The 113,606-nt window shown below is 40.3% G+C and overlaps 6 protein-coding genes and 1 long non-coding RNA gene across 11 annotated transcripts; 6 read left to right on the forward strand and 1 right to left on the reverse strand.

Moving 5' to 3' along the window:
- Positions 1–1,778: 1,778 nt before the first annotated feature.
- Positions 1,779–32,186, forward strand: golgb1 (golgin B1). 2 transcript variants are annotated; one of them, XM_030719733.1, is made up of 20 exons: positions 1,779–1,888; positions 5,326–5,404; positions 5,719–5,910; positions 6,000–6,113; positions 6,395–6,562; positions 6,646–6,768; positions 7,151–7,246; positions 7,457–8,150; positions 8,244–8,320; positions 10,537–10,594; positions 19,763–24,821; positions 24,914–25,325; positions 25,418–25,651; positions 25,732–26,565; positions 26,684–26,877; positions 27,124–27,283; positions 28,699–28,799; positions 28,891–28,962; positions 29,712–29,802; positions 29,913–32,186. In XM_030719733.1, exons 2-20 carry the CDS (start codon positions 5,336–5,338, stop codon positions 30,048–30,050), a joined length of 8,886 nt encoding a protein of 2,961 aa, XP_030575593.1. In that variant the 5' UTR covers positions 1,779–1,888; positions 5,326–5,335; the 3' UTR covers positions 30,051–32,186. The 2 variants fall into 2 exon arrangements, with proteins under 2 accessions (XP_030575593.1, XP_030575594.1); XM_030719734.1 differs by having other exon boundaries at positions 7,154–7,246; positions 29,913–30,050.
- A 2,686-nt stretch (positions 32,187–34,872) lies between these two features.
- Positions 34,873–44,856, forward strand: hcls1 (hematopoietic cell-specific Lyn substrate 1). 2 transcript variants are annotated; one of them, XM_030720209.1, is made up of 16 exons: positions 34,873–35,002; positions 35,732–35,815; positions 35,916–35,989; positions 37,940–38,063; positions 38,206–38,316; positions 39,898–39,952; positions 40,043–40,153; positions 40,241–40,351; positions 40,442–40,552; positions 40,635–40,690; positions 42,138–42,207; positions 42,339–42,499; positions 42,587–42,766; positions 43,976–44,135; positions 44,214–44,282; positions 44,404–44,856. In XM_030720209.1, the coding sequence occupies exons 2-16, from the start codon at positions 35,732–35,734 to the stop codon at positions 44,538–44,540; spliced, it is 1,614 nt and encodes a 537-aa protein (XP_030576069.1). In that variant the 5' UTR covers positions 34,873–35,002; the 3' UTR covers positions 44,541–44,856. The 2 variants fall into 2 exon arrangements, with proteins under 2 accessions (XP_030576069.1, XP_030576070.1); XM_030720210.1 differs by lacking the exons at positions 40,241–40,351; positions 40,442–40,552.
- Positions 44,857–45,379: 523 nt separating this feature from the next.
- On the reverse strand, positions 45,380–48,244 carry llph (LLP homolog, long-term synaptic facilitation factor). The gene is made up of 3 exons (XM_030720355.1): positions 48,147–48,244; positions 46,016–46,242; positions 45,380–45,888 (listed from the first exon to the last, which is right to left on the reverse strand). Exons 2-3 carry the CDS (start codon positions 46,230–46,232, stop codon positions 45,722–45,724), a joined length of 384 nt encoding a protein of 127 aa, XP_030576215.1. The 5' UTR covers positions 46,233–46,242; positions 48,147–48,244; the 3' UTR covers positions 45,380–45,721.
- Positions 48,245–48,325: 81 nt separating this feature from the next.
- Positions 48,326–52,043, forward strand: pex26 (peroxisomal biogenesis factor 26). Its single transcript, XM_030720454.1, has 5 exons — positions 48,326–48,633; positions 48,719–48,856; positions 50,886–51,211; positions 51,311–51,451; positions 51,554–52,043. Exons 1-5 carry the CDS (start codon positions 48,437–48,439, stop codon positions 51,664–51,666), a joined length of 915 nt encoding a protein of 304 aa, XP_030576314.1. The 5' UTR covers positions 48,326–48,436; the 3' UTR covers positions 51,667–52,043.
- Positions 52,044–53,482: 1,439 nt separating this feature from the next.
- On the forward strand, positions 53,483–59,861 carry usp18 (ubiquitin specific peptidase 18). Of its 3 annotated transcripts, none has more exons than XM_030720775.1 (10): positions 53,483–53,687; positions 54,972–55,077; positions 55,175–55,317; positions 55,394–55,473; positions 55,564–55,698; positions 56,164–56,259; positions 56,621–56,782; positions 56,857–56,988; positions 57,112–57,176; positions 59,294–59,861. In XM_030720775.1, exons 1-10 carry the CDS (start codon positions 53,630–53,632, stop codon positions 59,364–59,366), a joined length of 1,050 nt encoding a protein of 349 aa, XP_030576635.1. In that variant the 5' UTR covers positions 53,483–53,629; the 3' UTR covers positions 59,367–59,861. The 3 variants fall into 3 exon arrangements, with proteins under 3 accessions (XP_030576635.1, XP_030576636.1, XP_030576634.1); XM_030720776.1 differs by having other exon boundaries at positions 57,139–57,176; XM_030720774.1 differs by lacking the exon at positions 59,294–59,861 and adding an exon at positions 58,972–59,283 and having other exon boundaries at positions 57,139–57,176.
- A 32,062-nt stretch (positions 59,862–91,923) lies between these two features.
- Positions 91,924–106,614, forward strand: LOC115773774 (G1/S-specific cyclin-D2-like). Its single transcript, XM_030720689.1, has 5 exons — positions 91,924–92,317; positions 93,198–93,413; positions 97,187–97,346; positions 100,020–100,168; positions 103,788–106,614. Exons 1-5 carry the CDS (start codon positions 92,072–92,074, stop codon positions 103,950–103,952), a joined length of 936 nt encoding a protein of 311 aa, XP_030576549.1. The 5' UTR covers positions 91,924–92,071; the 3' UTR covers positions 103,953–106,614.
- A 970-nt stretch (positions 106,615–107,584) lies between these two features.
- On the forward strand, positions 107,585–110,501 carry LOC115773587 (uncharacterized). The gene is made up of 3 exons (XR_004019107.1): positions 107,585–107,695; positions 108,545–108,592; positions 109,334–110,501. It is a non-coding gene; the product is annotated as an uncharacterized LOC115773587 (long non-coding RNA).
- The last annotated feature ends 3,105 nt before the right edge of the window (positions 110,502–113,606 follow it).

The raw sequence follows: 113,606 nt of genomic DNA on the forward strand, positions 1-113,606 counted from the left end.
GGGATCTTAAGAGAGCTGTGCATAAACAAATGTCTGCAAACCTCAATGAACTGATGCAACATTGTAGCAAGAGTCAGCCAGAATTACTCTACAGTGATGTGAGAGACTGATAATGTTACATAGAAAATTATACTTCAACTTATTGCTGCTGAAGGTGGTTCTAAAAGCTGCTGAATCATGTAGGTGTACTCCGCATTTTGGCTTAGTGTTTTTTTAAATAAATAATGACAGTGTCACATGATACAAACTTACTCCATATACCTTGTGACTACACATCAGCTGTAACAGCTCCTCTCACTGGGCTTGTTATCAGCAACTATCCAGAATAAGGAAGCTATACGTGAAATTTTGCAAAGCCTGTACTATTTAGCTAATTGTTTCATCAATAAAAAGGGCAAAGTAAGTTGGAAAAGCAGTGGGTTTTTTTTTTTTTTAGTTCTGGTTTAGCATGCTGCTTAATGATTGTCCTGTGAAATGTCCTTATATGGCAGATTATGAATAATCTGTTTATTCTTTATGTCATTTTCAACCAAGAAAACAAAGGTTCAACAGTATCAGCTTCTCTGTGGATTTGTGTTTTGTTAAGTCTGCAGATAAACAGGATTACTACAAATGCTCTCATTGAGAAGTTTATTTGGATACCACAGATTAAAGCCAAAGAGGCGTTACAGTTCAACTTAGTGTAATAATATCAAAACACAGAAAATAATATGACATTCGTGTCTAAGTGCTGTCGCATAAAATTAAATATTAGTGTTTTGTTACAATGATTGAGTAATCATACTCAAAAGCATAGCATGTTGTGTTCTGCAGCTATAAGTGTATTTTAATTTTAGCAACATATTCTTACAACTTGTAAATGTCATAAAAGACAAATAACAGAGATATACTCTACATGTGAATGTTTAAATAGCTTTTAAATCTTCTAACAGTTAAAATAAATATATATATTTATAAAATACAAAACTAAAATTAGTTTGTGTAGCATTTTTAAGCAACACAGCAAGGGCTAAACTCATAAAAGTGTTCTTCCTGTACATTTGCATTAGTTTTCATTACCCTGTGACAGAAGGTATGATGGATGACTGGCCTGGATATACAGCTTCCAACTGTTTGGAAGAGCTTCTCCTAAACATGGATATTTACCCACACATACACTACCAGAACTATGTTAGAAATAAACAATGTTTTAAAAGCTTAAAAAGGTAAAAAGCTTCAGTAAGGCATTGTTTTCACTCTTTGTTCAGCTTCATATTCATTTACAGTGTCTTCTTTAGGTCTCCTGCTCATGTGACACAGATAGACAAAGTTATAACAGATGAATAAAGTCACTGTGGCTCCACTTCAGAGCTCGGGCAGATCTCTCTGGCCACACCGGGGACGCTTTTCCTTTTCCCCCAGTGCAGGTGTCTGTAGATGGAGTCAAAAACTGACACAGTGTAGCGTGCAAACAGGCTGGTCCACTTCACTGCATCCACCATCCACTGCACAGAGCGCCCCGCAAACGCCACAAACACTGTGGCATAGTGTGCCAGCAGCAGCAGGCTCCTGCCCAGCTGCCTGCCATGGTTGATGAGCAGGTTGACTCTTTGGTCATGTCTTGCCATCATTATAATTTATTATGTGTTATCCACAAGCAGATATGAGTATTTTGGGGTCAGGTCTTCGTTTCCTTGGTGTATATATTTTCGCAGATACTCTCTAAAGAGGAATAGGTGCTTGTAAATTTGCACACAGTCCCTTACGTACGCAGCTCCCGGACGTCCAATCACAGTTGAGGAAGTTTTGTTTCCGGGAACGTTTGGTGATGTGGCTCTGCTCTGAAATCCATCCGAGGAAATATATCAAATAAAAGCCAGACACATTTACCTGGAAAGCACTCGTACAGGTGAGTCAAGCGTGTTTTCTTTTAAAAACACCCACCTGACTGGGCTGCGTAACACAGCTGTCATGCACGAAGGAGAAAAACTCAGCGAAGCCGCTTTTAAAGACGCTGTCCTTATTTACCTGTTATCAGCGTCAGCTAGCTGAGCAGCTCCAGCTAACTTATTACTGTGTCGTGGAAACTACGGCCGCGGTAAACGGATGTTTTCACGGAGCATCCTGTTCACGGAGGTATCTCTTCATCTTTAGAAGCGTTTGCTGGTTTCTGAAGATATCAGCGTCCAGCCGCTCGGAAAGTTTGCCGTGCATTTTCGCGTTAGCTAGCTTATAATCTTTGCTGTTCACAAAAAGAGTGACGCAGCCGCAGTGGAGCGTCCGGCAGGTTCGGAGAGATTCGGCGCTGTCCGCTCCGGCTCGGAGAACTCCCAGGGAATCTATTCTACTGAGGGAAATCGTAGCCGCAAAGCCCTACGACCTAACCTACGGCGTAACCACCTCCTTCTCCTTCTTTTTCTCCTTTGGACCCTAATGGCGGTGGGAAAACCAACTTAACAAGGCGTGCACTTCCCTGAAAATGTACCGACACATCGGGTCGACGCAGCCCGCATCTACTGTGATTGGCCTGCTCAGCACTGTTTATTCCATCTATGCATTTCCGGCTTATTTGCTGTTTAGATTTTTATCAGCGCGAGAATAAACAGCGTCTCTATATAAGGAATAACAATCATAGCATCGAGATAAGGACTCTCAAATATAATGAAATTCCTGAAGCGAAATTGCTGAAACTATCGGAATGGGCAAAGAAATGGGAAAACTTTAGGGACAAATATGCCTGTCCATAAAAAATAAAATGACCAGAACAGTACCATCATTTTTATTTGTTTATATAGGCTGGCACCACATATAAAACACGGTAATCACCAGATTGTCAATAGTGACCTGTGGGATATTGGCCCATTCCTTCTTGAGTGCATGTGCATGTTATTTTAACTTAACCCTTTGGGTTTTTGCGTTTATATTTTTGTTGAGTGTATGTCAACAACTCATTTATAGCAGTTTAAAAATGTCTTTTTCAACCGAGATCTGGCCAAGAGGGCAGCAGAAATCACAACAAATTTCACAGTTTTATAAAGATATTTTAAGTGGGCAAACAGGACTGGATTGATTATATGTTGGCACAATAACAGTCATAAAGATGCTTGCAGAACAGGTAATTATTTTATACATAATATAATATGCCTGCCAGTACCTATTCAGAGTTGTCCTTAAAGCAAAATTGCCTAAAATGTTCCAGTTTTGACTTCTAAATATAAATATTTAAGGCTTTTCTCTCATTTATAGCAACCTGAACCAAAACAACCTGAAGGCAGATAGTGACTTCTTAATTGATTTTGTAAGAAAGATTAAGAAAGATTTTTGACCAACTGTCAGAGCTGCAGAAGTTTAAATATTTTCAAGAGCTCATTTTGGCTCAAGACCTCTGTCTAGCCTTGGATCATGTTTTGATGCCTTTATTGACAGTAGTGCCTGCGTGACGGGTTTATTTTGTAAGCTGTTGTCTCCAAGTTATGAACTTTAATCTTAAATACTAATCTTTCCCCTGCCTGCATGTGCACACAATTTAAAATCAGTATGTTTGTATTCATGCCTTCACAGAACATGTATTTGATCTGTTTATTAATCTAACTAAAAATGAATATGTTTGCTCCAGCTGAAGGTGGACTGAACATTGATGTAGGACATACAGTGGATATAAAAAGTGTGCATACTCCTGTTAGAATGCCAGATTTTTGTGATGTTAAAAAATATGACCACAATAAATCATTTCAAAACTTTTCCCACCTTTAGTGTGACCTATAACCTGTACAATTCAATTGTACTGGGGCAAAAATATAAAAAATAAAAAATGTACAATAAACTGGTTGCATAAGTGTGCACACCCTTAAACTAATAGTTTGTTTGAACATATTTAGATTTAATCACAGCATTTAGTCTCCTTGAGTAGGAGTCTATCAGCATGACACATTTTGATTTGGCAATATTTGTCCATTTGTCCTTGGAAAAAGCACTCCGCATCAGTCAGATTATGAGAGTGTCTCTTGTGCACAGTCCTCTGCAGTTCACTCCACAGATTTTTGGATTTGGGTCTGATCTAAGTTTCTTCTGGTGTAGCCATTCTTTTGTTGATTTGGGTGTATGCTTGTTGTCATTGTTATGTTGAAAGGTGAAATTCCTCTTCATCTTTCTAGCAAATGCCTGAAGGTCCTGGGCCAGAAGTGACTGGTATTTGGAACTGCTCATAATTCCTTTTACCTTGATTGTCCAGTTCTAGCTGAAGAAAAGCAACGCAAAAACACGATACTGCCACCACCATGCTTCACTGTGGGTTTTGGTGATGCATTAGTTTTGATTTGTGCTGATTTTGCACCAAATATACCTTTTTGGAATTGTGGCACACATTTCCCATGTGCTTCTGGGAGACTTGCTGTGAGGTTTTTTTTTTTTTGTATTTTTCTTTTTGCAAATTGTAGCCAGCTTAGATGTTTTTTGTTTTTTCTTTTTCATTTTTTTCCCCATCAGAAAAGGCTTCTGTTTTGCAACCCTACCCCCAGTCCAGACAGATGAAGAATACAGAAGATTGTTGTCACATGTAGTACGCGTTCCTGCAGCTCCTTCGGTGTTGCTGTAGGTCTCTTGGCAGCCTGTCTCACCGGTTTCATCAAATTTGGGGGGACATCCAGTTCTTTGCAATGTCACTGTTGTCCCATATTTCCTCCCCTTTTTGATGACTGTCTTCACAGTGTTCCATGGCATATGCAACTCTGTGGAGATAATTTTTTTTGTACTCTTCTCCTGCCTGATACATTTCAACAATGAGATTGCTTTGATGCTTTGTAAGCTCTCTCTGAACTATGGCTTCTGCTGTAGGAGGCAACAGAGTAAATGTCAGGAAAATCTTACTAGGACAGCTGAACTTAATTTGGAGTTAATCAGTGTCTCTTTAATTCATGGCAGGTGTGTAACTAAGACTGAATGTTGTGATTAAATCAAAAGGTGCTTCAACATAGTATTAGTTTAAGGGTGTGCACACTTATGCAACCAGCTTATTAAGTTTTTTATTTTTTATATTTTTGTTCCTAACTGATTTGTTTGTTGTTCAATTGAACTGTACAAGTTATAGGTTACAATAAAAGTGGGAAAAGTTTTGAAATGATTTGTTGTGCTCTCATTTTTCAACATCACAGAAACCTGGTATTTTAACAGGGGTGTGTACACCTTTTATACCCACTGCAGATAAAAAATGGCAGATATATTACATATCCTGTATTTTATCTTGAGTGAACAGTGAAGGGTTTGCCATAAAGAAGAAAATTTATGTGTTAGACATTCAACTACACTGAAACCCATGATTTCTTTTACATTTTATTTTTACTGTCACAGTGCCATCTTTATGCTCAGCCGTCTGGCCACAGTCCTCCAGGAGCTCTCTGGAGAGGAGGGCCCAGATGGAGACCCGCAGGTGAAAGAGCGTCACATAAATTTTAACAGCTTATAATGAAGAGTTTTTGAGCCAGCGGTGTCCCCAGCTTTTAAATGTCTAAACTTTATGTTAAGGAAATCATTCCTTTAATAGAGAAGCAGATAATGAGAAGAAATGTTTGCTTGTGTTTGATCTTTTGACAAAATAATTAAACAGCACCTGTCTATTGATAAATAGCTCAAACAACTTTTTTTCGCTGGCACAACTTTAGGCTCCTTCATATCAGTGTTTTACAGACTGTGTAGGACCAAACATAATAGGTAAACCAGTCTGTATTTGTTTCCTTTTTATAGGGCACACTAGTGCCTCAGCTCCCTGCTGATGAGGGTCAGGCTACAATGGGGTCTGAGTTACCTGAGGAGGCCATGGAAAGGCTGACCCACCTGGAACAACTGGTGGTCCAGCTGAAGGAGCTCATCCGAGACAAAGACACCCAGCTCCTCCAAAAGGACACTGAGCTGACCAGCAAAGATGCTCAGCTCAAGGTAAGTAAACCTCTGTGTGTATGTGCTTGTGAGCGAGTGTTCACATGCAATATTTTGTAGTTTGAGTGTTATTTTGCTTCATGTTATAGAACGAGAGAGAAGAAGCTGAGGCCCGTTTCACCAAACTCAAGCTGCAGGCCAAAGCCAAGATGGCATCGCTCACCAAACAGATAACTGAGTTGAAAGGTCAAGGAGGAGCAACAGTGAGTTTTAGTGAGGCTAAATGTTGTCTTTTTTGCATGCTTACTGAGATATTACAATTGTGCCTGTGTTTGGCTTTTACTATGAGAATCCTGATATAATGTCTTTAAGTGTAGAGTAATGGTAGCTGGCACCTTTGGGTCTAAGGCACTTGGGGGGAAAAAAGTGCATTAATTGATTTGTTGTTTGTGTAGACAAAGATATGCCTCTGGTTACCCGCAGGCCCGTAATAAAGTTCAAGTCCTTCCATTTTATCTGACTTGAGAATCTGTTTTGTCTGCAGCAGAGTCCAGACAGCTCTTTCACTGGAGCCGGTGCTGCAGTCGAGGAGGAGCTCCAAGAGCTGAAGAACAAGCTGAGCGAGGAGGAAGCCAGGAGCCGAGAGCTTAAAGAACGACTTCAGACCTTTGAGCAGCTCCTTCAGGAGAAAGAAGCTGCCCATGGTGAACAGGTAACGCACAACATCTCTGGGTGTGGACCTAAATTTAATGGGAGTGTGCTTTCTGAATGATTTGTTGTGTTTTTTGCTTTCAGCTGCGGGTACTGCAGGCGGTGGTCTGTGAGAAGGACGTGCGTTTCCAGGAACAGATTCAGAAACATGAAGAGGAGCTGCTGAAGACCACAGCGCTGTCTCAGAATGAGGGCGAGATTCAGAAGGTAAGAGATCCTGCATGTCGAGCATAACTAACAAATTAGGCTGTAGTTTCTTCATTAATAGCTGACTGATTCCACTTGAGTTTGTACCGTTACTTCACTTTTCTTCATAAAGCCTCTAAAGTAAAAAAATTACTTTATTTCATTTGTATAGTTTGAAATCACCCATATACCATAAGAGAGATGCATTATTTGATCCTTTATCAAGGAAAAAGGGAACACCTTTGCCCCTATAAGTGTCCATGAACTACAACCAACACTGGGGTCAGAAAAAAAAACCAAAACTGAAACAAAAAACTGTTTCAGTTTGTGAAGCAGTGAAAGTGCACTTAATATCCACCCTTCAGATATGCATTCACATTGCCTTACACTCTCCCTGTCTCAGCAGCGCTGTGAAGAGCTCGAAGAGGCCCTAAAGGCTCGTGCAGGAGAGCTGGAAATGCTGCAGCAGGAAGTGAGCAGTGCTGATCAGCAGAAACAGGTACAGATCCTGTTGGACTGGATAGTTGTTTGCCTGCTTATTGTGTATTGGTTTTGACGTTGTCCTGCATCTTGGCGACTATTTACAGATGCTGGTAAAGAAAAGAAAGCTGTTCAAACAAGACACGCCCTACGTCTAGATGACACGTACATTGTTTTTCTGAGCCACATAAAACACACCCACACATACAGTCTTTCTCTTTCTGCTCAGATCCTGACTGCTCAGTTCCGGCAGATGGAGCAGGAACTGGCGGAGGCTGTCAAGCTGAGGGAGGAGGAGAGGCAACAGTGGGCTGAACAGGCGAGCAGGGCTGATGCAGAACTCGCAGGCCTTCGAGCCAGCCTGGAGGCCCTGGAAAAAGAGAGAATGGAAGTGGCAAGGCAGGAGTGTGAGCTGGCCTCCCTGAGAGAAGCAGAGCGTGCCAATCATGAGGCACTGGAGAAGGAGAAGATGGAAGTTGCCAGATTGGAGGCAGAGCTGGCTGTGATGAAAGAGGCTGAGCTTGCAGCTGCCCAAGCAAGCGAGAGACACAGGACGGAAATTGCTCAGCTCGAAGGCGAACTTGCGTCAGTGAGAGAGGCAGAGTCTGCAGCTGTCCATGCCAGGCAGGATGCCTCAGAGAGGGAGAAATCCGAAGTGGAAAAACTGGAGAAAGAGCTGGCTTCCCTCAGGGAGAAGCAGGAAGATATGCAGATGAAGGGCGAGATCTTGGGTGAAATCTGGAGGCATTTATGTTCTCTGGCTGAAGGAAACGTGCCAGAGGAGATCCCTGTCCCTGTTGACCTGTCTCACCTCCTGGACACCGTGCACTCTATAGAAGCACAAATGACAAGGCTGAAAGACGAATGCAGCGCAAGTGAGGAACAGTGTGCCCAGCTCACCCACAGCATGGAAACCCTGAAGGGTATGAGTGGTTTTTTGGACGTCTGTGTGTGGGATTCAATGAATTAATCTTTTTTTTACCAGGCACTGATTAATATGGACATGTTATTTTCAGAACAACTCGAAATAAAAACTACAGAACAGGAAGAGACCAACACCAAGATACAGCAGTTGGAGCAGCAAATTGTAACAGTAAGTATCACAGTACAGAAGCAACTTGTACATCTACTAAAGTCTGGCAGGCGGACTGAGCCTGGTTCTGCTGGAAGTTTCTTCCTGTTAAAAGGGAATTTGTCCTTCCCACTCTCACCTAATGGTTGCTCATATGGGATCGTTATCGTTAGGATTCTCTCTCTAATATTGTAGAGGGTTGACCTTACAGTATAAAGTTCCCTTAGATGACTGTTGTTGGGAATTGGTGTTGTATAAATACAACTGAATTAAAATTGAATTGAATAGTAACAGTAGACTGTGTATAAACGAGCTGGACCAGAAGTGACCGTGTTTGGGGATGATAGTGGAGTGATAAGTTGATTAGGCTGTATGGGTGCACTGCACAGATACATATACCTGCGAATTAGTGCTAGTAACAGACTGATAAACTACTGTTGGTGACTGGTTAACGAGATGTTTATACATTGCAGCCATTGTAATGGCAGTTACCTGTTTATCCTGAGATGTTAGAATGCCTCCCATCATTAACTGTCTCCTGACAGATGGCTAAGCACTCTCTGTCGGTGATGGGAAGTTGTAAACAAGTGAGGGGTAAAGTAAGCAAATGTCAGCCATACTAACTGCAGTACATTGATAAGAATGCTTGTGTTTCAGTGGTGTCATAGCCCACATTACCATCTGACCAAAGCAATGCGTGACCACGCTCTGCACAATTGTGCAGATGTTAGCTTGCACAGAAGGATGGCTGCTGGTGCTAGCAACACTAGGCAGACTAATCTGACCCAGTGTGTGTGCAACATTACTCATGACTTAGAGTGCCACACATTTCAGCTATATTTGAAACACAATTTGAATGTGCGTGAATAACAGATCCAAAAGGCCTCTTAAGGTTATAGCTTGATAATATCATGTAATCTCTATCTGCAGACATTATCTAAATTGTTTTTTGTGCTCCTGTATGTTCTTTCAGTGCACAGTATATTCTAAACTCAGTCAGGCTCACAACTGCACATGCTTTTCATTGCTCTGATGGTTTCCTGTTAGAAAAATTAAAATAGATTGAAGGGTCATGTGGACATTGGCCTGTGCATTCCTATGTAAAAAAAAATAAAATAAATAAAGATTCATATCGTGTCCTTTCTGGATGTGAACAGATCTCAGTATGCAAATAAATTTGTTGCGCCTCCCAGCCAACAAAAACGGCACACGCCCAGTCAGAGGTGCTTACTTTTTGCAAATGCTTACCTGTTTTACACAGGATATAAGCAGCTTGTTTCACTTGAGATACACTTCAAAAAGCAGTCCCAGATAAGCTCTGTGATGACCTGAAAGCTTTATTAGCTCTGCAAAGCTTCAACTTCAGTTTCTTAGTGTCTTTGTGCTGTGCTTCTTTTATGGCATCTCTGTGTTTATGATTGGAAAAAGTGTCGGAGTGGAAGATGTGGGCCTGGTAGCTCAGTACAAGTACTTCTGCACACTCAAACGTGTCACATTATGTTTCCCCATCTGTTGAAACACAGTTTACAAATTCAACCTTTGTTTTGAGAACATGCCGGTCAGACTGGTTTTATTGGCTACTCACGGTCCTGGGTCACAACTTCAGTCTGGACAGGTGATCGCCGTCAATCTCAGACAGGACAGGAGCAGGGTCATACAGCAGACAGAAAATACTTCATGTCAGTGTGAGGAATGTCATCTAATCCCTTCTGCGCTGATCTGCTGGTCAGACCGACCGACCCGACTGACATTCATCCTGCTGCTTATAGGGATTTAAACTGGAGGAGCAGTCTTGGAGGCTTTCTATTTTACATTTTACTAACATATCAATGTTTTATCTGTTCTTTCTGCAAGAATGACATTAAGTATAATGTCGTCTGGTTTTAGCTTCATTTTAAATGTAAAGCAACTATTAACTTTACTTTGAAAAGATGAAAAACAGGATCATCAATTTTCCCACAGGAAGCCTGAGTTCAAAACACAACAACAAAACCTTTGTATACAATATGTTTTCAGTCTAATCTTGCATCATTTCAAACTCAGTTTAACACCGGTGGGAGTAGTGTAGAAACAGGAAATGACATTCACCTGTCACCAGGGACAGTCATCCGTATCCCTACCTTTCTGCCTTTTGTGTAATGTGAAATGTCTTTGGTTTCTTTGATGCTCTGCTTTGCACCACTGGGCCACCGTAGTTTGCAGGATGTCTTTTAACTTGTCCTTTTTTGCTCTTTTAGATGTCAGATAGACATGAGGTGGCTGAACCAACACAGGATTCATCTGAAGCTGAAAAAGGTACAGTGGGATTCCTAAAATAAAAAAATAAATGCATTCATTATATACGTAGACAGAATCAAACACAGTTAAAATCGGTACATTTCATTCAAGTTTGCAGAAATTAAGACAATGCATCCATATTTGTTTGTCTTTATGAGGGGAGTGTGTTTAGAAATGAGGATGAAATTCAGGCCCTAATTTAAAACAATAAATGAGGCTGATATCTGTTGTTTTTATTATTTTTTTATTTTTATTTGACTAAATTGATTTTTTCTTAATTTACTGTTGGACTAATTGAAACTGTAATGAAGATAAAATCTGAGTGGATTTTCCTTAGAATGAAGGTGTCCATGGTTTTGCCCTTTTACTGTGTTAGGGGAAAAGTTCATAAAGTCATATCTCACTGCAGGAGCCCCACTTATCCTTCTGTGTGTTTGTGTGCAGATTATAAATTTACAGTTCTTACACTGGACCAGGGCTACATTCAACACAATTTGATCTCAGGATATGTGTATATATATATATATATATATATATATATATATATATATATATATATATATATATAACAATTATACAAAAAATGAGAGAAGCAACAGTACATGTTAACATCTTTCTTCAGAGGATATTCAAGTTGAAAATCATCACTTTAAAGGACATAAGTGATTATTCTCAGCTTGTTTTCACCCCCCATGCTAGCCAAAAAGGAGGCTGCAGTGCACTGACACTAATACAATGTGAGGCACTGTGCAAGAAGTAACAGTCAGTCCCTCATGCACAGGGAACAGTATGAACTAACTAGGTTTCAGCATGCAGATGGCCACTAGTGCACAAAACTACAATCAGAACAGAATCTACATGCTAAAATCAAATCAACTCCAATTCACTGAGAGCACTTTACAGATCTGAGAATGAAGGGACGCTCACTGAGCCACAGCACAAGGAAGCAGCTGATCACTAAGATCTGTTAAAACCCTTGCTGCACTTTGTTTTTTTCATTTCAAAATAAGTGTGTTTATTATGTCAGCTCTTTGGGTCATTCTCCACACATACAGCCTTTTTATGGTCCACGTCTGCTGTTGTGGAACATAAAAGGCTTGTTTGTACAAAGATGAATGCAGAAGACCAGCATGTCCCTTCAAACTGGACTTCTACACCCCCCAAAAGTCACGGTTTACTTGCTGCTCCCTCTCAAAATGTTTGGCCATTCCTCCGATGCACAGAAAAATACTGAGGTGCATTATGACAATGAACTGGGTATTACTGGTGTCACCAGAGCTGATACCTGATGCTTTTCCCCTTGGAATCAGTTCAGAAAACAGTTAAGATCCTTCTGCTGAGTGACTAATGGATTGACTTTTTTTTCACTTTAAAGTACATCCTGTCTCAGAAACCCAACTGGTAGCCATGTGACCAAAATGCTGACACGCCTTGTCAAATAGGGAAAAACAGATACTTTTACGGCATCTCATCAGTTAATGTTAGCTGCACTGGGCTTGTCCTTTTCTTACCAATACTCTCAGCCAGGGGCGTGGTGGCCATCGGGAGGTTTCCCAGCATCGCGGCTGGCACCCAGCGGACTGGATGGGAACTGCTACATGTCTTCTTTTTTTTTTTTTTAACAACTTTATTGTACAACAATAGCAACGATACAGTCATAAACACGAACTTACATGTATTATACAGCAACTTGCAATTAAAACAAGAAAGAAAAGTGTAGAAGAAGTAAAATAAAAAATAAATAAAATAAAGAATAAATAGAATAAGTGGACACGAGGGTTTTCAGATAAAAACATTAAGTGTATTACAGATAGATATTGTCTTGAGAGCCTTTTTGTTTTGTATTTGGGATAAGGTCTTAATATATTTGTCAAACTCAGATTTAAAAATGAAGAATTTAGGTTTTTGATTTGAAAACTTGCATTTATGTATGTAAAATTTAGCAGCAAATAAAATGAGATTTATGAGAAAGGAGGCATGCTACATGTCGTCTTTTTTTTTTTTTTAAGCTTTATTTATCGTCAAAGTGTCACAGTAACTGCTACATGTCGTCTTTATCCACGGGTTTCTGGAAGAGCACACGTAGGCTGCCATGACAGACTGCTACTTCCGCTGTTCGGTTTTATACTTCCGGTTACCCAAAGTTAGAGCCAGAGTTAATGACAAAATTCTTTGTGCTGTAACAGGCGGCTTTATTAGTTGGAACATGAGCTCGGATTCAACTTGTGCTGTTGCCGGTTGTCACTACATCAGTCTGTACATTTTTTCAAATTATTTTATTCTGTAAATTTGTTCTTTTTCCCCAAATTATACTACCCAGTTGCACATCCTATTACCGTATTTTTTCCTTATGTTTTAAGTTTTCCTTTAATGTACAGCCTCTTATTTTTTTACGTTATTTTATTTATAGTGTGACACTACAGCATACAGCATACACAAAGCTTAAACAATGCCTGCCTTCATGTAAACACGTAGCAGTTAGCAAGATGACAGCTGCATGTCTCCCTGATCACAGCCTTCGGCCAGTCCAGTGTTTCTGTTTCAGTGATCTGAACACTCTGATATCCAGATCAGTGATTTACCTTCCACAGAATAGCTGCAGCATCACTGCATGATTTTCCTAATCCGCGATACACCGCTCCACTTTCCCTTAGCATGACCCATGCTAAGTGCTTAGCTTGGCCGATCCGCTGGCTCAGCTCTACAGCTGCTTTAAGGAAAATGTTGCCTTATTTGTTCAGCATTACTTTATTGATTTTATTGCTTTGAAGGTAATCTGGTGCTCTTATAATTACGTGATTCCCCGCCATCAACACCTTCGGAAAAAACAAGGTAACTGATAATGTCGATGTAGCTGACTTCAGGCCATAATTTCATGTCATTTACACAAGTGACGGGTGAGGCACTGTTACCTCGCTGCTTTTTAAAACATCCTTGCAATGTATCCACCTCCGATGTGGTACCATTTAGGCCAGGTAAAAGAAACTGCAGTGTCAACATGTTTAAATGAACGGCAAGTGTGTAAGCCCGCAACCGTAAACAACAGCGCAAACGGAAGTAAACTACCGGTTTCCGCTATGAATTATGGGTAGTGGCGCGAAGTCAGGAATACTGTGGATACGGTTAACTGCTAATTTCTCTACGGATCATATTATAATTGGAGGGGATTTCAATTTGGCCCCAGATGAATGGATGGATAGATGGCCTACACAGCTGTCAGGAGAAACAAAAAATCCTACTCTTGAAGACTTCGTTAACAACGCAAAACTGACAGATGTTTGGAGAATGCTACATACTGGAGTTAAACAATTTACCTGGCATAAACCTAATGGTCAAAGCAGATCACGTATAGATTATTGGCTGGTATCTGGTGCAATCTTAGGCTATGCTATAGAAACGAGTATAGCAAGCAGTCCGCTAAGTGATCACTGCATTATCAATTTAAAACTAAAAAAACAGAACAGTAGTAGTAAATTTAATAATTACTGGAAATTTAATTCCAAGCTTCTCACAAATTTGGAATATTGTCAATCTATTAAGGAACTTATTATAAATATAACGAATGACAATACTATTGAAAAACCAATTCTTAAATGGGAATACTTGAAATATAGCATCAGGAAATGTTCAATTAGATTTGGACAAGATTTAAACAGTAAAATTAAAGCAGACGAAACAATGGTGGTCAAAAATCTAATGTCACTTTATAGTAAGTTGAGCTGGAGTGATGAGGACAAAGAAACTATAAACAAATTACAGTCTGATTTGGACAGATTATACATGAATAGGGCAAAAGGTGCCTACATAAGGTCTAGAGCCAGATGGATCGAAGAGGGAGAAAAGAACAGTGCCTTCTTTTGCAACTTAGAAAAACGTAGACAAGAATATAATGCAATTAATAGTCTTATGATTGATGGAGTGGAATGTTCAGAGCCTCAACAAATAACAGATGAAGTATTTAACTTCTATAGCCGTCTTTACAAATCTTCACATACAGAACAAGAGACTTCATTCTTTTTTGATAAAGTAAGAAATCTAATTCCAATTATTGATGAAAATTTTAAAGAAATTTGTGATGAAAAGTTAAGAATCTCTGAATTTGATTTTGCGATAAAAAAGATGGCATCTGATCGCGCCCCTGGGCCAGACGGACTAACAGCTAACTTCTATAAATATTTCTGGGAGGACCTAAAACTTTTGTTGTTTCAGGCTATAGAAGACTGTATTACCAGGAAGGAACTTATGGAAACAATGAAACAAGGTATAATAAAACTCATCCCAAAACCTGGTAAGGACAAAAAAATTTTAAATAATTTAAGACCTATTACACTTTTGAATACAGATTATAAGATCCTTACAACAGTTTTGGCAACTAGATTAAAAACTGGTTTACCTAAACTAATTAGCCAGACTCAATCTGGCTTTCTAAAAGGCAGATCCAAGTGCTACGGGGAAATTAACGCGTTAAAAATTTTAACGCATTTTAATCGCACTTTGCACCGTGGAACGTTTCTCAGTGCGCGAGTTCCCGGCATACAGATTATATCGACGCACAATGTCCAAATTAGAGGCCGGCCCACGTCTTTCGCAGCCCACGAACACCACAAAGGCCGGAAGTGAGCGGCTAGTCTTCATATCAGCTGCCGTCACCTCTGCGTAGCTCATGTCGCCTAGCAACCGTGAGTGCGAAGCACAGCTGTGTAACAGCAGCTGGTTAAACGAGAACGAACTTTTGCTCCTTTTTGTGGTTTAATTTTAAGTCTTTAATTCAAAATAAGCTGTTAAAACAAGCATAACACATTTCAACATCAAGGAATACAGCTGAGCTAATGATTAATTTCCAACTATAACAAGTGAGACGTTAATGTTGAATAAAACTATCCAGTTATGATGCTTAACTTTAATTTCAGGTGTTTGCTTATCACAGGAGCACTGCCACCCTTCGTTGGTCTGTGTAGTAGACTGGTGGGAAAATAAACAAAATTTTGAAGTTTAAGCTTATGTATATTGATTCATTCATCAACTAAACTTAAATTAATATTTCTCATGTCAAATATTGAAATGCGATTAAAATGCGATTAATTTCGATTAATTAATTACAAAGCTTGTAATTAATTCGATTAATTTTTTTAATCGAGTCCCACCCCTATTATCAATACATTGAGACATTTTGGATTTGGTAACAGGTTTATTGATATAATTACTTTGTTAAACACCAATATAAACAGCTGTGTTTCTCTGCCTAATGGCACATGCCCTAGATTTACAGTAGAGAGAGGAATTAGACAGGGTTGTAGTATCTCACCTCTTTTATTCATTATAGTCACAGAACTACTAGCAATAACTATAAAAAACTCTAATATCGAAGGGTTGGAAATAAATGAGCATAAAATAATCATAAGCCAATTTGCAGATGACACAACACTCTTTTTAAAGAACAAAGAGCAAATACCGTTGGTTTTAAAGGAAATGGAGCCTCAGGGCTGCAGCTGAATATAAATAAGTGTCAAATTATGAGTATTCATAACTGCTCTGAATCCTCAATTCTCAATATACCAGTCAAAAATGAGATAAAGTATTTAGGAATCTGGATCACGAAGTGCAAAGCTACAAGTGACAGGAAAAATTTACAAGATAATATTGATAAATGCAGCAGGATATTGAACAATTGGCTTCAAAGGGATTTGACATTGTTTGGCAGAACATTGCTAACAAAAACTGAATCCCTATCCAGGCTCATATATCCTGCATATTCTTTAGCTGTCCCTCCAAGGCAAATAAAGGAAATTAACAGAATTAATTTAAATTTTATTTGGAAAAACAAACATCATTACATCAGAAAAAGTGATTTGTTAAAAAATTACGAAGAAGGTGGTATCAAGGCAATGGATTTTGAAATTATAAATGGAACATTGAAAGTCAGATGGCTTCAGTCACTGTTAAAGAATGGTGATCTTATCTGGTTTGTAATACCAACATATGTTTTTCAAAAAGTTGGAGGCATTGAGTTGTTATTGAAATGTGATTTTGAATTATCTAAACTACCTCTTAAGCTCTCTACTTTCCATCAACAAGTTTTGTTACAGTGGAAAATTATGTTTAAACACAACTTCAGCCCGCATGATGTTCCATTGTGGAATAACAGAGCCATATTGAGTGGGAGGAAATCTATATTCATGGAAGATTGGTGGAATAAAGAAATCTGATCAATTATTCACTTATTGGATGAAAATGGAGATATTCTTAATTGGGAGGATTTCAATAACAAATATGGAATTGATTGCTCCACAGCAAACTATAAAAAAGTAATACAAAACATCCCTATCGTCCTCATTCAGTCAGTTAAAAACAATTTTTCCAACTTCACAACACCAACATTACGCAAGATTCAAATTGGTTATGTGGATATTGTGGATAAAAAATGTAGCAATAAGTTTTTAAATCAATATTTTATAAACAACATGTACCCAGGAAGAACAAAAAACACACTTACCTTACAAAACCTTGACAAATCTACAATATCAAAAATTAGGACAAAATATCTAAAATTTCCAGTTCCTCCTAAATATAAAGAACTACAATTTAAAATAATAAACAACATTTATCCTTCAAACGAATTCATAAGAGAGAGATTTAAATTTGAAGTAGCAAATTGTGGCTTTTGTAAAACACAGTTGGAAACAACTAAACACTTGTTTTATGAGTGTAGCAAAGTTTATAAGTTATGGGATTCACTCCACAACTTCCTGTCCTCCAAGGCCATGTGTGTAGATTTCTTCTCACTACAAGATATTCGGTTTGGATTATTTCTCAAAGATAAAAATATGGAATTTCTAGTCAATACTGTAATTATTATAACAAAATATTACATACACAAATGCAGATTTGCAAAGTGCTCCCTCTCTTTCTCTGCTCTTAAAAACGAACTCTCCATGTTCAAAAAATGTCTGGATATGATGCATAAAACAAATGCCATAAAACTGTACGAAATAATGGAAGAGCTTCAATTGTAACCCCCTAATTTTTATTTTATTTTATTTCATTTTTGTATATTTTATTTATTTCAATTTTTTTTCTTTATTCTGTTAAGTATTTATGATATATTACTGGTTACTGTATATTTTAGGAGTTGGGTCTCTTGTTCTTTTACCCGTTAGAAATTGACCTGTTTTTATGAGTATAGTCGTGGTTGTTATTTTTATGTCTGTGTTACCAATAAAAAAAAAAAAACGTTGAAAAAAAAAAAAAAAAAAAAACTGTGGATACGGTTATTTAGAGGGTTTTTGTTTAGATCAAGCGTCGCGGCTGCCACCTAGCGGGCTGGACGGTAACTGCTACAAGTCTTCTTTATACGGTATTTTAGAAGTTTTTTTTTTTTAAGGACGTATCGCGGCTGCCGCCCAGCGGACTGGATGGGAACTGCTACATGTCTTCTTTATACGGTTATTTAGAAGTTTTTTTTTTTAAGGACGTATCGCGGCTGCCACCCAGCGGACTGGATGGGAACTGCTACATGTCTTCTTTATATGGTTATTTAGAGGGTTTTTGTTTAGAGGAAGCGTCGCAGCTGCCACCCAGCGGACTGGATGGGAACTGCTACATGTCTTCTTTATATGGTTATTTAGAGGGTTTTTGTTTAGAGGAAGCGTCGCGGCTGCCACCCAGCGGACTGGATGGGAACTGCTACATGTCTTCTTTATATGGTTATTTAGAGGGCTTTTGTTTAGATCAAGCGTCACGGCTGCCACCCAGTGGACTGGACGGAAACTGCTACAAGGCTTATTTTTTTTATTTATTTATTTTTTATTGGACAAAAATGTACAAATCAAGTTAAGTATCACGTATAGCTTCCTGGCCCACGTTGTTCGCAGCCCACAAAGACTGCAAAGGCCGGAAGTGAGCGGCTAGCCTTCATATCAGCGTCGCCTGCCCTCACCTCTGCGTAGCTCATGTCGCCTAGCAGCGAGTGCGAAGCACAGCTGTGTAAAAGCAGCTGGTTAAACAGAGAACGAACTTTTTCTCCTTTTTGTGGTTTAATTTTAATTCTTTAATTCAAAACAATCTGTTAAAACAAGCATAACACATTTCAACATCAAGGAATACAGCTGAGCAACTATACTGAGACATTAATGTTGAATAAAACTATCCAGTTATGATGCTTAACTTTATTTTCAGGAGTTTGCTTATCACAGGAGCACTTCCACCCTTCATGAAGTTTAAGCTTATGTTTAAGCTTATGTATATTGATTCATTCATCAACCAAACTTAAATTCATATTTCATATTTCTCATGTTAAATATTGAAATGTGATTAAAATGGGATTAATTTCGATTCATTAATTACGAAGCTTCTAATTAATTCGATTAATTTTTTTAATCGAGTCCCACCCTTAATATATATATATATATATATATAAATAAATAAATAAATAAATATATATATATATATATATATATATATATATATATATATATATATATATATATATATAATGTTAATATGAAATAAACTGGCCATTTACAAAGCAGATAATGAGCAGCCTGAATGTTCATAAGAAAAAAAAGTATAAAACATTATAATTTCAACAGTATGTGGCTGTTTTTCCACTTTTAATCTGCCATTGTTTAAAAAAAAAAAACAAACAAGCTGCTGTTGTAAATCAATGAAAGCACTGCTCCTTGGCTTACCCACCCTGCTGTGGTGTGGTACAGCAGTAAGGAAGCTGTAAAACTGACAACGATTCAGACCTCTGGCTTGGATAAATGTAAAAGTTCTGACAGCCATTCTCATAACTTGATCCATTTTTAACAACTTGCCACACAAAGTGAAAAAATGTGTCCTCCTTTTCTGCAGGTTTCACACTTTGCAAAGACATCCAGTGGGCCACAATGAACCTTTTGTTCCTTTGCCATCGGCTGAATATTTGACACCCCTGAACTAGACTATCTAAGATCATAAAAATTCTCTTTGAAGCTTTTATTTGCCAGGTTATATATTCAGTTTCTCAATGCCAAACTATCTCTGTGAACTTTGAACAGTACTGTGTTGAAACAACACACTCCCTCTATTGATGTTTGTTTTTAGACTGCACTTGCATTTGTTTTGAAGTTGTTACTGATTATTTTAGGTCATTCTTATTTCCTGTTGACATATAAATTATGTTTTCTATTTAATTTCATTTCACAGCACACATACTGGCCCTGGAGCAGCAACTATTAGAAAAAGACAACGAGCTGGTTGCCTTGCGCAAATCCCTCACGCTGGCTACTATGCACAATTCCAGTGAGTCTGCACCAAATGAAAACTATGACCAGACCCTAGATCAGGGTGAGGATGCTGGTACAGCTCCCCTTGATAGCTCTGCAGCGCTCCCTGACTTCGTGGTGGACACCCAAGAAGAAGAGACCACCTTAGTGGCTGAAGACACCTCTGTTCTCTCCATTTCTGCTGAGAATGAGAGTAGCCCAGAGCTAATAGGAAACCAGTCTGAGTCCCCAGAGGAATCCAAAGGCACCTCCTCAGATGAAATGGTCGCCAGTAGTGATTCAGAGGTGGCTCACAGCAGCTGGACTCTACTGGAAGCTCTGAATCAAGATGGAGGTCAGGAATGGCCCTCCATCATCCAGGATTTTGGCCAGTCATGGGTGGCAACAGGTATGGAGCAGGAAACCACCACAGTTCAAGTTGAGTCTTCCTCTGTCGTCATCAGAGAGACGGTCCAAGTTCATGTAAGTCAGCAGAGTTCCTCCTCCTCCCGAGAAGCTAACGTTAACTCCGGCCAGGTCTTTGCTCAGGCCTTAGCGGAGGAACTCCAGAAGAGGTACAGTGAACTTCTGGCAGAGTTGCAGAGACTCAAAGAGGCAACTGCAGAGTCGCAAGAGAAAATTAAGAGTCTGGAAGAAGAAACACAGTCCCTAACTGCTGCTAAAGAAGAAGCTGAGTCTAAGGCTGCTAGTTTAGCAGAGGAGCTCAGTTCAGCCAGAGAGGAGCAAGATAAACATTCCCAGCAAAACAGCTCTGTGGTGAAGAAGCAGAGTGTTGAAATTCAGCTTCTAGAAGAACAGATAGACATTTTAAACACTGAAAATAAAACCAAGGATGAACAACTTCAGGCTTTGAAGACAGATCTGGAAACAGCCCAGCATGCTCTCTCTACGCAGGAGGGTCAGGCTAGGATGCTCAGCACTCAGCTAGAGGAAAGAGAGCTCCTCTCCTCTAAGCTGGAAAGGAGGCTTCAAGAAATGGAAAGCAGCATACTGGAATACTCCCAGACATCAGATCTCAATAATGAGTCTTTGTCAAAGAAGGACTCAGAGATTAGTGAGCTACAGCTTCGTCTCAGCCAGAAGGAGCAGGAGATAATGGAGCTCAATGACAGCATGTCTGCTAGACTCCTTCAAACAGAAGAAGAAAAGTTCCAGATTGACAGTGAACTGAGTAAACTGAAGGAGCAGATAGTGGAACTTCAGGTGGTTAAAGATGAGAAACAGCAAGTAGCTGCTGAAGACCCAGCTGTTCTTGTAAATGACGAAGTTGCTTATTTACGACAGGAAAAAGAAGTCTTGGAAAAGCAGCTGACGAACACAAAGAAGAAGTTGCAGGCGGCACTTGTGCAGAGAAAAGAGCTCATGAAGAAGGTTGCTGACTTTGAGACAGAAGCGAAGAAATGGAAAGAGAAGGATGAAGCAGCAACAGGAGAAATTGCTGAAAAGTCTGAAAGACACAAGATTCAGGAGATGGAGGCCAAACTCATGGAGCTCAAGCAAGCTTTAAGATCCAAAGAAGAAGCAGTTGAGACTCTTGAGCAGAAAATAAGCCAGCAGGACCAAGTTCTCACTGAGACACTGGATCTGAATAGAAAACTAAGTGAAGAAGCTGAAACCTCTCAGCAGGCTGAGAGTTCTCCTGAAATGACTGCGTTACAGTCTCAGGTGGCCTCTCTTGAAGCAGAGTGTGAAACGCTTCAGAAGAAGCTTCAAGAGGTGCAAGAGTCTCGCAAAGAAACTATCCGTAAGGCAAAGGATAAAGACAGGCACCATCGTGAACAGCTTAAGCAGCAGAAAGAGGAATACAGCGAGCTTATGGAGCGTTTCGAGGTCCAGAGCAGTGAACGAGAAGTTCTTCTCACTAAACTGAGAGAACTAGAAGAAAAGGGGAGCGCCGTAAGAGAAGATCAGACTCATCAAGAGCCAAAGCACAGGGTTGAAAATTTGGAGAAGCCTTCAGGAAATGATTGGATCCAGGAGGACTGGGTGGATTTTGCTTCACCTGAGACTGAGTCATCACAACCACAGTCTAGTGATCCGTGTCAGCCTCATGCAGAGGTGTCTGAAGTTCTCTCTGCCCAAATGGAAGAATCCCTGAAAGCTCTCAGAGAGGAGATCCAGACTGTGCGGACAGCAAACACTGAACTCGAGAAGCAGCTGCAGGAAACCCAGGCCAGTCTGTCACAGAAGAATGCTGAATTATTGGAAGTGGACAAAGAGCTGCAAGCACTGAGAGAGAAGGAAAGGCAGATTGATGCACTTTCTGCAGAAGTTAATGATCTCAGAGAGAAGTATCACGAAGCTGAGTCATATGCCGAAGCCCTAAAAGCAGAGATGGAAGCTGCAGCCAAAGCAGCAGCTGCAGATTCTTTGTCTTCAGTTGCAGCTCTTCAGGCTGAAGTAGACAGCTTCAAGCAGTTTCTCGAGAGTAAAAACCTTGAGATAATGGAGCTAAGTCAGCAGCTGAGTGAGCAGAATTTACTTATACATTCTATGCAAGACACAGTGGCCCAGAAGGATCAGCTGATCGTTTCTTTACAGGATGACCTAAAGGCTGAAAAAGAAAAGACACACAAGTTAGAGGTTGAGCTTCCACAGAAGCAAGAAGAAGATAATGACAGCGAAGAAAAGATCCAGCAGCTTCAACGAAAGCTTCAGGCTGCTCTGATCTCTCGCAAAGAGGCCCTTAAAGAGAACAAAACCCAGAAGGAGCAGCTCGCTTCAACGGAGAAGGTTATAGCTGAGCTGCAGCAGAAAATTGAATCTGCTGAAGATGAGCTGGAGAAGCTGAGAGCTGAAAGAGTTCGACTGATTGACGAGGTTGATCGGACATTACTGGAGAACCAAAGTTTAGGATCCTCGTGTGAGAGCCTCAAGCTGGCCATGGAAGGCGTACTCAATGAGAAAGATGCCTGTAAGAGAGAAGTGGAGTTGGCAAAAGAAGAAGCAGCCAGAACGTGCAGAGAATGGGAGGAGAAGGTTCAAAGCATGAAGGATGAGTACGAGACACTTCTCAAGTCTTATGAAAATGTGAGCGATGAGGCAGAGAGAGTGAGACGAGTCCTGGAAGCTGCTAGGCAGGAGAGGCTGGAGCTGGCAGCAAAGGTCAGGACTCATGAGGCAGCAAAGCAGGAAGCTGAAAGACAGGCAGAGGAAGCACAAAAGGAGGTGGATTCAGTGAAAGATAAAATGAGAAAGTTTGCCAAAACAAAACAGCAAAAAATTTTAGAGTTGGAGGAAGAGAACGAGAGACTCCGAGAGATTCAAGAAAAGCCGTCAATAAAACAAGAGGATAAGACTCTCAGAGCAGAACTTGAGCAGCTTCATGAAGAGCTGGGAGATTTGAAAGCTGAGCTTGATTCTGCGGTGGCAGAAAGAGACTCCTTAGGGCAGCAGATTGAAGGTCTGAGGGAAGAACTTGCTCAAATGAGAGAAAAACAAAATGAAATTTCAGTTACTCCACTCAGCTCTACCCCTGCTGTAGAAGAGGTTGTCACTGCCCAGCAAGCAGATGCAAGTACGACAACAATAGAACCTGTTGAGATTCAGTATGTGGACAAAGAACGACCCTTAACACCAGAAGACGCCCAAGGTGACCAAATAGTTGCAGTGTCTGCACAAGAAACATGTTTGCCACCTGCTGAAGAAAAAGAAAAAGTGAGTGAAAGCGCTCAGATGTTATTAGAAAATAAAATGAGGGAGATTGAAGCTGCTTTTACCACTGAGAGAGAACTATGGCAGGAACAAGAAACTGAACTCAAAGCTAAACTGGCTTCTCTTGAGCGACATTTTCAGGAGGGTAAAGAGAAGGAGAACCTCTTAGCCTCTTTAGAGAAATGCCTTCAAGAAAGCAAAGAGAGAGAAAAGAATCTAATGGAAGAGGCTGCAAAGAGGGAAATCCAGTTCAAAGAACTTCTCAAAAGTCTTGAAACTGAAAAAGATAATCTGGAGGAACGTCTGATGAACCAGCTGGCTCAGCTCAATGGAAGTATCGCTGGCTACCAGCAAGAGGTGGCTGAGGACCGGGAGCACCTCACTGAGCTACAGCGGGAGGTTGAAAGGTTGGAGAGGGAAAGAGCTGAACTTGAAGCCGAGGCTCAGAGCGAGAAGGACCGAGCTGCTAGGCTGGAAGAGGACATGAGGCAAGCCCAGCGAGAAAGAGCTGAGGCCGAAGCAGAGTCTGGCAAACAGAGGGAGCTGGAGCAACAGCTGAGGTCTGCTCAGAGGGTCAAAGAAGGCAGCCAAAGCAGAGCACGTCAGCTGGAAGAACTGCTGAGAGAGAAACAGCTGGAAGTCCGTCAGCTGCAGAAGGACTGCATTCAGTACCAGGAGAGGATCAGTGAACTGGGTAAAGAAGCCAAGGTGCTGCAGATAAGCCATGATGAGCTCCGCAACAAAGTGGAACAATCCCAGCTGGAGGCTTCCAAAACCCTGGAGGACCTGAAAAGAACTGAAGCAGAAGTTGCTAGTTATAAATCCCAACTAGACGAGGCCCAGAAACAGGCAAGCGAGGCCTTAGCTGCTAAAAAGACTATTGAACAGACCATCCAGCAGAGAGAGGCTGCTTTGAAAGCTGAGGCAGAGGAAACTCTGGACTCTGTGAGATTCAGGCTGGGAGCTGAACTGAAGGAGATGGAGCTGAGACTGGAGGAGGCATATAGAGAAAGAGAGAAGGAAGAGGAAGCTACTCTGGAGGCCAGAGAGATAGCAGAAGATGCTGAGAGAAGAGCCCAGGAGATGCAAGCGCGCCTGGATGAGTCTCTGGCCAGGCTAGCTGCCTTCTCACGCTGCATGTCCTCCCTGCAAGATGACCGGGACCGAGTTGTGGATGAGGCCAGGCAGTGGGAGATACGCTTTAATGGTGCCCTGCAGGCGAAAGAGGCTGAAGTTCGAGAGGCTGAAACACGTGCCAAGGGGCTTGCAGAACAACTTCAGAAAGAAACTGCACTGAAAGAGGAACTTCAAGTTTCAGTTGAAAGGTAAAAATCTTCCATTTGAATTTGTCTGTTTTACTGAATTTTTTACATTTAACTTTTTAGCCTATAATCCAGTGTGTGTTTGGTTCTTTCAGATTAGAGAAAGCAGACAAGGACTGGAAGCTAAGATTGGAAGAAGAAGAAAAGAAAATCACTGCGAGCCAAGCTGCACTGGAGGAGGAGAAGAGGAAGCTTCAGCAAACCACAGCTGAATTGGAGTCTGCACAAAATGAAGCCCACGTCTTGAAAAATGAGATGGAGAGTCTCCATCAGAGAACTCGGGCTCTGGAGGAGGCTGTAGGTAGGGTTCAGGGTGAAGTTGAACAGACCAGGTCAGAACTGAGGGAGAGGGAAGCAGAAGAGAGACGGCTGTGTCTGAACGTGGAGCAGCTGGAGACAGACCTGCGATCCTCCAAAGCTCTGACAGAGAGCTTACAGGCTGAGTTAAATGAGAAGGAAAGGAGGGAAGTAGAAATGCTGGGGGAGCAGGAGCAAGCTGTTGCTCAGGTATACATGCACTTTCATGTACTGAAAAATCCTGTGGCAAATGTTGGAGATTCTTAACATGTTTCACCATTCATGTGTCATTTATTTTCAAGGCTGCAGAGGACGCGAGAAAGGAGGCCGACAGCAGGGCACAAGAAGCTGAGAAGGAGCTTGAGCAGAGAAGGGGAGAGGTGCGTGATCTGGAAGAAAAGCTGCGAAAGGGAGAAGAAGAGAGCAACAACAGAAAAGCCAGGCTGGATTCTTTCATGAAGGCCATGGGCTCCCTGCAGGATGACAGAGACAGAGTCCTCAACATGTACAAGCAGCTGGAAGAGAAACACTTGCAGGTAATGTGTAAAAAAGTAAAGACTCTAACATGTGTAGAGCTTATTTTAGCATGCATTATAATGTCAGTATTTTGTCCCAGGTGATGATGGAGAAAGATGGTTTGATCCAAGAGGCGGCAGGCGAGAATAACAGCCTTAAGGAGGAGCTGCGCTCTCTGCTGGTCCAGAGAGATGACCTGTATGCTGAAAGGGCCCAGCTATCTGCTCAGCTTTATGGCTATCGAGATGAACTTAAACAGGTGTTAAGCATGAAGGACTCCCAGCACAAACAGCTTCTGGCAGCCCAGAGACAGCGTATTGCAGCTTTAGAAAGGGAACGTGAAGAGTTGGAAAGTCAGTTAAAGAGCCTCAGCAGAGTCAAAGAGACAGAAGTGATACAGAAGGTGGAGAGCGAGACTCTTAGTCAGGCAGCTGACAGGAGGCCAGCATCAGAGGTGATACACGCACCTGGTGCAGAAGTTGAGAAGCTTAGGGAGCAGTTGCAGGCAGCAAGAGAGCAAGTGGCAGCTTTGGAAGAGACTCTGCATCGTGAGAGGCAAGAACAGGAGAACAAGAGCAAAGAACTAGCAGAGTTGCGATGGGAGGGAGGGGTGATGCGGACAGAGTCAGAGAGCGCTCAGGAGAGGGTAGCGGAGCTGGCCCGAGACCTGCTGGCTGTTGAACAGAAGCTGCTGGAGGAGAAGGAGATGACAGAGAATCTCAGACGGGAGAATCAGTCGTTTTCTAATGCCATGGCCTCCCTCCAGGACAGCAGGGATGAGGCAGTAAACAAGGCCCAAGAACTGAGACAAAAACTGGAAGAAATGAACAAGGGAAGTGGCCACACAGCACACAGTAGCCCTGGAGGCACCACTGGAGAAGTGTGGGGACTGAAGAATGCACTGCAGGCCCTGCAGAATGACAGGGAGAGGCTGGTGAGTAACAGAAGTGTAGTAATGACAGCTATTAATAGGGACATGCTTGGATTTATATTCTGGTGACATTTATAGAATTTCAACATATTTTTCATCATTTTTTTCTCTTTATGTGCAGCTGGAGCAGCTTAAAGCCCAGGAGTCTGAGCTGAAGAAGCAGAAGTCAGAGCTGGCTCGGCTGGGAGCAGGAGAGCTGATTAAAGTCAGCCAGGAGCTGTTTGAGGAGAAGAAGAAGAGCGAAGACATGCTGGGTGCCATAACACAGCTGGAGAATGGTGTGGAAATGGGCAAGCAGGAAATAGAAACACTCAGGTAACACAGCAAAGCAGGAATAGAATTTATTCAGATTTTAGTTGTTTTTAGCTTTTTGTTTTTTTTTAAGGAAAATGGGGGAAGACTTTATAACCACATACCACATGGTTAATTCAGCTCTAGCATATTGTTATTTTTATGATTAGTTTAATTGGTAATTTCCCAATTATTAACAATGGTTATTATAAAGTGCTCTCTAAAAGGGCACAAATGTATTTCTTTCTTTCTTTCTTTCTTTTCCTACAGGCTTGAACGTATTGATTGGATGGCTCAAGCGGAGCAGCTGAAGCAGCAGACTCTGGCCACACTGTCAGAGAGGGACCAACAACTGAAGCAGCTCACCACCATGCTGGAAGAGGCTCGGGCTCACAAGCCCAAACTCCAGCAGGAGCATTATCAGAGAGCGGTAGGCGTCTAAACATTTGCTTTTGCCTGAAGAGGGAGAACTCAGATTCTGCTGATAGTGGGATTGTCAAAATAAAACATATTTAACTTGTTACCTTTTTTAAAATTTACATCCAAAACTACTTGTGAGCCCTTGTGAGTTTTTCAAAGGAGGCTTTTTATGTTCTGTCCCCTGCCACAGATTCCCCCCAGGTTGTCTTCGTGAATCATGCATGTGTCACACTAAAAAATGGTTTTATAGCAGTTATTTTCCCTCCGTGTAGTGTAACATAAACACAGACTGTGTGTAAAAGCTGGATGTAGTTTCTGTATCTGAAAAAGTGAAGCCAGTATAAAAGTACTCGCATCCACAGGTTACAGAAAGTCAGACTGTGTAGAAGTCTATCTGGGGATTTATGCTTCAGTGGGAATTTTACGCCATGACCACAAACCCCTCTGAAACCTTACGACATAATCTTCGTTGTAACATGCGACGTAATCTGACGTGCACTAGAAATGTAACTACACATCGCACCAACGCAGCCCGCAACTACTGTGATTGGCCTGTTCAGTACCGTTGACCCTTCCTATGCATTTCCAGATATTTTTTTTCCACAGTTTTTAAATTTATGAGCTATAGAATAATGTAATATAAGGAATAACTGTCACAGTATCAATGCAAGGACTCACTTACAGTTGTGTTCAAAATAATAGCAGTCCAACATGACTAACCAGATCAATCAATATTTTGATACATTTTGTGGACTGATGAAAGTAAGATTGTTCTTTTTGGGTCCAAGGGCCCCAGACAGTTTGTCAGACGACCCCTAAACACTGAATTCAAGCCACAGTACACAGTGAAGCATGGTGGTACAAGCATCATGTCCAGGAAAAACCAAGTGCACCTTTACTGATTCCATAGGAATTAAGATGGCAAGTAGCGGCCACCTGCTGCTAATCAGATGTAATTGTTTAATTGATCGCCAACAAGTGTGAGCACCGCTATAAAAACAGAAGTTGTGGCAGTTTGCAGGGCTGGGGCATTCAGGTTGTGTTAACACAATGCTGCAGTCTTCCTAGGAGTGGACGCCCGAGCAAATTCACACCAAAGTCAGACCGTGCAATGCTCAGAGAAACTGCAAAAAACCCGAGGGCTACATCTCAGACTCTACTGGCCTCAGTTAGCATGAGAAATGTTGAACTTCTTGACAGCACTATTACAAAAAGAGTGAACAAGGATGAGTTGTTTGGAAGAGTTGCCAGGAGAAAGCCTCTTCTCCTGTGCTTATGATGTCTGATAGCAAAACACTCAGATCGAGACTTCACTACCCAATTTGTGACATTACACATGAATATAAACTGTAGAACCACCAAGCCACAGGATAGAGATGTTAGATTTCCTGTGAATGATCTCTGAGATGATATTACCTTCTGCAGGGCACAGAGGCAGTTTCTAGCGCTCCCGGAGCCCCTCAGGAGCGAAGCAGCCTGCTCGAGAGCCACGCCCACATGGCTGAGGTCAAAGAGCTACAGCGCAGGTACTGCGAGGTCCAAACCTTAACAGAAATATGAAAATGACCCAGTGGGATGGATGGATACTGATTTTTAAATTCTGATTTTTAACATCAGACTAGATGAAGAGATGCAGCAGAGAATGGCTATTGAGGAGCAGCTGATGGCCACACAAGACCGACTTAAACGGTATGAACTGCAGTAAAAGATAATCTCCCACTGGGAAATTAAAGGTGCTATGAGAACATTTTTATATTACCTGTGGATAAAAGGGGGACGGCCCACTTGTAGTAAAAGAAGTCATTGAAACTTGACTGTCCAGTTCCCCATACCTCTGTGGTGCTTACTGGTGTCTTTAGCCATATTGATATTCAGTTTTCTAATTAGGTTTAGTCTAATTGCACTGCCTCCCCAACACTGACGGGCAAAATTACCAACCAGCGTGTAAACACATGGGCAGGTAGATGCTAAAGAGATGTTTCATTCATGGCAGTGAATGTAGGGGCTTCATATCTCTGGGGTGTGTAAATAGGCAAATTAACGGTGCCAAGAAGGTTAATTGGTTGAGTTTGTTATCAGAAGTGAAGCTGGGCCCATCTTAGAAGTGATTTCCTTTTTGAGTTGATCTGGATCTGGATCCAGTATTGACTGCAAAGGAAGGATTGGAATGATTTTTACCAGTGGACGGCTCTTACTTATTTACTTAGGTAATGACTTTAGGCCTTGGCTATTTTATATTCCGTGTTGAATTATGCTGCTCTGATATGTTAGAGTTTTGCCTCAGTTACATGTTTTTAATTGTATATCGCTGGTATTAAGAATGAGCAAACAGGGCACATTTATGTACATCAGAATAATTCATGTTCTCCTTTTTAAGCGGAGATAAATTTGCTCAATCAACAGTAATGACAGCTAATGTCTGTTTTTATTATTATTAGCCACAGCGAGGCTAAATGGCACTCTGCACAAGACGGGGATTCCTCAGAGACTGCCGTTTTTATCGAGCCGCCGGAAGGAGCTGTCACTCGAGTAAGGCGCCGCTAATGTTCTGTACCACCTCATCTGTCACCCTAATAACTGTAATAATAAAGACTTATGAGCTCAATGTTTCCCTTCACCTTGTCTCTCTCCTCTCGCAGACCCGGAGAGGCGGTCCCGGTTTGATGCGGATGCTCCGAGTGGCCTTCTGCTCCCGTCAGCGCACGCCTCTGCTGCTCAGCCTCTACCTGCTCACTGTGCACGTCCTGCTGCTGCTGTGCCTGGGTGGATACCTCTGAAACCAGCTCCCTTTATGATAAACCTAACAGATAAGAGGTGAAGAGAGCGAGAGAGGAGGGTAGAGAAAACAGTTATGTGACCCGAGCCATCAATATGATTTATATTATGTGTAATAAATTAAAGAAGGGTACAAACAAATGTTGCACTTTATAGAAGTTTACCTTTTGATATCTTTGATTTTAATCATTTGGTTGTGGTACTTTTGAGTGCGAATGGTATCTTTCCAAAACCGAAGCAGAGAGGACATAAAGGGACACGGTTTTAACTTTCCTTAAGAAAAGAGTTTTAGGAGAAAATGAGATCCAGAAGTGATTGTTTTAGGAGATGGAGATGTTTTTGGCTTTCTTCTTGTGCCTTTAGATATGGATATACCATAAGCTGTATATAAAAGATATGCAGTCTGTGGCTATAACCTGAAAGGGTCACTTTAAGTTCTACATTTTGGGAAGCTTTTAGCTTTCTGGAAGCGTGTAAGTTTTTGTTGTGAGACTTTGAAATGACTCAAATCTAATCCCCAAGTTACCGACTGATACCAAAGTCCTTCTGGATGCAAGTCTTGGCATTTTGGTGGTCTTGAAACACCTCTGGGCACTTACCTGAGCATTATCTAAATTAACTTTTATTTCAGCTGCCACTGGGACATAAAAATTGCATGAATAAAACCAATGGATGCATCTGATTTTTTTTTTTTTTTAAACTTTGTTTTAAAAGCATTTTTTTACCCTGGAAGTTGCACTTCGTCCACTATCTTTGACCTTAATTCAGGCTGCTTTGAGGGCCATGTCTCTGTCTCATAATGTATAGCATCTGTATACAGTCTAAAATACGGCTAACTTATAGAAAAAGGCGAACTGGTTGGGGAATTTTCCTATAATCCGGTTAAAAAAACACTTGTATTCACCTCTATATGTCAAATATATATATCTCTAAGTTAAAAAAAAAAAACCCTGCAATGTAACAACAGCTTTCTGTTTTGGTGTTAGGTTAGCTCTGAGCTGTTCATAGGCAGCCAGAAAGAAAGTTGTGACCAAGAACCAGCGTTTTTGTAGATCAGATAAACCAGATATAACCTGTTAATTGTTAACTGGCTCGTAGCTACTGCCTGCAGCAGAAACACAAAGATTTTCTGTAGCTAACTCCACCAGAAAGCGGTGAGCCTCTTTCTCCAAATGCCAGCTCTTCTTTTTTTTTTCTTTTTTTTTTACGATGGCTTGAGGTTCAGGGTGTGCTCTTCTAGTCTAGTTTCTTCCTAATCTGCTCATCTCATGCACAAAAACGGAGAACAGTGCAATTTCAGTTACTTGCACATTCCTCTATTATGCGTTCCCTCCTTCTCTCTTTTTTTTTTTTTTAAAGAAACATATTAATATTTGTAAATATCAGCTGGATGTGGGTTTTCCTCTTGCACGTCCAATATGATTCCCTGCCCATGCTCCTGCTGCAGATTTAGATTTTTTTACAGTTTGCTCTGTACATTTTATGGGAGATGAAGTTGCCTTCAGGTGCAATGTTACCACAGTGAGGAAGACTGCTGTGATTTCTAATGATATCTGTCCCATTATATTATGGACTAACAAGGATGTAGCATAACTTATATTTCGAACCCCTCCTCATCTTCTGTTTAATCGTTGTGAAACTCTGAATACGTCACACCTTAAACACACACTTGCATTGTAAATAACTGTTTAAAGGGCTGTATAGAATAATAAAGTCTCATTAAAGTGTTGGTGGTTTAGATCAGGGACCAGTCTTTTCAAGAATGAATCTTTTTCTCATTAGCGTGTCAGACAGTGGAAGGTTTTAGTGATTTACATTAAGAGGTTTGTTTACCCTTTGTTTGGGCTTGGTTAGCTTTAAATCGCTTTCTTTACCTTTGAATTAATAACATGATTCAGATTAATTGGCTTTTTATATTGGAAAGCCTGTTTACCCGACCAAGTTCTCTTCTGAGAGATCAAATGAAGCTCAGGTTCAGACCAGCTGAGAGAAATGGTGGCACACTGTAACATTTTGAAATGCACACATTATCTATAAAACACTAGAAATGCTTTTCTTTATGGGAGGAGGATCTGTATACATGTACACTCACTGTTATTGCTGACACAACAATCACAGCTTTTAATAAAGATATTTTTAAATGCAAGTGAAGTCTGGGTGAAAGTTGTTTGTCTCTAGCATTTTTCTTTCCTTGTATGGAAAAGTCTGCGATTTAAAGAGAAAATAAACATTCATCTTTTTCTGTATCAGTGAGTAAACATGGTGCATGTAGTTTATTTAATGAGTAATTTTAAATAATTTCTTTTCATGTAGGTCTACAGATGTTTTTGTAGATTTTAGACTGACATCTAAATTTCTGGGCTTTAATAATAAGATATATTTTATTAATCCTAGAAGGTAAGGTTAAAAAAAATGTGTGTGTTTTGTGTTTAAAAAAAAAAAAAAAAGCTCAAATGGAAAAACTAAAGGAGCTAAATAGAAATTTAAGCAATAAAACAAAATGTGTAAAAATAAAATATGAATGTAATAAAGACTTCTATAGTTTTAAAAAAAGAAGTAAATATTTAAATATTACAAATTAATTAAAAGTGGCTTATCAAAGATATTTCAAATTCAATAAAGGAAAAATAAAATCTATGGTTACTTTATTAGGTACACATTTCTAGTACTGGGTTGGACCCTTTTTGCCATCAGAGCTGCTTTAATTCTTCAAGGCACAGATTCAACAAGGTGATGGAAACATTCCTTGGAGATTTTGGTCCATATTGATTGATCGACAGTTACTGCAGGTTTGTTAGCTTCACATCCGTGATGTGAATCCACCACACATCCCAGTTGAGATCTGGTGACTGTGGAGGCCATTTCAGTACGAACTGCTCATTGTCATGTTCTACAAACCGGTTTTAGATAGGTAGGTAGGCTGTGGCATTTCAATGTTCAGTTAATCCAAATTGTGCCAAGAAAATATCCTCCACACCAATACACCTCCAGCCTGAACTGTTGATACATGGCAGGATGGATTTTTCTGGTCTTCTCTTGTCCAGTTTTGGTGAATCTATGTGAACTGTAGCTTCAGTTGTAGCTTACAGGAGTGGCATCTGGTGTGATCCTCTGCTGCTGTAGCCAATCTACTTCAAATTTTGACGTATTGTGCGTTCGGAGATGCTCTTCTGCATACTTTAGTTTTACTGAGTGGTTATTGAAGTTTTTGTTGCCTTTCTATCAGCTCAAAGTAGTCTGGCCATTCTTGTCTGACCTCTGACCTCAAGTAATTTTCCAGAGATCTGCCACTCATCGGATATTTTCTTTTTTCCTGACCGTTCTCTGTAAACTCTAGAGATGGTTGTGTGGAGAAATCCCAGTAGATCGTCAGTTTCTGACATACTCAGAGCAACAAAGTCACTTAAAACATCTTCCCCATTCTGATGTTCAATTTGAACTTCAGCAGGTCCTCTTGACCATGTCTACATAGCTAACTGCATTGAATTGCTGCAGTGTGATTGGCTGATTGGATATTTGCATTAGCAATCAATTGAACAAGTGTACCTAATAAAGTGTCTGGAGAGTGTATTTTACACAATGTAGGACAAGAACAGCAAATATTAGATTAAAGGTACTTTTTTGTGAAAATCTGTCTTAAACAGATGTTTTAATGGCTTTAGTGTGGCTGTCCAACCAAACATCCTTCTGTGTGCTTTGAAATTATTTTGTATTTTTATCTTGAAAGACAACTTCTAACTAATCCAGTGTTTCTATGATTCTTCTTAAGAAACTGCAGTCTGTGCTCTTCTAACTACCAAAATAATTACACTCACTATCACAGTGACTATGCAGTGCGTAAAAATGTTGAGCTATATGATAAGCTTGAATAGGGTTGGCGTCTGCTGCTGGGACCAAGGCAGCCACACTGAGTCACTGCGCCATCTTGTGGTTCACAGTGGTATTACACAATAATATAGCCCATTCTTCCAAAATGATGCTAGATGTGTTGGACATAAGGTCATGGCTGTTGTTTCTTCACATGGTGTTTGTAGCTTAAGCTTATTTTAGGTGTTTAACTTAGTTTATTTTATTTACAAATACTAATGTAGGAGCTCTTTAGTCTGTTAATAATAAAATGTTGAAAAAATTGGTGATATTCATATGTTTGTTCATTTTGATTAGTCTTAAAAAGTTGCTAGTTATTTAGATTATTTTGCCCTTGTTTTTCTTTCTTTTTTTGGTCATTTTGACTATTTAATTGTTTGCTTTATTTTAGCAAGGTTATGTATACCCGAGGGAGGTAGACAGGTTTGCTCTTTTCTTTGTTTGCTTGCTTACCAGGGATGAAATAAACCAATAAATGCCACAGATTTTCTTGGGAAATCGACTTCTTTTTCATGCATACATTAGGACCTTTCTCCCATGGTGCAGCAGTGACCCTTTGAATTTGACTTTTCATAAGGTGCCACTGCAAACACTTTTAAACCAAAACCAAACTATTTTATGCAAACTCCAGCAGTTACGTTATTGTAGTCATTTTTTAAAGAAAGGTATGAAAATATATCTACAAGTGGCATCTGTCTTTGTATTAAACTGCATTAGCTTGAAAATCATCTGAGGAGCTTCTGTGTCCTCAAATTGTTCATCATCACATGTGCCTGGTTAATCATCTTGGATTTCTGAGGGTACTTGAATGCAGCATTTCATTATATGTATTTTTTCAGTCATTAAAATGCATTTAAATACTTTTAAAAGCAAAAAACAAACAACAACAACAAAAAAGCAAAGCTGCTGTCGGGTATTAACTGTTAAAATGCCAGCGCAGGTATTTACAGCAACGCGCGTTCACGTGTGCAGGATCCGCGTTCACTCGTCACCCGTCAAGCTGCTGCAACTTGCGTGAAGACCCCGCAGAACAACTTGCTGTTGCATTATTCACCCAAACACGGGCAGACTGCACAACAACTGAGAGGTAATGATATTTATTTGTGTTCAAAGTGAAGCCACTAACAGGCCTGTGTTTGATTTTCCTATGTTGATATTTCCGTTAAATTAAGGAAGTGGATGTAGGCAGACGCAGTTTAAAGTGCTGCACAGTGAGCCATTAGTAGCTACAAATATGACTTTTACAGTTTCATATTTTCAGGTACGAAGCATTTGAATGGCATAAAAGTGATATATTGTACTTAAAACTCAGCGCATACCTGTACTGTGTCCAATATTATAAAAAACATGCCCATTACTGTTACTGTCATTAGTAGCCTAGAATGACCACTTAGGGCAATAAAAGTGTGATAAAAATGTTAGTAAAGAGAAACTGTGGACAGCTACTAAAGAAGAATCAATTCTAAGAGATTATCTGCTTCCCCAAGAAATAAAAACCATTATTTCCAGTTTATTAAAGTGGATCTTAGAATGTGCAATTTAAAAATGTCCTCAAATTACATATTATAAAGCAGTTTTTTCAGTATTTTATGGCCATGCTTTATAAGATACGTGTGTTTCGTTTTGAGGAAATGAAGTATGGCGTTCAAAATAACTTCCTTTTCAGTACTTGAATTTGATCGGAGCTTGTGATTGTGTGTTAATTTATTTTTAGTCATTACATAAACAGAGAATAGTCATTTTAATTCATAGATGAGTCACTGGTCTTCATTGCAGCTGTCCTGTGTGGCTCACAGTGTTTTATTCTTCCACCAAGATGTGGAAGTCAGTGGTGGGCCACAATGTGAACATGAAGGTGGCTGCAGAGGGGGACGACTGGGAGACTGACCCTGACTTTGAGGTACTGTGTACTTCCTGGAGTGTGCATCACTGTGGGGAAGGGCTGGGTAGATTCGCCTCTGTCAGTCATTTCTGATTTTGTGTGTGTGTGTGTGTTTTAGAATGATGTGTCAGAGCAGGAGCAGAGGTGGGGGGCCAAAACCATCGAGGGCTCGGGACGTAAAGAACACATCAGGTGAAAAGATGTGCAGCCTGTTTCTGGAAGTACTTGTTTTGTACATGTAGACGAATTAAGGACGTAGTGGGTGCTGTGCAGCAACAGGAAGAGGAAGTGAGAGCAGAGCAGCGGCTGTCAGGCAGCGAGTCTCTCCTAATATGGATAATGTATGATGATGACGACACTCTGACAATGAGATTTAAACCTCTGCTGACAGGGTGGAACAGATTGTTTTGTGGCTTATTCACAATTAATAATTCACTGGTTAATGAATGTTTGGCAACCTTCAAAGTTGTTGTGTATCCTCATCAAACAGGGAGTATAGTCAGACACTTTAATCATCCAGTACACCACTGGGAAAACCCGCCCATTAGCGGGATCCATTTATTGAGAGCATCTGAGCTTTGTGACCCTGAATTTGATGGCTTGTTAGAGAGTTTAATATTGCAAAGCATTAAGAGTAAACTGTAAAGACCCCAGAATGCTGGAGAGAAAATCACAGCAATCAGATGATCCCCAATAAGTCAGTACTAGGCAATGGTGGGAAGGAAGAACTCCCATTTAATAGAAAGAAAGAGAACCAGGCTCATGGAGGGGGAAACAACAGCTGTGACCATTTGGGGGATGAGGGGAAAGAGAAGAGGCAACAAAGGAGCATAGGACAAGATACAAACTATAGGAGAGAGATGACAAAATATATTAGCATGCAGCAGTGATAAATTCTGGTCAGAGGTTTACACACACTCATCATGGGCATGAATGTCATGGTAATTCTGGGCTTTTATGATTTTTTTATTTTTTTTAAACTGGTCTTTTTCCAGGGTTCAATGATTGTACAGCATGCATCTTTAATGACTTAAAAAAATAAGAATTGGGTGCATAGGAATGAAGTTGGATTTTCTCTGATCCACACAGGGTCAAATATATAAATACACCTCCACTAATATGTGGTTAAATGTCCCTCAGCAAGTTTCACTTGGACCAGATGCTTTGGGTAGCCATTAACAAGCTCCTGGTATAATTATGGCTGAATATTTGACCACCTTTCTTGGCAGAAGTTCATTTAAATTGGTTGGATTCTTGGCACAGATCAGGCTTTTAAGCACAGTCCACAATTTTTTTAATAGGGTTGAGGTCAGGGCTTTGGGAAAGCCATTCAAAAAACAGTTTTTGAGTTCATTGTCCTGCTAGACAATGACAATGATCCCAATCCACCCAATTGTATCAAAGATTCAGTCATCTAGCTGTTGACTTGAGGTAAAGTTCACTTTGTGCATCGTACCAGTGCCACTGGCAGTAAAACAACCCCAGACCATGATGGTACCAGTCGGTGTTTCATGGTTTATTCCTGAACATCCTAACCAATTTCCTTTCATCTGAGGATGACAGTTTGGGTCTTCTTCCAGATCTTGGAAAAGTGGTGACACATCTGAATAACCTGTACTTCCACACAGTTGCTTGAACTGATGATTTTGGAGTCAGCAGTGGTTTAGAAATGGCTTTAAGTGCTCTTCCCAACCTGTGTAAATCTACAATTCTCCTTCTTAGAGTTTCACTGAGTTCCTCGGACTTTCCCATTGTTCTGAATATTAGTCAGTCCCACCAGTTGTAGTCAATCACGATCACTAATAAGAAGTTAATAGGCCATGTCAAGTTCAAGATAAAAGACATTGTAGAACCTTCAGCACCACTTGTTAAAAGATTTAAGCAAGTATATGTATAAATTTGAGCTTGTATGTATAATTTTGACCCTGTGTGAATTAGAGAAAATCCAAAAATAAATTCAAACTTGTGCACCCAATTCTTTTTTAAAGTCATTAATGATGTATGCTGTACAATCACTCATGCTCATGATGAGTGTATGTAAACTTTTGACCATAATTGTTCAAGCACCTTTTGTGTTACTGAATAAGTTCATAGTAGTATATGCTACTGCTATTTCAGTATTCATGTGTTTGGCCCCTGCAGTGTTGCAGAGCTCAGAAACAAGGTCACTGAGGAGCATGAGCAGGTAAAGCAGAAGGAGGACATTCCCAAAGCGTCGTACGGATATGGGGGGAAGTTTGGAGTGGAGAAGGACCGAATGGACAAGGTTAACAAATTGTTCTTGTTGAGAGCTGAAATGTGATATGCTCCTGTTATTTACTGTCACATTTCTTGATCCTCGACTCTGCATCCACTGCTTCTACAAACTGTGTGCTGTTCGTTTAAATGGATGTATCCCTGCTGTCCAGGTGGCTGTGGGTACCGACTATGTGGCACAGGTTGAGAAGCACTCTTCCCAGAAAGATGCAGCGAAAGGGTTTGGAGGGAAATATGGTGTTCAGCAGGACCGTGTGGATAAGGTGAGAAGACAAGCAGACTATTTTACAGTTGGCAAAAACAAGTGAAAGAGAGCAAGTTGCACACACATAAACATATTTTTATTGATATTCTATAACTTAAATGTGATTTAAAAGGTCCCCTTCTCTGTGTTCCTACCTGCTGCTTTATGTAATCAAATGGCAGGATTAATGTACAGTTAAAACTAGAATATATTATACTCTATATTGCCAAAAGTATTTGCTCACCTATTCAGATCATTGAATTCAGGTATTCCAATCACTTCCATGGCCACAGGTGTATAAAACCAAGCACCTAGGCATGCAGACTGCTCCTACACATATTTGTGAAAGAATGTGTTGCTCTCAGGAGCTCAATAAATTCCAATGTGGTACTGTGATAGGATGTCACCTGTACAACAAGTCCAGTCGTAAAATTTCCTCGCTACTAAATATTCCACAGTCAACTGTTAGTGGTATTATAACAAAGTGGAAGCAATTGGAAACGACAGCAACTCAGCCACGAGGTGGTAGGCCACATAAAATCACAGAATGGAGTCAGTGGATGTTGAGGTCACACAGAGGTCTGCAGAGTCAATCGCTACAGACCTCCAAACTTCATGTGGCCTTCGGATTAGCTCAAGAACAGTGTGTAGAGAACTTCATGGAATGGGTTTCCATGGCCGAGGAGCTGCATCCAAGCCTTATGTCACCAAGCAAAATGCAAAGCATTGGATGCAGTGGTGTAAAACACGCCACCACTGAACTCCAGAGTAGTGGACACGTGTTCTCTGGAGTGACAAATCACGCTTTTCCATCTGGCAATCCGGTGGACGAGTCTGAGTTTGGTATTTGCCAGGAGAACAGGGATGGATCAGGGATACATCTAAAGCCTGCAGGACACTGGGCCACGAGGCCTGGATTTGAGAACCACTGCTTTAAGGGAAGGAGAAGGGATCTGCCATTATAAAATAAATAAGGACTATTTTTGACATGTGAATCATGCGCAGCTACTCTAGTAGAGTTCAAGAGTAGTAAGAGGGTGGGAATAAGTATAATGCATCCTTTTTAAGTGTGCCTTTTCTCAATGTGGACTAAAACTATAAAACAACTGTAAATGTCTGACAGGAACCTCAGTGATCAAATTATCCCAGTTGAGCAGCACTTGGTGACAGTGGGAAGGAAGAACTCCCTTTCAATGGGAAGAGACCTACAGCAGAACCAGGCTCAGTGAGGGGCAGCCATCTGTCGTGATTGGTTAGGGGTGAGGGGAAGGAGAAAAGAGGACATGGAGTAGTGGTGTATAAATGCATCAGGAGCCAGTGCATCATGGGAAGTCCCACAGCATCCTGAGCCTGTGCAGCATAACTCAGGGATGGTTCAGGATAACGTGATCCAGCTCTATAAGCTTTATCAAAAAAGAAAGTCTGAAGCCAAATCTTAAATGTAGAGAGGCTGTCTCTCTCCTTAAACCAAACTGGAAGCTGGTCCCACAGGAGAGGAGCCGGGTAGCTGAAGGTTCTTCAAGATATGATCTTTTCTTCCAAAGGGAAGGTTCCATGCAGATGATGCTTAATATTTATTACGATTTCAATCTTTGTGCAGTCTGCCGTTGGCTTTGAATACAAAGGGGAAGTGCAGCAACATGGATCTCAGAAAGGTATGTCTGCTGTCTTATATCTGGTACACATTATTCTCCTGTTAGAAGAACACTAGAGGTTGTCCTAATTCTTATAATTCACTGCTTTAGATTACTCAAAGGGTTTTGGAGGAAAGTACGGTGTCGAGAAGGACAAAGTAGACAAGGCAGCTTTGGGGTACGACTACAAGGGTCAGACTGAGAAGCATCAGTCACAAAAAGGTGAGTTCAAGTTGTAGAAACTGTTACTTTTTATACTATTTGGTTTATATTTGCTTTATCATGCATTTGAATCTTATTTTTTACCAGACTATGCTAAAGGATTTGGAGGGAAGTACGGGGTGGAGAAGGAGAAGGTGGACAAAGCCGCCGTGGGATACGACTATAAAGGAGAAACAGAGAAGCATCAGTCACAGAAAGGTCAGCTAAGATTGCAGCTTTTGTAGGTTTGTGAACCTTTTTCTCTCTGCCATCTGTTTACTTTATTCTGTATGCATCTACATTACTCAGATTACTCAAAGGGATTTGGAGGGAAATTTGGCGTTGAAAAGGAAAAAGTCGACAAAGCTGCGTTGGGGTACGATTACAAGGGCGAGACGGAGAAACATCAGTCACAAAAAGGTGAGAGGAGAACCGCGTATGTGTAATTTATAGAAACAGAGGTGATGTATTCATCACACTGATTAAATGCATCTGTGTTTAGATTATTCAGCAGGTTTTGGTGGCCGGTATGGTGTACAGGAAGACCGCATGGATAAGGTCAGCATCAAGGATGAGATTCTTTATTATTTTCTTTGGATTAATTGTTTAATCTGAAATACAATGGCAGTTGTTTATATGCATGTATCTTTACAATACTTACCTTAAGCCTTAAACCCTTCCCCACTGCCGTATATTGTATGCTCACCTTTAATGGTCTGTTTGTTCAGTAAAATCAGCCATTGATATATTCTTATTTATAAGACCATTGTTGGTATGATCCCGTCTTACTTACTGAGCTACATCTGTCAAAAGAGTAAAGGATGTCATTGTCTTCAGACCGCAGACTTTTTCTATTGTCTGACCAGTTCATACTGGGTTAAAAAAAAAAAAGTGCAGCTCTGCATGAAATCAGTTGCAGAATCAGTGAAATTTAAGGGAGCTGTCATCATGGTAATGAATGTTGCAGTAATTTTGGGCTTTTACTGATTTATTTGAAGCAAGTTGCGCCTCGACCTGACACTTTTGGTAGCCATCAACAAGCTTCTGGCATAATTCTGGCTGGATATTTGACCGCTGCTCTTGGCTAAATTGGTAGAGTTAATTTAAATTGTTTCTGAACATCCTAACCAGTTCCCTCTCATTTGAGGGTGATATTTTGGGTGACACATTTGAATAACTTGTACTTACTTACAGTTGTTTGAACTGATGGAATCTGCAGTTGTTTAAAAATGGCTCCAGGAGACCTTCCCAACTTGTGAAACTCTACAGTTCTCCTTCTTAGATCTTCACTGAGTTCTTTGGACTTTCCCATTGTTTTGACTATTGGTCAATCTAGTGAGGCAAACTGAATGTAAAGAGAAACGACCAGTTGAACTTAATCATGATCACTAATGAGAGGTTAATAGGCTTGTCGGTTTAAAAGACACTGTAGACCCTTCACCACTTATTAAAAGATTCAAGTCTGTGTGTGTATATATTTGAGTTTTTGTGAGTTTGAGTATAAACTTGTGATTACAACTGTACTTCAGGCTAAAAATGTTATGCCTGAACTGTACTGCCCCAGTTTGCCTCTGTGACGGCTTCCTATCTTAGCCTGGACACTTTAGTAAAAGAGATTTTTAATCTTAAGAGAAAAAAGAAAAAAATTCTAAACATTTGCCGCCTTGAGGTGACGTTTGCTCATGTTTTTGGCTCCATTTATTTCATGGTTTAGCCTGAGTATCAGAGGTCCTGAGTGAAAGATTGGTCCAGATGTTCTGATATCATCAGCTGAAATAAGGCTGTATCATGGCCTGTACATCATCCTGATCTGACACAAACAGACAAGCAGCAGATTCTCAAAGTGCCAGCATTTAATTTTTAATTTTGATTTATTTCCTGTGAATCAGTTAATTGCCTTTTTGAGTTTTCTTGCGGGCGTACCCGTCATTATTGAAACATCTCATCTGTACTGACAATTCAAACTACTGAAAAATAAATCACTCTCTCCATTATTAACCTCTAGAGTGCAGCAGGCTTCTCAGACATGAACTCCCCAACCTCTGCTTATGAAAAGACACAGCCAGTAGAGGCTTGTAAGTTCATTTGTTCCCCCAACACAATCACTCACACTGTGCCATCTGTCTGGTAAGCAATTAAATCCAAAACTGTTGAATGATTTCCATGTTGCACTGCATTCATATTCATTTTGGATTTTATTATGCAGCGAGTGCAGGTGCAGGGAAACTGAAAGCACGCTTTGAGAGCATCGCCAAGGCTTCAGACGAGGAGAACAGGAAGAAAGTGGAAGAAGAGAGGGCGAGGAGGCAAGCCAGAGAAAGCAGAGAGCGAGAGGAGGCCAAACGCAGACAGCAGCAGCAGCAGCAGGTACACCGCATTGTAAAAATGTAAAGAGCGATAAGGGTTCATCTCACGTGATTTATGCTCTATTGCTTTCTGTATTGTTTCCTTTAGGAGGAAGACAGCAGACAGCAGGAATCTAAACCACCACCAGTTCAACATGTGGATCCAGAGTACAACAGGCCACCACCAGAAATCCACCGTCACGTTCCAGAGATTCAGGAAATGCCAGAGCCAGAGCCAGAGCCCGAGCCCGAGCCCGAGCCAGAGCCCGAGCCCGAGCCAGAGCCAGTGGTGAGGAACAAACATCAGATGCACCAAGTAACAGCTCATGTGGTTAAAACATAGAACTGGTATTCACTTATCTTTCCTCAAACCTGTAGATTTATTTATCCATTTCAATTGTTGCGATATGAGATGCCCAGTTTCGGAGATATTAGCTCTAAAAATTTTAATCTTGAAGTGATCAAACCACAAAAAATGTCTCTTTATAGAAATCATAAACTGGTTACTGAAAAAATAAATTGATTAAATCTTATTCTGAGCACTTTAGCCCCGCCCGATGTGCAGAAAGAAGTGCCAATCTGCCCGTGATGAGTGTATGTGACAGTGTGTGACAGGATGTAAACATTAATAGTTTTTCCCCTCCCACCTAAGCAACAGTACTGTGTAAAAGTTTTGAGTCAACCTTCATTTCTTTATATTTTGCTGGTAAAATGGGAATGCAGTGATTTATTAAAATGTGCAAACCTGTAGAAATACAGTATATAAGACAAACAGAGTTTGTACAATTCTAATAAGCTTGAACCGCCAAACAGGAATGGTTTTATAGGTGGAAGCCACTGACATTTTTCCCTCCTCAATTTTTCTGATTTTTTTTTTTTTTTTTTTTACTAGTTTTGCATTTGGCTAGGGTCAGTGTCAATAGATGATACCTGGACCCTACAGAGTTCGCACAGGTAGTCCAACTCCTCCAGGATGGCGCATCAATATGTGCCATTGCCAGAAGGTTTACTGTCTCCCAGCACAATTTCAAGAGTATAGAGGAGATTCCAGGAGACAGGCAGTTACTCTAGGAGAGCTGGACAGGGTCGTAGAAGGTTCTTAACCCATCAGGAGGACCAGGATCTTCTCCTTTGTGCAAGGAACAGGGTGAGAACTGCCAGAGACCTATAAAATGACCTCCAAGAGGCCACCGATGTGAATGTCTCAGTGATTCTATAAATTCTTTTCTGTCTGGTGAACATATGAAGTTCATTTAGATGATGCTTCAAAATAACAGAATAAATAAGCACCCGGAGGCATTTGGAGATGGTTGATGAACAGTAAGTCTTGCTTCCAGAAGTCATTTAAGATTTAAACATTTTTTTTTTTCCTCAAACTGTCCATTGGTCCATCTCACAATCCAGATGAATATAATACTGGCACATCACACGCTGCAGAGACTTGCACTGAATCTTATATCCAGGATTTGAAATCAGTGGCTTTTTTTGCCGTTTTCAGGAGGAACCGGAATATGATGAGCCCCCGGCCTTGCCTCCACGCTCAGATGAGTTCACAGAACGGGACGCCCCTCCCCTGCCTGACAGATCAGCAGATGTGGATACTGATGAAGGAGAGTATGAAGACATTGGTCATCCCCCTCCTGCTCCTCAGCCAGAAGGTCTGTCTCTAAGCAAAGCCAGGAGTTAATCAGGATGCCTTCAATGCTTAATGATCATTAATCTCTCATATCTTACAGCTGAGGATAACGAATATGAAGACCTGTCTGGTGGCCAAAAGGCAATAGCAATTTATGACTATGAAGGAGGTATGATGCTTCATTTTTATGTTTCACAATAAACGTGAAATTATGGACACATGAATGTCACACTTACACCATGAGGAATAGCTGATCTGGGATATTTTGGTTTGCTTTCTTTTTCACACAGAGGCAGATGACGAGATCTCCTTCAATCCAGATGATATAATCCATAACATAGAGATGATTGACGAGGGCTGGTGGAAGGGACAGTGTCATGGACGTACTGGTCTGTTCCCGGCCGCTTATGTTCAGCTCATCAAGTGAGCAACACGCTCCTGAAGTCTATTTTTGCACAAGCTTCACTTAATTATTAGAAACTTTTTTTTTCAGTTTTTTCAAGAGAAGGAAGAAATTTGTATTCAATGATTAAATCACATTTTTTTAAAAATCAGCTGATTTGTGTATCTCGCTTTAAATGTGGTGACAGAAAAAGCATCAGGACGACACGTTGACCAAACCTAATCAGACCTTAACTGCAATGAACTGATGTTATGTGACCTCAGATTTGCACTTTGCTACTGTAATCATACTGTTATGACCTGAAACAGTTCTGCTATTCTAATAAACAATTCCTGGCAAACTGTGGTTTGTCGTCTTCTGGTGTGGTTACCGTGGTATAAAAACACTGGTTTGTGGACCTTCAGCTGATCATCAGCTCAGGTGTAATGAAGGCGAGCTATTGTCAAGGACTTGGCGGCAGCGCTTGTTCCACAAAAACTTCAATGTTGGCCATAACTCGAGAACGTCACCTAAGATGTTCAAATTCACACCATAGATGCGTACTGTTCAAAGTGAGACCCATCAAACGTCACACACTTTTTTCACTTTCCTTTTTTCCTAGCAACACACAAAGAAATGTGGAGTGACTCAAGAAGAATGTATGTAATCAATATAAAGAATTAAACCAGTCATAAATAATAAATAACCTGCAGCTCTTTAGCTCATTGGAGGTGAGCAAATGAGCGGCATGTTATTAATAAAACTGAATTTAACTGAATGCTTGACAATCCTTTACAGTAATGAACTTGGACTGATGTCACGAAATTAAAAATATACCATGAAAAATGCAGTGAACAGAACAAAATCATAGAACTGATATTTTTTATTTTTTTAATGGGAGTATAGAAACATTTAACTGAGCAGAGAATGCACATGCACATTTCTACAATCAGACACACTGCACGCAAATCTTACGTCCTCGAGGCCTGATCTGAAATCAGAATGGGGTTGCTGTTCCATAAGAACAGGCCGTTTTCTACAGTGAACTTTTGTACAATCTCAGGCTCTGTGGCACAATCGTGAATCTTCAAATCCACCACACAGAATGAGCTTTAACTAAGAAACAACACTTATCAGGCCACGTGAAACAGACTACATGAAACGATGCTGTGTTTCTGCTTCCAGAGTCTTTAAGATAAAGTAATGGTCTTCCTGTTTGCTGTGGTTTACCAGGCAATGTTCTTCTTCTTCTTCTTGTCCTTGGTGCTTTTCTTTCCCACTCGTTTCGTCTTCATTTTCTTGGCCTGCCGTTGGCTCATCCATGCCGGATACTGTCCATGTTCATCCAGAAGAGTTTTCTTGTTGCGCTTGCTGTCCATGTCCATCTTCCCATCTGAAACACAGTAATGCAGTGAGGAAATATGCACAGGCTGTTATGTCCTTACACTGAATGCTGCCAAATGATATATACTGTGAACTTCTAATTCTTTGCAGCTTACAGAAACAGCTCACTGTCTTACCATCAGGCTCTGCCTCCACCATCTCAACGTCTGCCTGCTTCTTTATCTTCTCAGCTGGCACCACTGTGGCGATCTCCTGCATGTCGCTCATGACAACTTCTCCTTTATTATCCAGGCTCAGAGCTTTTTTCAGTCGGTTCAACTCCTTTGGAGCATTCTTCTTCCTCTTCTCTGCCCGCATCTTTCTCTTCCATTTACTCCGAAGGCTTTTTGCCATGTTAAAGATGCTGTGAAGATATTAACAAATCTCCAGTCAAGCAAACTGAATTTCATGTGTTTTTAAGAACTTTCCATATATGGTTACACCACAGTTTTTTTAAAAAATTTTTTTTTAAACATGAAGACAATGTTTCCCATTTCAATACGATATGCATTTGTGAAGATGTAATGTATAAGGTCCTATTTTTTCAAAACAAATCCGTGGATCCATATCTGGATTGACTCAGCAAATCAATTTGTAACTTTTTAAAATCCTGCTAACAAGCAAACAAACTGAATCAAGCTTAACTAAATCAGGATTCAGTATCTGGATTCAGCATCCTAACTGAATTCTTCTCCACTACTTTAAACAGTAAGCAGGTCTCTGGTGCCCCACACTAACATTTTATTACTTAGTTCTTTGAAGACGACACTGACTAGAAGGAACTGCTTTCAAATCTGATGCTATAAGGACCGATAAAGAAAATCTACCTAGCTACTGCAATTAAAATATACACTCACTAGCCACTTTATTAGGTACCGCTTGCTAGAACCAGGTTGTATCCACTTGTGCATTCAGAGCTGCCATAATTCTTCATAGCATAGATTCAACAAAACATTCCTCAGACATTTTGGTCCATATTGACACGATAGCGTCACACAGTTGCTGCTGATTTGTCAGTTGCACATTCATCATGTGAATCTCCCATTTCACCACATCCCAAAGTGCTCTGTTGGATTGAGATCTGGTGACTGTGGAGGCCATTTGAGTACAAAGAATTCATTGTTATGCTCAAGAAAGCAGTTTAAGATGATTTGAGTTTTGTGACATGACATGTTATCCTGCTGGAAGCAGCCATCCGAAGATGGATAAAATCGGGTAGGCTGTGGTGTTTAAACAATGCTTAGCTAGTACTGAGGGGCCCAAAGTGGGCAAAAAAATATCATCCACACCATTACACCACCAACACCCACCAACAACTGCTGATAAAAGGCAGGGTGGATTCATGCTTCCATGTTGTTTATGTCCTGACCCTACTATTTGAATGTTGCAGCAGAAATCGAGACTCATCAGAACAGGTATCGTTTTTCTAGTCTTCTGTTGAGTTTTGGTGAATCCATGCGAATTGTAGCCACTGTTTCCTGTTTTAAGCTGACAGGAGTGGCACCCAGTGTGGTCTTCTGCTGCTATAGCCCATCTGCTTAAAGGTTCTACGTGTTAGGCATTTAGAGATGCTCGTCTGCTTACCTTGGTTGTAATGAGTGGTTATTTGAGTTACTAAAGCTATTCACCTCTGACCTCTGGCATCAGCAAGGCATTTTTTACCCAGAGAACTGCCGCTCACTAGACATTTTGTCTTTTTCAGACCATTCTCCATAAACACCATAGATGGCTGTGTGAAAACATCCCAGTAGATCAGCAGTTTCTGAAATACTCAGCAACAACCATGCCACGTTCAAAATCACATAAATCACATTTCTTCCTCATTCTGATGCTCAGTTTGAACTTCAGCAAGTCGTCTTGACCACGTCTACATGTCTAAATGCACTGAGTTGCTGCTATGGCTGATTAGATATATGTGAACTGGCTAACAAAATAAACTTGAAGACTTTCTGGGTACGCTAAGATCAGCGCATTCACTGAGCTGTTACACCACAACAAAACGGGGAGCAGCAGCCTCGCTGATTAACTTTAACGGCGGATCTGTTGAGTATTTAAAACACTAACATCATATCAACCAGAAAGGAAGCGCAATACACTGTTAACAGTTTAGTTACACGACATCGGCCATCACAGCAAGCCCGGCAAATTAGCTACACAACTGCTAGTGAAGCGCCGATCTTACAAACACATCGAAACTGCACAATTTCTCTTATTAGCCTCACAAAGGTGTGACATTAATTCACAATATAAAATAAAAGTCTGACTTACTTCACAAAAAAGTTGCTGTTTAGATATTTTTTACACGCACACACTACTCTCCACACGTGTTTACAAGCTTGGGGGAAAAAATGATCACGTGGTTTGGAACAAGCCGTAACATGATTGGCTGCCGCAGACGTTCTGAAGACCCTGACGTCTGATTGGCCAGTGATCTAGCACCAGGAAGCTAAAGGAAATGTAAACAAACTGTTGTGAGGAATCTGGTCCCTAGCTGTAAGTTAAAGTGCTTTAAACAGCTTGCGGCTTTGTTGGGTTCATTTTAAGTTCATCCGAGAGTCATGAACTGCTTCCAGACTCCCGCTCGCAGCTTATTCTCAGCTTCCAGCCCTTCGCTCTCTGCTGCTGCGACCCAGATGTTCAGCACGTTGGACTCGGCTGCAGAACAAATGATGGTGCACAGAGATTTCCAGGCGGCTTTTGACACATGCCACAGAGGCCTGGAGAGCCTCGCCGCCCTAGATCCCGAGGACAGCAGGTGAAGGTCCCGAAGCGTCACGCACAGGTGCGGCCTGAAGTTTAGATGTTTGTGAAATGACGGACACATATTCTTCTTCCTGCAGATGTGGAGAGCTGAAGGCTGGTTTCTGCATCTTAGGCATTCAGGCACTGGCTGAGCTCAATCAGTGGCGGGATGTCCTCTGCTGGGTGCTGCAGCAGTACGAGCAGGAGCAAATACCAGCTAAGATCATGCAGATGTGGTGAGGAGAGCGCTTTTTTAAATGATTTTTTTAATAATTTTTTTTTTTAACACTGAGGAATCAGAGAACATCTGAGGAAAAATACTCAGACATGAATCTAATGACTTTTCATCTGCAGAGTCTGGGCAGACATACACTTTAATTAATAACCTCAAAAACACAATCATATCATAGATTAAAAATGCAAATTCCCCCAAACTAGTCAGTCTGATTAGTGATTTCAAAAGGCTTTAATTTTGAAATCCAAAATCAGACTGACTGTATACTGACTGATTAACACTGTGAGGGGTTATGATGTTGATCTAAAGGGAAATTAGTCTGTGGAAACAGCAAGTTTACTTGTAATGGGATTCTAATTTCAGATGAAAAATAAGTCATATAAATGATTCCAAACCCAATATAAAAGCCAAGAGGTATAAAAAAATTAAATAAGTTAGTTTTAATAGAAAGGTAAATACATAGCTGCTGAAGTTGGTTATCAAACAAAAAGTATCAGTTTCTTAAAAGTGATTTTTCTATTTTTTTAATATTTTTAGGTTTTCATAAATTGCCCCCCCCTTTTTTTTTTTAGAAAAGTTGACGTTTTCCCTTTCCCCCCCTGATATTTCATATCCTCAATCTTTAATCAGTAACCTGGAGAGAAAAAAATCAAAAGTAGAACGACATGAATCTAATGAAAATTATTATTACAGCTCTGAATTTGAATCTGAAGAACCTTGAAAATGTTTAGTTTTTATAATTTTGAGTGTTAGTTTTAGTCTTTTATTGAGTCTTATTGTATTTGGGGTATATGCTGGAAGTAAGATTAAGGAAAATCAGTATAGGCATCACAATAAATACATAGAGGTTTCTGAAAGCAGGTGACTCACCGTCTTGTAGACCTCCAAAGTCTACACATATCAAAGTAAAAGTAAACACGCAAATCAAAGCCTCGTCAGGTAAGCTGTGATTAAAATTTACCAAATTTGCAAATACTACAACTAAGGATATTTCCTCCATGTTTTTTTTTTATTGGTTTGTCTATAAAACATAGAAAATTGTTTATTATTCTTCTGTTTTCAAAGACTCATTATAATCGCCCAGTTTCATGCTTTCCAGACCAGGGGTGTCAAACTCATTTGGGCCACATTACAGCCCACTTAAGTGGGCTGGACCAGTGAAACTCCCCTTTAAACTTCAAGCAAATCATACATAAAACTGACTTTTTCATGATGAATAAATAAACAGACATTCATCACAACTTCAGATCCAGAAATTTAGAACCAAGGTTCCCAGATATGATGCCAATAATAAGAAACTCCCATTCTTATTTAAACCTCTGATGCCTGGGACTGATGTGTCCATTGAGATGTGTGGTGCAGTCATGCTGAAATTTAAAGACTGGTGGACAACAACCAAAAACACTTATTTCTGCTAACGGGGATGATATGAGCTTTTTATGCCAAGTGTGTGTTTGTGTTTTCTACAGAATTAAAAGATGTTTTGTTCCACAAAGTAGTTGTGTTCATGTTTATCGCCTATAAGCTGTTTGTGTCATTAAATACAGTTAGATCCATGGGTTTATGGGCCAGAAACACATTTCACCACAGTGGATTTTAAATCAGAGCATAAAGATGTGACTGAAATGCAGACCCAGACTTTAAGCTTAATTCAAGCTTTAATTCAAGGGTTTAAAAAGTACTGTTTATGAATTAGAGACATTTTTATGCATAGTCCCCTGCTTTCAGTGGCCCTTTGGTAATTTGAGCTAACATCAGCATGGAAACTTACCTGTGTTGAGCAGGTACACTTCAATTTTTGGTTTAAAATCCACTGTGGTAGTCTACAGAGGCAGAATTTCAAAAACTATGTCATTGTCCAAAGACATATGGACTGAACTGTATGTCAAGAAGTCAAAAATTTACACAGGATGTGCTTTTAGTATGAAACGGTCACATATGAGAAGCTAAAATGAGAGAATATTCTGCATTTTTGCTTGAAAAATTACACAAAATACCAACTGACTTGATTTTGCATCTCATTTCGGCAGCATACTTCTTTACTCCAAGGTGGGTGAGCCTGCTGGGATGCAGGAGGCAGCCAGAGTGTGGTTACACTGCCCATTGAACATCAGAGCGGCTGGCTTCGGGACAGTTGCAGAGCTGTACCTCCTGCATGTCCTTGTGGCTCTGGGACAGAAGGAAGAGGCTCGGGAGCTGATCACAGGTGAGGTTGGCAGCAGCGCCTTCACAGAAGAACAGAGACAGACGGCGCTGGATGTCGTTGAAGAAAAAGAGCGGCAAACTCAAGACCCTCCTCTAAATCCCAGGATGAGTGGAAGCTCTGACATCACTGAGCATCCTGTCTCATCCCAAGGTCTGACACTTCAACCTCAACCCTTATGAGATGCATTACACTAAGTGGCATGAATAATGACTGTAGATAACTGTTTTTGATTTTGCGCTTGTTCTGCAGGTACTTTAATCCATAAACTTGTGGCCGTGCTCAGGTTTATATACAGAAAGTTCCAAATAGCCGGCTCTGGCTCATTCTCTCTTCGGAAGATCTTTCTGGCTGTCGTCCTCCTCTATATGCTTTTGTTCCGAATGGATCCAGGTTGGTTGAAATTTTCTTAGTCTGACTGATACATCATCATCTTTTAGAAGTTAAAATAAAAGTGACTGGAAATGCATTTACAATCTTGTGTTTTACCCACAGCTCTCCCGTCTTCTTTCATGTGGATTTCCAAATTTCTGCAGCTGCTCAAACAGATGTGGACTGCCATGTTTGCACCATATTATCAGTCTGTCACTCAGAGCAAAGGACTGTAGAGAACTGAATATGTTAGGGCTATCAGTTTAAATGAATTAAAGGACTTTTTGTAAGAGAACATGGATGAGTTCCATATCAGACCTATAAAACATTTAAAGCTTCCTCATTCCAGTAATATTTGCTTCTTTTTTCTTTTCTTTTTTTGAAGCTCCAGACCCTTTTCCGCTCACATGACATAAATTCTCCCCAGGTTCTCACGAATGCATCCTTTGTTTGTTCATCTCAAAGCACCACCCGCATCATCATCATGTGTATAATGTGTCTTTTTTTTTTTCTTTTTTTTCCCCCAACCTGGGAAGTGACTCACTGTGTCCTGCTTCAGAGTATCTAGAATGATGAATAGGGGTAAGAAAATACTTACAGTCAGTGTTCCACTGTGGGAATGTGAAATTTGTGTAATAAATATATGAAATATATCAGTTTAATTTTGTGTTTTCACAGGGCTCGATGCAATAACTTGAAGTAATTGTTTTCAGTATGACTTCATCAGTCTTCATTCTTAGATTTGCTGCTGTGCTTGTGATCGTTGTCCTGCTGGCAAAGCTTTAGTGTTCGGCCTCACATTTGACTCTGGAATATTTTGGTATACAAAGGAGCTCGTGGTCGACCCAGTGACTGCAAGGTTCCCAGGTCCCGTGACTGTAAACAAGCCCAAATCATCACCAATCCATCACTGTGCTTGACAGTTGGTATGAGGTGTTTGTGCTGACATGATTTATTTATGCTGTGTTTGGTTTTCATCAAGCATGCCGCTGTGCATTATGGCCAGATATCTCCATTCTGCTCTCATCTGTCCAAAGGATGTTGTTCCAGAAGTTCAGATGTTATTCAGATGAAACCTTGCAACCCTAAATTGTGGTGCCATGTTCTTCATAGAGAGAAGAGACTTTGTCCTGGCAATCCTTCCAAACAAGACATACTTGTTCAGTCTTTTTCTAATTGTACAGTCATGAACTTCACAGGCCTCAGTTAGCATGTTAAATGTTAGTCTCAGATGTAGCTCTTGGGTTTTTTACAGTTTCTCTGAGCATTGCACAATCTGACCTTGGGGTGAATTTGCTGGGATGTCCACTCGTGGGAAGATTGGCAGCTGCCTTGAATGTTTTCCACTTGTTTATAATCTTTCTCACTGTAGAATGATGGACTCCAAATTGTTTGGAAGTATATAACCCTTCCCAGATTGATGGGCAGCACTGATTGCTTCTCTAACATCATTGCTACTGTTGTTCCTCCTTGGCAATGTGTTAAAATGCACCTGAATGCTCAAGAACAGCAAATTGCCAAAACCTCTGCTTTTATAGTGGTGCCCACACTTGCTGATGATCATTTAATCAAGTACATTACCCCCTTAATTCCTGTGGAAGCTGTAGGGGTGAACTTAGTTTTTCACAGTACTGTATCTCAAGGATCCACTTAAAATGTCAAAGTATTTGTTCTGCATGAAAGTGTCCGTTGTGACTGTTATTATGACATTATTTTATTGCTAATACTCGCCAGTTAATCTAAAATTGTTAAATTAATCCGTTATCTTAGATTGGCTGTATATGTGGATGTGGGGGGGCTGTGGTCACTCCATGCCCCCGTCTGTAAAAATACTCAAATGCAGAGTACGGACTTTGAGTGTGTGAGATAACTTAAACTCGTTAAATGTCACAAAAGCTCACAGTCAGTATATAAATGTTTATATAGAATTCATGCAAAATCCTGCATGTAATCGCACGTATAGTACCTTGCCGACGTCATAGTTGCAGCCAGTTTGCGCATGGCAGATTGTAAGTTTCGTTTCCAGCAAAGCGAACAGAAACCTGTAAAACGAAAGAGAGGCTGAGGCTGTTTATGTGACGCTGGTGTTTACAGTGAAGTGACAGCGGCGTTAAACTCCGAGATATAAGAAACTTGACTTCTGAGACCCTCCGACAATAAACCGAACTGACCGCTGAAGAAGAGGCGAAGTCTGTACTGATGTCTTCTGGGATCTACAGCTTTTTTACAACCCTTTCTCCGAGGAATCTCTCTTTGGGTAAATAGATCATCCTCAACCTGATGTTGATTTTTTTTTTTTTTAGCTTTATGATTTCCTGTTTATTCGAGAATCATAAATACTAGTATAAAAGTCATACTGCTGCAAAATGCATGAGGTGCGAACATAGACTAACATTTAATTTATTAAATACTATTAAAGCTCCTCGACAGCTGAGACAATTAGTAGATTAATACGTTATTTTCACAGTAAATAAAAATGGAGCAATTTTGAAGTCGTTTTATTTGCAGATCACCAAATTTCTGATGATCATTTAAGTACGTTTCCTCTTAATCAGTTAACCTTAAACACCTGTAGCGCTTTCTTGGTCAAGTCCATCCATCCACCCATGGAGTCTATCCCAGCTGTCAAAGGGCAAAAGGGTACACCCCGGACAGGTCAGCAGCCTGTAACATGGCTTCTTGGTCAAGTCCTGAAAAAGAGATTTTAATCTCAAGGATCTTCCCGGTTGATGTTTTGACAGCTGCTTCTGCAAGACAAACATGGCTTCACCTTGGCTCTGTGATGACATTTCACACCACTTTCCTAATTTTGACACGTTAAACAATCATTAATAATCATTAAAAAAAAAAAAAAACTTGAATAGTTTTGGATACTTCCTCCACCACTAAAACTTATAGTTGATAGTGTGCTAAAAATACACTCACAGCCACTTTACTAGGTACACTATACTAGTACCATTTTGGACCCCCTTTTGCCTTCAGAACTGCCTTAATTCTTCATGGCATAGATTCAACAAGGTGTTGGAAACATCCATGATGTGGATCTCCTGAAGTTTCATGATCTGGTGCAACATTATGACTAAACTATGACTGACTGCAGTCACAACAGTTAACTTTGTTATTTATTTAGTTTTTTAATTTACTCATAAATACTTTAAAAATATATTCTCGTATTCTCTGTTGTTACATTAACCTTTATTATTCTTTCCGAAACCAAGAAATTGCCCAGGTGTGTTTCAGTGACATAGAAAACAAAATACTGACCTTGAGTCTGTGTGGAGTAAAGTTGCTCTACATCTGCTCTACAAGGGGCCGTAAACCAACAAACCAAACAAGCTTCATGCTCTCTCATCTATAAAACAATGATTTGCTAGTTTACTAGAATAAATGTCAATGATGTGGGCTTCTGCGCAGCTGACACTAGCGAAGGACCCTGCTTTTACATTTATATTTATTTTCATAAATAACCGCTGGCATTCAGGTGGGTGGGTAGTAGCTGATTCACGGTGTCACAGACTGTGTTATTTAACCCTTTCAACAGTGTTTACAAGAATGAGAGGCCTCACGAACTACCATCTATCATGCTGTGTGAACAGCTTGCTTCAGACTCTCTCTGCTACCTGTGAAATAACAGACCTACTGGAAAGGTAATCACATGAATTACTGCCACTATCATCCTAACTCATAAAGCACAGAGGTATTCTTTGTCTAAGGAGATAATTAAGGGTTTATGAATTGCACAAGGTGGGATGTAGCTGGCGTGAGAGGAGATGGTCGTAATGTCCCGCTGCATCTAAAGAGAGCTCTTGCGGCCATGCGGGCGGACGTCCCTCAGCCTGCGCCACATTGTGACTTCCTCCACTGTCTGGACCAAAACTGCTTTCGACGTAAGAGCCACGACCTGCATAGAAAATGCCTCATGCTGATGCGGTTTATTTCATAACTTCTAATGGTGCTTTGCAGTTAATGTGCAGCATGACGCGGATGAGGTGTTCTTCTCAATTCTGAACTTCATTCAGCAGCAGATGGATGACAAAGCTCTGGTTGGAATACAATCAAACTAGTCTAATAATATTCATTTCTACATGAATTGTTTACACAGTATTTTCTTGCATCTGCTCTCTCTCTGAAAGGCTCAGGAAATTCAGAATCTGTACAAGATTTCAGTGGAGACATACCTGCAGTGTTTAGAGTGCAACTCTGTCCAAACCCGAACCAGCTACATGCTCAGCCTGCCTCTATATGTAAAGGAGGATCACAACTCTCTGGTGCTTCTTCTTCATTTGTTTAAGAATATTTAAACATTTTGGAAATACACTGTATTTGCTTTTTTTTTTTTTGGGTGGGGTGGGGGGCAGGAATTATACAACTAAAACTACCCAGCAACACCACTAAAACTCAATAATTTTAAAGGTTGTGTCTCAGTTTTTAAAATCCATCCAAGCGTAGAGGTTGAAAAGGGGTGTTTTTTTTAAGGATGACAAAACTCAGTCACCAACAAATAATCCAGGACATAACCACTCATAAAATCGTAATTTATTGTAGAGATAACAAGTCATATCTCATATGTTTTAAGTTACGAGCTTTAGAGGTGCTGCATGTTCGCTGCTTATTTTACTTTATTTTTACACGTGTTGGCTGCTGCTACATTTGCCACACAAACATCTTCAGAACATGTTCTGCACAAATTAACACGTGCCACCCAAAAATGTCTAACTCTAAAATATTTCCAGGAAGGCTGCATGAACTCCTTCTTCGAGCATCAGGAGCTCAGGGGCATAAACTGCTGCTTTTGTGTACAGTGTGAAACTAAGAAACCATCCAAACAGGTGAGGCTCGGTTTAAACTCTCCTTAAGCATATGTGGGGTAGCACAGTGGTGTGGTGGTTAGCACTGTCCCCTCACAGCAATGAAGATCCTGGGTTTGAATCCACTGACTGACTGGGGCTTTTCTGTGTGGAGTTTGCATGTTCTCCTTTGCTAGAGTGGACCTTCTCCGGGTGCTTCGGCTTCCTTGTGTAGTCCAAAGACATGCATGTTTGATTAATTGGTCATTGCAAATCCGTCATAGGTGCCCTGTGACAGCTGGAATAGACCCACCCACCCAACAGCGTGAATTAGATAAGTGGATGGATGAAACATGTTGACCAACATTGTCATGATCTTAGGCTTTTCATTTGTTTTGTTTAGGGTATCAAACTCCTCTCCCTGCCTCGTATCCTGTGCATGAACCTGAAACGATTTCGGAACAGGTGTGGTTTCACCCGGAAACTTGACTGCATGGTTACTTTTCCAGAAACCTTTGATTTCTCTAAAACTCTTAAAGAAGTGTTCTCTGCAGACTTTGCCCAGGTACGTCTGAGTCTTTTCTGTTATGTGAATATCATGTCTTTTGTTTATCATTTTTTAAATTTTTTTTCTTCCAGAATGAGTGCAAGTACACTTTGTACGCAGTAGTAGTGCACTCTGGTTATGCAATGTGTGGGCACTATACTGCTTACGTCCGCCACAGGGAGAACAAGCGCTGGTACTATGCAGATGACAGCCACGTAGAGCAGGTACTTCAGTACAGACATGACAGTCCTACACACACACATGACAATTTATGTTTGAATTAATATCCTAAGATATGACAGGGAAAGAGAAATATAACTTTTTTCCCCCCTCTCTGCTTGTTTTTGGTGTTTGATTCTCATGAACATCCACAGACCTCCTGGGAAAAAGTGCAGACAGCATATGGAGGAAGGTAAAATGTTCAGTTTATGATTGAACAGGGGGTCATGAAGTCCTCTTAGAACATCTTGTATACTCAGAAATGTAACGCTATCTACAGCAGATGGAAACAGCTGGTCTGGCTCTGTCCAATGCCACAGCTCACTGATGACAGGTTTTATGAATTCACTACAAAGATTTAACCAAAACCCACATATTTAACAAGTGGTAATGAATATGTTTCTGGGCCTGAGAATCTGGAGCTAAGAGGCAATTAGCTTAGCCCAAAGACTTTGAAAGCAGTAGATTTCTCAGCTTCATATTTACTACATAGATGATAGACTGTACTTAAAAGATGGACTCGACATGCCTTCAACCTGCTTATTTTTGACTCCCCTGGTTGCAAAAATATTTCTGTTCTTTTAACCACACTAAACACTTTCCTGGAGAGATTATTGTCTCAGTTGCTACTTTCAGTTGTTAATGAATAAAACACACTGTCCAATCTAAGTCTGACTGAGGGAGCAGAGGTCTATATCAAAATGTCAGTGTATTGTTTTCAAGAGGAAATGAGAGACTGCAGGGTATAAATACAAAATGGATTTAGCCACAATGAGGTCACCCGTTTTGAAGCCTCATTTTCAGCATTTTGGTCATCGTAGTCTTTGTTTTTGGAAACCAGGCGTCAGTGAAGTGTGGATCAGACTTAGAATTTGAGGATACTGCAGTTAACACATGGCAATAACAAGAAAGCTTGTCCTAAATCATAACCAGCCTTGATGTCTAACTTAAAAACTGAAGTGTGGGGCACAAACAAATGAATGATATAGTCAAAGCCCATCAATTTATTGCTATTAGAGTGCGAACAGTTAGCTTGTAGGACAGCAGTCAGTTTAGTTATAACTATCCCATTTCCTCCTGTATATACTTCCTTCAGCCTTCTAAAGTCAGAGTAAAAGTCATATTTTCTATTGATCTTATTGAGTTATTTATGAAAAGGTTTGATGTTCAGGGGCGTCTTCTGAAGCCAGCATTTGGCTTTATTTTTTTACCTGCAGCCATGAAGATCTTTAACAGATATGCATCATTTTGTACAGGAGGCTTCAGGAATACTTAAAAAATATCAGGACAAGAATGGAGCATCCATTTTCAAATTCAGAATCTTGGAGCTTGTGAGACCCATTTCTTTCTAGACTGATTCAATAGAGGGGCAGACCCAAAATCAAATTGCTCCCCTCCTCAGTAGCTGCATCACTGAATACTTTACCCTATAGATTTCTTATTGATCCAAATAAATCTGGATATGTGCTTATCTCATTCCTCCACATTCTCTGTTTAGCTGGGACCTCTACTGGAAGTGCAACATGATGCTTGATTGAAGAAGACTTGAAACTAGTGACTGAGGTCATGAATAAGCGAGAGAAATGGCATAATTTTTCTCAAACATCTACACGATCAACTTAATTTTGCAACCAGAAGAGTCACCCCCTGCTGGCTATTAGAAAGAATGCAGGTTGTGGGCACTTAGTGACATTAGCTTTTTTATATGGGGGAGACATGTTCTCCAGTTTAAATATTTCTGTGAGATATACAAGAGAGCTGTTCAGTAAATTCTCTCAGCCTCATTGGCCCTCACCTTCAAAAAACTTGTAAAAACAACAGCCATGCCTGAAGCAAGGAGTAACCAAACATGTGACTCTCATTTCATCACGCTTTAACTGGCTTCCACTTCCTTTCAGAGTTAAATTTGAGATGTTATTAATAACATTTAAAGCCCTATTTGCTTGACCCCTGCTGACATAATGGAGCTTTCATCTTTCTCCTTGTAGAAGGACCTTTAGATCTTTAGACAAAGCCTTATTGTCTGCTTCTTGGTCAAGATTAAAGACTAAAGGTGATTGTGTTTTTTTGCCACGAACACTCTCAAACTTTTGAACTGCTAAACTGAGGAAATCCGTCGCGTCCGTCATGTTGTCTTGTCTTTGAACAACAAGCTGCTTTGTGGATAACACCTGGAAGTTTTAGTTTCACTTTTCCTGTCAAATTGTTGAATTGAAAATGTCATTGTGGTTCCCATTTACTCCTTCCTTATTTATATTGAAGTTTGCTACATAACAATACTTTATTGTTTTTTTTGTTTTTTTTTCTCAGAAACACGGCATACATGCTAATGTACAGAAGAGATTCAGAAGAAGAGGGGCGGCAGCCTGAACTGTTTGGCTGAGTGGATGGGTGCAAACAAATCAGGGGACATGGTGCAATATAATATGGAAAACTTTTATTTTATGGAACTAATTTGTAGGAATTTCTGATTTTGTTCTACAATGCAAAAGGTTTTATCTTCTATATTTCTCCTAATCTCACTGAGCTCAACCAGCAAAGTAATTTGTATGAAGGACCAGTAGGTGGCGTTGAAGACTTTAAGCAGGAAAGGGTTTTCCACTTTCAGACCACACACACACACACTGTGAACACACTCACTGATACTGGGGGGTTGGTCTCAAGTGAATGCTTAGTTTAGATATTTGCTGTTTTGGGGAAAATACCTGCAGTAAGATCTGGTGTGCATTTTTTCCTGACAGTGCTGTATATGAGTCATTCATGCAGAACACTGAATGCATTTTTTTCTCATATGGGTGACAACATCAGCTTCTATTTTATGTATTGTGTCTTCCTACAACTTATTTAAACACTATTAAAACTAATATGTGATATTAAATCTTAATATTTGATGTGTTTGGTGATGTTAACACCAACAAGACTATATACATGTGAATGAACTGAGAGGACCATCTCACAATAAAATGAGGTTGCAGTTGTAGCCACAGTGTGCCAAAGCTTGGCATAACTAAGCCACTAAAGTTCCCAGTGTGTTGGCCAAGAGATGGGGGGGGGACCGTGTGAAATGGTGCCTATGTGCTGCAGAGCTCTGACAGAATGGAACATGTCTACACAGTTCCAGAGGCAGCAGGCTTCATGCTTAGTCATCTTGATGCTGTGCAGCACAAGTGCAGCTTTCTGTATACGGGGCTATATGTTCTCCCACTTTCAGCGCACACACTGGTGGTAGGTCTTGATTTGAGTCAGTGTCACAGATATGGTCAGCGGTGTTTCATTGTGTTTGTGACGCGAGATACATCTAACCCTTCCTCTGACTAAAGTGCAAAGCCACCCTTGGAAATCCTCAAACCACAGAGTGTTAGAATAAGCTGAAAACAGTGGCTATTTCTATTTACAAGCAACGCCATGCACTGTTTTGAACTGTTGCACAATGCCAGTGTTGGAAGAAAAACTCAGATCAGTAATTTATTGAGCTATAAACTCACCCAGTGATAAACTCAAAGGGTGTTAGCCGCTGGCAAGAAATACTTTGATTTAATGCTATTGAACTGCCGGATGTGTAAACAGGCACCTGTTTGCTGATGAGTTTGAAATGCAGTATGACTTTGTTGTTTCCGTGTCCCTCAAGTAGGTGGAAAAAAAAAATCCGTGATTACAGGTTTAAAACATAAGACACTTATTTGAGAGAAACAAATGATAGAATACATATGATAGTGGTACGAGTCTTTATTATAATTTTAATGTTAAGATGCTTCATTACAGAGAAAAATGTGTATTTTTGCATGACAGCTGCAATTTATACTTAATATTAGGTGTGCACATTATAGGGGCTCGGTGCCTTGTAGATTGGGCTTCTATGCTCCAGCTGCTGCCCCCACAACCCAAACACAGATAAGCGGTGTATGGATGGACAATTATGTGGTAAATATAAAAAGTAATATAATGAAGATTTCAGTGCTGTAGCTGCTCATGTTGAAACGCATCTATTACCTGTTATTATCAACTATTGGTATAGTAAATTGGTAGTTTAAGCTATTAAAGGCATCATAATTCATTTGTTGCCATCCAGATTAGCAAACTTAAGCTGTCAGTAGCTCGCAGTGAAGAAAAAAAAGTAAATTTTTCTCTGAAATGGAAAACCTCAACATTGCGCTAATATATTGCAACGTTACCACAGCCTTATAATAGTGTGTTGAGTAAAAGTCACATTTGATATATGCATCCCCTTTCTCTGTTTCCAGAGAACTGGTTCTTCCCTTTTTAGGGTTTTAATTAATTATGCATGTTGCAAGACCATGTGCAAAGTACATGTTAGATGAGCACCTGTCCGCCCCCGCCCTGACTTTGACCACATCACAACTGCCGACAATGCAACAACATGACGCATCCAGGCCAGCTTGAGGCCGTAAAAGTCTGCTCAATGGCTGGACCTCTTGTTTTTTTTTTTAATTTCAAGCAGAAATGCGTGGGGTCTTTGTCTCTATTGTTTGCTTGAGCTTAGATCGCTGCGTGCGGTTACTCATACACTTTATGGCCTATCATAATCTCTGCAATTAAGTTTTAGCTCTTTATCTTGGTCGGGTGTTACCCAGGCAGCCAAGGCCACCTTATGCTGTACTGCTCTGGCATATTGTTTCTGAAGTAACGATAGTGCTTTTTAAAATAAATCTGTAAAACCAAAACACAGTGTCATTAGGCACGTAGGCTATAGGAGAAAGCATCATATTCCTCTGGGTTTCCAGTGTTTCTTTTGGAGAATATATCGAAGTTCATTAATGCTTTTTAGTCATTGTTGATGTGTGTTTACCAGTTACTAGGTGAGCACACCACTGTGATGTGTGGAATTTGGCTATTTGAGAAGCACTCTTAAATTTTCCTTTTTTGTGTGTGGAAGATTTCACAGGCTTAGATAAATACATGTGGCTGCTTTGATATATATTTAGATATATATTTTAAAGCAAGCTGGCAAACCAATCTTACAGCCTTTCTGTTGTTTGATCGCCACTTCACGTCACTTATCAAAGATTGGCCCTCATGCTTTTCTGCCAAGAAAAGTCAGAGAGCAGTGAGGAAGCAGTCAATCTGAACTGTGAACTGGTGGGCAAACTCTAACAGACACAAAAGCTGCAATTCCTTTTTTTTTACTTGCCTTTTTAGCCACGTTACCAACACATCTCTGTCCAATATTTTGATCAAAACTGAAACTAAATTACAAAAAGGTTTACGTCCCATTTAGTGAACTGCAAACCGGTCATTCCCATAGCTTCAGCTTTAGTTTGTTGTGTTGCCAGATTATCTGTCTGGACAATAATTTAGTTATTTTATTTGATGCAGAATCAGTAACTCTTTAAAAGCTTAAATACGCAATTATATACTGATATGTCATTATTGGATTTTTAATGCTGGATCGCTTACTTGGACCCAGTCTGATTATTTATTGTAGCTCCTATTAATGATTCGATCATATCGCTGACATGTCATGAGACAACTGCTATTGCTATTCGCGATCTGTTGTAATTGGAAGCTATGACAGTCCATTATTAACCAGTGAACACAGACATACTAGCACTAAGAGTCATACACAGAGGAGGCACTAAAGGCGCCCAGACATTTGATTCATTTTATGCATATTTGTCATACTTTTTTGTTTCAGAACATCAAACTAATTTTAATGTTGGACAAAGATAACCCGAGTAAATAAAAAACTGAGTTTTTAAATGATGATTTCATTTATCCAGGGGGAAAAAAAGCTATCCAAACCTGCCTGGCTCTGTGTGAAAAAGTAATTGCCCCCTCTTGCCCCCTCTCATGAATTAACAGTGATTAACCACATTTTTTGAAAAGCTGAGTTCAGTTTCTCTGGCCACACCCAGGCCTGATTACTGTCAGACCTGTTGAATCAAGAAATCACCTAAATAGAACCTGTCTGACAAAATGAAGTAGGCTAAAAGATCTCAAAAAGTAACATAATACCACAATCTGAAGAAACTCAAGAGCAGCTGGGAAACAAGGTCACTGACATCTATCAGCCTGCAAAGGGTTACAAAGCCATTTCTAAGGCTTTAGGACTCCAGTGAACAACTTGGAACAGTGGTAAACCTTCCCAGTAGTGGCTGGCCTCCCAAAAATTACTCCAAGGCCACATCAACGACTCATCCAGGAGGTCACAGAAGAACCCAGAACAACATCTAAAGAACTACAGGCCTCGCTTGTCTCAGTTAAGGTCAGTGTTCAATGATTCAACAATAAGAAAGAGACTGGGCAAAAATGGCATCCATGGGAGGGTTCCAAGGAGAAAACCACATCACCAAAAAGAACACAAAGGCTCGTCTCACATTTGCCAAAAAACATCTTGATGAGCACCGAGACTTTTGGGAAAATAGTCTGTGGACTGATGAGGCAAAAGCTGAACTTTTTGGGAGGCTCAAGTCCTGTTATATCTGGTGTAAAACTAACACAGCTTTTCATAAAAAGAACATCATACAGTCAAACATGGTGGTGGTAGTGTGATGGTCTGGGGCTGCTTTGCAGCTTCAGGACCTGGACAACTTGCTGTAAATTTTGCTCTATACCAGAAAATCCCATCTGGCTATCAGTTTGTGCCCTAAAGCTCAACCACGCTTGGGTTATGCAGCAGGGCAATGATCTGAAACACACCACCAACTCCACCTCTAAATGGCTCAAGAAACCAAAATTAAGACTTTGGAGTAGCCTACTCAAAGTCGAGATGTAAGTCAGATTCAGATACTTTGGCATGAACTTAAACCGGCCGTTCATGCTCAACAATCCTCCAAAGCAATTTGACAACAAAGAGTGGGCCAAAATTCCTCTACAGTGATGTGAAAGACTCATTGCCAGTCATCACAAACGCTTGATTGCAGTTCTTTTTCATAGGACTGTATATGGAAAACAATAAATTTGTAGGTTTTGAAAGACTCCCTCTCACAGTCCTTCAGTGGTTTGGTCCACTGCCTACTGTTCCCTTTACTTTGGAAACTATAAACAAAGGATGTATGAGACACTCTTATTTACTTCAACCACTGGTGTAAAAACACTATATTTTATTAGCGCCATCAGCTCAAGGAAAATGTATTATAGCGGAGCAGCTATCTTTTCTAATGTGTGTTTATGGAGGCAGGATGTCCGTGCTCATTAAAATCATTATCTCACTCATGACTGGTTCAGACACTGCAGCTCTTGCCCTATGACGGATACAACACTCAATTGTATAAGCAGTTAAGAAAATGGATTGATGAATAGTTTAACAAAATAGTCAAAGTAGATAATACTGAAATCCAGAATAACAGAGTAACTCACGAATGATGCTATCCCAATGTGTGGCCACAATACTGATGGTATCACAGTACAGTGATTCTGCAATAAAGTGCAAGACAATGACTTTTGAGTAGCTTCAGCTTTACCAGGGGTTGGTTAGCTTCCCTTTTACTTCATCTTAGAAGCATTGACTTTGGTAAGTCAAACTGCAATCTGTTTAGCATATATTGATATCAGAGTAATGGTAACATATGGCAAAAAGGAAGTCATGCATTTCCTAATATTCTGTCTGAGCCCTTTTTGACATTTTGATTGCAGCATTGAGGCACAACTCTTACTTTGAAGGCAAATGTTCTCCGTTTCACTGCTGCTCACTCAGTAACTGGCAACTGCTTGCAGACAAGTTGGAGTCTTCCATGCAAACTACCAGCTACTGTGGCAATCTGCTAGTAACTAAAGCAGTCACAGGGAGTGAAGGAATATACATCTTCCCCTTGCAATTAGAGGTTGCCAGGAGGTTACCAGATGGCTTCTATAGTGAGGCCTAATGAACATTTATATTTAGTTATATGTCAGTTTATTAAAATACATATATATTGTCAGCTTAAGAAAAAACCAGAAGTGCGTTAATTAAGTTTAAGACAAGCTTTGGTTAGCTCACCAACTAGTTTTCACTAGTAACTTACACACCATTAGGTGTGTTTTAGGTGAGTTTTAGCTGTGTTTTCAAGTAAATACATTTTCCCTGACATAGTATTTGTTATAAAAGTAAATGGATGTAAAAGATTCACCTCTCAACAAATTTTTGACCGTACTTTTTACTGAGACTTGGTGTTGCAGCTGTGCTGGAGCCTCTTTCATTCAGAATTTACATGCTTCACCATCTGGTTATATTTTTACAGCCTTAAAAAAGGAACCAATTCATGCACCGTCTCTTTGCACTTCTTCTTTTTTCTGTCCACTACAGATCATGAATAGCGGTTGGTTAAAATTGCAGGAATACACCCCTTTGAGATGAATTTGTTAGCAAAGATATTCCCTCCATAATGTCAACCCTGAGACCCTTTAACAAGCCCAATCATGCTCCAATCCTGTATAACCTATCTAACAGAAAATCTTTGGATGCTTCAAGACTGACGAGCAGACTCGCAGAGCTATTCTATGGTTATGTAATGAGGTTTCAAATAGGAAATGATTCTTTTTTTCTTTTCTTTTTTTTTGCTCTCTCGTGTTCAACTTGCAGGCCTGTGACCATGGTGAAGTCTGCTTTTGTAAATAGCAAACAAGAACTGAAGACAAATGTCTGCTGCGTGACTTAGATTTTTTCTGTCATACAAAAAAATGAAAAAGAAAAAAGTGGTTAATCAGATAAAGCAGATAGAAGACAGAACTAAGAATGTATCTCATAAAAAAATGACCAAAAGCCTGAAGTAAACCCTAAATATGTAGAAGATTTGTAGATTTGTGAATGCACAGCAGTGACTTCTGCTTTATGAGTGGTCATGTCAAGGAAGAGGCCTTATCTTCCCCCCCAAGTGAGTCCATAAAATTTCCTCTCAGGAGGGAAAAGGGGGAGTCTTGTCCGGACAACGTTGTCTCTCTCTTCCCGTGTTCAGTTGTCCTCCCCAAGATTCTTGGCAATCTGAATGTAATAAAATGAACATCTGCTAGGTTTTCTAGGAAAAAGGGTTGTTGGACAGTCAAAGTGCTATAAGCAAGCAGCAAAGAGAAAACGTGGTTCAGGTTTGGTTTGGAGCAGAGCTAGAGTTGGGGTTGATCCGCTTTCATCTGACTCAAAATGGCAAGTGACACCAGTATTTAGCGGCTATTCAGTCTCGGTTATTCCTCAGGTTATTTATATTAAGAAGTGGACTTCCAGCTGAGAGGAGCTGGCTCTAGCAGGAGGTGACCCTAAGGCCTCTTGATAATTGCGGTCTTGACATGCAGGGATACATGACCTGATGCCCCACCCTTCATAAGTCTGTCGTTACCCTTCAGTTAGCGCCTTATCTTGTCTCCTTATCATCAGACTCAGGATCCAGGGATGATCAGCCGTTGCCTCAGAAGTCCGGTTGCTCATGTTACAGTTGAAATGGCTTTACTGACGAGTCCAGGTAACTGTCTGCGTGTGAGCGCCACTCATCAAAGCTAGCTTTGATGAGCGGAACGAAAGTAATTTACCTATAATGGGTTATGTTTTCATTTTGTGGTGCTTTACAACTGTATTTAATATGAAAGCCAAAAGTAAAAAACAACAACAAAAAAACCTTGTTTTGACTTGCTGAGTTGAAAAAAAAATCTAAACATCTGATAGTATCATAATAAACCTTCATCTTCACATGGCATCCCTCAAATTAAAATCCTCCCTCCTCTCAGTCTCAGTCTACAGGAATGACTGGAATTGCACCTTGAGGCTAACCGCTGCTTTACCATTCCAGCTCTCAGCAAATGATAAGGTCACAACAACCTGTTAACTGCTGCACACACACATTTCAGCTGTGTTTGTTTATGCGTGCCAATCAGTTGCTACACCAGCGTTTCAGTTAATAATTTGTGCAGCTGTTGGAAAACCTGCAACAGAGCCGGTGCAGACAGTGACACTTTTGCCCGTTGGTGCACCTTGCCGTGTTTAAAGAGATTTGACCCGGGTCCTGCTGCTCGCTCGCTCTGCTATATGGGCTGGGCACCTTGAGAAGTGAACTATCCATTGTCAAACCTCTTTGACCTGCTCTCTCCTTCAGCCTCTCCTATTTCCGCACAAAGACTCTCTAATGCCAGGTAGCTGGCGCTGGCATTCCTGATGCATTCCACCATGGGGAAGTTGCTGGGATCAGGATGAAAAATGCCTGAAACAAAGGCCTACTCTCATTCACAGGGTTTAGGGTTCTGTGGGAAAGTCCAGGCTGGACAGAGGTTGGATGGCAGAGGAATGCAAAGCGGGGCATAGCTCACACAGTCTCTATGACACAGGCCCAAAGACACATTGACAAGGCAGAGGTCTTTTTACATGGAGGAGTCAGAAGTCAGGAAAGAGGATGATCGGACACAGGATAACTGCAGTATATCCCTGTTTCTCATGTTTACACATGACAGCTGAGTCATCCATTTAGCAGATGTGGCAAAAGAGTTTTGATGGAGTGCGTGGGAGGAAAATCTAGTTCAAACTTGATAGTCTCTAATAGACTTTCTTAATTTTATTGACCTTTTTAAAACTGCAACAGTATCCAGCTTCTTGAGAAGCCGATGGTTGTTTCATATTAGGAAAATAAAAGTTGTGCCAAAGTCACCTCGACGTACTTCTTGAACATCGCTTGTTAGACTTTCTAGCAAAACAAGGTTTATGTGTTTAAGAATGACTTTGGTATCATTTGGTGGATTAGAGCAAAATGAAATAAACAAAATATTCTTGACTGAAAGAGGAAAGTATGCTAATACTGGCTGGATCAACCATGTACACGCTGGAGGCTAAAGGCCTGACAGGGTGAGGCTTAGAACATGATGGACCGTGAGCGAGAGGACACAGAAACTGAGGGTTGAAGAGTTTGAGAAAGGAGTGATGGGGATGGGATGGGGACTCCGCTGTAGGACTGCCAGGTCTCGGTCTTGAGGAGAGGCTATGCAGGACCCCCCACCAGGGCTAGACGCAAGCCTGCGGGCCAGAGGAACCAACCGCCAAAAGGTGCTGGTGCTGGGAGCCTTCCAACAGGCCACATTGGTAGTCGATCAATTTATCCCTGCAATAAACTGACAACTTCCTCAGGCTGTACCCCAGCTTTCACCCTGTGAATAAGCTCCAGTACCCCCAGTGACCCTAAATTGGATAAGCAGTTAAGAAAATGAATGAATGGACAGTATTTAGATGTAGATAAACATAAATGGCTTTAAATGTGTTGTTTATGTGTGGGAAGAAAAAAAAACAGGCCGTGGAACCACTTAGTAGCCATTTTACAGTACTTGTCAATGAAATGTTATTGACTTAAAAAAAACAAAACAAAACCACGCATTTACTTTGTTTGTTGCAATAATCTGATTGGGAAGTTCTTGCTTTATCTGATTGGACCCCTATTGTCCCCCGGCATTTTTATTTATTTATTTATTTTTTTGCTGTTTCAGCCATGCATGGTGCTGTAAATTACCAGTTACCAACCCTGTGAATTATGCTTACTTGCTTTCTGGCTGAAACAGAAGACCGACACTCTTATCTGTCCTTTAAATATGAAGCTACGGCTAGCAGCAGTTGGCTTATCTCAGCACAAAGCCCCTATTAAGCTCGCTAATTAAAACATTTAATCTTCATTTAATTTTGTGTCTGACTATCTCTTGGTTTCACTGGTTCCTGGGTATATTGTTTTTACATTGTGGTTTTTATATCTATTAATAAAACAAGAAATAATACCTGAAATAGTGTGTGCCAAGATAAAGGATTAAAAAAAAGAATATCTGGATAACAAAAAACTATTTTGTGTAACAGAAATAGAAGTAAATAAACATTTTCTGCACATGCTTTTAATGTCAACACTGAGCTTAGAGAACAGATTTTTAGATTAGACACTTTTTGTTTGTAAAGATATGAAGTTAATTCTAATAATGCTTTCTGTTTAAATTAACTGCCTGATCTTGCTTCACCCAGCTGCCCTGGAGCCATATCTCAACTGTGGCTTGTGAAGATTCTGAGAGGAATTTTCTGTTAGACCTTTTTTTGCTCTCCCACAACAAATACCAGCAGGAATTCTTGGTAATTTTCTTCTGCTATGGGAAAGGCATTGAGCTGAGTATAATTTAATGTACCTGTAAATAATGGCACAGGCTGTTGTAAGCAGCAGCTTTCATGTTTTGGTTTGATTTTATGATCAGGTCATTATTTTCAGCCTGGCTTGAGGCTTGGCTTTAGGGATGTTGCTTTGCTTGGTCAGATAGTTGTTGAAATATCTCAACAGCTATCTGATGGATGGCCATGATAATGTCCACAGCTATTTGTGGTGCCCAGAGGATAATTTGTAATAATTTCGCACTAGTTTCTCCCCCTATGGGTTATGCAAATACCTGCAAAACTAATGAGGCCCCCTTCAGTCTAATGTGTGCTTTTTTTTTTTAAAAAAAAAGGTACTGTGATCTAAGATGGTAAACACAGTAAACATTATACCTGTGCACCACAGGCATGTTGGCATGCTGATGTTAGTGGACATAATAATAATTTGGTTGCTACCAGCACGTTATGTTAAATGTATGTTTGTGTGCTCACTACGTGCACTTTGCAGTGTACTGTGGCCTAAACAGTGATGTATCAGAGTTGGTTGCTCAAAAATAAAAGGCTCAATATTGAAGATGATTTAAACAAAACCCCCAAAACAATAAAAAGTAAGCAACTGGAGGACAGAGGCATTTCCACAGGGCACCGAGAACAAGGCAGCAAAGCCCTGCCTAAATAAAATTTATAATCCTACTTAAGTAGCTTAATAGTGCACAAGTTGTGTAGTCATATAAATATCCTTAAAGTGCCCAAAGTAAAGATGCTCACAATCTAGAATGGCACTTTTCAGAAACATTATATTATTGGGTCATTGCAGCAGCTGCTGATTTTGCTTATAGAAGGCTGAGTAGCTTGATCTACAATAATGCAAAATAATAAGTAATGAAAGCTTTAAAGGAAATGGTACAGTATTTGCATCCAAACTACGGCAGAGTAGGAGCAAGCAGTAGCATAACAGAAATAATACATTTAACCTGTACTTCAGTATAGTGTTTGACAGCACTCGAATCCAAAGCTACTGGTTGCAGGTCACCAAGGTTGGCCAATCATATTTCAGGTGGTGGGTGCCCCACTGCACCCCACCCCACCCGAACATGCCCCCTTTTTCATCACAAACTAAGAGACTCGCGAATAAACATTAAGTGGACTGTTGCCATAACTAAATAAAGTTGAAAGTGATAAAAGGGCACAAAACTGGCAAATTTAAACATTCTTTTCTGCTGAAATCTTTCTAATATTTAGATCAAATCATTTTCTCTGACAGCCTGCCATTCCTCATTTGTCATACAGTACACAGGATCTGACACAGACCTACATTTGTCTGCATTTGAACAAATTTAGGTAAAAAATACTGATAAAATCTGTTTGTGTTCATGTGACATTACTCAGATTTAAAGAGCATACTGGTGCGTACTCACTGTAATACAGTGCAGCCTTACAGAGCTGTTCCAATGGCTGCAACCTCTAAGCCTTGCTAATAAAATTAACAGAGCTCTTTTCTTCTCTCATAGATATAGTGTATTTTAGCAATACAAAGCTCAGTGACATGCGTTTCTGTTAATATGTAACCAAAGATCATAGCAGATTTGTGATCAGACTAAGCAGCCAAAGACATGCTGTTAAACTAGAAGATTTCCTGGTTAATTTACATGAAAATAGCAACTGGAACGGTTTATCTGTAGTTTCCTCATTTCACACATAACTTGCATCTTGCGTTACCTGTAAACAATGCCTTTTACTACACATGAATGAATGCTGAGGGTTTCTGATAACCCTGTTTCTTTGGACTGGATTTCACATGGAGATTAAATCGCAGCTGAGCACACCTAAACAATTAAGGCTGCCATTTGTTTATGCTCTGAGCTGCGGCCTGCTATCAGCTCAGGCACTTTATCATCTCCGGGGCCTATATGTAGCGTGTGGTTGTGGCGCGTTGGAGATGGAGTATGTGGGGAAATGAAAGGAGATCTGTTGCAGGCCACAGGCCCCTACACATTCTCTGATGTGGCTTTGAGACTTCCTAGGAAATGTGAGGCCTTCTGGGATAGCGCTTAAGTGGTCTCCAGAGTTTTGTGAGCGTGTGTTGGGAGTGTGAATGAGTACATGTGTCTGTATCTTAGTGTATCTGAGTGGTTTTCTTCCACAGCTTTCAGCTTTGTTGTTAAACTCTTTCTTCCTTTGAGGATGCAGTTGACTGACTGCGGCTTTTCAAGGAATGAGGGAGTGCCACAGAAATCGAAAGAACACACCGTATCACACAGGTGATTCTTTTTTTTCCATACGGGCAGGGCCTGCTGATATGAAAGGTTTTGTCTTTGAAATTTCACTTCTGCTTCATAACTGTGAAATGCACACACAATGACATTCCCTCTGTTTTCTCACTGCCTGTTATCAGTCCTGCTCAAACAAGGTGCTGCCTCATGAGATAAACAGTAAGCTATTATCTTTGCCATCTCTTGTATGGTGTGCTCTTAACATGCATTAGGGAACTCTTTAATGTATGGTGAGTGAGTTTAGTTGAAGAGAAATGTTGATGTTGGATATTCAATATCATTTTGATTTTTAATGCTTTCCTGCTTTTTCTTTTTTTGTTAAGTGAATAAGGCTGCTGAGAGGCCCAGCCCCTCTCATCTGCAGCCTGTTATAGCGGAGCGGGAAGATGACATCATATTGGTCTCAGAGCGGCGGCTGGTAATTGGCTCCCTCTCCTCCTCCAGCGGCATGGGCCAAACAGAACACACAAGTGGAGCCAGGCAATGCGAGTCAGATGCTCTGGGTTTTTCCAGAGTGGCTGGTGGGGCCTCAGTGCAGACTCAGAGCCAAGAGGCCTCGCAAAAGGGGTGTACTGATCCAACTGTAAATGTCAGAAATGAATGAAGGGCCTCAACTCAAAATGAAATCTGATATAATGCGCCGCAGGCCAGCCCGTTTGATCTGCTGCACAATCCACTGCTGCTCGTCTGGATAACTGCGCCCATTCACCATGATATGACATCGCAAAAGCGTTTTCATGTGGACGTTCTTGTGAGAGCCAGCTTCAACGAGCTCTCAGCCCACACAATGTTCCATTACAGTGAAACTGAGCGACTACACCTCTGGGCTGCAGAGGAGCCGCAGCCAGCGACTGTTTGTAATATTAAAATCAGTCCACCATTTCTCAGTTCTGAAGAAGTTTACATGCTTTGCAATGCGGATGCATTCCTCGTGATGGATGATGTAAAGCTCCACAAGGCATTTTCCTGAAATTCCCAGCACATGTCAATAATAGCCAGTGGATGAAACATCTGGAAATAAGTTTAAACCTTGCACAGGTTCAGATGCAAATCCCATCAGCAGGACAATAACATGCAAAAAGAAATAATCTCATTATGTTTTTAAGCAGCTGTTGGATGTGGCAACCTGAGCAAAGTGTAATTAGTTGCAGTGGATCTGTGAATGAGACATTCTTCTGCCCTAAGGGCGCTCTCACACACAGCATGTGGCCCGGCCAGAGTTGTTGGATACCTCTGTTGTAATAAAGCATAGTCGTTATCTTTTATGGTGGCCACTCAATCATGCCACCATGTTTCCTGCCATAGCGGCAGTTGTTCAAAAAACAAAGGTGTGCAGATCTTCTGATTACAGAGAATTACATAAACCTCTCTCTTATCATCTAACAGAAAAGTTGTGAGAACATGTTGGGTGTCTTAAGCCAGTGTGGGAAAACATGCGTTCCTGCTGTGTTTAAAAGAGGGTGCAGTGCTCAGCGTGTTGGCACGTGCCCGTCTGCCTGTCTGTTGACTATTGTTGTTTCCCTACATCAGTGGCAGATAAATGGGTGTCAGTTCTGAAAGGAAGGTCACAGTGAACTTGTAGGTGGCGAGAACATCAGAGTTCCTGTCAGGGCTGAGAAGCAACTCAGCGTCCGTGGGCAAAAACAACTGACTGAGCAAAAAGTGTCAGACAAGCTGCTGTGCTCTCACTGGAATGAGTCTGTGAATGCTTTCACTCTCAGTGCTATGTCAGGTCCTGCAATGAGCTGTGAAGATGTGCACTGCAATAACGCAGCGTAGGTGTTGCTATCTTCTGAAATAAATGCCTTTTTTTTCCTTCAGTTGGTTTCTGCAGAAACCCACTGGCTTTAAAGATGGTTAAACACTGATGACTAATCATTTTTAAACCTCTAATAGAGGAAGCTGTGTTTAAAGTCCCAGTGGTTGTAAGAGCATGTAAGACTTAAAGCGCCATTACATCATTTTTCGACCACTTGGGGCAGCAGAACAGGCTGTGAAGGAAACACTGATGCATTTTTGCTCCTCTGCAGTTGTTGTGGTCAGCATCTTAGCAAACAGCTGTTATGTGCACACCCAGCAGCATCACTGTCCTTGGTCTTTCTTCATGTCACCCCGCCTATGCATGTAGCTCCGCTCTGGGAAAAATAGCAGCCAGATGCTAATTTTCGGGCCATAAACCCAAAACAATTCACTGGAGTGCTCAGGAGAGCTAGAGAACTGATAACCTTCTGCAAGTTGATGCACCTTTTAATGTGAATAACAGATTACTGACCTCCGCATACACCTATGGTTGCAAAGTAATAAATTAGCCACTACAAGAAAAAACTAAGGAACACAGAAAGAGAAAGGAGGGTGAATAAGTTAAAAAAGTTAAATAAGTGTGGAGAGTAGTGTCTGATAAAACATCCATGCTTCAGTTCTGGGTGCGAAACATTTTACTGTGATAATCATGAATGGGCTTTTTCACTTCCTGCAATAAGTCATCTGAGGACAGAGAGTTCATTTTGAATGGACTCTCAACTCCACTTAAACTCTGCTAAAATCTGGTCAAGGCTGAAACTTAAGTTGAAAAAGTCCCCATGTAGCTTATTTTTCATTTTCTGCTGCTACTGATGCACATTTCCCAGGACATCCTCACTGCCTCTCAGCTGGTGAGCTAGCTGTCCAGGCATAAACTGTGCCTGAGGGAGGAAATGATTCTAGCATGAGGGAATGTGTTATCGTTTTCTCCTTCTTGTGTGTGCTCCCTTAGCCAGCTGAGTGTTATATATTTATGTTTCTTATCTGCAAGAAGAGAAAGCAGCGCATTTTAAAACTTGGATGAGAGTGACATGTGTCTTCTGTGTTTTTTTTGGACACTTCCACGTGTCATGTCAGTGTGATTATTCCAGACAGGACATGTGCACTGAAATATCAAATGTCATGTAGGCCGTTGTCTGGCTACACAGTGCAATCTATATCATGCTCCGCATCCATGAAATGCTGCTCTCTGACGGAAGTAGACCCAGCTGTTGTTGGCCATTGATACCTTTGTTGTTTCTGTTAAACAGCGGTATTTGCAGTCACAGCCCTGTTAGTTCACTTTCATGTTATGTCTGTTTGCACGGAGGATGCACGCCTTATTCTTTCTAACAGCAGTGTTGACCTTGAACCTCACTAACTGACTTCCAATTATTAACCAAAGGTGTGTTAATATGAAAAATGCATGCTAACTGGCAGAGATACAGCAGTTCTCTCTCGGTGGCACAGCTGCAAAACCATAATTTTGCAACTCTTTTTTTTATTTTTGGTTGATCTTAAGCAATGTTACATTATGTAAAACATTTAAGTTGTTGGTTATTGTATAAAAATTCTAAAGAAGCCACAGATGCTGCTGATGGGACTTTAGCGTTAATTTAGAAGAGCACGGTCATTCACCTGCACTTGAAATGTTGTGTATTTTAATGCATAGACAAGTGGAAGCATACTTCACCAGCCAAAGGCTGCTTAGATTGAGAGAAATGGTCACTTCGTGTTGGTGACCATCTAAGGGATTTAATATTCAAATCTTAGATATGATAAATTCCTGTATTTTAGTTATACAATAAATATGTTTTGCATTCAGTGTCATTGTTATAATTGAAGAAACATTGCATTTAAAATCTCTCAGGTTGTTATGGGACACCCTGTATGAAGCTAGGGTTGTTAGCTTATTTATTAAAATGTTGGAGCATCAAATTTAACTTTTAACTACACAACAAGCAGAAAAAAGTAGTTAAACTATCATAATCTAAGCACTATGCTTATACGTTAACCTAAGGTGTCCAAAAGTTTGAGCAATCCTCTAAACTCTCAGCATTGATCTGCTGCTTGAGTCTTGGTGTGGCATTTTATCTTGGCTTTCAATGCAAGATATAAAAATTATACCATCACACTGTATTTGTATTAGCAACAGACTGAACACAGGAAACTTACACAATGCAAATACACACACTCCCCTTCACATCCGAGTACACATATCAATCTGACAGGCGCGACTGCAAAGGGTGTAGAGAGGAGCCGCACCTTGAAAGCCCTGGCAACTTTTTTCTTGTCTCACAAACAGCCACATGTCTTGAGCTTCATCCTCCCCCACTGTACATTTCACACATTCCACACAAATGTTTGCTTTTTTTTTTTTTTTTTTTTAACCAGGTCACACAAATGAATCCAGTGTAACATTTTAACATGTCTCTCCAGCTTTTGGAGATCACTTTACAAAGACTATTTATTTCATCTTGTGCAACTCCTTCTTTGCATAGTCATCATTTTTTCTGCAGTCCAAATGAAAGTCTTGCTTCTCCCTGCTGGTATTTATGTCTTCATGGGCTAACCATAAAGATAGCTTCCCCATGCTTTCATTTCCTCACTGACAGTGGGAATCCTGACCAAGGGCTTGAGCTCTGGTCATTGCTCCAACTAGAACATATGTCTCACTGCTTCCTGTTATCGGCGATTACATAAGGCTGGGAAACAAAGACATCCTAGGTTGGCGGGGAAGCAGCGAGCTTCCCTGTCAACTTCCATGACAATGGAATAATTGCAAGCTTCATAGCAATGCTGATGGAAGACGCAGCTGTCAGCATTCGCGAACATCGTTGTCCTTGAATGACAATGATGTTTGAATAAAATGAATAAAAACTGCAAATCATTCAGTGTGTTACCACAGTGCTAATGCTGGTTTTCTCGTGCCACTTCAGTGGTTAGCTCAGCATTAAGGTTCCTGGTTTGAATGTCCTGGTCAGCTGTTTGCGTGTTTTGCTTTGGCTGTGTGGGTTTCACAGGTTTGGTCAATTCTAAAATGATGTGAAAGTGTGTTGTTGTCTGGCTCTTTGTGAAAGCCTTGTGATACACAACCTGGCCACCTGTCTATGGCGTACCCTGGCTCTTGATCTAAGACAGCTGGGACAGGATCCAGCACGGATGAGTCCAGGCTGGATAAGCGGTCAAAAAAATGGATGAATGTGTCTGACTTCGTAACTGACCTCTCTGTGCATCATTTTTGAAACAGTGGCATGTGAAACACCTAAACACCCATCTAATGCCATACTCATAAGGGAAAGTTACTAGTCACCGAAAAGTAAAAAGCGTTGCTGATTTTTTCAAATATCATGGAAACTACCACAAGGAAAATGACGCAGCAGGATATTCTGAGAAATCATTTCTGTCTTTTTTGCTAGAGCTATCTTTCAGTATCCCCCTGGGGGGGTTATGTGTGTCAGGTTGTCAGGTATGGCTCAAAAAAAAACTGATACCAGACAGAAGAGCAGCAGAAATAACAGTGAATTGAAAGAGCATACTGGAGTATACAAAGACTGTCGCATGAGACCAAAAGAACAAACTTCAACTTCCTTTTATCATTATAGGACTCACTTAGCAAGAGAGTTGAAAATACATTTTACCTTTACATGCGAAATGACAGTTTGGTAACATCTGCAATTTATTGTATTTTTATTTTTATTTTTAACTTAGATATGAAAATTTCAGACTGCCTCTCAGCATTGTTGACACACTAACACATTATTTTCAGCACATTTAGTTTGTTGGGATCTGGTCACCCTTGTACAGTCTGACACCCACTAGTCATGATTAATGCAACAGGTACTAAACACAAGGTGTAGCTGAGGCTGATGGCGCTGTTATCACTATTGAATCACAGGTGTGTTAATTATCCCAGATGGGATAAGAATTGAGCCAAATTTCCTGACCCTCCATCTGTTTGTTGTTGAGGAACCTCAGGAAACTTTCCACGGCAGATGTTTCGGCTTGACTTGTCATAACGTGAGAAGCACATGCGAAACCAATTTCTTGTTTTCTAGTGGCTCTGTTCCAGTAAAGGTGACTTGTTTGTTTTGCGCTTCCTCATTGTCTGTTATATAAACAGTGCCACGATGATATGTTTCAGTGTGACCAAAATAAATAATGAGGTGAAAATAAACCCTCTGAGCCAAAAGCTCCTGGTGACAAGCTGACATCCGCTTGTGATGCTGTCAGCTGCTGCAGGCACAGCTCACAAGATGCTAGATTGGATCAGCAGGAGGGACGCTCTGCTGTGGTTAGACTAGCTTGGATCAAACCGCAGAAGGGATCCAGTGCCAACATCACTGCCATTGCTGCATGGCTTCTAGTAGTTGGCCATTTGGAAGAAAGTGGGCTTTTAGGGAGCAGGACTTATTTCTTCTTCTTTAAAATACTTGAAAACTGTCATAACTATTCCATGGGCAACACTGGGACCTGAGGACAGAATTTTGTTCCACTGCATGCAAATGACAACAAAGAATCTTTGAATCCTTGAATCCTTAAAGTAACAGGAACTATAGCAGCTTAAAGGAGACAGTATAAGAAAAATAAAGTGTTTGTTTAGTTTTTGTTTTTTTTTTTTTACTGTGAATCATACAAAGATATTCCAGTGGAGTAGATATAAAGGAGCATGTGAGGTCCCCTTTAAGTATCCTAGTTAGCCATCCAGGGAGTCAGCATGCACCATGACCCCAGACAAACTGACCTAACATTTAATCAGTTACCCCAGTGCTCCTCCTGCTATAACATGTCAAAATGCTCTAGAATAAGTCTTTAATGACCAAAAATGTCATCTTTGTGGCAGCACTAAAGGAAAAGTCACAAGAGTAATTAGGATACTTTTACTGTTTGCAGCAAAATTCTTGGCAATCCAACAGACAAGCAGCTACAGGTATCTCAGGCTCTGTTGTGTAATGTGATGCCTTTTGTGCATGTTGTGCAAATACAGTGGTGGGTCACTATGGACAGTGCTGAGGATACAGAGTAATACAGCCGGAACTTCAGCAGCTCTCCCTAGGGGCAAGGCCTCGGTCCTGGGAAGCAGTGGCCCAGGATCAAGCAGACCATCGCAACTTCAGCCTGCCGCAGCACTGGGAACCTCCTCCTTTCCCAGCGTGGGTTGTTGGCTGACATATGAAAAACTACTAGGATTAGCTCCTCCTAGACTTTCAGTGGGAAGACTTGATGAGTGTCTCTTTGGTGGCTGTAGGCAAAGAGGAAAAGGTTGTCTCCTGGGCGGTAACTATTATTAACAAGCCTGGTGGACTGCTAAACAAGGCAGTTCTTGTGGGAATGTTTAGTTAGATCAAATGTCCTGTTTCCAAGAGAGCAAAATGATTTTGTGCATGTGTAGCATGTCATATCATGATCAGTCGGATCCACCCCTCATAGCTGAGGGGGGGCTTTAGTTTGGTAACAAAGCCTGGTGTCTGGTTCTGTAAGCTTACTATTTGATTAAGACTAATCTCAAGGTTTTGCTTCAACTGCTTTTGTCTCAGGTGGAAGTATTTTTTTTTTTTGCTTTCCTTTAATGTTTAAATTAGCACAGCCTGTTCAACTGGATTTTGAGGCCTCTGACTTAGCAACAGCTGCACCCATGATATGTAAGGATGTGTAAGGAGGGAATAGACATGAGAAAATGCTAATCAAGACAAAACTCCTTTCCTTTCTTTTTGAGAGTCAGTGTAGGAAATAGATAACAAAAAATATGGAAAACAACTAGCCACCAACCCCAAATTAACAATCCAAGATGGCAGCAGTGCACATAAACATTAGTAAAACTGTAATACTTTTAATCTGTACTGCCACTGTTGTGTATTTGTGACTCTCTAAATAAGCTCGACACAGAGCACTGATCAGGCTTTATCCATGAATATGCTGCAGTTGTGTTTTTTTTTAGCGCAAAAATGCTAAAAACAAGTGCTGTGCTGTACTGCTAGTGATGCACAAATTGCACTACCTTGCTAAAAAACAAAACAATTCCTGTTTTTCCTTGCTTTCCCAACTCTGCTGCTGGAAAGCACTCAATTCGGGAATGACAGCACACCCGATTTACGACATCCGACTTCTGAGGTATCTGGATGGCGGCGTATATCTTGTGTTTTTAAACCCTTACAGAGGCCGAAGTGTAGGTTTTATGATCATTTTGTACCAGCCTGCTTCTAGGTTCCCTGTGGGCATGTCTGTAAACACAAATTGCTCTAAAGCTTAATTATTAAGTTTTAAAGGTGCTCGCTTTCGGATAATTTTACCTTTGAACAGTGCCGGGCTTGCTGTTTTCTCCCTTTCTCAGTCACAATGTTAAGTTAAGCTATGTAAGAGTGTTTTTGAGCTTCTCAAAAAGTGTTTGGCATTTTTGGTTTAAAAAAAAGAAGCATTTTTAAAGTTCTTTGGCTGTCTGATTCATTTGGAAGAGGCTTGTGATGGGATCGTCATATCTGAAGATTGGGCAATTACCGCGTTTTGTCTCACAGTCTTACACTTCAGTTAGAGATTAGATGATTTCAGTAACGTTGCCAAGTATGTGAAATCACTTGGCATGATCAGAGAGAGGAACGCCCTGGTGGATGCAGACTCAAGCTAATGGTCTGTGCATCATCAGGCAGGTTGGCTCCTCTGCTCCTCTGGACCTCCACTGGACCTCCCACCCACTGCAGGATCAAAGCTATGTTGGATGTCAGGGGACCGGAGGAGAATGACATTGTCATCAACCGCTGACCACACATCACTGTGCTAACGCATATCACAGTATTTCCTGCAGATAGGCCTGGTATGCCCCTGTTTGTCTTATTTCTTTTATTCTTGGCCTCTCTGGAATGTCAAATTACACAATGTGCAAGAGGAAATGTTGGATTTCACCATCACCCAAAAGTGTTTGTTTGCTGTGCTTGTGTTGCTAACTGCAATGGTAAGCTCAATGCAGGCCCGAGATGGACCAAACAATTGCTTTGTGGTTGAAGTGAAGTGGTTGTGTCGCAACTATTTCATGCTATGCAGCCTTTGCTTCCTGCATTTCACACACTCTTCTTTTGTCTTCTGTGTATAAGTGGATGAAATTAGCTGGCCAAGACAACCAGAGAATGGCTTCAATTTAAAGAACAGTTACCTCACCGAAGCAATACTTCCCAACCCCACTTATGTTTATTAAACAGTAATTATCAGTACATATCAGTATATTTGATCTGGCTACAGTTCACGGCTTGTTTCTCTATCTGTGGGACCAACAGGTTGATACATCCTTCTGTTTGAATTCAGGAGACGTTCAGACTTTCTGAGGTTTTCCTGCTGAATTTAATCAAGCAATGAGACCAATGAAATGAATTAAGACTGGAGCTGAGTCAGCCTCACAGAGGCCTCTTTATGCTGCGCCCAAACTTGACGGGGCCCAGGGTTAGCATGCATCACACACAGGAAAACACCAGGCAGCTTCCAGACAGTCTCGGCCACAGCAGTCCGCCTCTGAATACCCCTCCTCACCACTCCCCACACACCCCCGGCACGCTGTTTATAAGAAGCATATCGCCTTGCTAGAGCCACTTTCAAAGAGCTTTCGTTCACATTGCGAGGCCCCCCATTTCCTCCTCTCTCTCAGGAGGGAAATGTAAGTGTGCAGGAGTGGAAATGTTGCAGAGTAGAAGGGAAGTGAGTGGACCGAGAAAGCCATGTTATTTGTGGGGCTGTGAGGCACATAGGCTTAAAATAAACTTACACAGAATGAGTTACTGGAAACTGCTCAGTCCTCTGCTGCTGATTAATGCCTCATTTTTCTTTGGGCACAGAGAGTGTTTGAGAGCAGGACAGAGGGAGAAAGACTAACTTTTGTTTGATCCAAGGTCATTGAGTGGCCAGCTGCAAGGCCCTCTATCTACCATAGGGATCTGCCTTCCTATTGGACATCCTGTCTCTGATGAATTGTCACTCTTCTCATTTAATATCATGCAAAGGAAGCTGGCTGCTGCCAAGACACACCCACCGAAACACACACTCTAGCCAATCAGATGGCTCCAGTTGTCCAGCATCCTTTGCACTCAAAAGCCACACAGCTGCCACAGGAGCTCCTCTGCTGGAATTTTTGTTTGTGTCCTTCCTTCCCTAATCTCTGACCACACACACTTGTTCGCTTGTGACAGGCAGCCGCTGCCTCTTGGCCCTCGCCCAGTCCTCCACCCCCCTGTCTTCTGCACCGCCCTGAGACATCTGTGTGTTGTGAGGCAAATGAGCAGGAAAGCTGGGTGAACTTCAGAGACGGCTGTTGGAACCCAACAAGGGGGCCCCCACATCAGCGTTATATAACAGAAATCTAACTGCATGCTCACATGAAGAATATCGCTCTCTCTTTTCTGCAGATACGTGCTGTGCTCTCATACCTTGAACACGGAAGCTGTTTTACATGCATTCTCTGTTTTGTTTTTTAGTCTTGCATGCAGAGAGAGACAGCACAGATGAAAATATCTTATGCAGATATTTAAACGATATCTTCTAGACATCATCTGGAGAGGATGTGACCTCATCCACTTAAAATCAAACCTGTGTCATTTATGCTAAGTGTTCCTCCCCACACGATATATTTAAAAAAAAATTATTATTTTATTTTTATTATTTGTCAGAAAACAAAAATGCTAAAATTTGATAATTTTTTGACCATCTAGTGGAGAGTTTGATGACAGAATCGCGACCAGTCCACAAACTGTTTATCAAAGGACAAGGCAATGATATGAAACCTGATGTAAAACTGTGAAAGTGGCTGCTTGTGGTAATTAACCCGTAAAGAGTTATCACCTGAATCTGCATCTCTTCTCTTTTTCCACACTCGTTTTAGCTCATTGTCTAACTGTTTGAACCTTAACTTTTTGCTCTCATGCTGCTGTTTGCAGTGAAAAGGGTCTAAAAACCCACATAAGACTTCCTCCACAGCATCAAATGGCAGACAGACACAGTTACCCAGGAGCTGGTGAACATATAGTAGAGCTTTTAAAAATAAAGAGTGACCAAAAACAGCTGAAACAGAGCAAATATAGGACTCTTATTGACCAAACACAACTCAAAAAGTAATAAAATAATATTGGTGGGTGTGTAAATAACTGGCTTTATGCTAACAGTTGAAAAGTTGATGACAGGTCAATGTTTACATCTTACGCCTACTGCAGAGTTTCTCAAACTGTGGGGCACAGGTTCATGACAGGTGGAGTGCGAATAGGGTTGCCACCTTTCACAAATGAAAATAAGGGACCCCCGGCCACAGCTTCTCAGGACCATGACCAACATGGCCCCAGTCGCCTGATTCACATTTTTTGATGTGTTTTTTTTGTAAAGGGGTGATCAAGAAAGCAATTGGTCATACATAAAATTAAATACTTTTTTAGCAATGAAGACTTCATTGCGAAAGATTGTTGCATATAAAGTGGTTATATAAGGCTACATTACATGCAAATATATAACAAAGTGCAATGAAACACGACTTCCGCACAAGATATTGCACAATTAACCTAGTAAATGATATACTGTATGATCTACCACATGACAGTAGCACTAGCACTTAATCTGATCTGTTTGTGTAGAGTGTGCACTAATGAACTAAATAAGTTGAGAACTTAATGTAACTCTTAAAGCTGCAGTATGTAACTTTTATAAAAATATGTTTGCTTTTTACATATTTGTTAAAAATGTCACCATGTCATGACATGGTGACATTTTGGTGGGAGATGATTTTGCCAAAGTTTCAAGAATCAGAGGTTTACTGTTAATATATTGGCATGATTTGTTCTAAGCTCTTATGTTTCTCTAGTGTTGCTCTCCTGATCCATGCTGCCTTATATCAGACAGCCCGCCATGCGCACTCAACATACTCGCCGACAAATGTTACAGTTTGCCTTAAACTCATCCAAACTGATGCTGTTCAACCATGGATGTGTGTCTTCCCACTCACATCTGTGTTTTTGCATACGTTTTCGTTTCTGGGGATGTGGTGGAGTGTCGGGTGTAGTAGCGGACATTTTTAAAATGCACGGGTGTGTGACATCTGTCGCTAGGAAATGGTGGCAGCAGCGCCATTCACGACAATTTTGCTGGCCTTTAGTATTTCCTGTATTTTATTCTGTGCTTAATTGTTACATTGAGTGTTGATGTGTGTGTGGCAGACATGAGTGTTGGACATTTTTGAAAATACAGAACAAATTGCGTCCTGTGTCGGTTCAATAATGGATGCAACATTTAATTGCCAAATAAAGGACAATTCCGTATTTTATGGGACGGGTGGCAACCCTAGGTGTGAATGACCTGGGAGACAAGTCATGTGGAACAAATGTTGAACATCCGATTAATTCTCATGGCAGAACAAGGAAAATAGCACACGTTAGCAGGTATAGTGACTAGGGTGACAGTCTTGGCTATCAAGGATCCCCCCCTGGACCACGTTGACCTCATTGGGGTGGAGCGTGAAAGGATTTCATCTGGCTAAGTGGGGCATGATGGAAAAAATTTGAGAACCACTCTTCTGCCGTTAGGTTAGCAATTAGCAGGAACGGGAATTTAAAAAAGGAGGAAAGCTATCTAAGAGCACCTCTAGTGTCTAATTTAGCATGTTTAACTTGTTTAATAGATTGCAAAAAATAGTGTAACACCATCTGTTTGCCACTTTAAAAGGGGTTATTTAGTAGAGTCTTTACTTAGCTTAAGTAACTGATAGGTCAGTGTTTACAATTTGGTTCAGCTACTAGGGCTGTGTTTCTCAAACTGTGGGGTGTGCCCCACTGGTAGGGCGCAGGGTCATGAATGATGGGGGCATTAGTATACATTAGCAGGTACATTAGTATAACGACTAGTGAGATTCTCCACTGTCTTCGTGCCACTTCACCACCAACATTCCCCCCAGACCTTGCTTTGAGTGGGGAGTCAAAAAGTTTCATCTGGCGAAGTGGGGCATTATGGAAAAAGTTTGAGAGCCACTGTACTAGGGTAACCATTAGCTTGGAGTAGAAACAATAAAACTATAAGCTAGTGAGAAGTTGCCTAAGAACACATCTAGTGCATTAAGTTGTTACTTCTTTTTTGATTATACAAAAATAATGTAAAACTTGCTATTCACCATTTTATGTGGCAAACTCATAAATGATAGGTCAGTGTTTTCAACTCATTTCAGATGCTAGATTTGCAGTTAGCCTAGCAAGATGAGAACCATACAATGGAGTGGCTGATTAAAAGCACCTGTAGTGGCTTAATTAAGTCATCATTTTTTTTTTTTTGCTTAATGCAGTAAAAAAACAAAAAACAAACCAAGTGTAAAACTTTCTGTACATCACTTTAATGGGGTTATTTGGAAGACTCATTACTTGGCTCCTAAAATTAACACTGATAAGTCATAAGTGAGTACTTGTCGTCTTCCTCGTAATTGCTTTCTGTGCATACCTTGTGCCGCACACAGATGCTGCAGTAGATCTGTTTAGACTGTAAAATATGTTCGTAGCACAACAGCGTGTTCTTTGTACCCACCCACACTCATACGTAAAGGATCAGTTCACAAAGCACGGTGGAAATGCAGGCCTGTTGTTAAGTGTTTCGCTGGTTCATTAAAACCAGCACCAGCACTGGCACGAGCACCGGCACCTCGGCAGTGGAAACTTAGTAACAGTGGCAAGAAACTGCCTCAAAGCACTTCTAATGCCTTTGTTAAGATATTATATACAAAAACCAAACTGTTAAAAGGGTTTTTCCTTCCCACTGCCACCAAGTGGTTGCTCGTAGGGGGCCATCTGCTTGTTGGTGTTTTCTCTGTATTGTTGCAGGGTGTTTACCCTAAAGTGCCTTGAGGTGACTGTTATTGTTATTTGGTGCTATATAAATAAAATTTTATTGTATTATTCACAATTTTACATTATTTGGGAGACTCTTTACTCTGCTTTGAGAAGTAACTTCCTGGAATATTTGGTAAAGTAACAGCCATAAAATAAGTTCACATGGTTGCTTTTTAATACACATTAAAAATACAAGCAACACAGTAATCACCATTGGTGATCTCAGAATTGCTGAAAGATTAAGGTTTGTCCTAAGCTAAGCTAGCTGTCTTGATATTTAATGCTGATATTCAAAAGATGTTTTTTTCAGAGAATTACTCAGCAGGATAGCAGTGACTGTCCCTTTACTGTGTTCTTTATAAACATGTTGCAGTAGGAATCTCTTTCTCTGGCACCTCATAGACCCTCTTTTGTTTTAAACCATACCCTCTTCCTCACCCTGCTGTCTGCTGTTTCTCCTGAAATAATGATGGAGAATGAGGCAATGTTCTTGAAGACTCTGAAAGAAATGAGGGTTGCAAGCTGCTGGACGTCAGACTTGCATATGGACACAAAGGAGGAGGAGGGAGATCCAGCCATCACAGAGGCCCAAACTGTAGAAAAGAAACCTCCTTGTGTTCATGACCCAGACCAGGGCCGGATGTTGCTATCTGTTCTGCCATTGTCTCCTCAAATGTTGGCATTTGAGTTTGAATGATGGCTTTCAGTTTAGCCAAAACATTCCTAAGACACAGTGGGGGAAACACCCTCTTTTTCCTGTGCCGGTTTGACGGCACTCCATTTGTTTTCTAATCTTGCTGCATAGTTGAGTGCAAATTAGCTGGTTGCACCACATGGTTTCCAATCACATCTGAAGGATTGATGGTGGGAGTTACTCAGGCATTAAGGAAGTGGGATTTACAAATCCAAAAAAATATAATTATGTGATGCTGGGTAGAGAAAACCACAGCATTTGTTGTCCAAACAGTTATTTCTCCAGCATTATTTGCTGGAGTTCTCCTGGAAAGCACCTTCTGCCTCACTTTTCACTCTCAGGCGCTCTGTGCTGAGTGGTAGAGATAGGACAGCTTTGATGTGTGACACTCCTGATAGAGGCTGCCGATAGCTTGACCAGAATAGCATGTGAAAGAGTAAGAACATGCAACTGAACATTTATGTCCCCTACGTTTCATGTTTGGGAAAGGGTGTATAGCCCACTTCCAGAAGGAGGGGGTAATCGTGAGATGTGAAAGCATATAGCATGCAACCATGTGACACACAGAAGCCACTTTATCTCCTCTACTGGCTGAGATACACCAGCTATCAGTCAGCACTGGGAGGAGTGTTCACCACTGTTCACACCACAGCATTCCAGCCATAGCATCCTCTCCTCTACTGTCAGTAAACCCAAACAGCAAGCTTGACTCAGAGCACATGGGCAACCTGTAATCAAGCTTGGCCCCGAAACTGGCATGTAAAAGTAAATCCTGTGTTTATATCTGAGAGAGGCCTCCCTCATGGAGCGGCTTACTTGATCTTCCACAGGAAATGCATAAGATGATTTTAAGCTTCAAACCAAGCTGTAGGATTAAAGATCTTGACTCTCACCCTACACCTCTTCCCTTTTTCTTTGTCTCTTTCTCTTGATCTGTGGCAGTCTGCCCATCTCCGGGCCCCTGTGCTCTGGTGGGTTCAGTGGACTGGTATGCAGCAGGAATCTTTGGATCAAGGTGATTTCACGCTCCTCCACGTTTTCCCAGGGCTTTGGGCGGTCTCTGTTACCTCTGTGCAGCCCGCAGGGTGTGATAGCAGCTGACATGTGTTATCATAGGACACATGCACAAACAGCAGCAATAGGGTAAGGCTGCTTTATCTGTCTAACACCTCTGTTTCCCTTAAGTGTCACTGCTTTGACTGTCTGGTATGGCAGTCTCCTTTGGCCTCTTGGAGGGAGACCTCCTTTGGATGAAAACATCGACGCAGGGATTTGTCAGCCTGTCCCTACACAGACAAAGGGATAACCCTCTGACAATGAAATCTCAATTCTGAGATGAATCCTCTCAACCCCCCCACCCCCCACATGAAGTAGAACTAACCTCGCTAACCTTTGACATTCCCTCAGAGCCAGTTCCCATTCTCACTTCACCGTCTGCTCTCATAATAGCACCACAGTGCTCCATTTTTTTTCTCAATGAAACTCCATATCTCATTCAGCTATTGGTGGCAGCAGTGAAAGGGAGAGGTTCGTGAGAAGCGGTTCAGTTCAGCTGCTCTCTGAGCATTTGCTGCATATTATACTCACACATAATCAGAAGCAGCAAATCTATGTGTGTGAACTATACTTTATTTATCCAAGTAAAAGCAGCATTGAGACTGAATTCTCTTTTTCAAGAGAGACCTGGCAAAGAGGGCAGCCAAAATTGCAACAAATATGCAGTATAATATGCAGTAACAGATCATGACAAGAGTGACATCAAAAGCAGCCACACTGACCAAGAAAAGAATTTTCTCACTCCTTTAAAATGGAATTAAACTCCCCCATCGTAACCAGTTCTGCCAATTTCAGGTCCTTCTGATGATTATTCCAGCCTTTTTTCCTAATTCAATTTTCTAGGGAAAAACATACCAGCACTTATTGTAATTTTTACACATATGGACACACACGAAAAAGAAGGAAATAGCCCAAGCAGAAATTTCACATTTTTTGTACACGTTTAAGTGTTGATAATGAATCATCACGTGGAGCTGCACAGAGAAAACACAGATCCAAAATGGCCTTCGGATATCAAAAAGTAAAGGGAAGTTGATAACCTCATGACTTCCCCTTCTATTATAATCCTATGGTTTAACAGATTAGATCCTGTTTTAGAAGGACAAAATAACAATCACTTTTAGACATCCTGAAGACGCCACAAGCGCTCTCTGCAGATTTGCATGCCCATCCTCATACTTTCATCCTTAGGCATGTCACTGTGCCAAAGGGCTTCCTTTTAGGAAAACTTTTCTCTGGAAACCATCAACATGCCACATCCTTTGCCATAGGGATGTCAGCAACAACACACAACTCATGTAGGCGGACAGTAGTCTGACTGGAGCCACTACTGGCTACCACAGATTTGCAGGTAGTGAATGTGACCCCACATGCACTTTTTGTCAAAAAAGATAGAGATTGCAGCAAGAGGAAAAGTAAATAGACATGCTCACATCCGATGTTTAGCTGATATAGAGGTTATATTAGGCAATTTTTAAGATGTAAAGATGCTGACATAAGCTAATGAGCTGTAAAAATAAAAAGGACAGCTGAACATGCTTGGAAAAGCTGTTTATTCTAACCAGTAGTTTGCATATAATATGTGCACTGTACTGTCTAGTGCTGTCAATTTTTGTAGATATATTTTTGGGGGTTTTTTTAGCCTTAATTAGTGGGAGAAAGACCAGGGCAATTGGCATGCAGCAAATGACCTCAGAGCAGATTCAAACCCAGGCCTCTGCATATACTACAGGTCACCTGCTGTGCCCAGTGAGATAAACCAGCATCCATGTCCATCCACCTGTTTTTGACGGTGTGCGATTCAGCACCCTGGAAATCTAGAGGGACCTGATGAACTGGAATTTTGTATGCCAATTTCAAGCGCCATGTTTTCTGTGTTAGAGCAATATTACATGATCCTTATTTGTCTTGCTCATGAACCTCACTTCAACCTCAATCTGACATAGTGGTTTTAGCTCCTCTCCTTTTAAGCCAACTTTCTTCTGATTGGCCCCTCAGAAACCGAAGGTTTGAAGAGCAGGTGGGTGGGACTTCTGTCAGTCAGATACACTATATTAGGTATAGCTGCTCTTACTGACACCAGAGAGAGCCAAGAGTAGAAAAAACTGCCTGAAACCGAGCCTTTAGCTCACTGTGATTATTTGTACACACTTTTACCTCAATATTGAAACTTTAACCATTTTCAAAAATAAACATCCACCAGCATCCACCACTGTCTCCCATATACCCTCTGATGATGAAATTGACAGCAGACCTTCAGTAGTTGAGAAAAGTATATGAGTTTGCAGCTTTCAGCCATAATATCTCCTACAATTACAATCGGACGATTAGTTTTTGAGATTTGTGTGACACTTTTTTCTTTCTTCTTCCTGTGTTAAAAATGACAACAACAACAAAAAAGTAATCAAAAACAATGTTTAATTTGGAGCAGCGTAGTATGCTCCATATTAAGGAAATGATGAGAAATCAAACATGATCCTGATAAAAAAGAAAAGCAGCAGATTACTCTAAATTGTGGCTTATCTGCATTATTCTGTGCATTGATGTATATTCTTGTCTGATTTTTTCCTCCGCTGGCTCACTGTTTTATTAGCTTGTTGGCTTTTTGAGAGGAGAGAATTAATAAAGAGATTCTGTTGTATTTGCAGTCAGTCCAATGACTTATTGCATGATCCTCAAATATGTTGGGGCCAGCTGGGTTGGAGAATTTCAGGCCTAACAGCAGACAGTGCTGAGTGCTGATTTATACTATAAACTGCATATTATAATGTAAACAGTCTATGATTTGTACTCTAGAGATGTAGAATCCTATCCTTTTTATATACAGCAGCTGTCTAGTTGATATCTACTTTAACACTGCCTAACACCGTATTAAAATGAAGTTTTTCCCCCAACCGTAGATTATTTTACTGTTTTACACTCCAGAAAACTACAGCCTGATTGCATTCACAACTGACGGCCCCTATAAAAAAAATCTATGTAAAATTTAGATTATTCTTCCTACAGCTGATCCACAAATAATTACAGGAGGAACATACAGTACTTGTAGCCCCCTGCAATTTATTGAAATCTGTGAATGATTATTGTTATTGTTTCAGTTTGCATTATTTATGCTTTTCTTTTACCATCTGCATTGCATTTCTGTCATCAAACGTTCATCAACTTAAACACTTTGTGTTGATGCTTTGATGTGCTGGTCTTCATCTGTTTTTCATAATTATGCAATTTTATTTTGTTCTTTATTAACTGAAAATATTTGGGCCTAATGTGTATTTTAACTCCATTAAAAAAAATGTCCCCATTTGTTTGGCTTGCATAGTTTTAGCATAAACAGCGTAATGAACTTCACGTGACACACTTTTGTCAGTCAAATATAAATTAAACAAAACAATTGAGTTTTATGTTTTTTAAAATGCTGCTAGCATGCATTGCATGGTGTACCATTTCTGAATTTCTACTTATATTTATGTTCAATATTTTGTCATGTTTATACCTTTATTTCTAGTTGTTTTTTTTAACATGTGTAAAGAACTGTGTCAAAACAGGGGCCCGGGGACTAGAAATGGCCCAGCAAAGGGTCATATTCAGCCCGCTAAACGACATTAAATACTTCAGTTTTATTTATTTATTTTTTGTAAACACTGTTGTTCCTGTTGTTCCTATTGTGCTTGCATTAGACAGCAGTGAAAATGGATGCAAAATTAAAAGCATTTCTTGATCTGGGGACATTGCTTGAATTATAAAGACATAAAATACCTTTGTATTTCTACATGCGAGGATTTTGTGTCATTCCACTGTCATTGTCAGTTTGTCAGTCCAGCTGTGGGAAATTGTTTCAATTGTAGGTCAGAATAACAAGAGATTAAAAATCAAATAAATGCTGTGAAGCCCCACATAAAGTGAGACACCTGGTCACACTACCTCAGGGATCACAAACTGTTAGCTCTTTTGAGTATCTCAGTGGCTCTCTGTGGCGTTGACAGAAGTGGCTTTTTAAAAATTTGTTATTCTTTACATTCTTTTAAGATTATAAAAATGCATAGCGATTCACCAAATTAAAACAAAAGTGTTAATAGTCTTTATTTTATCAACTAAAATGCACATTGTTGCCTACATGTTTCACCTGGAGCCCCTAGCTGTGGACTTAAAATCCAAAAAATAAAAGTTGTAGAGGAAAATAAAGAATTAACTATTGTGTGTGGACATATTTGTTTAATTGTTCTTGATCTGAGGCTGGATTTTAGTCACAATTAAATTCAAACTTTTTTTTCTTATTTGTTACTACTTTAAAGCTATGTAGCTATATATTGCATTTATTGTAAAGGCAGGGTTCTTTGAACACAGGAAGGACTCAAGGTAGGCTTTAAGTATGTCTATACATACTACATACTTACACGTCACAATTATAATATCATAAACAGAGCTTTTTGCTCATAGGGAGTTGTTATTAGTGTTAACCTGGTTTATTTTTGTTGCTATTTAATTTTTGTTGATAATAAAGATAATATTTTTAATAACATTGTAAATACAGCAAAACATGATATTGTGTGTTTTATTATTTTTTTTTTTTTAGCAAAATATAAAGCATCAAACCAGAAAATCCCAATCAAACACGCCAACAAGTCATCAGCATTCAACAATTATCCTTGGCTATGATTAAACTCATAATAAACCTAAAAATGTAAAATAGAGTCCAGCCATAATAATAAACAAAATAGAATACATTAAAAAAAATGCATATGCATATACACGTGCATACACATTTCAAAGTATCCTTGGCAAGATACTGGGCCACAAGTTGCCCCTGATGCACCCATAAGGTTAAAAGGGCTTTGACATAGAAAAAAGGTGAATAGTTTTGTAGTAGGAAAGCGCTTTGCTCAAATAGAGTAGAAACGTACTAAATATGTACCCATCCATTTAGATATATGCATGAATACACACATGATATATGCATGAATACACACATGCATAGTGCTCTTTTCATGAACTTCCCAAAATATTTCTCCCATTTTCTGTATCTACAACTTTGCAAGTCTCTTGTGTGGCTGTAATGATAATGGAATCTTAAAGCATCAAAGAATCATAAATAACCCACTTTTTTTTTTTTTTTTTTTTTTAATCAGAATGGCTCTAGTAACAGTCAAGCTTGCAGACCCCAGGCCTTGGTTTATGTGATCCACACCGTTTTGCTGGATTAATAAAATTTCCAGTCCTTCAAATAGACTTTTATTTTGAAGGTTCTACCGGATGTCTGCCGCTGAGACGGCAGCGAGAGGAAGAAACGGAGCGAGAGGCAGCAGGACGGGAGCAAACCCAGCAGTCTCAGCCTCATGCTTCGTCCTGGGCACTTCTCCTCCTCCGGTCCGCTGTCGAAAACATCGTGACAATATTTATTTCCTATTTTCTTTTTATTATTTAGTAACAGAATCAATGACAACAACAAAAAACGGGGGAGGGGGGGAAGACGGGGGCCGAGGCATGGAGCTTTACTGCCTGGAGCTACCGGACGAACCAGTGAGAGCCCAGCCTGACCCAAACATCCTCTTTGATGACAGGGTGTTGCAAAGTTTATTAACAATCGAGGACAGGTTTTTACCTCAATGTTCGTATTTCCAGCGGGTCCAGAAGGATATTCAGCCTTATATGCGGCGAATGGTTGCAGGTTGGATGCACGAGGTTTGTGGGCATTTTATGCATTAGCGGGGGCTAACCTACCAGCTCCAGATTTTTTTTCTCCTGTTTTTCTTGCACACTTAAAAAGTTATTTTTTTTGACTCATTTTAGCTCATGGAGAGTTGTTATGGATGTTAACCTGTTTGACAATTGAATAAGAGTGAGTCACCAAAGGCGTGGGAGAGTCGGAAATTCCACCACGAAGAAAATTCGGCTTCAAAGAAACAGCCGAGCTGCATATTTAGTGGTTAACGGCTTCAAAGTTGGTGCTTTATGCTAATTACTCAGCTCAGGCGACAGGGGAGAAGTTATTCTTAATTTACATCATCGAAAACTCGAAATTTTCCCCTCACAGTAATTATTATTAATTTTTTAAAAAGTGACTCCGGCTCGGGGCAAGGCAGGCAGCGTGAATGCTAAACCACTTTCATTTTTTCAGCTTGGGAAAATAACTTGATTTTGACAAACTTTTTTCTCAGCAACTGTCGGAAACTGTTTTAAGAAAACGTGGTGACATTTTGCACACTTTGTAAAGCTCCTGAGTAGTTTATTTTATTTTATTTACATTTTCTTCTTTCTTTTTCTTTTGAGTCAGGCAAGTCCCAACAAGGAAGAGGCTTAATGGCGATGTGGGGGTTTTGCAGAACGACTTCCTATTGAACTAATTTGTTTCTGCTTTGCTCTGACTTTGCGAACTTTCACGCAGGAAAGAGACGTACTAATTAGTTATTTAGCCTTTAACCCGAAGACAGTACTATAGCAAGGAGAGATAACAGTACTGAGCCCAAAACCCCATCTGATCTCAGATTTATATATATAAATATATTCCTCTTTTGCATAGTTTTACCTAATATGTATGTCTCCTATTTAAACTTTTTTCCAGGTGTGTGAAGAGGAGAAGAGGAATGAAGATGTCTTCCCTTTAGCTATTAATTATTTAGACAGATTTTTAGCAGTGATGCCCATGAGAAAAAGTTATTTGCAGCTTCTGGGAGCTGTGTGCATATTTCTGGCCTCCAAGCTAAAGGACTGCAGGCTCATATCAGCAGAGAAACTTTGCATGTACACAGATAACTCCATCACACCACGGGAACTGCTGGTAAGAACAACAGCCCCATCCATCCATCCATCCGTCCATTCATTCCCATGCATGAAGATGTAGTGTCACATTTTTTTGATGACTTTGTTGCTAATGGCTGAATTGGTTTCACAGGAAGTATCCCATTTTCCTTATAAGTGGAGCACAATGCAGCCACATCCTTTCTTTGGATCCATGTGGCCTGAAGAGACACGTGATGCCATCTAGTGGCAGTTATGCAGTTTAAAATTATGGATCTCATGAGGAAGGCTGCATTTCTAGGACAAATCGAGTAGTTTATGCTATAAGAAATAAGCCTACAAGCTCAAGTATTATTTTTCTTACTGTGATACTCTTTATTAAACGAGCTTTAAGACAAGGATGCTTTCGGAGCAGTGTCGCCGCCATGTTGGCGCTTTAAAAGTCAATTGCACATATTAGATTTCTCTGTTAATCATTTGTTGTATAAGATGTAAGAAAACATTTAAGGATGATTAGCCCACCCAGCAGACTTTACTTAGTCTGCCTCCTCTTGAGCTTTTGATAGTCTCACATGGTCCTTATCAGTAAAATGACTTTGCTCACTTGTGAACAACTTGTAGATGTTCATGACCCTGAATTATTAATATCATAGAGCAAAGATGTAATTTTTCAATCCAGTTATATTGATTTCAGGCTCCTTAATGTGGCAGTATGTCTTTCTGTGATAGTAAACTTGTGGTTTAGGACTTCAAGAAGCAAACAAACTTTAATTTAATACATGTAAAACTGGCATTTTTATGGACAAATTAGTTGCTGCTAAAAGAAAATTTAGAGCTAGGGCCTGTTGGAACTTTCTATTTGTTAAAAAAAAAAAAAAAAGGAAAACAGAGTTAAACAACTAATTAAGAATTGAAATAGTTGCAGATTCTCATTTAACCACTTAGTACTTAAGTTCCTGACTAATTTACATGTTGCTGTAAGATCTGCTCCTGATTTCGACCAAACTCTTGCATATGCTCTCTATACGACGTCCTGCCTTGCCTGCAGCTGTTTAGGGAAATGACATCTGTCCGATTTGATTCTCCATATTGTCGTAAGACTCCAGATTCCTGGATATCCTCACAGGATGCGTGGAGCAGGCAGAAGGAGCTCCTAATTCTTGTAATGAATGCACTGCTGCTGTTGGCAATTTAATAGAGAAGTTTAAGAAGGGTGGAGGGGTGTTTTTTTTTTTTTTTTTTCTTTTTTTTGTTCAGGGCAGCTGTCCAGGAAGTGATCTCTGCCTGCTCATCTCACAATCACTGGTCTCCAGTGGGGCTAAAATAGTTGAACTGAAGCAGGTTATGTACAGGAAACCCACGTAAATGTGAATGATGGGTGACATTTTCGATGACAGATGAGCAGTTAGGGGTGGGGGGGACTGTCCCTGTCGAGCGTTGGGGTTTTGGTGTTTACTACATTTACCTGTTGTGTAATGCATAGAGGAAGTGAGAAATTGAAATCAGCTGTGTTTATTCATTGTTAAATGGCATCGAAATGATCAAATATGAGTAGCTTCAATCCAGTATATTTCCCTGCTGTTGCAGTTGTTTTCAGCCTGTCTACTCTTATATACTTCAGTTACCCTCTCTATTTGTCTACCCATAAAATGAAGGAAACTAAACAGTGACACTGTTATGTCGGTGGTTTTCTCATGGCAAAGAGTGAATCTCATGTTCTGACAGAAATTTATTGATATCACCTTAAGTTAAGGTCAACCCAGCTTGCCTGATGTCAGATTTATCAGCTTGTTGCAGTCACGCCAGTTTCTAAGGAAGTCCATATCAGTGTTCCCTATCCAGGCAACTAGACGCCAGCAAAAATCCTCCTCAGTTCCAGCACACAGCTTGACAGCAGTGTTTGACCCACCTATGCCACTCACTGGCTAATTGTCTTCACTGTGCCAGAAGAATCAAACCTGGTGGAGAGATTCAAACCTAACATTTCTAGTTTTGATTTTCAGACCACCTCATTATTTAAACACAACTTCTCACACATCAGAGTGAGTTTCTACAGAGCAGTGTGCATGTTAGGAGACTCCCCAGCTTGCATTATTTGAAAGTTAAAAACCTACAGAGACTTATCCTCTACTGGCACGTGCTGGGGTGTGTGTGGGTGTGTGCGTGCGTGTGGGGCAAACTAGCCCACACTTTGACAGGTTACAGCGTTCCTTAGCAGAGGCTGTGTCATTTTCACAGTCGTATAAAATCATGGTATGATGGTTGCGTCTGTGAATCATCTGTGGATTTATTTTAGTCAGTGGGCCTTTCATAGTGCCGTTGTTTTAGGCACCTTCTTTTTAGACGGTAGCATCAGTGGCAGTCATGGTGGCAGTGGGCCTGCATTGTGAAACCATGTATTTGTGAATATAGATGGGGGGGGGGGGGGGGGGGGGGGGGGGGGGGGGGGGATGGGTAAGTGTGTCTAAACTTTTGACTGGTACTGCACTGCTGCGCTTTGTCTCACCTCGCTTCCCTTTGGCATGTTCCCACGTATCGTCTGTAGGTACAACACATTCAGAAGTGCCCGGAGCAAAGTTAGACTTGAATTTGTTACTGAATGAAAGTATATTGATGCTAGTATTCGCCTAGTCATGAAAGCATCACAACAATGCTTCTCCCTTAGTTTGCCTTTAACAATGACGCCATTTACAGGAAGATTTTACCACACCCATATATTGTTTTCTCCAAATTTGTAGTTATGTTGCTGGCACACCTGTGTAACCTTAAATAAAAACCCATTTGGAGGCCTGAAACAAATAAAATAGGAACATATCCAAGTGTCTTTCATAATGAATGGCTCTTGTATAGTGTCTTCTGGAGGAACACACATCCACAGCTCAGAAATTTATTTATTTTTTTTTAGTTTACTAACTTAATTTAATGTATTTTAAGGCAGGTGAGTTTTAAATGAACTCACCTGAAAGGATTTTACAGACTACAGGAATGCTTGGCTGCTGTAGGACTTTTATTTTTCTCTGAAAGAGAAACACAGGCATAAAAATCAAGTATAACAGGACATGTAGAAATGTGTGAGTGCACTAGTTTTCTCTTCATAAACTCACATTTAAAACTACAGTGCACAGCATCAGATTTCAGGCCCTAAGTTTCTGTCTTGCATTGACATGTGGGAGGTTAGAGAGTGTTGTTAAATTGGCAAAATAAAACTTGTAGAGACCCTGCAGCAACTTGAAAACTTGTCCCTGATAATGACTAGTAGTTCGTCTGAGTTTTAGATATTTAAGTCTTTGACATCTCTACTTGCACTAAAGCCTAGTAGATGTTTCTAAATCAAAATACTGATGAGCCAAATGGCATAAAATTAATAAATGAGTAAATTGGTAGGTTTTGAAGGCAAAGTAACAGGAAATTACTTGATGCAGTGTGTGCACATTTTGCTGTTGCAAAGACTTGCTGTATAAAGTCATCTCTGTGTGCTGCCTGTGCAGTGCTAGCTGGTTATAGCTGTTTGAGGCTTGTGACAGGAAGGAAGGGGCTAGCTGTCTCATTGGCAGGGCCTCTAAGCAGGGCAAAGCTTGTCACATGCTGGCGATATGAACACAAAAGATGCAAGGAATGAGAAAGGCATGCAGATAATAAGATACAGCGAGGATAGATAAAATGAAGAAATGTTACTCTTCTTACAGAGTCATTTCCTCTGGGAATAGAGGCAGACTAAGATCATTTTCACGGGCAATGGAGACATGGCAGCGTGCCATTTAACCCCCTGACTGACACTTTTTTTTTTTTTTTTACCATCATCTGTGCTTTTAGGACTGGGAACTGGTTGTGCTGGGGAAGTTGAAGTGGAACATGGCCTCTGTTATCCCCAATGATTTTATAGAGCACATCATACGCAGGCTGCCCCTCCCCAAAGAAAAGGTGGCGATGGTCCGCAAGCACACGCAGACATTCATCGCCCTCTGTGCCACAGGTAACACAGCTGTATATCTTTTAATGTGCTTTTTTTTTCTTGCTTGTTTGCTCAGTTTAGTGCCTTTTTTTATTCTGACATCCACCAGAATATTCCCACACACACAAACATTCCCCCATCGTGAGTCATCTGTGACCTCCTTCTTCTCTGCTGGCTGCCTTATCCACTTTCTACTCTTTCCACAGTCTGTAGTGAGTTTTTTTGTCTTCACAGCTGCTAAAAGCTACTTAAAGTGGTCATGCACATTTCTCTTCTAAGTGCCTGGGAAAACTCCTATCAGTGCTGTGTTTAGATTAGCCACATACACTGGTAATGATAGTGATCCTATCACACACAATACACACACACACACGCTCACACTGTGCTGAGTGAGTCAGGTGTATTCAGCTGAATTTTTTGCGGTACTCCCCTTTCATTGTTTGTTGACAGGGAGGCTTCCAGGTTTAAAAAGTCAGGGCAGTCATCCAGTGATCTTCCTTCCTCCTCCCATCCCTGCCTCATGTCCAAAATAAACTCTGGAAAAAAACTCACATGTCCCTTCAGGCCTCCCCATTAGGTGAATTTTCAAGGCATTCCTTTGCCTATACTTGGAATCCCTCTAATATTTTCATATCCTGGACAGAAATACTACTGCAGAATCACCTAATGCACATAATATACAGGAAACCTCTTGTCACAAGGCTGCTTTTCTTCTGCTACCTCCTTTTTAGCTAATTCAATGAAGGAAATAAAACAAAGGAGGTCACTTTGGTGCAGTGAAATTCCTCACTAACGTCAGTGCAGTCATATCTGGCCATTAGCACTTGTGTACTAGAGTTATTGGAACCTCAGGTTTCCTTCAATGTGTTTCATGCTCTTTGGAATATACAGTTCCAAAGAATATACTATATATATTATTTGGGTGTGTTTCAGAGGTTGCTTCTGCTATTCATAAACAGCTGCTTAGATCTGAGCACAAAGCAGCCGCAGTAGGGGGGGAAAAAAAAGAGGCCTGCTGTGGTCATGCAGTAATGTAAATGTTTGGAGTTTTATATGGAGTTGAGATGTTATTCTTATATTGGAGGAGCTCCTCCTATGGACAGCTGGCCCCTGGAGTAGAAGATGGGCGTAGTGCAGGCTAAAAGCTATCAAGCCACCAGGACTGGTTTGCACTGGGTTTTTTTTTTTTGTATAGTGCTTAAAGGAGCAGCTCACCCCCTTGTGGTGCTCAAAATGCCAAAGAAACGGCAAAGTTAGAATAAAGCAACAACAAAAAAAATCATGAGCAGTTTCAGGTAGGAACTACTTTATTTTTAACAAACTACTACCTGCCTGTTGTGTCACTGCAGAATAAAGCGTCCATCTACCTGTGATGAATGTCTTGCTTGTGTAAGGATGTAAACATGAATGACACCCCTGTCGGCTAGCTGCAAGTTTCTTTTGTGTGGCAGATGTAGACATTAGAGAGAAAGTCATTCCTGCATCAAACTTAATATGACAAATTGTTTTGATTAACCAGGTCATGATTTCTGTAATGAAACTTTGGCAGCTTTGAGCACCAGACATTTAGTGCTGTTTAGCTGCATTGATATATTTGAGAAGGCAAACACTCTACAGTGCATAACAGCCCTACAGGGTGGAGGAAGAATAAAAACTTCTGTGTACCAGTTCCCTACCATTACATGTCCTGAGACCCAGACATTTGAAGCTTTTACTTTCATTTCTGCAGGTAATACACCTGCAGAAATGAAATCTAATAAACTCTGATAAATACATCTTTTTTTTTTTTTTTTTTTTTTTTTTTTTTCGGGGGGAAATCAAGCTGTTCCAGCCAACGACACTAGAAGATTAGGTGAAAAGCTGGCCATCATAGCATAACAAGAGTCAGTATGATTTTAATGTGACTAATTGCATATTTTAACACGGTCCCTCCTCTAGCACAGTTGTGGAGTTGCACTTGGTTTTATGAAAGAAAAGTCACTGAGATACTTTGATTAAAAATGGAAAAAAGGAGATCTAAAGAGCAAGAAACTGAAACCTCAGCTAGTCACAGCATAAAGAGTGCATGAAGGGTGGATTGTTTATTTTGAGAAATTATAATCCAACATCTGAAAGATGTTGAGGGATTTCTGAAGCTCTTTGGAGCGTTAGACAAGCAGGCCGATCTGTTGAAGCATACAGTATGGGCAGCTCCCCGTCATTAATTAAATAACTGAACAGTGAAATCTGCTTTTCAGAATCAGCACTTGCTGATTTTCCTTGTTGTGCTCATTCTGTGGTTGCCGCCGCCGCTGCCTCCTCCATCACAGGCCTGTTGTCATTTAAGTCTTTGAGACTTGGATGTGGACCGAAGGGAGTCATTCCTGGAACTTATTGCTCAGCGAGTAGGAGGATTCCTACTCTGTTTTTCTAATCACAACTGAAGTTCCTGTGAAGGAAACCACACAGGTTCCACAGTGAAGCTACGTCTGCTGAAATCCAGACTGTGGGAAAATCAGGTTCAGCTGTAGAGCATGCATGGTGGAGATGATTCAGACGTTTTTACCTCTTATGCATCTGTCACACTTCCTCTGGGCGGATTTAGGAAATGTTACTCTATGTGTAACATTAAGGATGTAATTTCCATGTGTCACCGTGGCTTAAAGCTGCTACTGCTGCTTGACTAATTGCACATTAATGCTGTCTTTCCACCAGATGACAGCCTTGCAATGAACCCTCCTTCCATGATAGCCTCTGGCAGCATGGGAGCTGCTGTCTGTGGCCTGCAGTTGGACCACACTGACCAGAGGCTGAGTCGAGACAACCTGACAGACCTGCTGGCCAAGATCACCAACACAGAGGTGGTGAGTACCACAGCGGTGAAAATGCGTACTCAACAGCAGGAATTACTCAATAGTTTTAGTGCTTCGAAACAATACACTGTTAATGGCAATCATTGCAGCATCTCACGACAGCAGCATAAAAGGCTCTTTAGTAAACAACAGTGATGACTTCAGTGGTGGCAGACTGAAGCTATTTACTTTTCATGGAGAGAGGGAGAGCAAGCATTTGGCTGTTGGCTGGGGAGCCAGAGTGCTGCTATAAAGAGCAGCGGCAGAGGGAATGTCTTCTTAAAACTCAGAGCCCACATTCTTGTGGTACGACACATGCAATTTCTTTGCAGGGCTCCCACTTTAGCTGTGTGCCCCTCCTGGTGGAGGAATACGTAGCCACTGAAGGCAAGAAGCATTGGAGAACAAAGAGTTACTCAATCTGTTGTCATACTTGCAGACAAATTAACTTAAGATTATGGAGACTTAAAATATCAGGTGTTACTGCACATAACTAAAAGTCTGTGACATCATTAACCATTTTGATCTATCATACAGACCTAAATAACAGCCAGTGACCATAGCGCAACTACTGGTCACAAGGGAAAACTGTGTACTCTCTGACTGGTCAGCAAAAGCTTCCTTGCAGTTGTTGGGTTGTTTTTAAACTCAGACTTGTCTGCAAATACTTGCCAACTACTCTCTGAGCGGTAGTGAAACTCTGAAAAGTGAGGAAATGGGAAAACAATTAACTATTAAATGTAAAAGTTGCACTTTTTAAAAATATATATTATTTTGGACTTTTGAGGTTTTCTTGTTGTAAGGCAGTGGAGAGAAGACAGGAAAGCTGGGAGAAAGACCAGGAGGAAGACATTCAGTAAATTGTTCGTCCCACTGAGCTAACCCAGCGCTCTAAGTTGCACCTTTTGAAACCTGTTGGCTCTGATGCTCAGGGGCAGCTTTTACTTTGAAGGCGACTTTGCAGACAAAGCAGCACCTTCCATTCAAATTATAGGCGACCACAGCAATCTCCAAGCAACCAAAGCAATCATGAGGTTTTTGGTGCAGCACTTGCTTTGTGACTGATTTTTTTTTTTTTTTTTTTTAACCTGATGACTGCTAGCAATCACATGCCAACCACTTGGGGAATACAACCCCCCCCCACACACACACACATACACCCCCGCAACTGGAGATGATCACATCCCAAACTCTTCTGCATCATGGGAAAGGGGCTCAATAGGCTTTAATGTACAAAGTTGTACAAGCTGTACATACTTAGGTCAGGAGGTGCGTTAAGATTTTTCAACTGGCCATCGTCAGTCCAAGAACCTGCAATTGTTATTTGCTGAGAGGAGATGTATGTGCCGGTTAATTTGGGAATATTTTGGTTTCATACTGGCAGCATAAATGAAGCAGTTAGGCCAGGAAAAGTCTCTAAATGAACAAGCAGCTGGGGGATACTGTGCTAATTGCCTAATTGATCAGGGTGCTCACTGTATCAGAAGCCCAGCATCCTCATTAGCCTAAGCACTGAATTTTTTTTTTTTTTTAATAAATACAAGGGATACAACTTTAAGTTAGCCATGTCTTATTAGCCTACTGTTGCCATTTTACACATGTAAAAACAGCTTGAAGAAAAAGAAAAAAATACAGTTAAGTTAAAAAAAAAAACCCAAAACAAATAAATAACAAGGAAAATGTCATAAATTAATACTTACAATCTGATGTCTAATACCTGTGGATTTTGGTAGATCAGTTTGCTGAGAGTGAATGACATTAACTGTGATGTGGTGCACTCTGTCTGTAGGCACACAGCTCCATCTTTGCCTCTAACATTCATTTTGTGCAACATGAAAGTGCTCGAAAAACAACTGTTGATGGACTTGACCACTTGCTGACAGCCACGCATAATTCAAGTCAGACGTGTGTGCATCATGCCTGAATTGAGTCCCTGCATCCTAAGAATAGGTCTGGATTAGTTTGCACTAATTTCTCAAGTGTCTTAAGGTTTTCCAGCTACAAATAAGACAGATAAACTTCTATGCCCTTATAATTAGCTTGTGCACTATGTGCCCTGTGTGGACTGAATGGGGGTAGATTCATCTGGGGGTAGAGATGCCATCATAATGGTATTTTTACAGTTCATCAGTGTGCACTACGAGCTCCTGAAATGTCTGGAGTTTGTGTACAAGATAAAAATAAGGTGAATGGTATGGAGTTTCTTTAAATATTTAACTCATACTCATATATTACTCAAGTGTAAATTAATATTACAAGTAGCCATAGAGGGCATCTATATAGAGTACTTAGTTTTATTTAATCTTTTGCTGCAGGACAGCAGTCACACAAATAAAAAAACAAAAATACAAATGTTTTAAGAGTTTAGTATAGAAATCCATAAAGGTCTCAGAAACAACACTCTTAGCTTGTGGTTAGGTTGCCATGGCAATGTGGGCCCCGCGACCCAGCCGGCCGTCACAACAGGCGCTCCGTCTGCAGCCCATCGGGTTCCAATTATTCGTACATTTTAAAGGAATGTTGGCCCCTTTGCGAGCTTGGCTCATTCCTTAAGAGTCCTGCAGCCGGCTCAGGGAGGCAGACCTCCCACATCTTCCACACAGACCTGCAGGGGGGACAGAGACGGAGGGAGAGGATCGCTTTTCATAAGAAAAGCTGTCCAAAAACATCCGGTCCCACTGTCCTATATTCTGTTTTACACCCAAACTCAGAAGGTTAGGGTGCAGCAGGTCAAAGCCATTTCCTCTAGACCTCCACATGGGATTGACCGTGCAGTAAACCCGAGGGAGGGTGGAGGAAGGGAGTCCAGAGTTTCGGAACTGCCTATCTGCTCCCTGACAGTCCCCAGAGCTCTTGCTGGAGTCCCTTAGCTTGTACCACAGACATGCACGTGCCCAATGTGCAGCTCGCTGTTCTGTGCTGCTGGTATCGGAGTGTGCTGGCACCCATTGTTCTGGTCATGATGCAGATGAGACCACCTACCTCGGCACATAATTCCCCGCTGGTATGCCATGCATGTGACCAGAGCTGTTAAACAACTCACATGTCAAACGCAGGAGAAATGCCAGCATTTTGCACGCTAGTGTCTGCATACAGGTGTACAGATTAAACTCTCTGGAGGTCCACCATTTCTTTGTGAGCAAAACCAAGTGTGTTATATTTACAGTAACATAAATATTAATACTTGTATATCATGTAAGGACGAGGAGAGAGCCAGTTAAAGGTCTTGTTGATGCCTCCAAACACTGAGCTTTTTGAAAATGCACTTACAGTGATTTACATACTGTAAATTTTGCTGTGAAAGCCATAAGAATGACTTTAATGTAACATTACTGTAGCTGTATTTCTTATATTTCTTTTAGCTTTGTTTATGTGCATGAATAGTGACACATTTTAAAGCATTGAACTAATATTTTCAGTGCTAAGGATTTTTCCAGTGCATTTTTCTTGTCTTGTGACAAAATCAAAAGCGTGACTATAGTTGGGACGCATTATGGTACTATGCCTCCAAAAATGAATCTGGGCTGGAGAGGATTATGTGTCTTTAAAGCACTCAGACACTAGCAGAGGTTTGATGGAAGGGTGTATGTTTAACCACTGCTGACCCTTTTTCTTTTTATAATTGTTCCAGGATTGTTTGAGGGCTTGCCAGGAACAAATAGAGCGTGTGCTGACCACCAGCCTGCAGCAGGGCCAGCAGTACCGGCAGGAGACCGGTGTCCGAGCCGGCAGCAAAGCGAGGGAGCAGCAAGACCAGTCCAGCACCCCGACAGACGTGCGTGACGTCAACTTATGAACTCCCGATGCCACCAGACTTGCACAGCGGTCGTGCTTGCCAACCAGTGAACTGACAGGAGTGAGGGCACATGAGCCGTCAGTAGATCTACAGTCACCCCCCACTCCCTGTTGAGTGATGGCGTGACAATATATGAACTTTTAGAGCTTAAGTTTCTAGTTTTTCTTTATTGTCCCATTCACCAACTAGTCGGGTGTACTTTCACCTTTTGTATGGGCCACATGTAATCAAAAAAGCTATTTAAAAAAGAAAACAATAAATTCTTGAAAACTTGATAGTGCTTTAGGTTTCTTGAATGGAAACCTGAATATATTTTCATACTTGAAAAAAAAAAAGCATAATTATATGAAATATACATATTCCTTTTGATAATACCTAACAAAATGAATATGATACTGTATATTTAGTATTTAGTTATGTTACTCTTTAAATATCTCTTAGCAGTTATCAGTAGTTTTTAATGGGATTTTACCTTTCCTGGAAATCCATATAGTAGTGATTCAAATGCTGATAAAACAATATAAAACATTTAAAGCTGATATCCAACCAGAGGAAATCTGCTGCAGGTAGCTGCACTGTCTACCAAACTGTGCACCTGTAGTACTGCTTACTATTTATGCACAAAAACACGCTGGCAAGGAGTGGGCTGGGCCTGCTCACACAGGAAAGACATGAAGATGGTTTAAGGCCTGCAGGAGAACTGTTAACCAGACTCCTAACTGGAGATCTGACAGGACCGTATATTCGTTCATGCATTCAGATTCAGCATAACTATGCTGATGTTTTTGATGCCTTTTGTAGGTGGAGCTTGTACATATTGGAGAGCATTTGGCTTGGAGAAAGGTAGCACTGATTCATGTTACCAGAGAGAGAGGAAATCTGGCAAGTTTTTGTTTTTTTTTAACCAAGTTTGAGAGGGGATTAAAGCAAGTTGAAGGGTTTCTTGGGAGGTTTTTAGATGAAAGAATGAGTAAAGTGACAAAAATGCAAAATTGCAAGTCTGAACTGATGAATAAGGGCCAAACAGTGAGGAGGATTATTTTAAGCTTTATGTTTATGCAGTCGTATGATACTTGAGTGACACACAGGACGAGGAATAACAATCCTGGTGATGTGGTGATGTCCGGGGTGGGTTGGGGGGAATAGGGATCAGTTTGTGTGTGCTGCAGTTTCTCTTCATCAGTTATACTTTTTTTGTTTATGTTTTGGGTCTTTTTTGTTTTTGTTTGGTTTTTGTTTTTTTGCAGTGAGGGTGATTTGGAACAATATCGATGCACTTTTAAAACACTCCTTAAATTGGTAAAGTGATTGTGGTTGAGGAGAGTTCAGTGGGCTTTTAGGGTTTTTTTTTTTTTAAGTTATTAGACTTTACTTTTTCTCTTTTTTTTTTTTTTTTTTTTTTTTTTCTGGGCTGGTTTCCCATGGGGTAAAAATGTTTCAAAAGTTTAACCTCTACAGGTAAATAGTCATAGGATAATAATCGGTTTTATAGTGTAAACGTCAAGTTAAAACCTTGGTGCATTTATTTAACTTTTGAACTTGAATTTTTTTTTTTTAATTATTTCAAAGCCCCTTCCAATAGTTCTTTAAAATAGTTACAGACTGTCCAAAATATTCTTGTTTATGTATTGTTCTATGTACATTGCTTTCTGAAGTTTTAAAACTGCCATGTATGTGAGTTTTACACATGTATATAACCAATTTCTCAATGCTTGAATTCCTCGTTAGACCAGAAATGTAGTTTCTAAATCTTGCGTGTTTGGTTTGTGCAAAAAAAGAAAAAAAAAGCCAAATGTTCCCCAGAAAAAGTGCTTTAAGCTGACAAATGTGTGTGCTTTTAAGGTTTTGTTTGATTTTAAAAGCAACTATTCCAAAGTAAAATAGATTATATACGTCATTCTCTTGCTGCTATGAAGCTTTTCTTTTCTAGTCTTACACAAAGATGCCTTGTCATTCACTCGTGTGCTGCTATATTATGAAATGTTGTTTATGTAACAAGTCTTTGCTTTTTTTTTTTTTTTTTTTTTTGTGTGTGTGTGTTGTCTGTACCCGAGGGAACGTAACACAGTTTGGTGCGGGACTGGAAGTACTCATTTGATTAGCATGTTTTATTCTATCGATTTGTAACTTTGTATTCTATCATATTCTTGCTGCTTCTTTGTAATGTTTGTGTACCTCAGGTTAATTTGGACGGACAGAGCGAGAATCCATCTCATTACCTCATCACACACTCTCACTTCACATCACACACATTGACTTCACCCTTAATTCATTGGACAGGTTTCACTTTGTCCCCCTCCTCCATTCCCTCTGCCCTGCATAAGAAGTGTCACTTCAGCTCTTCGAAGCAAGAAACATCCACCATCAGATCCCATTGAGCAGTTACAAGTGCCTATTACCTACTTTTAAGTAATTTTACATACCTGGTGCTAAAGTAAAAACAGCCTATACTAGAAGTGCCGGAAAGAGTTTTGAACAGTTCATTGGATTTTTTTTTTTTTTTCCTGAGGTACCCATTTATTCAAAGTTTAAACCATCAAAATGTTCTATTATTTGGTGTGGTTGTTGCTCCAAACTCCCTTCCCACCCCCCACCCCCACACACATGTTCAGCCACACAGTGTACCTCAATAATTTGTCCTTAATAAATTGGCTAGAAATCATGCAACTCTTTTGGTCTTCCTTTCTACATGCTTAATTGTGTTACTACCACTCTGCTGCCACCAGAGGGCGACTAAACCACAAGAAAGTGGGGTAAGTTAGGAATACAGGAAGCAGGCCTGCAGCTGAAAATCTAAGTGTGGCATTAAAACTGAACATGGAAATGGTAAAAATGCTGCATGTCATAAAATCATATCTTGCCCCTCAGGAAATGATGGTTTTTGGCTAAATCTGTCCATCCAGTTAAAGTTGTAGTCGCATAATTCACATAATTAGAATAAAACATACTTTTTATCCCCATGCATTATTCTAGAGTTGGTTTCTTCTACCCACATAAGTGGTAGAACCAATTGGTTGAAATGTTTTATATCGTTAAAGAAAACACAAACATGAAAATCAATAAATGCTTGATACAAATATATTTCAAAATGTGTCAAAAAAAGTGGTTTCACCGTGGATTTGTTTTTTTTTTAAATTTTTTATCTTTTATTTTTGAGCAACTGGGTTGATATGTTGACAAGAGTTCCAAAAAGACTTAAAATAATCTCAAACTCACCAGCATAGAAAATATTCGTCAGATTCTTAAGTGACATTGTCTTCTGTCTTATTGCCTAAAGGTTTTTGGTACAGACATACACTCACTTGCTAATTCATATCTAATAATCCTTCACATGGTAGAAACTCAATACATTTAGGCAAGTAGACCTGATCTAGATAACTTGAAGTTCAAACTAAAAGTCAGAATGCACTCAAAAAAGTGAACTTGCAGTGTTTTTCAAGCAATTTAATATACCTATTTCAAACTTTTTCAACCTAATCCCCTTGAGCAGGTTTAACTTAAAATGCGCACTCTTTAAGGCCACACAAGCCAGTTAATTTGAGACATCTTAACAAAGCTGAGTGAATTGCGCGATTAATTTGGCATACTAAAAATGTCCTAGAAGACTTCCTGTAGGCCAGATGTTGCGCATGCTCAGAAGCGCACACATGCATGATGGGAAAGTGGTGGGATGGAAGATGTTGAACTGGACTCTATATCAATGGTCAGTGGGAAAAACCAGCAATATCTAAATAATGACCTGTGTAAGTATGTTTTTGTGCAGTGTGTGTAGCGAACATGTCAGTACGTGCTTATAATGTGATATTGATGGTGTTAGAGTTCATAAACGCAAAAATGTGTGAAATGTCTGAGCATATGGGAGTTCATGTTAGCTAGCGAGCTAGACAGTTAACATGTTAGCTAGCGAGCGAAAAGAGTTGCAGTTAAGTTGATGAGTCAGAGTTAAGTGAATTCTTCTGAAAGCAGCATTATTACGATGCAGTTCTGAGGTTTGCAGCTTCAGACACATTCAGAGGGAGCTTTTTATGACTGTGGTCTGTTTGTGGTGGTCAGACAGCCTCAGTAAGTCTGTGGTGATGAACTACAGCTGCAAGTTAACAAAGGTGAGTTAGTTTCTGTTGAAGAACAGACTCGATAATTTGAGACACCAGCAGCGTTTTGGCTAACAGTAACCTAGCAGAGTGAGTGAGGGTCGGTGTAGGCAATGACTGGTTTGCAGACATTGCCTCTGGGGCTGAATATGGATGTAATGAGAACACTGTAAATATATTGTTTAGATTGTTATTATGTGTGGTTTCTACAAACACTGATTAATGTACAGTAGCTTGCCTTATAATATAAAATTATTATATAACAAATGAGCACTGGTAATTAAAAACACTTACAGGTGCTTCTTGTGGTGGTAGAACATGTTTCCCCAAATTAGTATGTATTCCACCATTTCAAGAAAATAACATGAACAAGCAAAAATTAAGCTGCATGCCAAAAATTGGGAGCCTGAACAGTCTGGTTGTGTATCGGTTGATCTCTAGTTAATCGGTGCAGAGTAAAATATTAAAACCCTCCTTACATATTTGTTGTATTTGTTGCAGAATAATACCATTGAAACAAGAAGAGTGTGCTTACTTAAGGGGTATCTGGTAAGTATTTTGGACTCTACTTTGCACTGAATTACTCTTAAAGACTCAAAATGTGATCTCTATTTGTACTTTATATAGGCTTGAGCCTATCCCAGCTGCCATAGGGTGAGAGGCAGGGTATAGGCCAGCCTATTTTTTTTCAAGTGGTCTTGAGCAATAGTAACATCCGGGCTTTCTGAGGGTCTTTAAAAATTTTAAACATTTTCAACGCATTGGCTGCTTTTTCACTCATTTGCAATCCGGAAATGTAATTAATTAATTAATTGTCTATTTATTTAATTGTCTATTTAGGCACTTTTCTACTAGCGACCTACAACAAAAACACATCATTTTTTTCCATTTCTTTAGTTTAATCCATGAAAAATGCCAAAGATAACACAGTAACACAGAAGAAAATAGCATTCATCAACAAAATTATTCCCAAAGAATTATTAGCTGAAAATTTGGCATAACTAAAAAATAATAATCTGAATGAAAGCAGAGGCAGCGAAGTGTATGAAATACAATTTAGTGCCTTTGCTAAAGGTTTGGATGAGTGTACTTGTGTGGTCAAAGTCTGCTTATTTTCTCAGCTGTAATTTTTAGTAAAACCTTTTTTATTTGCCTGATTGATAATACAAACAAACCAACAGCAGGTAATATCAGATCTAGAAAAGCTGCACCAACATTGTCTGGAGAGATGGTGAATTGGGGAGTGTTAAATGTCACTCTGCAATAATAATTTTTCTGTTTTGACTAAAGGTTTTTATGTTCTGTGATTGAGGATATTGAAGACAACCAAGAAGGAGATGATGGTGATGATGGTTCACCGTGAAACATGAACACGCAGAACCCATTGATGACCTGGAAGGTGTTGGAGTTGTCATCACAGGTGTGGAAGTGTTTCACAACCTTAGGAGCATTGCATATGCATATGATATTATCACATTTCCTATGTGGCTGAGCTGTTATAATTAAGGTTTTGGAATGGTTTTAATTTTAGATGATTGATAAAAGGGAAAAAGAGAATTTATAAGTGATTCCTGTGTAGTGTATGTGTGTTTATCCTTTGTATGTAGCTGTTTTTTCTGTTCATCCTAATTTGAAAATATTGTCATTGCAGAGAATTGCTGGGTTTCTGCAGGTCCCATATGATTATCTAATGTATTTTTTTGAAAGCGGTACATATAAATGACAGATGTTGAGAAGTTTTAGGAGTGAATAGAAAGTTAATTGTTAATTGTGTGTGTACCTGTTTTATCTGGGATTTCAGCTGATGATTATTATACAGTTGAACTGTGACGTGGGGATTTTCTGTATTTTTTGTATTGCTAACAAATAATGTGAAAATGCCATAAAGCAGCAATGTATTAACAGGTATTGTCTGTGTTTCCAAACATTGTCATTGAGTTGTTAAGTGGGTCTTTGATAGGATCTATTGATATGAATACAGAAAAGCAGCATCCCTGTAACCTCAGGATAGAGGAAGCCAACTGAATAACTGTTAGAGTGAACTGGGGCTCATTTTCAATGTATTTTTCAGAAACAGTAAAACATTGTCAACAGATTGAAATGTTGATTTTTATATAGTAACACAAATCTGTTGTTAGGTCATTTAAACACAGGTAGCTCAGCAGGTTGGGTCTATATTGTTTGACTGCTTAATAAATGGAGTTTTTCACAGAGCCAAAGTAGTGCAGTTTGAATTTACTTAACTACACTGTGTGGAAATTGTTGACAGAATTTGTTTTAGTAAGTTCAACGTAACAAAATCCAGTGGTTGTCGCACTCATTTAATTTTGTTAAGTTGAAACTACAAGTATAGTTTAGTTTCTAACTGAATATAGCTGAGCGAGTTAAGTAATGAAATATCTTTATGTTGGTGTTAATTAACAAAGTTACATAAATCAGAAGAAACTATTTTGTTGAATTTATGTTGGCCTGTTTATTACCTGAATGTTGAATTCTTAATTAAATAAGCATTCTGCCTATTTATTTATTAAATCTTTTACTTTTCTAAAAGGATTCAGGATATTTTGGGTTAACCGTTTTAGAAATACATTGTAATGCTTTTACTATGTATTTTTTAATTTTTTCTTTGTATTTACTCTGCACCTTCAACAGTTAAGAAAAGGCTTATATTTTTCACATTTCTTCCAACTACACTCACCCCCCCACAGCTTCTTCCACAAGCAAACGGTGAAAACTGCTTCTTGGTAGAGAAAGCAGGTTGGGTGATACCAAGTTTTTGTGGGGAGGGGGGGATATTACCAGATGATTAAACATGCTAGTATTTTTACCCCAAGTCGATAATGAATGAAGAAAATTAACATGTTATTCATGTAAGATGTTCTTTGTAAATCGAAATAATGTAACTGTATGGGGGGGTTGTGATTGGATCAGATTATAACCCCTCAACCCCCCCCCCCCCCCCCCCCCCCCCCCGCAAATTACGCGCTTGAATAAAGTCATGAGAGAGAAATGTAAAAGAGAAATGTAACATGACAAATATGAGGGAACCAGATGGAGGATGGATTTGTAAATGAAGGTATACCAGTGTAACAGTCTACGAGTATGTAGAGAGGGCCATTTAACTACAGAATATAGGGTGCAATGGTGAGTAAGGGCTTTGCCTTCATTCGAGGCGGGAGATCAAAGTCTTGCGTGAGTGACATCACAGACCGGATTCATAGGTAGAGGTGTTAGAAGACCCAAATCCAGTTTCACTGCAGTAACTGTCCGTGTTTGTTTGACAGCGCGAAAAGTTAACAGTAAGAATAACTTAAACCAACAAACGTACCAAAGCGTTTTAATAATCATTTTAGAAGGACAAATGTATAAAACACAGCAAACAAAACCCTGTATTTTGACAAGTACTCGCTGGAAGCGAATTCAAGCCCCGGTGGTCTCACCAGATGTTTGCACGCGGCAAGAAATATATGACGAAAATTATCGTCGTCAGGAAGCCAACGCTGTGTGCGAAAAAATTAAAAGATATAAAGGTCTCGGAATACAAGCTCGAGTGGACAGGGCAGCTGAGCTGGAAAGGAGAAAAAAACATGAAGCCCTACTCGATGCCCAGATACTGGAAACTCAGCGCGAGGATAAACGAGAGGTGCTCGAGAAGGCTGATCATTTGATGTTTCAGCGAAATACCTGTGTTAGAAACTTCAAACGGGCACTCGATGCGGTGAAGGTGAAACACAAAAATGAGAAACTTCGCCAACTAAAAAAAGAAAATGATGAAGCCCAAAGAAAAGAAGACAAAGAAATGACACCTATATTTGTGCAAGCTGGGGAGAAAGAGCAGGAAAAGGCTCGTAAGAGACTCCTGGTGAAGAAGGCTCATCTCCAGGCTCTAAGTGAACAAATAAAGAGCAAGGAACAATGGAGAGAGATGGAGAAACAAATGAAGAAGCAGGAAAAAGACAAGGTGGAGCAGCTGGAGGAAGAGTATGCACAGGAATTAAAAATCCAGGCAGAAAAAGCCTCTGAGTCAAGAAGCAAATATTTGAAAGGCCTGCGTGATCAACTCGCTGCACAAAAACTGCAGAAAGAATGGGACGAGCGGCGATTAAAAGCTGAAGAAGAGCACAGACAACACTGTCAGACTGTGAAATTAAAACGCCAGCGGATAGCCAAAGAACTGCTGGGCAGGCCTAAAAATCATCAGGCGATATCAGATATTGCTGCAGAGAAACTGGCAGCTTCACTACAACAGCAAGCTGAAAAACAAGCGCTGTTGGATAAAAAAGCTGAAAAAATTAGAGCTGATAAAGAAAGAGAAAAAGAAGAGAAAGAGAAAATCCAGCAGCAAAAGCAAAAGCAAAAGATAAAATCCATAATTGACAGTAACCAGGTAATATTTTTAAGAAAACAAGAAAAGGAAATGCAACAAAAGGTTCACCAGAAATGGACCGGAATTGGTGAGACTTTAGAAAATATACAAGAGAAAGAAAAACAAAAGAGGCGAGAGGAAGTCTTAAAAATTCAGAAAGCAAATTTCGCCTTGATTGCAGAAAAACGTGCCCGTTCTGCAGAAGCTAAAGGGGCAGAAAGAGAAAGGGCCCTTAAAGCTGAGGAACAGGAGAAAGTCAAGAAGGGGCGGCTCAGGCAATATGTTAAAACTGAGCTTTCAAAAGTTAGAAAGGAAGATCTCCCAATAATTTTAGAAACTAGCTTGGGAGGGCATGGTGTCCTCGTAGACGGAGAGAAGTCACAGCACCTCAGCTCTAAAACTTACATTCCATTGCCCACATACTCAACCGCCCAGACTCGTTTGATCAGACTGAAACAGGAAAGTAACGAGCTTGACGACAGGTTGGTGACCCTGGGAAAGATTCGCTTTCCAAAATTGCAAGGACCACCTAGGCAGCCTTTTACTGTAAAGGAGCTTGTTGGGGATCTAACAACAGAGTTTAAGCCCGTACCCCCCCCCCGCAAGAAAGACTTGACAAATAGCTCTCCGCTTCCACCTACTAGAAGTACAGTGGTGAAAGGTAGCACTTTCACCTCTGCACCACCCATTAAGCAGTTAAATAAGAAGTATTAGCTGCAAAAGAAGTATTAGAGATCCAACCAGTCATGGCAGATGGCTGCCCCTTCCTAAGCCTGGTTCTGCCAGAGGTTTGTTCCTGTTAAAAAAAGGGAGTTTTTCCTCCCCACTGTCACCAAGTGCTTGCTCATAGGGGGTCGTCTGATTGTTGGGTTTTCTCTCTAACAATGTAGGGTATTTACCATGTGATCAACATCCACTTCATTTAACCTACTCTTTCAATTAGCAGTCATAATTTAGAATTCTTTAGAATTCCAAATAAATAAGTGGAAGGATTTTATTATTCATGTATCCATCCATCCATAGATGAATTATGACCATAACTGTAAAAACATCAAACAAAAAAAAATAAAGCTATTTAGAATCAAGATATTTGTTTGTAAAATCTTATTTATATTTTAGGTGTTTTCATGTGAGATAGTGTTGGGTTTATACAGTGATTATTGCTGCTCATACTCTAAACAATATATTAAATGTATA

Source organism: Archocentrus centrarchus, chromosome 23, assembly GCF_007364275.1.
Source record: "Archocentrus centrarchus isolate MPI-CPG fArcCen1 chromosome 23, fArcCen1, whole genome shotgun sequence".
In the NCBI taxonomy this organism is placed as follows: domain Eukaryota; kingdom Metazoa; phylum Chordata; class Actinopteri; order Cichliformes; family Cichlidae; genus Archocentrus; species Archocentrus centrarchus.

Excerpts from the sequence above, each read along its gene's own strand:
- hcls1 (XM_030720209.1), top strand. The coding sequence starts at position 35,732 with ATGTGGAAGTCAGTGGTGGGCCACAATGTGAACATGAAGGTGGCTGCA. Across the intron at positions 35,816-35,915 it reads AGACTGACCCTGACTTTGAG|AATGATGTGTCAGAGCAGGA; the intron begins GTACTGTGTACT and ends TGTGTGTTTTAG. Across the intron at positions 39,953-40,042 it reads GCAACATGGATCTCAGAAAG|ATTACTCAAAGGGTTTTGGA; the intron begins GTATGTCTGCTG and ends TCACTGCTTTAG.
- llph (XM_030720355.1), bottom strand. The coding sequence starts at position 46,232 with ATGGCAAAAAGCCTTCGGAGTAAATGGAAGAGAAAGATGCGGGCAGAG. Across the intron at positions 45,889-46,015 it reads GGTGGAGGCAGAGCCTGATG|ATGGGAAGATGGACATGGAC; the intron begins GTAAGACAGTGA and ends ACTGTGTTTCAG.
- LOC115773774 (XM_030720689.1), top strand. The coding sequence starts at position 92,072 with ATGACAACAACAAAAAACGGGGGAGGGGGGGAAGACGGGGGCCGAGGC. Across the intron at positions 93,414-97,186 it reads TCACACCACGGGAACTGCTG|GACTGGGAACTGGTTGTGCT; the intron begins GTAAGAACAACA and ends CTGTGCTTTTAG. Across the intron at positions 97,347-100,019 it reads CATCGCCCTCTGTGCCACAG|ATGACAGCCTTGCAATGAAC; the intron begins GTAACACAGCTG and ends TCTTTCCACCAG.
- pex26 (XM_030720454.1), top strand. The coding sequence starts at position 48,437 with ATGAACTGCTTCCAGACTCCCGCTCGCAGCTTATTCTCAGCTTCCAGC. Across the intron at positions 48,634-48,718 it reads CTAGATCCCGAGGACAGCAG|ATGTGGAGAGCTGAAGGCTG; the intron begins GTGAAGGTCCCG and ends TTCTTCCTGCAG. Across the intron at positions 48,857-50,885 it reads GCTAAGATCATGCAGATGTG|CATACTTCTTTACTCCAAGG; the intron begins GTGAGGAGAGCG and ends TCATTTCGGCAG.
- usp18 (XM_030720774.1), top strand. The coding sequence starts at position 53,630 with ATGTCTTCTGGGATCTACAGCTTTTTTACAACCCTTTCTCCGAGGAAT. Across the intron at positions 55,078-55,174 it reads ATAACAGACCTACTGGAAAG|GTGGGATGTAGCTGGCGTGA; the intron begins GTAATCACATGA and ends GAATTGCACAAG. Across the intron at positions 57,177-58,971 it reads CAGACAGCATATGGAGGAAG|AAGGACCTTTAGATCTTTAG; the intron begins GTAAAATGTTCA and ends TTCTCCTTGTAG.
- golgb1 (XM_030719733.1), top strand. The coding sequence starts at position 5,336 with ATGCTCAGCCGTCTGGCCACAGTCCTCCAGGAGCTCTCTGGAGAGGAG. Across the intron at positions 25,326-25,417 it reads AGGAGCAAGCTGTTGCTCAG|GCTGCAGAGGACGCGAGAAA; the intron begins GTATACATGCAC and ends TTTATTTTCAAG. Across the intron at positions 28,800-28,890 it reads GTCAAAGAGCTACAGCGCAG|ACTAGATGAAGAGATGCAGC; the intron begins GTACTGCGAGGT and ends TTTTAACATCAG.